This window comes from Homo sapiens, chromosome 1 (genome assembly GCF_000001405.40).
Source record: "Homo sapiens chromosome 1, GRCh38.p14 Primary Assembly".
NCBI lineage: Eukaryota > Metazoa > Chordata > Mammalia > Primates > Hominidae > Homo > Homo sapiens.
Window position 1 is genome coordinate 241,837,258 of NC_000001.11, and position 142,246 is coordinate 241,979,503.

The 142,246-nt window shown below is 42.9% G+C and overlaps 2 protein-coding genes, 1 long non-coding RNA gene and 1 pseudogene across 26 annotated transcripts, besides 7 other annotated features; all 4 read left to right on the forward strand.

Moving 5' to 3' along the window:
- Positions 10,643–10,982: an enhancer, noted in NCBI's record as "active region_2829". NCBI's record gives its function as "activates an Ori minimal core promoter by ATAC-STARR-seq in GM12878 lymphoblastoid cells {active_cell/tissue: GM12878}" and the evidence as "EXISTENCE:reporter gene assay evidence [ECO:0000049][PMID:35858748]".
- On the forward strand, positions 10,729–52,682 carry EXO1 (exonuclease 1). 23 transcript variants are annotated; one of them, XM_047434104.1, is made up of 16 exons: positions 10,729–10,943; positions 11,474–11,770; positions 11,852–11,959; positions 13,152–13,329; positions 15,035–15,154; positions 16,101–16,224; positions 20,088–20,225; positions 21,249–21,461; positions 23,260–23,447; positions 24,149–24,245; positions 29,573–29,798; positions 34,775–35,021; positions 41,492–42,086; positions 44,659–44,760; positions 48,057–48,250; positions 52,208–52,682. In XM_047434104.1, the coding sequence occupies exons 4-16, from the start codon at positions 13,169–13,171 to the stop codon at positions 52,341–52,343; spliced, it is 2,541 nt and encodes an 846-aa protein (XP_047290060.1). In that variant the 5' UTR covers positions 10,729–10,943; positions 11,474–11,770; positions 11,852–11,959; positions 13,152–13,168; the 3' UTR covers positions 52,344–52,682. The 23 variants fall into 23 exon arrangements, with proteins under 23 accessions (XP_047290060.1, XP_047290068.1, XP_047290062.1 ...); XM_047434112.1 differs by having other exon boundaries at positions 34,778–35,021; XM_047434106.1 differs by having other exon boundaries at positions 11,855–11,959.
- Positions 37,316–37,516: a silencer, noted in NCBI's record as "peak797 fragment used in MPRA reporter construct". NCBI's record gives its function as "represses an SCP1 promoter by STARR-seq MPRAs in K562 erythroleukemia cells {active_cell/tissue: K562}" and the evidence as "EXISTENCE:reporter gene assay evidence [ECO:0000049][PMID:32103011]".
- Positions 56,336–56,536: a silencer, noted in NCBI's record as "peak799 fragment used in MPRA reporter construct". NCBI's record gives its function as "represses an SCP1 promoter by STARR-seq MPRAs in K562 erythroleukemia cells {active_cell/tissue: K562}" and the evidence as "EXISTENCE:reporter gene assay evidence [ECO:0000049][PMID:32103011]".
- Positions 56,836–57,036: a silencer, noted in NCBI's record as "peak800 fragment used in MPRA reporter construct". NCBI's record gives its function as "represses an SCP1 promoter by STARR-seq MPRAs in K562 erythroleukemia cells {active_cell/tissue: K562}" and the evidence as "EXISTENCE:reporter gene assay evidence [ECO:0000049][PMID:32103011]".
- Positions 57,876–58,076: a silencer, noted in NCBI's record as "peak801 fragment used in MPRA reporter construct". NCBI's record gives its function as "represses an SCP1 promoter by STARR-seq MPRAs in K562 erythroleukemia cells {active_cell/tissue: K562}" and the evidence as "EXISTENCE:reporter gene assay evidence [ECO:0000049][PMID:32103011]".
- Positions 58,960–74,388, forward strand: LOC124904604 (uncharacterized). 2 transcript variants are annotated; one of them, XR_007067057.1, is made up of 5 exons: positions 58,960–59,345; positions 59,702–59,775; positions 61,335–61,416; positions 70,849–70,952; positions 71,616–72,174. It is a non-coding gene; the product is annotated as an uncharacterized LOC124904604 (long non-coding RNA). The 2 variants fall into 2 exon arrangements; XR_007067056.1 differs by lacking the exon at positions 61,335–61,416 and having other exon boundaries at positions 71,616–74,388.
- On the forward strand, positions 78,807–79,330 carry RPL23AP20 (ribosomal protein L23a pseudogene 20; annotated as a pseudogene).
- Positions 80,391–80,568: a silencer, noted in NCBI's record as "fragment chr1:242080950-242081127 (GRCh37/hg19 assembly coordinates)". NCBI's record gives its function as "represses an EF-1alpha promoter that drives an FKBP-Casp9 reporter gene in an ReSE screen in K562 erythroleukemia cells {active_cell/tissue: K562}" and the evidence as "EXISTENCE:reporter gene assay evidence [ECO:0000049][PMID:32094911]".
- Positions 96,496–96,696: a silencer, noted in NCBI's record as "peak802 fragment used in MPRA reporter construct". NCBI's record gives its function as "represses an SCP1 promoter by STARR-seq MPRAs in K562 erythroleukemia cells {active_cell/tissue: K562}" and the evidence as "EXISTENCE:reporter gene assay evidence [ECO:0000049][PMID:32103011]".
- BECN2 (beclin 2) lies at positions 120,510–121,805 on the forward strand. The gene has a single exon (NM_001290693.1). The coding sequence runs from the start codon at positions 120,510–120,512 to the stop codon at positions 121,803–121,805; it is 1,296 nt and encodes a 431-aa protein (NP_001277622.1).
- Positions 121,806–142,246: the final 20,441 nt, after the last annotated feature.

The window sequence follows — 142,246 nt, forward strand, 5'->3', positions numbered from 1 at the left end:
TATGCGTACACACACAGGCATTAAAAACAGTGCCAGGAAATACAGAAGATGTTAATAGTAGTGATTTCTGGATATAACAGTAGGATTACTGGAGATTTTTGTTTTCTTCTTGATACATTTCTGTATTTTCCTGTGGTCACTATCAAAAAAATGTGTTTCTATTATAATTAGAAGATACACATTGATTTAGGAGGCATGGAGGCATCTTAATTTGCAGTAAGTGGGTAATTCGAGAAAGAAGGACATGACCTTTAGTCTAAGCAAAAATACTACCTAAGGATGACAAAGTAATTCCTAGCATCAGTAGGAGCCAGACCTTCAAAAAATACACAGGAGAAAAAGAAAGGTGGGCAGGACCCGTGGTCCATGAGGACTCCCACTGCTACAGCGAGATCTTTCAATGGGGCTGCAATGTGCCAGGAAAACCTAAGCCATAGATGGTCTGCGTTCTGCTCACGTTCACTCTCAAAAGGTCACCTAAACTGAGGATTTTTTGATGAATAGAGCCAGTGCCCTTTTCAAGAATAAAGGTGCTTTATATATAACTACAATTTCTACCCAAAACAAGATTTCTAAGTAGTTCTGATCATTTCTAGAAAGCTGTATAGCAGCATTTCACCAGTATGAGTTACACATACCTGAAGGTTACCTGAAGGTTTGAAAAAGTCATTATAATAGTTGCAGAGTTACTGAAGATTGGCTTATAAAGATAAAATGGCAATGAGATTAAGGGACTTATATCTGAGTTACGCAAGCCCAGAAATGCTTTTGCCAAAAAGGATTTACGGAATTTCACACTGCCTTACAGGAATTTTGACGTGGAAAACCTAAGTTTATGCCTAAGGGAGACAGATACACAGTGGAATGCAGCGGGTTCACTGTGACTAAGACATTTCTTGACCCAAGCCTCTGTAGCTGATGATCTGGTCTCCAGTGAGCAGAAATATCTCAGCCTAGAGAGACCAGCTGTAGGTGGTGTGTGTAGAAAAGAAATACATCTCCTAAACAACTCTTGATAGTTAATGAGCTCAAATTTTCATTTTGGAAGAGTAATTGGATTTATCAGCAGTAGTAGTGGACAAAGGTCCTACCAACAAGGATACTGGACATCATAAAGGTACTCATAAAACAGTAGTGGAGGCCAGACATGGTGGCTCAGGTCTGTAATCCCAGCATTTTGGGAGGCTGAGATGGGAGGATCACTTGAGGCCAGGAGTTCGATACTAGCCTGGTCAACATAGCCAGTACCCCATCTCTTTGAATTTTTCACTTAAAAAAAAAATAAAAGAACACTGAGCATCTCTTAGATGGAAAAGGGAGATTCCAGAAAGTAGGGGAGGGAACAGCAAGGAAGACTAGAGGGCACCAGTGTGAGAACAAGTCAGCTACCCATCCTAGTCTTGTGATAAAACTTGATCATAAAAAATAGTAGAATAAATGAGATTTGCTTCTAGTTTCATTTTAAAAAAGAAAAAAAAACAATAGAATAGAAATTAAAAATACATATCACTTTATTATAGACTGAGACACAAAGATTTATGAAAACCTATATATTTCATAAAATTATATATTTTTTAGTTTATGAACACAAAGCAGAGTAAAAGTGAGCTCTATTACAACCTGGTAAGATTTTTTGAAAGCTAAATGAAACAAATGTTTAGAAAACAAATTTTTATTAATATAGGGAGATGATTCATAATGAAACAGCTCAAAAAAGCAGAAGAATGTTGCTCAAAGTTCAGAGGAAAAGACAGTGGGAACTTTAGAGCTATGAGTCCCTCTGTTTGCAAATGTGGAGCAAAAACTCTGGCGCAAAATGGCACCCTTGGATGTCATGACTGCCCACAAAGCTGGAGGCCCAGGACCTGTAAAGCAAGATCACGTCCAGTGACATTCAGTTTTGTCGAGTAAGACCTACTTCATCCTTGTGATCACTCACTCTATAACTGTCTAATAAACACTTTCCATGAAGCGGGCCCTTTGCAAGGTTTAACAAGATCACCGTTTCCCAGTGCTCTGATGTTGGAATTTGCCACAAGTGTAAGAAAGGTGTTTTTGGGGTGTGAAAAAAGCCTTTTCCAATGCCCGCTTCCATACTGGGTCTCCCTTCCTGCCGAAGCAGATTTAATTGTTTTCATAGTACTATGTTCCCATTTCTGTTGTGATACCCTTTTATTTCATAGTAAGCTGTTTGGTGCTTCGGGTCTATCTCCCCTCTAAGCTGAGCTCCTCGGGCAAAAGGACAACGTTCATCCTTGTATCTGTAGATCTTAGGGGGTGTCTTGCACATTGTAAGCACTCTGTAACCATTTGGCAATATTCAGCTCTGCCTATAGGCCTGTGGCTCTTCAAGCCTCAGTTTCCTGATGAGTGAAGTGGATCTGACAATACCTCCTGCTTCACAGAGTTATAATGAGAATCAAGCAAGAGTCCTGTGGCAGCCCTTGGCACAGGCAGGTACTTGTGGCGACACAGGTCTTCTGGGCATTCAGCCCTTCCTCTCCTGGTAAAAGCACTTTGTTTTCTTTTGGGAAATCCCCTTTTTGCTATTCTTATGCCATGTGGTTTCAGTGTGCTGAAGTCTACCTGCCCCTTCCCCAGCCCTGTTTTCCAGGGTTGAGTATGTGCAAAGCCAGGTCAATTACAGCCGGTGAACATTTGCTCAGGGCCTTCTCCTGAAACAACTGGGAAAAGGTTCTCTGGAGTCATAGGGTAACTTAGATATTAAGCTTTGAGCTGCAAATTTGCCCACATAAATAGCCTGCCTGTGAACACTCTAAGGTTTCCTAAGATGCCATTAATTACAAGATATACCATTATTTTCTACACTTCTAACGATAAAGAAATGTAATAAGAAATTGTACATTGCATTTTGATTTCAGACATGTGAAAAAGAAAAACATGCATTTTAAAATTGACGAGATATGGTAAAACCAGCACAGAAGAAAAAGAGATGAAGAGACGCCAGTCCTAATGATATTGTTTGATCCCTCAAGTCCATCTGAGCCTAAATTCTTGAGTTATTCCCGCACTTTCCAGGAACAAGAGAGTGTATTTGTTTGTTAGGGCTGCTGTAACAACCATAAACTGATTGGCTTAAACAACTGGAATGTATTGCTTCACAGTTCTGGAGGCTAGAAGTCCCAGGTCAAGGTGCAGGGTTTGTTTCTCCCGAGGGCTGTGAGGAAAGGATCTGTTCAACGCTTCTCTCCCTGGCTTGTAAATGGTTGTCTTCTCCCTACGTTATTTCACAGCTTCCCTCCATGTGTATCTTTGCCCAAATTTTTCCTTCTCATAAAAACATCAGTCAAATTGGATTAGCTCCTCACCCCCAACCCTCCAGTAATGACCTTATTTTAACTTGATTACCTCTGCAAAGACCCTATCTCCAAATAAGGTCACATTCTGAGGTATTGGGGTCGTTATAGAACCTGTAACAGAAGGAATGCATTCCCTTCATACAAAAACCAAGTTGAGGTGGGTTTCTGTCATTTACCACCAAGACTTCTGCTCAGTAAAATTTAATTTCCTTTCCTTAGGTAACTAAAAGTTCTTTAAAATCCCAGCAAGTTTTCAGAAATGAATGATAATATGCATGAGCAAAATTTTAATTTAATCAGTTCCGTTCCTTCTGAGTCATTCTTGAGGGAGACCAGAGGTTCAGGACGAGATACCGTAGGATGAGACCCGGGCTCTAATTTTGATTCTTCCGTTACAAATGAAGTTGGCCAAATCAATTAAAAAAAGAACAGCAATTTCATTTTAAAGGAAAGTAGCATGAGACTGTGAAGAGGACATTAATCTAAGGATGAAAATATCTCCTTTAGATAAAAGATTCTGACTCCACCACTTGTTCTGTGATATTAGGTGAGCCACTGAATGATCCAGGCCTCGTCTTCTGAAGACCAAATGGAAATGCATGTGAAAGCTCTTGACAAACTATACATCGTGTCCATGACTACGTTTTGGGGGCTTTTTCTCACTTCACTGTTGAGTGTCGCAGTCCAGACACTAGACTCTATACAATTTAAATGGATTATCTCATGTAATCTTCACGATCTTATGAAGCAGTTCAATTAGCTCTATTGTTCCTCCCAGTTTTCAAATAAGGAAAATGGAAAATTATTTATTTATTTTCATTTTATTCTGTTGATCAAATTATTGGGTCAATGTGCAATGGCTCACTTAGACTAGTGCAGTCTTGGTTTAAGTCATTTCAGAGGTTACATTATGCTCCGCGGTCACCCCAATCAAATAAAGAGATGGGGAACTTTTTCTAAAGTCAGCAAATTAACAGCTAATACATTACACAGCCCAGATTTGAATTCAAGCAAGGTAGGCTAGACATTAAGCTCTTAACTGAGCTGGTATAAAAGGGATAATGGAAGCTATCTATGGAGATATACTGATAGATGTATATATAGATATACAAAAGACCAATGGAAAAACTGGCCACAGATGTTTGTTAAAAATACTTATTAGATTTTAAATGACGGAATTAAAGCATGTGTTTATCCTCTGCTTCTGAAAATAGAACTGCTGGCTGAGTAAGTCCCCTGGAGGCTGAAAGACCAATAAGTGGACAGAAATTCATTACTCTTTTATTCTGAGACCAGCTGCTTCATGCGGAATCTGGCACTTACCATACAAGGACCACTCTTAGCTTTATAATCAATGTGACGCCTTTGTTTAGCTGAGCCTCTCCATCTTGTATTTCTCCTCACTAAGCATTCTGTTGCTGGCTGTAATTCTCACTGTGTTGATGTATTGATGTCTATTTCATTGTTCCAGGTTATATTTCACTGAGTTTTCAATAGAAATGTCCCTTTTTGCTACCTAGTGAGTGGGTGTCCTTCAGCAGCTTACCACTTTGGAACTATTATTCTGATATCCCATTGCAAGTCACACTTTGTCATTAAAGTCAAAAGAGCAATATCCATTTCACTCCTATGACTAAGTCCCAAGTTCACCAAGAAAGTGGGTAGCATTCTCTGAACTTTTTGTATTTTTAATTTTTTTAAAAAAACAAAAGCAAAAAGTTGAAGCATGGAGATAAGCAAAAAGTTGAAGCATGGAGATAAGCAAATTCACTTGGGCCATGAGAAAGTCGTGGTAACACTGAAAATCATGAGAGAAGCAAGTGCTGCTCCAACGGTAAGAAGAGAAGCTTCCTCAGTCTGAACCACTGGGCCCAGGATGTATGACTTATTAAAGATCTCATACAAGAATGAAGAGTTAGCCTGGCTGTGATTGCAGAGGCCCTCTCCCACTCATTCACCTTGAGCTCACCTGGGAGTAGCTTTGAAGGCCAAGGTCAGAAAAATGTATCTTTGGATCCAAACATTCTCAGGATTGTGCCTATTGTCTTTTTGATTCCACAACTCCATGACAGCCTGCTACCAGCTGGAACTATGTATTCCTCCTCCTCTCTGGATCTTTGCTATTCACTGGGTACATTCTTCCCACTATGTGTCATAGTGAAGAATATAGCCATTTGGAGTCAGACAGATACTAGCTTGAATCACATCACATAACAGCTTTAGGTCTATGACACTATTACCTGCTTCTCTCTGCTTCCGCTTTTTTCTTCTGTAAATGAGGGTAGCAATAGTTATCTTCCAGAGCTATTACGAGGATTACATGAGGTAGCACATGCAAAACATGGTAGATTATAAAAAAAGTTGTTCCTTTTCTTTCTTTTTCCCAAATCATCCAAAGGGGATTTAGTCAATTGGTAACTCTGAAAATGTTAACATAATATCTATCTCTCCACAGATAAATACATATGCTAGCTATCCAAAGGTAAGTTAAAAGCAGATTCCACAGCCAAACTACACAGGGTTCAAATCCCTTTGTACTTCAGCTGTCGCACTTGTAAAATGGGGATAACAAATGTGCCATCCTCATAGCATCGTTAGGAGTGGTAAACAAATTAAGGATGTAAATATATACAACTAACCTGAAAAATACTAATTGTTCCCTAAGTATTATAATTCAAGACTCTAATAGTAACACTTATTATTTAGATAGATAGGTACTGTCGATGCTAATATATCAATCACCTCCAAGAAAGCTTTGCCAAAGACCTATGCCAGTTTCCCTAAAATGTATATTTTGGAGCCAGAGATAATATTTTTTAGAAGTGTCATTCTGCAAAAATGCATTTCATAGTTTTTTTTTTTTTTGGTGAAGGACAAAAACAGAGGCTATTTAAAATCGTTTTCCCTCTGCAGTAGGGAATGAGGACAGCATTTACTCTTTCTGCATTCTCTGTCCTAGATTATTCAAATAATACTCATCCTGATAACTTTGGAGTTGTTTAATTTCACTGTAAAACAGCTTTGAAAACAGCTATATTGCCCAAACATCTAAGTTCTAAAAACATCAGTGTCTCTTTTAGATCCAGGCTGTTAGCTAATTTCAATATTCATTTGTCTATTCAACCAGAAGTTTACTGGAGTTTACTATGTGCCAGACAATGTTATAGGAGATAGGTAAAAATCCCTGCTCTTATAGAGCTTTCATTATAGTGAGGTGAGAGATGCTCAATTAACAAATAGATAACTAGAATATGTAATTTGTCCAATTGTATGTATCATGGAGAAAAATAAATCAGGGAAAGGAAAATTAGGTATCCCAAAGTAGGGCTAGGAATTGCAATTTTAAATAGCATAATTGGAGAATATCTCACTGAGAAGAAACCTATGTGTATTACTGAGCGAAGTAAAGGACCAAGCTACGGGGCTATCTGTTGGAAGAGCATTCTGGGAAGAAGGAACAGCGTATGCAAAGCCCTAGAGGTGGGAGTGTACCTGGCATATTCAAAGAATGGCACGGAGGCTAGATGGCTAAAGTAGAGTGGGCAAGAGCAAGAAGAGTGGGAGTTGAAGTCACATGCACATGAAGTTACAAGAATGTTCACAGAAGCAGTAGTAATAGAATCTTGAAACCACTCAGATATCTATCAATAGTGGAATGAATAAATTATAATGTACTTACATAATGGAATTCTACATTGAAATACAAACAAAAAACAAACTATAGGTGCTCTCGATAATACAGATGAATCTCACAAACATGATGTTGAGTAAAAGAGGCCAAATGCTAAAGGATAAAAACTGCATCATTTCTTTTATATACATTTCACAAACGAGGCAACACTTGCAGTAAAAAGGCAGATTAGTAGTTAGGACAGAGATATCTGATTGGAAACGAGCTACGAAGTGTCTTCTGGGAGGGACCAAGTAGAAGCAATATATGTTCATTTTGTGATAATTTGCTTAGGATTTATGCTTTCTGTATGTATGTTTTACATATATAATATAATGTAATAGTAATACAATATTACTATTTATAATAGTAAATGGAGGAATTTGAGACAGGAAGTACAGGATTTTTTTTTTCAAAAAGTTTTACGATAACAGGAGCAGAGAAATGAGGGGAATACTGAAGGGTTATTTTAAAGATGGAAGAAATGACTGTTACGGAAAGCTCACTTACTCATATTTACCATTGCTGCAAAACACCTGTTCTATTGTTTACTTAATCGATTTTCAACTTAAATTTACTTAAAAAGCAAGTTTCATGTTAACACTGTGTCACTTGCCATAATAGAAATAACCGTAAAAATACAATGGACACAAAGTCATTCGATTAAAATAATTTAAAAATGTAAAAATAATTGAATGCAATCAAAATCAATCAAATTGAGCTGCAAAAATGAGCGCCTAAAAATAAGTTACTTAAACAGAAAACCAGAGCCGTTGATGATCAGTCAGAAGAAAAAGGATATTCTGTTCCATATATATGTAATAGTCACCAGCACTGTGCACAATTCCTTCATCTTCACCTTTACACTGCATACATACTGTTTTGAACACCTATCCACATTCATTTTAACAGAGGAGCAAAATAAAAACCTAGTCCCATATGAGGTGACAAGACGATGCTGACTTGCCCAACACTTGAGGTTGTCCCTTGTTCCCATGTCTCTGATTTGGAGGGAAGTTGAGCTTTAGAAAAAGCTTCCTAATGCTGCTGACTAAAAAGAACCCCCACTCCTATGTCTCTTCTTAGAAATTACTGGTGTATGCATCAGTGTGTGTGTGTGTGTGTGTGTGTGTGTGTGTGTGCATGTGTGTGTGTGGTGGGGAAGGTGCTGCTCAGCTGTGGTTCTAGCAACCCTGCCTGAAACCAGGCAAAGGCAGGAGGCCATCTAGAGGGCACCCACAACTCTCACTAGGCCCCAAGTCATTGGCTAAGTTCCACACTGTAGAAAACACTGCCCTATAACAATGGAGACAGTATCTTCCAAATTAAAAATCAGGCAACCTGATATTTCAACAAGATACAGTATTTAAAGATAAGAGCTGGCCGGGCACGGTGGCTCACGCCTGTAATCCCAGCACTCTGGGAGGCTGAGGCGGGCGGATCACCTGAGGTTGGGAGTTCGAGACCAGCCTGACCAACATGGAGAAACCCCGTCTCTACTTAAAATACAAAATTAGCCAGGCGTGGTGGCGCATGCCTGTAATCCCAGCTACTTGGGAGGCTGAGGCAGGAGAATCGCTTGAACCCAGGAGGCAGAGGTTGCAGTGAGCCGAGATCGCACCATTGCACTCCAGCCTGGGCAACAGGAGCGAAACTCTGTCTTAAAAAAAAATAAAAATAAAAATAAAAAATAAAAAAATAAAGATAAGAGCAGCCCAGAAAACCCATAATAATAGTGCCATACCTAGGACATTCATGTATTAGTCCACACATTTGAAATGTTTAAAATCAACACTAGTGCTACTGGGATGTGAAAATTCATAGACATAATCCCTGCCCTCAAAGTAAGGTTGCCAGATAAAATTACAGAATGCCAAGATAAATTTAAATTTCAGATAAACAGGGATTTCTTTTAGTATATGTCTCAAATATTGCATTAGATATATTAAAAATTTATCTGTTGTTCATCTGAAATTCAAATTTCTGGGTGTCCTACGTTATTATTTGCTAAATCTGGCAACCCTACCTCAAAAGGTTTTCAGTCTATTGAAGGGCAAAGACAATTCAAACACAATGAGAATATGAGAAGTGTCAGGACCAAAGAGCCATCACAGAATGCTTGTGCATATCAAACAAATATCTAACTTAGGGAAGACATTTGGAAACTGGTAACATTGGAACTGAGTCTTAAGCTGGAAACATATGGGATATACCATTTATTTCAGCATTTAATAACATGCCATCATGATTTGTGACTTAACTGTCTCATAAACATGTGTTTTGTCTACAGAACTAGATCTTAAGTTCCTTGAAGACACAGGACATCTCTTTATGCCTCCATGCCACCTGGAACTGACAGGCACACTTAAGGCAGTAGTAAATTACTGCACACATTGATGCAAATGGTTTTGTCCTCCCAAAGAGTAAAAATATTCTGTTAGTGAAATGTATTGTAACTAGTGTTTTCTTTTCCAATTTTAGTCTTTGAACACTGCAGCCAAGAATACAGTTTGAAACCTTGGGAGTCAAATTCACAGTAAATACATGAGCCGTTCACAGTGCAGCAAACTCTCATGTTAGTTTTATGACAGATCCAGTGACACTGGAATGGACACCTTTTTGATTTTGGGGTTCCTTCCTAAGACCCCCATGTGTGATATATTCATGGTTGGATTCTAGGTACTGAAGCAGTTACTACAGCTGGATAGTCCAATGAGTGTAAGAAGGCTTCTCTACAAACACATGCTGCCCACATCGAAGTTCCTCTTTAATCTACTGCAGTTTGAAATTGTCCCCCACTTTCTCCAAGAGTCCACTCCAAGCTAGTTTAGGGTTAGGTCTACCATAGCCTTTGGAAGAGGGAGGGAAGATAACTTTTCTCATCTCTCCTAGTCCCAGCTCTAAAGACCAGAACCAGGGAGAAAGCAACACAGCTTTTCCAAACACATTCCCCAAATGTGGCACCTTTTCAACAATTTTAGTAACAAATTTAAGGCATCATAGATGCCTTTAAAATTGGCATGATAGATGTTAGAGTGATCATAAAAAGACTTTAAAAGAGGAAAAGATGTAAAGAACGTAATCAAATGGGGAGCATGTTTAACAATGTGCTCACTTCTTCCCCTTCAATTCCTTGAATTGAGTCTGCATTATCATTCCTATTGATCTTTGAGCCCAGAACATTACTTTGTGGTCTGGCCTAAGGTTTCTTCCAATTTTTTAAATTACAATATCCCTAAGAGGACAGCGACGAGGTCTGGGGTGTTATGAGGATTGGAAACCTAGCCACAAGTGACCATGAAAGTCCAAAATGCCTCTAAAGTCTTTGTCTCTAAGGCCCATTTTCAAGGTCTTGTTATATAGCTAATTTTTCCCCGACTTATGTCAAAAATAAACGAAGCTGGGTTCTAGGTAAAATGGTAGGGGCAGATTTTAATCACTACTACTACTGCAATGGGGAAAAGAACCCAGCGTGAACTGAATTCAATTTCGATTTGTAGAGGCAACCGGGCGTTTTAAAGAGAATGAAGGAATTAGGATGGGACTGATGACGCCGAGGGGGACTGAGCAACTTTTTCAGGTTTGAAAAGCCTCAACATCAACGCGCGACGGCGCTCTTTCAACATCAGCCTCCAGAACTGGGGCTGCAGCCAGGAGGGAACTACAACGCCCAGCAGCCCCGGCGGGTGTAAACACTCCCAACTTCCGAGGCGGTGCTCACCATCGGCCATCAGCGCCAGTGCCACTCGCGCCCTCAAGAAGCCGCACGGAGTTCGGGCCGGCAGCAGCGGCTGCAGTCGTATGGCAGTGAGCCGCTGTCTACCCAGCGAGACGGAGAGCTCAGGACGCAACCCTATGAGTTGGAAGCCGCAGGAGGCGGAACCGGGTTGCGGGATACGCGTTGACGTCACATCCTCTGGGCGGGGCCGCAAGGAACCCGCGCAAATTGAAAGGTCAGCCTTTCGCGCGCTGTGTAGGCAAGTTACCCGTGTTCTGCGTTGCCGGCCGTGGGTGCTCTGGCCACAGTGAGTTAGGGGCGTCGGAGCGGGTTTCTCCAACCGCAATCGGCTCCGCTCAAGGGGAGGAGGAGAGTCCCTTCTCGGAAGGTGAGAGGAGCGGGCTGTGCGGAGGCTAATGGGTGGGTTCCCTTGGGGGTCGACCTGCGCGTCACCTCCGACCCTCCTCTCGGGATTCGGGTCTTCCAGGAAGGGAAGGAGAGGGTCTGGCGTGATCTTCCCAACCCAACAGCGGAGCCCTTAGCCTGAGTGGAGTATGTGTTTTGTTCCGAGGGGACGTCTGGCAACCAGAGGTCTGCAGTTCAGTGAACGGAGGGAGATAAGAGAGCAGACGATTCCGGGCTGGAGCAGGCGCCAGGGTTGCCAGACTTACCTCATTTTTCCGCAGAAGCTGGCAGTCCAGGTTTTACATGCAATCTCTCCACCTTTAAATGTTGACAAGTACATTTTCCCATAATATTTTGCAGGCCTAAGGAAACGTGTCGTCTGGAATGGGCTTGGGGGCCACGCCTGCACATCTCCGCGAGACAGAGGGATAAAGTGAAGATGGTGCTGTTATTGTTACCTCGAGTGCCACATGCGACCTCTGAGATATGTACACAGTCATTCTTACTATCGCACTCAGCCATTCTTACTACGCTAAAGAAGAAATAATTATTCGAGGATATTTGCCTGGCCCAGAAGAAACTTATGTAAATTTCATGAACTATTATATCCGTTTTCCTCGGAGTGAGAGAAAACTCTTTTTAGATATCATCTGAGAGGTAAGAGACTGTTTTTCTGAAACTGTGGCTTGAGGACCACCTGCATCCAGATTAACTGCTTTGTTTAAAATTCATTCACAGCAGAACTAGTGAATCCCAGTCACTGAGTGGAGTTGAGAGTCTAAGAACCTCTGAAATTTGAGAACTGCTGGACCAGAGCCTTTAGAGCTCTGATAAGGTGTCAACAGGGTAAAGCTGCCTCCTGATCCTGTACTTTCTTTCTTCCTTTCCTTCCAAACTTAACGTTTGATAGGAGAGATTTGTATTATGAAATGCTAAGCAACTGCTCAGTGCCCATTACTGACTTTTTATTGTAGAGTGGGGGGAGGTCGTTTCATCAGAAAGGGTTGTGACAGTTCCAGAATCTCTGTATAGAAAGGGCTTAGGGGGCTGCAACCGGAATGGAAGGGGGTGGAAAGTTAAAGCATTTGTCTTGAAGCTGTATTTGCATAGCAGACGCAGTTTCACAGTTCTTTAGGGTAGCTTTCAGAGAGGCTGATGGAGTTGCCCCTGGGCGCCACCACTGTTTATTACCAGAATGTTCGTGCTTAGAATAATGCGTTCTAATAGCAGTGAATTTCAGTCCTAAAAAAGTACAGGATCATTTCTGTAATTCTTTTTGAATTTTTCCTTTGTTTTTTAATTGAAATACTTACCTTCCTACAAACTGTTTTGAGTTTCTACTCCTATTTGAATTTGCACGTTGACCCTTATGATTAATGCCCTTTGTAGAGGCAATGCGATGCCATCGCATGCATGGTTTTGTTTGTGCCTGGCTCCTTGAAGCATGTGTCAGGAGTGAAAGTGCAAAAGCACTTTGGAAAGACTAAACAAACAATAAGCAACAGTCAAGTGGCATTAGAGGTAGTATTAGTGATTAATGTAAATTCTACCCTATGGAAATTGTTTGATAGGGAGGAGCCCAGCTAAAATATTAAAGAGCAGTGATTCTTGAATATCTGAACAATTTCTGGCCGGGCGCGGTGGCTCACGCCTGTAATCCCAGCACTTTGGGAGGCCGAGGCGGGCGGATCACGAGTTCAGGAGATCGAGACCATCCTGGCTAACATGGTGAAACCCCGTCTCTACTAAAAATACAAAAAATTAGCCGGGCGCGGTGGCGGGCGCCTGTAGTCCCAGCTACTGGGAAGGCTGAGGCAGGAGAATGGCGTGAACCCGGGAGGCGGAGCTTGCAGTGAGCCGATATAGGCCACTGCAGTCCCTCCTGGGCGAAAGAGCGAGACTCCGTCTCAAAAAAAAAAAAAAACAACAAACCAATTTCTGCATTGGACTCCAAGCTTTCTCTTCATTTGTCTAAGATGTTTTAATAAATGTATTTTTCTTTAAATATTACTGTTCTCCCTGTCTCTTTTCATATCAGGTAGTTAATTTGGCACCATGGGGATACAGGGATTGCTACAATTTATCAAAGAAGCTTCAGAACCCATCCATGTGAGGAAGTATAAAGGGCAGGTAGTAGCTGTGGATACATATTGCTGGCTTCACAAAGGAGCTATTGCTTGTGCTGAAAAACTAGCCAAAGGTGAACCTACTGATAGGTAAGTCTGGACCTTATGTTAATTCTTTGACAATTAAGAATGAGACCTACAGTGCCTTTTTTTCTCCCCCAGAAACGGATTGTTTTCACTCAATGCCAGAACTTATCAGGAAGTAAAAGTTGTATGTTTTAGAATATTCCCAAATCAGGGATGACTTCCTTCTGTGATAATAGGCCTAGTTTTCTTTCTTTATAATAAGCCAGAGTATCAAGACACTGATGGACAAAGACTATTAATATCTCCTTTATTCTTTTTTTTTTTTTTTTTTTTTTTAGATGGAATCTCTAGCTCAGGCTGGAGTGCAGTGGCACAATCTTGGCTCACTGCAACCTCCGCCTCCCAGGTTCAAGCAATTCTCCTGTCTCAGCCTCCCAAGTAGCTGGGATTACAGGTGCACACCACCATACCCGGCTAATTTTTGTATATTTATTAGAGACAGGGTTTCACCATGTTGGCCAGGCAGGTCTCAAACTCCTCAAGTGATCCGCCTGCTTTGGCCTCCCAAAGTGCTGAGATTACAGGCGTGAGCCACCATGCCTGGCCCAATTCTTAACCTAAGATAAATTTTTTAACAAATGCTTTGAAAATCCGTGATGATTTCTGACTCCCACATTCTTGGGTACAGAAAACATACTGCTAATCCTGGTTAGCAAAAAAACAAATGTGTTGTAAAATTCATTATAATTTCATATTTGCTTTCTCCTGAATTTTGCTTTATGATCAGCAGGTCCCAATCATTGTTCCATACCAATGCAAGTTCACTGTCACTGATCTACAACACATAGAAAAAATAAGGATAACAATGTAGTGAGTCTTTCATCAAGATGACATATTTAAAAGGTCATCTTTTTTTTCTTTATTTTAGCTGCTAAGTTTGCGTTATGCAAAAAGATTAAAGATTGTTTTCCCATTCCTGTTTTTGAGCTAAAATGTCCTTTTCTTTATAAAATGATAGAAGTTGTAAATGCAGTTGTTTTTGTCACAATACCTAATGTAATACCTGACCCTTGATTGGATCCTGGATTTGGAAAAAATAGTAGCAGTGGTGTCCTGGAGCCAATTCATATGAGCTCTTTATACACCATGTCTTCTCAGCTCAGCATTCATTTGAGTTCAAGTAGGTAGCTCATCTGCCATTGAGAAATATTTATCTCAGGGAAATCAGGCACCTCTTCCCGCAGAACTGGTTGTTAAACATTTACCAGGACACCACTGAATATAAGAAACATTGTTGAGACAAGTGTACCAATTATAATATAAACTGAGTATTAGATAATATTATGTTACTATTAAATTACTTAGCTGTGATATGGTGTCGTTGGAAGAATCCAGTGTTTATTGTACTATTCTTTCAACTTTTCAATAGATTTGAAATTTTTTAACATAAAATGGGGGGGAAAGACCAGATTTGAAACCAAAGATGTCAGAATTAGAAGGGATATCAAAGCTCTTTAATTCACAGATAAGGAAACCAAGGCTTGGAGGGTCAAGTAGTTCACCAGACATCACATGGCTCGTAAGTATCCAAGGCAGGATTTGAATCCAAGTCTAGTAAGTTAGAGTTCCAATTCCTATGAAAACATCTGCTTAAAATAACAAAATAAAAAACCTTCTCTTTCCATAGTTTTCTCATCTGGCCTAAAATAGAGCAGAAGTATTACCTTAAGAAAGGTGAAGCACTGAATGTTTTTCTTTTTTTCCATAGGTATGTAGGATTTTGTATGAAATTTGTAAATATGTTACTATCTCATGGGATCAAGCCTATTCTCGTATTTGATGGATGTACTTTACCTTCTAAAAAGGAAGTAGAGAGATCTAGAAGAGAGTAAGTTAATTCTCTACTTAATCTCTAACTTCATTGCACTAAGGTCAGACACTGTAGTCTATATGATACCAATTTTTAAAATTTTAAGCCAGGCTCAGTGGCTTGCACCTGTTGTCCTAGGTACTCGGGAGGTTGAGGCAAGAGGATCACTTGAGCCCAGGAGTTCAGCACCTTAGTACCCTATGATCATCGCTGTGAAGAGCCACTGTACTCCAGCCTGGGCAACATAGTGAGACCCCGTCACTAACAATTTTATCTTTATTTTTTGACAGTCTCACTCTGTCGCCCAGTCTAGAGTGCAGTGGTATAATCTTGGCTCGCTGGAAACTCCACCTCCCGGATTCAAGCAATTCTTGTGCCTCAGCCTCCCGAGTAGCTGGGACTACAGGCACGTGCCACCACACCCGGCTAATTTTTGTGTTTTTAGTAGAGATGGGGTTTTGCCCTGTTGGCCAGGCTGGTCTCAAACTCCTGGCCTCAAGTGATCTGCCCGCCTCAGCCTCCTAAAGTGCTGGAATTACAGGCATGAGCCACTGTGCCTGGCCTAAAAAAAAATTAATAAATAAAATTTTAATTTGTTGAGGCTTATTTTATAGCCTAGTATGTGAACAGATTTCCTTAAATGTTATGTATCTGCTACATTATCACTTTTGTTTAAAAGTATCTTCGTTACTACATTTTCTTTGACAAAAAGAATTGCTGTGGAAAAGCCTAATGGTAATCTTGTGTGTGTGTGTGTGCATATAATCATTCTAAGTCACTTGTTCTTTTTGCCTTAGAAGCCTAAAGCATCTGGGTTAATGTTCTCAAGGGCCTGGTGTGTACTTTCTAATGAGTCAAAAACTTTTTTCAGTTCTAGGAAAGCTTCTTGAATTACAGTTCTGTTACAGTTTCTTGAGTCAGCCTCTTAAATGTTTTATATTTAAAAAATGTTCTTCCCTTGCAGAAGACGACAAGCCAATCTTCTTAAGGGAAAGCAACTTCTTCGTGAGGGGAAAGTCTCGGAAGCTCGAGAGTGTTTCACCCGGTCTATCAATATCACACATGCCATGGCCCACAAAGTAATTAAAGTAAGACAAAGGGGCAGATGGGCAAGTTCACCAAAGCTAGTTACAACTTGTTTATTGATGGGAGAGGAAGAAAATCAAGGGTGGAAAATTGTTCTAGGCCTAACCTCAAGTAAAGGGCAGATGTCAGAAGGAGAAGGGAACAGCATCACTAGATAGAGAAGACTTCAGCAATTTCCAAGGAGAAATCCTAAGGCATAAGTAAGGCTCTCTCTTTTAAGTCATGTTATTCCATAGCAATGGAAGGAACAGGGCCAGGCACGGTGGCTCACACCAGTAATCCCAGCAGTTTGGGACGCTGAGGCAGGAGGGTCATTTGAGCTCAGGAATTTGAGACCATCCCGGGTAACATAATGAGACCCTGTCTCTATTAAAACTTAAAAAAATGAAGAGATGGAAGGAACAAATTCCTGGAGGCATCGGTCTCACCCAACTCTCCTACAGTCTTCAACACTTACTGTAACCGGCACTCTTGAATGACAGATCTGTGATGTAGCTTCGTTGCCCCAGGCACCCTACAGACTTCTGTTCCCTTTCACCTCCTCCTTGCAGCAGCTTCTTTCCTTATTCCTGTAAATCTTAGTGTCAAGGTGCCCACATTCCCAGCCCTCACTTTCCCCTTTTTAGAGCCTGCTTGGTTAAGGTGTTGTGGTTTTTTTGTTCGTTTGTTTGTTTTGAGGCGGAGTTTCACTCTTGTTGCCCAGGCTGGAGTGCAATGGCACGATGTGGGCTCACTGCAACCTCTGCCTCCCGGGTTAAAGCGATTCTCCTGCCTCAGCCTCCCAAGTAGCTGGGATTACAGGCATGTGCCACCACGCCCGGCTACTTTTGTATTTTTAGTAGAGATGGGGTTTCTCCATATTGGTCACGCTGGGCTCGAACTCCCAATCTCAGGTGATCTGCCCACCTTGGCCTCCCAAAGTGCTCGGATTACAGGTGTGAGCCACCGTACCTGGCCTGTTAAAGGTATGATGGTAAAGGTGAAGTCAGCTTTTTCTAGCTTACAGTTCTGTCATCCAGTTCCTGAGCTAAAATAGGCGCTACACTTCTGATTTTGGCTTTGTCATTTGAGTCTCTGGCTCTTTTCTGTATGGGTCAAGCTAGAAGGAAACGATGCGATGCAGGACAGAGCGTGAAGTATAAAGAAATGTGTGCTCTGTGTAGTCAGGAGAAGAGAGGCTGCATTGTGTGCGGAAGTAGAGGAGAAACCCTGATTGGACACAAATAGTGGTGTAAAAGTGTGTCCAGAATTGGTGGGTTCTTGGCCTCACTGACTTCAAGAATGAAGCCGCAGACCCTCGCGGTGAGTGTTACAGCTCTTAAGGTGGCGTGTCTGGAGTTTATTCCTTCTGATGTTAGGATGTGTTCGGAGTTTCTTCCTTCTGGTGGGTTCATGGTCTCGCTGGCTCAGAAGTGAAGCTGCAGACCTTTGCGGTGAGTGTTACAGCTCTTAAGGCAGCGCGTCTGGAGTTGTTCGTTCCTCCCTGGGGGCTCGCGGTCTTGCTGGCTTTAGGAGTGAAGCTGCAGACCTTTGCGGTGAGTGTTACAGCTCATAAAAGCAGCGTGGACCCAAAGAGTGAGCAGTAGCAAGATGTATTGCAAAGAGCGAAAGAACAAAGCTTCCATGGTGTGGAAGGGGACCTAAGTGGGTTGCCACTGCTGGCTGGGGCAGCCAGCTTTTATTCTCTTATCTGGCCCCACCCACATCCTGCTGATTGGTAGAACCGAGTGGTCTGTTTTGACAGGGTGCTGATTGGTGCGTTTACAATCCCTGAGCTGGACACAAAGATTCTCCACTGTCCCCATCAGATTAGTTAGATACAGTGTCTACACAAAGGTTCTCCAAGGCCCCACCAGAGCAGCTAGATACAGAGTGTCTATTGGTGCATTCACAAACCCTGAGCTAGACACAGGGTGCTGATTGGTGTGTTTACAAACCTTGAGCTAGATACAGAGTGCCGATTGGTGTATTTACAATCCCTGAGCTAGACGTAAAGATTCTCCAAGGCCCCACCAGACTCAGGAGCCCAGCTGGCTTCACCCAGTGGATCCCGCACGGGGCTGCAGGTGAAGCTGCCTGTCAGTCCTGCGCCGTCTGCCCGCACTCCTCAGCCCTTGGGTGGTGGATGAGACTGGGCGCCGTGGAGCAGGGGGTGGTGCTCGTTGGGGAGGCTCGGGCGGCACAGGAGCCCACGGAGGGGGTGGGAGGCTCAGGCATGGCGGGCTGCAGTCCCGAGTCCTGCCCCGCAGGAAGGCAGCTAAGGCCCCGCGAGAAATAGAGCGCAGCGCCGGTGGGCCGGCACTGCTGGGGGACCCAGTACATCCTCCGCAGCCGCTGGCCCGGGTGCTAAGCCCTCATTGCCTGGGGCCGACAGGGCCGGCCGGCTGCTCTGAGTGCGGGGCCGCCAAGCCCACGCCCACCCGGAACTCCAGCTGGCCCGCAAGCACCGCGCGCAGCCCCAGTTCTCGCTGGCGCCTCTCCCTCCACACCTCCCTGTAAGCTGAGGGAGTGGGCTCCGGCCTTGGCCAGCCCAGAAAGGGGCTCCCACAGAGCAGCGGTGGGCTGAAGGGCTCAAGTGCCGCCAAAGTGGGAGCCCAGGCAGAGGAGGCGCCGAGAGCGAGGGAGGGCTATGAGTACTGCCAGCACGCTGTCACTTCTCAAAAGGATGAGAGTAGGACTATTGCTGGACCAAAAAAGGAAAAAAAATGAGAAAAATAGCAAATTGTTACCAAAATTGATAGCAGCAGGATCTTGATACCTCTTTCCTCTTTTTTTCTTTTTTTCTTTTTTTTTTTTTAACTTCCCAAAGCCTGTCTTCAGGCCTTGGGAACCATTTTCCCATAGTTTAGAACATGGAAGTTCCAGTTCCAGCTGCCTAGATTTTGACACAGCGGCTATGATAGGGGCTGTTTTTCTTGGCAAGTTTATTTTAAAAGTATTTTCTCATAATGCATTGGTTTAAATATAGTGCTATAGCCTATAATATATATGTAAGATACATTATTAGAGGAGAGTTATGTATGTGTGTATATATACGTGTGTGTGTATATGTATACACACATATACCTACGTATATATTTTCCCCCCAAGACATTGCTGGATATGGTCTATAATTTTATCAATACTGTGTCAGTACATTGACTTTCGTAGCTTGACAGGACAACCTGTTATTTTTATGGGGAAGATATATTCAAAACTCCAAACAAATGTATATTTTCGGAACATAGCCATTCTTAAGATGGAAGTTTTCTATAATTTAAAATAAGTGGGCCAGGCACAATGGCTGAACGCTTACAATGCCAACACTTTGGGAAGCTGAAGCGAGTGGATCACTTGAGTCCAGGAGTTTGAGACCAGCCTAGACAACATGGCAAAACCTTGTCTCTACAAAAAATACAAAAAAATTAGTTGGGCATGGTGGCATGCACCTGTAGTCCCACCTACTCGGGAGGCTGAGGTGGGAAGATCACCTGAGCCCAGAGCCCAGGAGGTCGAAGCTGCAGTGTGCCCTGCCGGCTGGCACCACTGCCACTCCAGCCTGGGTGACAGAGCCAGACCCTGTCTCCAAAAAATAAAATGATTACTTTTGTAACTTGTAGGATTCTTTTTTCCTCTGGCTGTGTAGCAGTATTTCTTTTCTCCAAATTTTATAAGTTGATTTTTTAAAAATGTCTTAATGGCTATATAATTAGTTCAACATATACTAAAACTTACAGTAGAAAAACTCTACTTCAAAGGAAATGATTTCTCAAAGTAATATTAGCATGTGCCTGCTGAGGCTAGTAATAAAGTGGGTTTGAAACAGGAAGTTGTTTAGTACTTTCCAGATGCCGTGCTAGAGATTCACTGTGATTCTCTCTTCTAGGCTGCCCGGTCTCAGGGGGTAGATTGCCTCGTGGCTCCCTATGAAGCTGATGCGCAGTTGGCCTATCTTAACAAAGCGGGAATTGTGCAAGCCATAATTACAGAGGACTCGGATCTCCTAGCTTTTGGCTGTAAAAAGGTACTCACCTCTGACTACTATATATTACTTTTCTATGTAGATAGTAGTGTAAATCAAGGAGCTGAAATTTTTCCTGTCCAGGAAATTATGATAATTTATAATATTTATAAAATTTATAATATTTATAAAATATTACAAGGTAAATTATTGTATTTAATAGATATTTGCAACTGACATCTATTTTTATAATGTTAATAATTATTTAAAATGAAAAGAAGGGTTTTGCTGCTTGATGTTTGTGTAATGTGGATACTTTTTCAAAGTAAGCCCTTAAGGTTGGAGGGGTTTGTTATTGTTTTATGCAGATTCTTTAGTAGAATGTGGACGTACCAGTTTTATTTTTTAATAATGACAACATATGCTTTATATTTCTTGATTAGGTTAGGTATACTAACTTATGTACTAAAGGGTTGCCATGCAGTTATTTAGAATTATGTATAAAACTATTTCATGGAAAACTTTATTTAGGGGAGAATTAAGATACAAAACTACAGGATGTTCTCATTTTTGTTAATGCCTATATTTATGACTAGAAGGGTCTCTATCAAAAGGTTAATACTAGGTTACAGTGATAAATGAGGGAATAGGGATGACTTGTTTTCTTCCTGAATTTCTATATTTTCCAAATTTTCTACAATAAACATGAATTGCTTCAATAATAAGGAAAAAGATTACTTAAAAGGTACAAGTGACAGAGAAAGAGAAAATGTTTTTCGTATGCATTACTGTTTGATTATCATGACAACCCTGTAACACAAGTAGGAAATAAAGAGATGCAAAAAGAGCTTGCTTTATACCAGAATTGTGACAGTTGAGTCCTAGCTGTATAGCCTTGTCTAGTCATATCCTATGCTTCAGCATACTTTATTTGTAAACTTAGTAATCATCAGCCTGTCTATCTATGTCTCCTGTCTTTCAGTGTTATGGTGAAGAACAAGAAAGATTTCTTAAAATTATTGCAGTGGATTAGATAATGACAAAAGTGGCCCTTCTAGGTATTAACAATTTCCCTTCCTTTTGAAGGTAATTTTAAAGATGGACCAGTTTGGAAATGGACTTGAAATTGATCAAGCTCGGCTAGGAATGTGCAGACAGCTTGGGGATGTATTCACGGAAGAGAAGTTTCGTTACATGTGTATTCTTTCAGGTTGTGACTACCTGTCATCACTGCGTGGGATTGGATTAGCAAAGGCATGCAAAGTCCTAAGACTAGCCAATAATCCAGATATAGTAAAGGTAAGAGTGATTTGCTAAGTGTCATATTCAATTTCTGAAGCATTTCCTTAATAAAATAATAAATCATAATATGGATTTAAATATTCTGTTATGCGAATAACCTATATTATATTATTAAAAGGAGCAAATGACTGAGGCACTAGAACTTTGCCTTAGCAACTAACATATATTGGGAAAATCATGTTTTCTGCAATTGGCAAAAAAGTAGTGATTTTTAAAACAAAGACTAGTATAAAGAGGCTCAAGGAGAAAATATTCTAGGGTAAAATTAAACTCGGAGTCTTTTGACTTCTGTGCTATAACTCTATAGTAGTGGTTCTCAAACTGTTTGGTCGCAGGATCCCTTTACACTCCTCAAGCTCCTTTATGGTAATATTTTTTGTTTATGTAGGCGATAGCTATTGATATTTACTGAATTAAAAATTAAAACAAAAATTTAAATGTTTATCAATTCACTTAAACTTTATAATAAACTCATTACATGTTAGCATAAATAGCATGCTTTTATGAAAAATAATCATTTTTTAAAACAAAAATTATGAGAGAGAGGAATCATACATTTATGCAAATCTCTTTAATGTGGCCTAATAGAAGACAGCTGTGTTCGTATACAAGTTGAACATCCCTAATCCAAAAATCTGAAATGTTCAAAAATCCAAAACTTTTTGAGTCCCGGCAGGCAAGTGAAAAATTCCACACCTGATCTCATGTGAAGAGTACACAAAATAATTAAAAATACTGTATAAAATTACCTTCAGTCTATGTGTGTAAGGCTTATATGAAACATAAATTGAGTTTTTTTTCTTCTTCACCCTCTTGCTGTCAGTGTGTGGAAACGTAAATGGATTTTATGTTTAGACTTGGGCCCCATCCCTAAGTTATCTCATAACGTGTATATGCAAATATTCCAAAATCTGAAAAAATTCAAAATCTGAAACACTTCTGGTGCCAAGCATTTTGGATAATGTGTACCCAACCTGTATCTGCTGCCTTATTAAGCCTCATTTGATACCATGTATCATATATCATCTGGAAAATTCTGAGACTCTGGACATTGCTACTTTGTAGTTTGTCTTAAAAAATAAACATCAAAGAAGCTCATTTTCCCCCTTGGATATTCTCTAAACCCTTAACAGTTTGCAGAGCAGAAATTTCATTTTTCTATTTCCAGGAGTATAAGGCCTGAGTCCTCAGGACTAAGAGTGATGTCATGTAATGGAAAGATCTCTAGGTTGGAAGATAGTGTCCCAGGTGGGAATAGGACCACGTGCCTTAACTAGCCTGTGACTCCAGGATCCGTTTGGTTCTCTGGGCCTTCCCTTTTTCATCTATGAATTTACTATGCAATGTTTAGGATCCTTTCCAGCTTTAAGCATCCATGACTCTCACAGAAATCAGAATGTCAACTTGGTTTAAAAATATGATCTAGAAATATTTGCATTTTTTTAATTCTCAGATTTTGGATGTTCTTTTTTTTTCCTTTCTTGATAAAAAGGACTTTGAAGATGAATGGATAATGTATCTCAAAGTTACACCTAGAAGCACAAACTTGATGTACTATATAACTGTATTTTTTTATCCTTCAAATTAGTAATAGAAAAACCAAAGAAAATACTAGTTATGAGACTTAGAATTTTAAGTGATGTAACATGGTTGTGTTAGCTGGTAGAATTTTTTAATGTAGATGAAAGCAGTTAATGTTTCAATCCCTCTTTATGAATGTAAATCAATCAGCCTTGAGGATAATATGTTCCCTGTTCTTTAGTTGCAGATAAAATATTTTTGCATGCATTGTTAGGTTATCAAGAAAATTGGACATTATCTCAAGATGAATATCACGGTACCAGAGGATTACATCAACGGGTTTATTCGGGCCAACAATACCTTCCTCTATCAGCTAGTTTTTGATCCCATCAAAAGGAAACTTATTCCTCTGAACGCCTATGAAGATGATGTTGATCCTGAAACACTAAGCTACGCTGGGCAGTATCCTTTCTGAAACAGAATGGTAGAATTTGTGCATTTTTCTTCAATATTTTTATGGTGATTTTTTTGTGAGGCATTTAGTAAAAAGCTTGCACATTATTTTTTGCTCTCTTTTTTATAGTGAAATCTGTATATTGTTCATTTAAATTACCATGCTAGTGAAAATTGAGAACAACTTTTTGTTTATAAACCCGAGGCTCATCCACTATGCATCCTGATTACTTAGATTGACTGACAGTAGCATGCACAGGGTCCGTCACTTACGGTACACATTCCAAAGGTGGCTCTTGAGAGGACCTCCTCGTGGCAAGCAAGCTCGACTTATCAGGAAGAGCATTCTGGGCATTTGAGTGCATCAGGAGAGGATGCCCTTCCCATAGCCACTGGCCATGTACATGCAGGCTGATGCAGAGCCCTGAGTCACTTAGGTGGTGGCTAGGACTTTCCCCTCTGTTTCCCTTAAAGGCAGGGAGTCAGTGATGGCCTGGGCCCTCGTCAGAAGACACCAACTCCTGCAGAGACAGATAGAGACTAGCAAACTGTGTCTGCTTTCAGTAATGCTGATGTATAAAGTAAGGAGACTCCATTTAAGTCATAAACCTATGGATTTTCGTGACAATAGAAAACATTTTTCCATCTTAGTATAATATCATTTGGTTGGTTGTTAATAAATACATTTTTCCTTAATCTTGCTAATCTAGATATGTTGATGATTCCATAGCTCTTCAAATAGCACTTGGAAATAAAGATATAAATACTTTTGAACAGATCGATGACTACAATCCAGACACTGCTATGGTAACGTTTTGATGACCACCCTATGAAAACACGTTTTAGTTATGTCCCGAGCTGTGATTAAAGGCAAATCTTCATACACTAAGCTTCTTTTAAGCGTTTCTATATCCAGGCTCTGTGCAGAATGTACATTAAAAACAACTTGATCCTAGAGAAATTACATGTATTAGAGCATAGGTATATTGGTTAATTTTTTAAAATTAAGAAGTGACTGTTATTTATTATCAAACCCTTATCCTTGAGCATTTCATTTGAATATACCAAGCATTTGATGCCTTTTTTTCTCATCTCACTCCGTTCGGCTTCTGTGGCATTTGGCATCATTGAAGACCCAAGCCTAGGAATGCTACGGGAGTTAAAGCTGTTTTTTCACTCATGCACAATTTAACAAATATTTAATGCACGCCCCTGCTGTTTCTTTAAACAATTTGCTGTTTTCTTTTATTTTTCTTTTTTGAGACAGAGTTTCATTCTTGTTGCCCAGGCTGGAGTGCAATGGTGCGATCTCAGCTCACCACAACCTCCGCCTCCCAGGTTCGAGCAATTCTCCTGCCTCAGCCTCCTGGGTAGCTAGGATTACAGGCATGCACCACCACGCCCGGCTAATTTTGTATTTTTAGTAGAGACAGGATTTCTGCATGTTGGCCAGGCTGGTCTGGAACTCCCAACCTCGGGTGATCTGCCCACCTCGGCCTCCCAAAGCGCTGGGATTACAGGCGTGAGCCACCACTCCTAGCCGCGATTTGCTGTTTTCTTCTGCTTCTTCAGTATTGTATGTATTCCTTAAGATACTGTCTCCCATCATTGTCTTTCTCTTTGTATTTCTGTTTATCCTCTGTTCTCTTTTCTGTTTACATTTCTTCCTTAGGTAAGTCCTTAGGGCTTTAATCCCATTTACGTAAAGAACTCACATCTCCATCTTTACTCCAGTCTCTCGCCTGTGCACCAACCACAGAATTCTCACTGTCTCTTGCGTCTCTGATTTCCTGTAGCCTCCAAGTCTATTTATAGGCAAAACTAAACTCTTCATGTTTTTAATCAACTTTTAATCACATTTCTCTTTTATTTCCTACTTAGCACTTATTACTGTATAACATGCTTCTATTCTTTTCTGATTCTTTCCAATAGAATGTGGTCTTCATAAAGGCAGAACTTGGTGATCCTCACTGCTGTATGATATTTACTATGTTTATATGTTGAGTGAATGAGTGTTAGCCACAGGTCTCTTTTGTTCTCACACTGGAAAACTTGGAAATAAACTTTGGCTTCCATTTCGTTGCTACATCCTCTTGCCTCTTTGAGTTGTCCTTCTGGTTAACATTTTCTTCTTTTCCCAAGCTTCCAGTTTAATTCTTGCTCACTAATTTATTCCTTTACTAAACATTTATCAAGCACTGAAACAATGTAATTAGGTTAGCTAGGGTTCTGGAATATAAAGAAAAATAAGAAATACAGGAAAAGTAAGATCCTTGCCTGTCAAATGCCCATTGCCTAAATAGGAAGGAGAAGGGATTCTATAGAAAGAAATGCGGTAAGTGCTACGCTAAAGAGGTATTCCAGGCTCTGTGGAAATAAAAAGCATGTCCCTCACTCCACCTAAGAGAATGCTTCCTAATAATAATGGCAAACATTTTCTGAGCATTTGCTACTTTCCAGGTGCTCTTTTAAGCACCTTAGACATAGTAAGTCATTTACTCTTCAGAAAGCCTCTGAAGTCAGCACCATTCTCATTTTACAGATGAGGAAACAATTAGAGGACACTTAAGTAACTTTTCCAGCTGACCATTTTCGTAAATAGGGGAGCTGTGATTCCAAGCCAAGTTCTCTACTGTCTGCTGAAAGAGAAACTGATGTGTATCCTCAGTTTGCAAGGATTAGTAGAGTTTTTCAAGATGGGTGATTCCAGGCTAAAAAAAAAAAAAACAAAAAAAGCGTATGTAGAAAAAAGTGATATATTAAGGGAACTCTTAGATTGTTCATTATGGATGGGCTAAGAATATCTTAGTGTTTACCATGTAAAGGAACCAGATCTTGAGAAAAAAAGAAGTGAGCCTGGAAAAGATGACCACTAACAAACTGGTGATCCATTCAGCATGGAAAAGTAACCATTACTGTAAGCTGAAATAAGCCAAGCCTACCAAGAGAGCACAAATCTATAACGACCCTAAAAATGAACTTTATCAGCTTCAGTGATGTAAACCTTACACTCAGGTTGCTATTCCCCTATTTTCTAACCTTGCTCCATGTAATACGGTAGCCACTAGCCATGTGTGGCTATTTAAATTTGTTAAAATTAAATACAATTGCTATTTTACTTCCTTAGTTATAGTAGCCAGCTTTCAAGTGCTTAGTGGTTAGTGGCTAACATAGTGGACAGCACAGAGCTTTTCTATCAGTGCAGGAAATTCTGCTGAATTCTTTACTTCTACTATCATATTTTTATATCTAGGGACTCTTTAATTGTACTTTTTTTTGAAGATTTAGATGTCATCTCTTATCTTTCTCAGAATATGATAATTTTTTGAACGTTTTCTTCCGCTCTCTGTAACTGCTGTGTACCTTTTTCCTGTGTTGATATTTTCTCCCTCATGGTGGTAACTTCTGGCCAGTCATATTTGAAGGGGCCCCGAAAAGCTCATGGGGAACATTGTGTGAATGAGTGGGGCTTATGATGTTGGACTTCATTCTTGGATGATGTGGTTGGTAACACATTGGATTTGATTTGTGAATTCTCCAATGTTGGAATGTTCTCTGCACAGTTACATTTTTCCAAAAAGAGATGTCTGCTTAGGGTATCTAAACTTTGGCTGTCTGTATTTTGAAAGCAGGATAGGGAAAGTGAGTTGGGGCAGGCCAGGAAAGGGTAGCATGGTTCCTTGCCATTCAATATTTAGCCTTTTGTTTCATCTCTGTTTTCAGACAAATGAATCTATCTTCAGAAATGCCTGCTATGTCTGTTACTCTTTGTGGGTTTCAAAAGTTCAATTGTTCTGGTTCTGAAGGCAGGTAGATGTTTGTTGACTGTATAGTCAGGTTGGAGATGGGGACACAGGGTCAAATAATTCTCTCTTTCGTTAGTCATTCCCCCACCAGGGGCTTCTGTAATTCCAAGACTTTAATTCTTGAGCCTTTCTCCAGGTTTCTGTAGGTGGAATTGGCTTCTCTTTGATATTCTCTTCTGCAGACAAAGTCTTTTAATTTCTTCCATCTATGTTCTATCTTCACCGTGGTTTAGAAGTCACAGATTATCTCCTAATTTTTTTGCAGGTTAATTTTGTGTTTCTTATTGTTTTGAGGAATGATTATGGAAAGAAGGAGACTGAAAAGTGCTATCTTTACACAGCTGAACTATTGACAGTATTTATCATTTCTTTCTTTCTTTTTTTTTTTTTTTAAATTTGAGACAGGGTCTCTTTCTCTGTCCTCCAGGCTGGAGTGCAGTGGCACCATCAGAGCTCCTGGGCTCAAGCGATCTTCAGTAACTGGCATCAAGCCTCTTGAGTAGCTGGAACTACAGGCACATGCCACCATGCCTGGCTAATTTTGTGTGTGTGGGGGGGGGGTCTCACTATGTTGCCCAGGCTAGTCTTGAACTCCTGGCCTGAAGCAGTCATTCTGCCTTGGCCTCCAAAACTTCTGAGGTTACACATGTGGAGCCACCACACCTGGCCACAGCATTATATATATATATATATATTTTTTGACTTGAATATCTCTTTTTTTTTTTTTTTGAACAGAATCTCTCTCTCTTGCCCAGGCTGGCACGCGGTGGCATGATTTTAGCTCACTGCAACGTCTGCCTCCGAGTTTCAAGTGGTTCTCCTGCCTCAGGCTCCCAACTAGCTGGAATTACATGCATGTGCCACCACGCCCGGCTGATTTTTGTATTTTAGTAGAGATGGGGTTTCATCATATTGGTCAGGCTGGTCTCAAACTCCTGACCTCAGGTGATCCACCTGCCTCAGCCTCCCAAAGTGCTGGGATTACAGGTGTGAGCCACCATGCCTGGCCTATAATTTCATTAAGAATGATTCTTAAGCTTTTCCTTTGTCTCAGAAACTCAAAAATAGTTGACAGTGTTGAGTATGTCCCATTACCAATTGTAATGTTATGGAATGCTAAGATGGCCATCCTTCATCAGCTCAAATTCCTGTCAGAATTTTGTCCTTCTCATAGAGAAATTTCTATAGGAACCATAATTGTACACCAAATGAGTTATTTTTATTTATCTAAAATTTATTTAGTCTGGTTTTCTACTTGTCTATTTCTCTTTCTTATTTAGTAAAACCATCAGTGGGATCTAATGCCATGAGCCATACTGATAAAGCTATCTTTTTATATTCGTTCCCTCAATTAAATTACCTTCCTTATTAATTCTCAAAGGGTATTCTGAATAATGTCACCGGTTTTATTTATTTTTATTTTTGTCCTTTCTTTAAGTGAAAGGCTTTGATTAGATTCTGAGTTCATGTGGGATTTTTGTCAGGTGGGATTGTAATGATTTTTTTTGTGTCTTTGCTAATTTTTTCCCTTTGGCTGTCCTTCTCTGTTAGAATATCATTGACATCCTCTTAGCAGATCATTGTCTTCCAAAATTTGTAGTAATTGTGAATAACTTATATTAGCATTAAAAGTGATTGCTTTCCTTTTTTGTTTGTTTGTTTTTGAGACGGAGTCTCCCTCGGCTCACTGCAACCTCTGCCTCCTGGGTTCAAGTGATTCTCCTGCCTCAACCTCCCAAGTAGCTGGGATTACAGGCACACGCCACCACACCTGGCTAATTTTTGTACTTTTAGTAGTGGCAGGGTTTCACCATGTTGGCAAGGCTGGTCTCGAGCTCCTGACCTCAAGTGATCCGCCTGCCTCAGCCTCCCAAATTGCTGGGATTATAGGCGTGAGCCACCGTGCCTGGCTGCTTTCCATTTAAAAGACACCGTTTTCCTGACCACATTTCTTCAGTTGTGGTCTTATTTCTTGCACCATTTGTATTACGAAGATTTTTATTTATTTATTTATTTATTTACTTTTAATCTTTTTTTTCTACAGCTGCTAGCAACTCTTGATTTTTTTTTTTTTTTTTTTTAGAAATGAGCTAACAAAGTTGCTTGACTCTCATCAGAAGAAAAACAGGCCTAGGAATATAAGACACATTTAATGGAAAAGTATAGGACCAGCAAAGTAGGAAATGTTATTCAAGGACAGCTGTTTCATCAACAGCTATTGTTTTTAAGGGTAACTTAAGATGTTTATTTATAATTTATGTTGATACAGAAGGAAATAAATTGATTATTTTCTTTCTGCAAATAATCTTTTTCCTTTTCCTTTTCTAGCCTGCCCATTCAAGAAGTCATAGTTGGGATGACAAAACATGTCAAAAGTCAGCTAATGTTAGCAGCATTTGGCATAGGAATTACTCTCCCAGACCAGAGTCGGGTACTGTTTCAGATGCCCCACAATTGAAGGAAAATCCAAGTACTGTGGGAGTGGAACGAGTGATTAGTACTAAAGGGTTAAATCTCCCAAGGAAATCATCCATTGTGAAAAGACCAAGAAGTGGTACGTATTTCAGTTTTGCAAAATGCTGGTGAATATTGGTCATATTTAAAGAAATCATTGCCCAACGCAAAGTCGCGAAGATTTTCTCCTGTTTTCTCCTAGAAGTTTTATAGTTGTATTAGTCCATTTTCACCCTGCTGATAAACACATACCTGAGACTGGGCAATTTACAAAAGAAAGAGGTTTAATGGACGCACAGTTCCATGTAGCTGGGGAGGCCTCACAATTATGGTGGAAGGTGAAAGGCACTTCTCACATGGTAGCAAACGAGAAGAATGAGAGCCAAGTGAAAGGGTTTTCCCTTATAAAACCATCAGATCTCATGAGACTTATTCACTACTATAAGAACAGTATGGGGGAAACGGCCACCATGATTCAGTTATCTCCCACCAGGTCCCTCCCACAACACATAGGAATTATGGGAGATACAATTCAAGATGAGATTTGGGTGGGGACACAGCCAAACATTATCATTAGTTTTAGCTCTTACATTTTACAGTTTTAGCCTGTGAGCCATTTTGAGTTAGTTTTTTTAATACGATGTGATGTAAGGATTATGGCTTTTTTTTTTAATCTTGTATATATGGCTGTCCAATTGTTCCAGCACCCTTTGTTAAAAAGTTTTCCTTTCCCCATTTAATTGCCTTGGCACAGCTGTTTAAAATCAGCTGACCACATATATGTGGATCTTTTTCTGAACTCTGTTATTCTATACCATTGCTCTCCTTACTTATCTTTACATCAGACACATTCTTGATTACTGTGGCTTTATAGAAAATCTTGAAGCGGGGCAGTGTAAGTCTCAAGTTAGTTTTCTTTTGAAAAGTTGTTTTGGCTATTCTGTGTTTTTCACGTTTCCATGTACATTTTAGAATTTAGCTTTTTAATTTCTAAAAAAAAAAAGGTCAGGCATGGTGGTTTGCACCTACAACTGCAACGTTTTGGGAGGCCAAGGCAGGTGGATTGCTTGAGCCTAGGAGTTCAAGACCAGGCTTGGCAACACACTGAGACCCTGTCTCCACAAAAAAAATTTTTAAGGCCGGGTGCGGTGGCTCACACCTATAATCCCAGCACTTTGGGAGGCCGAGGCAGGCAGATCACTTGAGGTCAGGTGCTCCAGACCAGCCTGGCCAACATGGCAAAACCCCATCTCTATTAAAAATACAAAAAATTAGCCAGGCATGGTGGCACACATTTGTAATCCCAGCTACTTGTGAGGCTGAGACAGGGGAATCACTTGAACCTGGAAGGCAGAGGTTGCAGTGAGCGGAGATCACGCAGTGCACTCCAGCCTGGGCGCCAGAGAAAGAATCCATCTCAAAAAAAAAAAAAAAAAAAAAAAATTAAGAAAGCTGTCAGCTGGTTATTCTCCAAAGCTGCAGCTTCTCTGCTCAAAGGGTCTTACTAGTTCAGAATACATTATCGTAAAACAAAAAATAAATACAAAAGAAATTTTTTAAACATTAGTCAAATGTGGTGACGTGTGTCTGTAGTCCCATCTATTCAGGAGGCTGAGGTGGGAGGATCGCTCGAGCCTCAGAGTTGGAGGCTGCAGTGAGCCATGGCCACATCACTGCGCCCCAGCCTGAGTGACAGAACAATACCCTGTCTCAAATAAAAAGTAAAAAGTCTATTGAGAGTTAGTTAAATCCATACATCAATTTGGAGAAAGTGGACATTTTAACAATACTGAGTTTTCTGATTCATTCATTTAAGTCTTTAATGCTTTGTAGCTTTCATTGTACAGATCTTAACATATCTGTTGTCAAATTATCTTTATATTTCGATTTTTGATGCTGCTGTAAATAGTATTTTCAGTTTTGTTTTCTAGTTGTTCATTGATGGTATATAGAAATACCATTGATTTTTGTACATTAATCATATATTTGCAACCTTGCTCACGTCACGTATTAGTTCTAGTATCTCTTTTGTGGACTATGTAGGATTTTCTATATAAATGACTGTGTCACCTATGAATAAAGACAATCTTGCTTCTCCTTTTCCAGTTTAAATACCTTTTATTTCTTTTTCTTAGTATAAGAATCTAAGCTTGTTTTCTTTTGAACTGCCTGATTTCAAGATTATACTGCCTGACTTCAAGATTTCCTATGAGCCACAGTGTGTGATGTAACAGTGTATCTGATGTAAAGATAGGTAAGGAGAGCAATGGTGCAGAATAATAGAGTTCAGAAAAAGATCCACATATATGTGGTCAGCTGATTTTGAACAGATGTGCCAAGACAATTAAATGGGGAAGGAAACTAGAATCTGTAGTACAATATTGAACAGAAGTGCTGAGAGGAATATACTAGGTATTGGGGAAACGTGGGAATTTTTTCACCATAGAGGATGTTTAAAATGAAAAGAATGATTATAATTGCTTCCTTCTCTCTTAACTTCCTTCCCTCAGACATCTACATCGGTGAATGAAATAGCAACAATAAAAATAAAACAAAGACTTGCAAATTTTAGTTCATGCTTTTATTTTTCAAATTTAAGCATAGATTATACATATTCGGCCGAAATATCCTGATTCCTTATGAACCTAAATGATTTTCATGATAATTATCTCTGAACCTTTGTTTCTTCATATGAAATAAAAGGTTTTTGTGTATGTTATATAAGATAATATATACTTGTTATATAAGAAGTACAGTGTACATTCATCTTCCTTCCTTCCTTCCCTCCCTCCCTCCTTCCTTCCTTCCTTCCCTCCCTCCCTCCTTCCTTCCTTCCTTCCTTCCCTCCCTCCCTCCCTCCTTCCTTCCTTCCTTTTTTGAGACTGTGTCACTGTGTCACCCAGGCTGGAGGGCAGTGGCGTGTTCTTGGCTCACTGCAGCCTCCATCTCCTGGGTTTGAGGAATTCTCTGCCTCAGCCTCCCGAGTAGCTGGGATACAGGCGTCCACTACCACACCTGGCTAATTTTTGTATTTTTAGTAGAGACGGGGTTTCACCATGTTGGCCAGGCTGGTCTTGAACTCCTGACCTCGTGATCCACCCGTCTGGGCCTCCCAAAGTGCTGGGAATACAGGTGTGAGCCACTGCGCCTGGCCTGTACATGTTCTTTCATTTTCTTCTGCTACAATCAAGACACGCTGTCCATTTTATGTAGCTAGCTCACTGTCAGCAAGTTTGCGAGTTCTTTATGTCAGACTAAGTCTACTTTTCTATAACTACAACTTATCAATAGGTTTTGTCCCCTTTCTATACACACAAACACAAAAACAAAACAAAAGAACTAGAGTAAGTTTAATTCCTATTTCATGTACCAGCCCTTCAGATGATTTAAAGATAGCCATTGTGACACTCCTAAATTTCTCTTCCAGGCTATTATGTTCCTTGGCCATTCAGGTTGTGCTCTGGATGTAATATAGGTTTTTAAGAATTGTCTAGTTGTTACAGTGAGTATGATTATTGAAATGTGATCTGCTTACCACAGAAGAAATATTTAGAATTGTGGCACTGTTTCAGTCCTGTGCTTTTATTATTGCAAACTAAGATTGCATTCACATTCTTGCAATCTGGCATTTTGCTGGAATTTGCTGAGTTGATAATTGATATTTGCCAGTTGCTGTTAAGCCAGGTATAGTTACATTTTAAACTTAAATGTGGGTTAACTCATTCCTCTTACAATAATCTTAATTCATTTTAGTTCATTGTTCTGCCTGTTAATTTTTTTGTTCGAATCTTTGTATTTTCTAATAAATGCATATTATGTATGTCATCTGGAAATTGATGAGTCTTAAAGTTTTGGTTACAGTACGTTTGCTTATATAATGTTTAACTGAATCAGAGCAAGTACAGAAATCTGGAGTATATGAGACAGACTTCCTTTTGACTAACAGTTGCCAGTAGTAGTCTTTTAGGCCTGCGCAATTGCTGCAAATCCCCATAACTAATATACAGTAGATATGGCTTTGCATTGTTGGCTAGGATGATATGAGAGACACTCAAATGTCTTGCCAAATTCTAGATATGCTTAATTTATGGAGTCCCCAAATAACTATGCTAATAACCTTATTGAGAAAAAAAAAATGAGGTTAATCTGGTGTGGCTTCTGAAAGCCTTGTTGGGGACCCTGGAACACTTGTTTTTCTTCTTCTGCAAGGACTCACAATTCCCTGCATAATAAACAGATTTAACTTTTGCTGGGGATCAACATCTAATTTGCTGATACAGCTTTTTAAAAATCTGTGCCTTTTAAAAATTTGAGACATCTCGTTTCTGGTATTTTGGTAACCCCAACCTATCTTACCAACTTCACAAAGATTATAGTAGTGTGCACTTACACCTCTGTGGAGAAGGAGCTGTTCAGACTCAGAATTAGTCAAAGTAATTCAAAGAACCTTAGTGCTGTCTCTATGTACTTACCTGTCTCAGATTTTAAACTTTTGTTATTATTTAGTCTTATGATTTATTTTAATACCACAGAATACATTTGACACACAGCAATCTTCTTGGGCCTCATAGTGAAGTAATAACGATCAGAGCTACAGCACAAATTACTTACGACTATATGACATTCACAATATACATCAAAACCCAGAACACATAAACCATGTGTATCAATAGCTGCTGGTTTTATTGGAACATTTTAACGATTGATCATTAACCATATATTTACATATAAATTTTCCTGGAGATTTTTTTATATTCAAAATTAGACCCTTAGTATAATGAATACATCGCCACACAGGATTGATTGTGCTCTGAAATTTTGATTTGGGTAATTTTAACATGAAATTGTATAAACAACTGATATTAAATCTTAAACTAATGTGTGAAATTATAAAATAGACCTAAGGGAGTTTTTTTGAATCATCCTTATCCTTATGTTTTCTTTTCTGAGGCATAGTTTTTTTTTTTTTTTTTTAAAGTCCTTATTTTTAGGACAATGGGATATAAACTGAAGTTAAGGCCAAATCTCTAAGTACAGGTGAAACAAAGATTTACAGATAATTTTGTTTTTATTTAGCAGAGCTGTCAGAAGATGACCTGTTGAGTCAGTATTCTCTTTCATTTACGAAGAAGACCAAGAAAAATAGCTCTGAAGGCAATAAATCATTGAGCTTTTCTGAAGTGTTTGTGCCTGACCTGGTAAATGGACCTACTAACAAAAAGAGTGTAAGCACTCCACCTAGGACGAGAAATAAATTTGCAACATTTTTACAAAGGAAAAATGAAGAAAGTGGTGCAGTTGTGGTTCCAGGGACCAGAAGCAGGTATAGTTATGTCTCCAGAATGTTGATTGTCTGTTGTATTATGTACTCTGTTGGTATTTATTTTGTCTTTTTTTAGAATTAATTTATTTATTATACTTTAAGTTCTGGGGTACATGTGCAGAACGTGCAGTTTTGTTACATGGGTATACATGTGCCATGGTGATTTGCTGCACCCATCAACCCGTCACCTCCATTAGGTATTTCTCCTAATGTTATCCCTCCCCTAGCCCCCTACCCTGCCACAGGCCGGGGTGTGTGATGTTCCCCTCCTTGTGTCCATGTACTCTCATTGTTCAACTCCCATTTATGAGCGAGAACATGTGGTGTTTGGTTTTCTGTTCGTGTATTAGTTTGCTGAGAATGATGGTTTCCAGCCTCATCCATGTCCCTGCAAAGGACATGAACTCATCGTTTTTTATGACTGCATAGTATTACATGGTGTATATGTGCCACATTTTCTATACCCAGCCTATCATTGATGGGCATTTGGGTTGGTTCCAAGTCTTTGCTATTGTGAATAGTGCTGCAATAAACATACGTATGCATGTGTCTTTATAGTAGAATGATTTATAATCCTTTGGGTATATACCCAGTAATGGGATTGCTGGGTCAAATGGTATTTCTGGTTCTAGATCCTTGAGGAGTCGCCACACTGTCTTCCACAATGGTTGAATTAATTCACACTCCCACCAACAGTGTAAAAGCATTCCTATTTCTCCACATCCTCTCCAGCATCTGTTGTTTCCTGACTTTTTAATGATTGCCATTCTAACTGACGTGAGATGGTAACTCATTGTGGGTTTTTTTTTTTATACTTTAAGTTCTAGGGTACATGTGTACAACGTGCAGGTTTGTCACATATGTATACATGTGCCATGTTGGTGTGCTGCACCCATTAACTCATCATTTAACATTAGGTATATCTCCTAATGCTATCCCTCCTCCCTCCCCCCAATTGTGGTTTTGATTTGCATTTCTCTAATGGCCAGTGATGATGAGCCTTGAATAAACATTGAGTCTAGAGGGAAGCAGGTGTAGAACCTGCCTTAATCTGATTACTGTCTTATCATGTATTGTCTTAGTTCTGACATAAACCCCTTTAACTTCTAGTACTTTCGTAATCTCTCCGTACAGAATCAGAATAAAAGAGGATTGTAGCCCCTATTATTAATTTTGCTTTACAGAAATTGTTTTTTTGGGGAGTTCCCTTCCCCCTCTTTTTTTTCTACTTTTTTGTTTTCTTTGAGGGCTTCATACAATTTTGCAAAGTATTTTCAGAAATATATTCTAATGTAGATGACTGTGGAGCTGTAATATTAATTGAGAACCTGATGCCATGCTAGGTGCTATAGTTCAAAAATGAGAAAGACAGTTTTTGTTTTTCAGAAGCTTGTAGTCCAGTTGGAAAAATAAATACATAAAAATCTTTCCATACAGTATGGTGAGTACAGAGATAAAGGCATGAATACGGTGTTTTGAGGGCGTTCAAGGGGCATCTAATGCTGGGGCAATGGTTGGAAAGGGTAAGAAGGAAGGGATGAGTGTTGGGTGTCCCTGCCTAGGTTTAAATGACAGGTGAAGCAGGCAAAGACCGGCACCAAGTACCTTCCCAGTACAGTCAGACAGCTTGAGGAAAGGTGTAAAGATGGGGGGCAGCATGGGGCTCAGGACAACTCCTTGCTGTCTGTCAGTGCTGTGATGACCTCTGTCAGAATTCAAGCTGGGGAAAGATGGGTGGTGAGGGGAGCAGAAATAGGCAGGAGACCATTCACTGAAGGCTTGTATGCCAACGTGGGAACTTTTAGTCTTCTTTAGAGGCGATAGAAACATTGAGAGGGTCGCCGGGCACGATGGCTCATGCCTATAATCCCAGCACTTTGGGAGGCCAAGTGGGTGGATCACCTGAGGTCAGGAGTTTGAGACTAGCCTGGATGAAATGGGGAAACCCCGTCCTTCCTAAAAGTACAAAACCTAGCTGGACATGGTGGTGTGCACCTGTAGTCCCAGCTACTTGGGAGGCTGAGACACGAGAATTGCTTGAACCCGGGAGGAGGTTGCAGTGAACCATCATGCCACTGCAGTCCAGCCAGGGTGAGACAGTGCAAGACTCCGCCTCCAGGAAAAATAGAAAAGAAAAGAAACTTTGAGAGGGTTTTAATCAGGGGAGGTGGTGTATGATTTGATCTCTGTTTTAGATCAACCATTCTGAGCGCCCTGTGAAGAGTGGGCTGAAGAGGGCCACAGATGGGGCACAAGGACCAGTTGGGCTGTTGCCATAGTCCCTGGGAGCAATCATGAGATTGTGAAGAGTCAGTTTAATTTGTGGATTAGGAATTTAGAACCTGGAGTCAGGCTTCCTGGAATCTTGTTGTGTTCATTGTGAGATGTGTGACTTGACAAGTTAACTTCTGGATACTTCAGTTCTCTCCTTTTAAAAATTGGGACTAACAATTATAACAGCCTTAGGGCCGATGAAAGGATTAAATGAGTTACTATCAGTAATGCACCTAAAGCAGTGCCTTATAGATAGATGATAAACATACAGTAAGTAACTCGTATTATGTTGACTTTAGATGGTGGTGCCACAACATGAAAAAGGAAATGTAAGTGTCAGAAGTGATCTAGGCATGATAGAGTAACACTAAGAGAGAAAAGTTACCAGCTCCTGTATTCCACTAGAAGACTTCGAATGAATAGTCTTTGTTTTTCAAGTTTTTTATTTTTTTATTTTTATTTTTACTTGAGACAGAATTCCACTCTTGTTGCCCAGGCTGGAGTACAGTGGCGCCATCTCGGCTCACTGCCACCTCCGCCTCCCGGGTTCAAGTGATTCTCCTGCCTCAGCCTCCCGAGTAGCTGGGACTACAGGCACCCGCCACCATGCCCAGCTAATTTTTATGTTTTTAGAAGAAATGGGGTTTCACCATTTTGGCCAGGCTGGTGTCGAACTCCTGACCTCAAGTGGTCCATACACCTTGTCCTCCCAAAGTGCTGGGATTACAGGCGTGAGTCACCACACTCTGCCCTGTTTTTCAAGTTTAATAAATCAGGCAGCAGTCAGCTTTGTCTAACCATGATGATGGGAGAAGAGCATGAAAGAATGAACCACTGGTAGTTTCTTAGTCTCACCTCGGGTGATGTTTCAAACCCTTCTCCCATGGAGTCTTCTCAAGGAAACAGTTGCAATACAATATGATTAAATGATAGTTTTGATTCGTCTTTTGCTAGTCACCCTTGTTAAAGGTGCTTGTTAACAGTGGAATGATGAAAAATTGGCCACAAAACTGGAACAGTGTTCTAGATAATATACACTGATTGGGCCGGCCGTGGTGGTTCATGCCTTTAATCCCAGCACTTTGGGAGGCCAAGGCGGTCGGATCATGAGGTCAGGAGATCGAGACCATCCTGGCTAACATGGTGAAACCCCATCTCTACTAAAAGTACAAAAAATTAGCCGGGCGTGGTGGCGGGCGCTAGTAGTCCCAGCTGTTTGGGAGGCTGAGGCAGGAGAATCGCTTGAACCCGGGAGGCGGAGGTTGCAGTGAGCCAAGATCACGCCACTGCACTCCAGCCTGGGTGACAAAGCGAGACTTCGTCTCAAAAAAAGAAAAAAATACACTGATTAAAAAGTTCTAGAAAGTTGACTTCTCTCACTTGGAACAGTTTTTCTAGCTTGGTTTTGTTTTTCCGCTGGGGTGAGAGTAGAGTGTCCCTGTGCTGCTGCTTCATGTTGAGCTCTTCTTTGGAGACAACAAATGAGAATGTTTGTGTGTCTCTACAGGGCTCGCCTATTTAGTCATTATAGAAGCTTAAGGAAGTCTTCAAGTTTGAGACTGTACATCGCTGCTTTATGTAGTTTAGATGTTTCACTAGTAACTTGTTCAGAGGGTGCATTAAGAGATACCTAGAGAAATAATTTGTTTTCTCTGTCAGCTTTCTGTGAGAAATAATTATCAGGAGTAAGTCAGTCTTTGATGTGTCATTTTATGGCTTACATTATACAGCAACATCTGATAATGACTAGACAGGGTATAGGCTCACACCTATAATCTCAGCACTCTGGGAGGCCGAGGAGGGTGGATCACCTGAGGTCAGGAGTTTGAGACCAGCCTGGCCAACATAGTGAAACCCCGTCTCTACTAAGTATTCAAAAATTAGCTGGGCGTAGTGGCAGATGCCTGTAATCCCAGCTTCTCGGGGGGCCGAGGGAGGAGAATAGCTTGAACCCAGGAGGAGGAGGTTGCAGAGAGTTGAGATCGCACCCCTGCACTCCAGCCTGGGTGACAGAGCGAGACTCCATCTCAAAAAAAATTTCTTTTTAAATTAACTGGATATTATTAAATTAGTTTTCAAAGTTAATTTTCAAGGTAATTTTACATGTTTTTCTATTTCTCACAACAATATTATGAGATACATAGGATTGCTGCTATCTTCTCTATTTGAGGTTAAGAGATTGAGGCTCTGAGAGGTTAAGCATTCTCAAAGTTGTACAGTTAGTACTGGTGATAGGAAGATTCCTAGTCACAGTTGATATAATGGATTGGAAGCGGCATACAATCCAATAGGCCTGGATTTGAATTCTCACTCTGTCATCTTTTTAGTTGAGTCGTCTTTCACACACTGTTCACCTCCCTGAGCCTATTTGTTTATAAAAAATGGATGATTATATACATAAGGCTGTTGTGAAGGTAAATAGAAACTGCGTGTCAAGCACCTGCCATAATGCCTAGTCATTAATATATGTGCAAGCATTCATTACCACTCCTCTCCTTTTAATTGAATGCAACTAAAAGGAGATACTAAACATGTAAAACGTTGTCACCAATTTGCCTGCATTTTGGAAGCCTGTTTTAAGTCTTAATTATTTTTATTATGTAGGTAGTTATCACAGAAACGTGCCAGTTTTATCTTTCGAGATCTGGAAATACAAGTCAATTAAGTAACAGTATGGGCCAGTTGGGAGGAAGTAGCCATGAACTGGGAAGGGTTCTGAGTTTTACTTCTGTTTGTTGCTAGCCAAGTAATTTTATAACCCTGGGCATTGTCACTATCTCTTCTCTTGCCTGTGAAATGATATGTAGGAGAATACTTGGGCATCATAGGAATTGCCGTTGATTTAAAAATGAATTTGCCGTCCTATCTAGGAGCTCATGTTTTCTGCTTACTGAAAAGCCTAGTAAGAGCTTTTCTTCCACGTACTGCTTCCTGCCCCCTCCCCATACAACTAATCTAGGGATTTGGTGAAAGGATAGAAAGGATTTTTACTCTCTAGCATTTAGTAAATATTCTGTTCATTATCTTGGATTTGAACTAATGCCTATTAAGGAGGTAAATTCTCTTTAAGTTTTTTATTTATCTGATCATGTATAATAGGATATTTGTTAAACCTAAAAACTCTCTTTGCCTCCTCAATAATGATACTGATCTTTCATTTTCATTGGAATTTTTTTTTAAAGCTGCTATACTGAATAAGTAATACCTCTTTAGTAATATGGAATTTATGATTGATTTGAAAGAAAGTCTTAACCTGTATATTTAAAAGAGTATAGAAGTTTATAGGGTATATAACAAGCTGGTAGATTAGTATACTACTGCAAGTTCCTAGATGATATAATGCTAGGAACAAAGCTAAGATGAAGGGTAAATAGCTAATTTCTTTAATTTTGCTTCCTACAAAATATGAGAGAATAGTTGTCAATTGTCCTTTTGGTTGCATATTTCTATATCTTTTCATGCGTTTGACCATGTTTTAGCCCCATCCTAGGTACTGTGGAAGATACAAAGACATGGGAAGTACCTGCCCTCACAGAGTTTATCTTCTATTTGAGAGTTTAAAAGTTTAGGGAAAGAACACCTATATGATGATTAGGTATAAATAAAGTACAGAAGTTCCAAATACATGTGTATATAGAAGACTGCTTTTAGAAAGTCCTCTCTAGGCCGGGCGCTGTGGCTCACGCCTGTAATCCCAACACTTTGTGAGGCCAAGGCGGGCGGATCACCTGAGATCAGGAGTTTGAGACCAGCCTGACCAACATGGAGAAACCCCGTCTCTACTAAAAATACAAAATTAGCCAGCATGGTGGCGCATGCCTGTAATCCCACCTACTCAGGAGGCTGAGGCAGGAGAATTGCTTGAACCCGGGGGGCGGAGGTTGCAGTGAGCCAAGATCCCGCCACTGCACTCCAGCCTGGTGACAGAGAGAGACTCTGTCTCAAAAAAAAAAAAAAGAAGGAAAATCCTGTCTAAAAATTCATCGTATAAATAGAATTCTAAATGTGTGAATGTTGGCATAATCAAAATTTGAATTTTGACTAAAATTTAAGATTTTTTATGCCTTTATGAAATTATATATTTATGAGACTTTTTTCAAAAAGAAACTGATTATTCCATTTTGAATCTTGACACCCCTTGAGAAAACTCTAAAATACTCATACTTACTTATTGTTTCTATTGCTTTTTTTATTAGGTTTTTTTGCAGTTCAGATTCTACTGACTGTGTATCAAACAAAGTGAGCATCCAGCCTCTGGATGAAACTGCTGTCACAGATAAAGAGAACAATCTGCATGAATCAGAGTATGGAGACCAAGAAGGCAAGAGACTGGTTGACACAGATGTAGCACGTAATTCAAGTGATGACATTCCGAATAATCATATTCCAGGTGATCATATTCCAGACAAGGCAACAGTGTTTACAGATGAAGAGTCCTACTCTTTTGAGAGCAGCAAATTTACAAGGACCATTTCACCACCCACTTTGGGAACACTAAGAAGTTGTTTTAGTTGGTCTGGAGGTCTTGGAGATTTTTCAAGAACGCCGAGCCCCTCTCCAAGCACAGCATTGCAGCAGTTCCGAAGAAAGAGCGATTCCCCCACCTCTTTGCCTGAGAATAATATGTCTGATGTGTCGCAGTTAAAGAGCGAGGAGTCCAGTGACGATGAGTCTCATCCCTTACGAGAAGAGGCATGTTCTTCACAGTCCCAGGAAAGTGGAGAATTCTCACTGCAGAGTTCAAATGCATCAAAGCTTTCTCAGTGCTCTAGTAAGGACTCTGATTCAGAGGTAAGTCAAATCCTGAAGGCTTTGTTTTCAAATTTATATGTAAGAAAAAATAGATTGTTGCTCAAACTGAGGAAATTTTTCCTACATGTGAATGACGAGCTATATTATTTTTTCATTCTAAACTCTACTGTGCAGAAAGTTCACATTTTATTCATTTGAAGGACTTCTCTGTATCTTTCACATTTTAAACTGCAATACATTTAAATTAACTCTGTATATTTCCTGAATCACTGTATGTTCGATTGGTGAGTATCTCAAGGGGTGCCACAGTTAAAACCGAGGCAGAGTGATAATCTGTGAAATGAAAAATTATTATCAATTTACTGTTTAAATCCTTAATATGCTCTTGAATTCAGATAACATTTAAGACCTTGTAAGGGGCCAGGTGCGATGGCTCATGCCTGTAATCCCAGCACTTTGGGAGGCCGAGGCGAGCGGATCACTTGAGGTCAGGAGTTTGAGACCAGCCTGGCCAGCATGGTGAAACCCTGTCTCTCCTAAAAATACAAAAATCTTAGGCAGGCATGGTGGTGGGCACCTGTGATCCCAGCTATTCGGGAGGCTGAGGCAGGGTAATTATTTGAACCTGGGAGGCGGAGGTTGCAGTGAGCCGAGATTGAGCCACTGTACTCCAGCCTGGGGGACAGAGCAAGACTGTCTCAAAAAAAAAAAAAGAAAAAAAAAGAGACCTTATAAGGAAATAACCCTGTTAATGCAATGGTATTCATCTTAAGTTTTAGTACTTCAGAAATATATTTTCATTTACTCTTCTTATTCCTTCTAAATTTCTCCTTATGACAAAACAAAACAGTAACACAGGTGTGCATACTGGTCTAGAAGACTGTCTGTTTCTCTTCCTATGAACGTCTTTATCTCGTCTTTTTCATTTCTGCTTCATACTGCATCTTCTCTTACTGCCACTTGGGTACCACGGCAGTGGCTATCTTGAACATCTTTCATAAAAACATCACTGTCAATTTGTGAGGATATTAAGTCTGCTGAGCTCCTTTGGGGTTATCTTTTTTATATTTCCAGCATGCATCTTACTATTTCATTTACTTTGGAAGCGTTTAGCCATGTTTTCCTGAGAAGCCTTATCAGTTCACACTGTAGGCTGGTAGAACTCCACATTTTGTCTTCTGGGCTAACCTTTTTTTATGTACTAATGGTTATAGAAATGTGAATCCTCCTCCCCTAGCCATGCCCCACTGAAAATAAACGAACTGAACAAAACTAGGAATAATTCATTAAGTCCTCTCTCTTGCTGCCAGATGTAGTAAACTCCTACTAGAATAGTTAATTCTCAAAGAATCTGATGCTGACAGTTGACATGAAAATCATATAATCTTTCTTTGATGGAGAAAATGTTTCAGAAAGCTGTGAAACATTGGGGCATCATTTTGAATATCAGTTTTTATCCTATAGTTCAGAAGAAAATGCTTCAATATTTGAGCCTTCTGTCGGTAGTTCACTGTGAAAAACAACAACCATAGATTCTGTGTTGAGTTCATTGACCATATTTGAGGTTGAAGTCTTCTTAGGACCTTCCTTGTGATCTTCAGGAAGTGATTTAGCCCAGAGTCACCAATACTGTTAGCTATGAGCAAAGAATGTTAGAGTTTCTGTAAGGTATAATACAAGTTAATGGAGTGCTTTTCACTATTGGGTTTTTTATTGCTCTTTTGTTTTGTTTTGTTTTTTTGTTTTTTAAGTCTGCTCTGTTGCCTAGGCTGGATTGCAGTGGTACAATCTCGGCTCACTGCAACCTCCACCTCCCGGGTTCAAGCGATTCTCCCACCTCAGCCTCCCAAGTAGCTGGGACAACAGGCATGTGCCACCATGCCCGGCTAATTTTTGTATTTTTAGTAGAGACAGGATTTCACCATGTTGGCCAGGCTGGTCTTGAACTCCTGACCTCAAGTGATCTACCCACCCACCTTGGCCTCCCAAAGTGCTGGGATTACAGGCATGAGCCACCGCCCCTGGCCTTACTGTCCTCTTTTATTTGACTTTCATGGGAATGCAGATTATAAGGGAACTCTCCATCTATAGAGAAGTCTTATCTGATAGAATTGGGGGCAGAAAGGTCTGAAAGTCATTGCTAAAGGTGAAGTGCATTTAATACAATGCTACTCCACTTGAAAGTGGATGCGTTTTTTTCTTTTTAAAGTTGAACGTGTTACATGATTAAAAGAAGGGATGGAGCTGCACCAGTTCAACTTATTTTAGCTAGTAAGATGAAAACTTAACCACACGTGCGTAACGCAGCGTTTTTACATTAGGAGACTCTTGTTTTATCTGACTCAGCATTTTAACATCCTCTTCTAACAGTTCAGAAAAGACTTTAATTTTAAATAGATATTTTATATAATTTACCTCTCCAGCTGAAACATCTTGTTAGCTTCTTCAATGAAATTGGCAAATATCATCCTTTCCATATTATTCATTTTCTTTTATTAATTCTATCCCATGTTCTTATTTATCTTCCATTTTGTTGAATATTAGTTTGTTGTCATAAAAATTCTACAGTAAAAATCTAATTTTATTTTATTTTTTGATCTGGGGACTCTAGGAATCTGATTGCAATATTAAGTTACTTGACAGTCAAAGTGACCAGACCTCCAAGCTACGTTTATCTCATTTCTCAAAAAAAGACACACCTCTAAGGAACAAGGTAAAACATTTATTTAATTTTTTTTTTAATTTCAGAAGCGGTGTATGCTTACAACTAGAAAATGAGAAATACAAGCAGAATTAAAAATCAAAATACCTGTAGTCTCATTTATATAAAAATGTCTACTTTAAAACTTTATGCTTGACTGTAGGTGTTTAAGTTGTGAAACTTATTTTCTCTTGCAGTGTATATGAAAGATCACTTTCCAAGTACTTTTAGTCATTAATGTAATGACTTTATAATATGCAGTTGTATAGGTTTGGTCAATCCCCTTATTTTTGTCATTTACCCTAAATTTTTTTGCTCTAGCAAATAATACTGCAACCAAGATCTTGTGGATAAATATTTGAGGACATGTTCTTGATTAGTTTGTAAGGATGAATTGCATGGAGTGGTATTACTGGTCCCAAGGCATGTATGATTTAACATTGATACATACTGCCAAAAGGCCTTCTAGAAACTGTGTACCCATGATAAACTAGGTTTGTTGAATCAAAATATATAAATATTTGTGTTACTACATAGTAAAGCATATTTTATATATTAAGCACGAATTAAAGCATATTTTATATATTAAATGTTCTTGTTCATCAGTATAAAAACACCATTTCCTAACTTAAAAGATGGATAAAGGTCATAAACAGGTCACAAAAGGAAAAGTACCAATGGTTGATTAATATGTGTTTAACCTCATTTGTTTAACCGTATGTTTAACCTCATTAGTAATCAAGTAGTGCAAATTAAAATAATAAAATAGTTTCTTGCCTCTTCATATTTCAAAAAAATGTTTTTAATTATACTCATTTTTTATGAGAGTATAGTGAGATAATCACATGTTTTAAAAAGTAAGTATTGGTCTGCCATTTCTAGAAAAAAATTTGAAAGAGTTCAAATAATTTAAACCAGTAAGTGCATTCTAGAACTTTAGCCTAAGGAAACATTGAGAATTTAAATACAAGAATACTTAATACTGCATTGGTTATAATAGTGAAAAATTGGAAATAACCTAAATAACAATAAGGGAGTGAGTTATTAAATAATCATTGGTTTTAGCTCTTACTGGTAGAAATATAGGTGAATTTTTTTCTGTTCTTTTTCTTGTGTTTTTCTACCATGAGCATATATTATGTTTCTAGTAGCATAAAAACTTCTTACTTTTTAAAATTTTAATAAATGGCCCTGGCTATCCATTTGAAAGAAGATGTAGTCTCACACAATATAAATGTAAATTCTACTGTAGTCAATATGGGTTGCTATAACAGAATACCAGAAACTGGATTTGCTTAAATGATAAATATTTATTTCTCACAGTTCTAGAGGCTGGGAAGTCCAAGGTCTGAGTGAGAGCCCACTTCCTGGTTTGCAGACAGATGCCTTCTCGCTGTGTCCTTACATGGTAGAGGGAGAGAATATCTCTTTTGTACCTCTTCTTAAGGGCACTAATCTCATTCATGAGGGCTCTACTCTCATGATCTAATCACCTCTCAAAAATCCCACCATCACATTAGGAGTTAAGGGGTTAGGACTTCAATATGAATGTGAGGGAGACACAACATTCAGTCCACAGCAAATTCCAGTACATTAAAGATACAAATATGAAATATGTAAATATGAGATTATTTTTTAAATTTTTGAGCAAGAAGTTTTTTGCAATCATATCTACTAACTTGAAAAGACATTCATTATTAGTGAAAAGGAAAAATATGTTATTAACAATATGTATAGTGTTTTTGTTTAAATACTTTAAAATATTCATGTACACATTTGCATGTTTGTGGCATCCTATTAAGAAGTCTGGAAAGATACATGCAGAATTATTTACAATGATGGATAGAACTGGAGATGTAGAAAGTACTTTTCCTGAAGGAGTTATGTCTAGATAGTAAACCATCATATTATTATTATTATTCTCAGACATTTGCATTGTCAGGGATTTAACTACCACTTCTGTTTTGGTGACCCTTCAGGTGAGCTCTCCCTGATACCCATCTTTAATACCTAAAATCAAACTCGTGTCTTTTACCTCTATTTCTTCTCGGAACGTTTTTTGTTTTATCTATTAAATAAAATTATATTATCTGCCACTTAGTTTCAAAATCCTAAGGTTGTCCTTTTTCTTGATAACTGTCAGTTTGATCCTTCTACAGCAGTTAGAGAAAAACAACCAAACATCGATACCTCTCCAAATTCTAACGTTTATTTCTTTGCCTTCTTTTTTCTCCCTCACTTTTTCCCCATCACAACACATATTTAAGGATTTCATCTTTACTGTGTGAACCTTTATTTTGTTTTAACTTTTTCATTCTTCCTACACACACTGCCAGATTCATATTGTAAACCTTTTTTAATATACCTCATTCTTACTATCTTAAGAAACAATAACAAAACTTCATTGTCTCCATTCTGTCCACAGGGTAAAAATCAACCCTTAGTAGAAACAGCCTAAATGTCAATAGAGGTTTGTTTAAGTAAGTTATGGCATATATATACAATGCAAGAACAGGCAACCTATTCAAAATAAAATTCTATTTCCTGTGAACTGAAAAAAATCTCTAAGTTACATCATTAAGAGGAATCAAGATATATTAAGTGAGAAAAATGAAGTGCACAACAATGTGTACTATGCTGCCTGTGTGTGTGTGTGTGTGTGTGTGTGTGTGCACGTGCACGTAAGTCAGTGGATGCATAGGAAGCTGGGAGCAGCAATTGCCTCTGGAAAGGGAGGCAGCGAGAGACATTCATTTTGCTCTCTGTTCCTTTACAAAAGAGAGAACTTTTAAATTTTATGCCAGGTTTACATATTACCTGTTAAAATAATTTATGATGACTTCTGTAATAGACTTTTATAAATAGCACATTTTTACCATTGCTCATGGGTTATTTTGTTCTTATGTATAAAGAATAGTTTGGCCGTGTGTGGTGGCTCATGCCTGTAATCCCAGCGCTTTGGGAGGCTGAGGCGAGCAGATCACAAGGTCAGGAGATCGAGACCATCCTGGCTAAAACGGTGAAACGCCGTCTCTACTAAAAATATAAAAAATTAGCGAGGCGTGGTGGCGGGTGCCTGTAGTCCCAGCTACTCGGGAGGCTGAGGCAGGAGAATGGCGTCAACCCGGGAGGTGGAGCTTGCAGTGAGCCGAGATCGCACCACTGCACTCCAGACTGGGCGACAGAGTGAGAGTCCATCTCAAAAAGTAAATAAATAAATAAATAAATAAGTAAAGAATAAAGAATAGCTTGAAATTAAAGTTAGTTGCTTTAACAGAATGGTCTTAAAATGGGTGTTTAATCTTCAGGTTCCTGGGCTATATAAGTCCAGTTCTGCAGACTCTCTTTCTACAACCAAGATCAAACCTCTAGGACCTGCCAGAGCCAGTGGGCTGAGCAAGAAGCCGGCAAGCATCCAGAAGAGAAAGCATCATAATGCCGAGAACAAGCCGGGGTTACAGATCAAACTCAATGAGCTCTGGAAAAACTTTGGATTTAAAAAGTGAGTTGCCTTGTTTCTTATTCTGAAACAAGATAAACTGTTATTTTCTGTAATTTCCATCCCTTTCTCCCAACTCTTCCTAGTTTCGTATGAGTTTTTGTTTCTCTCACTATAAAATAATTATTTTTCTCTCTTCCCTTTAGCTAACTCTTTATACTTAATATCAATTTCTATACCTTCTTTTCATAAAAAGATGGCAAACTAAAAACCAGTTTTCAGTCTGGTTTTGGAGTCTCTCTGATGTGAAGCAAATTGCTTTCCTAGGCCTTAAGTCTCCTGCCTTCCTTTTCTTATCTCTCAGGATTGTAAAGAGAATAAAATTTTATTTGGTTTTTTGTTTTTTGTTTTTTGTTTTTTGTTTTTTTGAGAGAGTTTTGCTCTTGTTACCCAGGCTGGAATGCAATGGTGCGATCTCCACTCACCGCAACCTCCGCCACCTGGGCTCAAGCAATTCTTCTGCCTCAGCCTCCCGAGTAGCTGGGATTACAGGCATGCACCACCACGCCTGGCTAATTTTGTATCTTTAATAGACACGAGGTTTCTCCATGTTGGTCAGGCTAGTCTCGAACTCCCAACCTCAGGTGATCCACCCGCCACGGCCTCCCAAGTGCTGGGATTACAGGCGTAAGCCACCACGCCCAGACAAGAATAAAATTTTAAAGAAGGGGTAGAAACACAGTGCAATATCGTACTTCTCTAATTTATCACATCTAAAATGGGGAGACTCATTGAGTTTATATGATGAATTTGCCAGATTTGCAGTGTATGTGGCCAGCACTGTTTTAAAAGAATTCATCTTCTATATAGTTAAATTTTTGTTAACCATAATACTTCCTTCTGTTAGACCACAAAATTAGCCACAGAGTAGCATTACCTTATAGCTATTTTCTTGTTCTCAATAAAAGAAATGTGCTGTTTAATAAAAGTTTTTTTTAATTATATGGAATGATAGGATTAAACCTTACCTAGTAGAAATATTGTCATAGATGAGGCGGTATGAGTGGGAAACACTTTGTAAATAAGTAAGTGCTGGACAATCGTTTCTTATTTTACATTGTGTAAAGTCTAGGATTAAACCATATGACAGCAGTTTTCAAACTTTTTCTTTTCAGGAATGCTTTATACTCTTAGAAATTATTAAAGGCCCCAAAATACTTTGGTTTATTTAGGTTATATTTGTCAACACTTAACCATCATAGAAATTGAAATAGACATTTTAAAATATCTATTTTAAAATAATGATAAGCCTATTACATGAATGTAGATAGTACATTTAAAAAATAAATAGCTATATTTTCCAAATCCCCCCAAAAGGTAAGAAAAGTGGCATGGCTTTACATTTCATTTTGCAAATCTTTACTATCTAGTTTGCAAATCTTTACTGTCTGGCTTAATAGAGCTCAGCCGGATTCTTGTATCTGCTTCTACATTTGATCTGTTATGATTTGGTGTTTTGGTTGAGTATATGAAGGAAATAGACATATTTGTAGTTAGAAAATATATACTTTGATAGCCTTTTTAGATAGTGGTAAATTTTCTTCTTTGCTGTTATGTCTAAATCCAACAACTTGTAGTTTCTTTAGGTCAGTGATAGTGTAGAATATGAAACCATATCAACTGACTTTTTGTACTCTGTGTTTTATTGCAGTCCACTGGTGTCCCTTTTTTCTGTTGCCTAGGCTGGAATGGCACAATCATGGCTCACTGTACCCTCGAGCTCCTGAGCTCAGGCAGTCCTCCTGCCTCAGCCTCTTGAGTAGCTGGGACTACAGGCTTGTGCCACCAGCCCCAGTTAATTATTTAAGTTGTTATGTGAGGTGTGAGCCACCTTGCCTGGCCTACACTGGTGCACTTTTAATGCATCTTTTACATGTAACATCATGAGTTGGTCTTTTGGAAAATATTGGTTAATTGAGATGTACTTCCAAATATTGATATATTTTATTATACAATATAAGAAAAAAGTCACAATCAACAAAGCCTTTAATATTGGAAAACTGTTGTGTGGCAGATACGTTTTCCAAAATTTTAATTTTCATTTGAAAGCTTGAATTTTATCATTAGCAACAAATACTCTTAGTTGTTTTTCTTTAAAGTAACAGGCTCTCTTTGCTCATTTTATTTGTTTGTTTATTTATTTATTTATTTTGAGACAGAGTCTCTCTTTGTCACCCAGGCTGGAGTGCAGTGGCACAATCTCAGCTCACTGCAGCCTCCGCCTCCTGGGTTCAAGTGATTCACCTGTCTCAGCCTCCTAAGTAGGTGGGATTACAGGCGCCTGCCACCATGCCTTACTAATTTTTATATTTTTTGTAGAGATCGGGTTTCGCTGTGTTGGCCAGGCTGGTTTTGAACTCCTGACCTCAAGTGATCCACCTGCTTCAACCTCCCAAAGTGCTGGGATTACAGACATGAGCCACCACGCCTGGCCCCTTTTTGTTCCAAATTTTAGAGAAGTCCTGAATGACCTTAGTGTCACACATGCTTTTACTTGAGGTAAACTATCATACTTCCATACACAATAGAAGTGTTTTGTTTGTGCTTTCCATTTTGTCACAGAATATTAAAAAGTATACCAAAGAATTAGCTGAGCGTGGTGGCATGTGGCCGTAGTCCCAGCTTCTCAGGAGGCTGAAGTGGCAGAATTGCTTGAGCCCGGGAGGTGGCGGTTGCAGTGAACTGAGATTGCGGCACTGCACTCCAGCCAGAGTGCAACAGAACGAGACCTTGTCTCAAAAAAATTTAAAAAAAAATGTAAAGTATACCAAAGGGTTGAGATTTAATAAAATTAATGATTTGTACTGCTTCCATCAAGAACATTTTTGAGACTTTTTTTTAACTGCAAGTGCGCAGAGGTGGAGAATACAAATAGTCCTGGTATGACTCGTACGGTGTGATGCCACTGTCTTGATTCACACTGAGTTGTCAGCAGTTTCACTCTGTTCTGCTTTAGCAACATCCATGCAAGGGTCAGCACAGTGGAAAGGATGAACAAAGTCTGAATATTGTAAGAATAGTTTTGGTCTTGGAAACCGTTCAAAGGATCTTGGGACTCTCCAGGGGTTGTGGAACATGCTTTGAAAACTGTTGCTAGACAGAAATTAAGGGTGCAACAGTATTCTTAAATACCTTTGAGAAAAAAAGATGTACTGGTATTTAATTTTTGTTGACAGGAGATAGAATTACCTGTAATATCTTCATAACAGGATTAATTTTTATAGATAGCTTCCTTCCAGAAAAGAAAAAAGAGAAAACAACCGAGAGGGGAATAAAAGACAGGGCTTAGGCCAGGCACAGTGGCTCACGCCTGTAATCCCAGCACTTTGGGAGGCTGAGGCAGGCAGATCACTTGAGGTCAGGAGTTTGAGACCAGCCTGGCCAGCATGGTGAAACCCCATCTGTAGTAAAAATACAAAAATTAGCCAGGTGTGGTGGTGCACGCCTGTAGTTCCAGCTACTCGGGCTGAGGCAAGATAATCGCTTGAACCCAGGAGGTGGAGGTTGCAGTGAGCCAAGATCGTGCCACTGCACTCCAGCCTGGGTGACAGAGCGAGACCATCTCAAAAAAGAAAAAAAATAATAATAAGATTTAACCAGGGCTTAACCATTTGTTCCTGCTTCACTTATATTAGTTCTTAACCAGACTTGAGAAGGGCACTAAGGAGAAAAGAATTAAAGTATTGGAATCATTCTGCCTTAGCTAATATATCTAGTGGTGGCCCAGCACCTACACTGAATAGTGATTTTGAAAGCAAGAAGAGGCACTAAGAAGTGAGACTCAGAATGTATTGGGAGTGCTCACAGGAGAACCTGATTGTGTTATATAATGAATTGAAAGAGATCGTACAGTAAAGGGTCTTATCCTCTTCATGTCCCTCTATTTTGTCCAGGTAGAATATTTCTTCTCTAATAATCAGTACCTTAAAAATACCAAATGTATTTTATTGTATTTTGCAGAGATTCTGAAAAGCTTCCTCCTTGTAAGAAACCCCTGTCCCCAGTCAGAGATAACATCCAACTAACTCCAGAAGCGGAAGAGGATATATTTAACAAACCTGAATGTGGCCGTGTTCAAAGAGCAATATTCCAGTAAATGCAGACTGCTGCAAAGCTTTTGCCTGCAAGAGAATCTGATCAATTTGAAGTCCCTGTTTGGGAATGAGGCACTTATCAGCATGAAGAATTTTTTCTCATTCTGTGCCATTTTAAAAATAGAATACATTTTGTATATTAACTTTATAATTGGGTTGTGGTTTTTTTGCTCAGCTTTTTATATTTTTATAAGAAGCTAAATAGAAGAATAATTGTATCTCTGACAGGTTTTTGGAGGTTTTAGTGTTAATTGGGAAAATCCTCTGGAGTTTATAAAAGTCTACTCTAAATATTTCTGTAATGTTGTCAAGTAGAAAGATAGTAAATGGAGAAACTACAATCCTAGAGGAAATCACTGTGTTTCTCCAGGCTTTAAAGTTTTCCACTTGCCTTTCCCATCTGTCCTTCAGGGTTGAATTGAAAATAAAGTTGTTGAGATGGGAGGGGTAATTGGAAGGGTTAAAGATCATTACACAAATGAGACAGTGCTCTCTTATCCCTGAAGGGTTTGGTTGGATTATAGGTTGACACTGAAGGAAAATTTTCAGCCTCATATGAAAGGAAATACTTCTTATATCATTAATATTTTTAAACTTCAAAATAGCCTCAGTTTTAATATATATATTTTGAAGTATAGGCTAAAGCTTTCTTAACATGTATTTAAAACTAGTCCCCTAAACACTACATAAGATACTAAAGCTGCAAGGTCTGTGACACGTACACTCTGCAAATAAATGGGCAGATACCTGGAAAGAGAACCAGCTGCACAAGTGAGGATCTGAAGTGACAGGAATTAAAGGAATTATAAAAGTATTTGTGATATAGAGGATAAAGGAAAGAGAGCCAAAGTATTTATATTTTTGAGTGAGACTTGGTAGAGGACTCTAGGAAAATGAGATCAGAATGGAATAAAAGCTAACTAAAGCTATTACAAAATTAAAACCCAAAAAGGCCCAATCTGGAAAAGACCTAATCCAAAGAACAAAAGCAGATTTGAATTCTCCATGCATGTTTCCTGTTATAAAATAAATTAGGAATGTGAGTCAAACGTTGTCTTCAAATATTTATCCCCTCACTCACTAAAAATGCTACTTAAATGACAGAAAAGGAATAAGACAAATCCACAAGGTTAATAGAATGGAAGAAGAGACATCAGGCAAGGAAACTGATGGATGAGTGGTAAGTGATTTCACAAAGAAATGATAATTGTCAGTGGCAGAAGACTAGAAGAGGTAAAAATCTAATAAGCTTGACAAATGGAGATATCCAGATTCCTCTAAAGCCAGAGGTGCAGAATAAGGCTGGAAATAGGATTGGTTTTGGAAATCTTTAAAACTAGTGTGGGAGAAAGGGCAGATGGCAGCAGTGCCATAGTTTTCAATCTCCAAATCACCATATAATAGCAACTGGATAGCAAAATAAAAATCCATGAGCAACGTAAGTGGGTGAAGATAGCCACAAGACCACAAGCTGGCATTGGCATCAATTCAGGTGAAGCAGAGTGAGGAAACGGCATCTAATGGCCTGAGAACAGAACCTCAGGGTCATCACAGAAACAGCAGGCCAGGTTGAAAACAGCACTCAAGTGGGAGAGGCTTTGCCCATTTCAAAGGTGGGTGAGTCCAAGAGGCTTGTATTAAGGTCTGAAGGACTGAAGCAAGCTAGCCCCTAGAAAGTGTTAGAACTGATTCGCTGAGTTCACCAAGGTTCTCTTCCAGGACAGCGTTCCCCACAGAAGAGAAACTGCTGGGGTGAAGCCAAATTGAAGAAGAGAAAGATGAAGAGAAGGTCCAAATACAAGTAGAATAGGGGATAGTCAACCAAAATCTCTCAGCAGAATACTGGTTTTGAACACTTAGAAAGAAACAGGGAAGTTCCCGTGAATCATGCTTCCTTCTCAAAGTTTAGGAAATGGAATTTACTTAAGAAACTAAGGAAAGTTTTTAGATGAATCTCATACAAAGTTATTTTAATGAAAAGAAAGAGCAAAGATAAGATTTCTGGGCAATGAAGATCTATCAGAAAGGTCTACAGAGCAGAGCAAAACTAGTTCGTTTAAAATGTGCTAAAAGATATTAGAAAAATGATATAAAATATGACAAATTTAGGATTACAAGAATCAGAAATAAGATAAACTCAGGAAAACACTGGAAATAAAAAGATACCAGAGATGCAATATAAACACTATGGATAATTCCTTTAAAAAGAGGTAAAAATAAAAAGGAATTTAAAAAACCCAATTTTTGTTTAATTAGAAAATGACAAGGCCCAACATACAGATAATAGGAATTTGAAACAACAACAAAACCCTATAATCTTAGAAAATGTTTTATTTAAATATATAAAACAATATTTTAAAAGTGAACTGTGGTACCTAAGCAGCAGCTAACACCAGGACATAAATAATATAATACTTTAAAGGGAGAAAACTTTTTGGCTAGGCAAAACCAGGTGAAATGAAAGATGGTGATCAGACTTTCTTCACAATTATACTTTATGCCTGAAGAAAATGGATTGACCATTTTCGAGATACCCAAAGAAAAATGTGAGCTGAGGTTTTCATATCTAATAAAGTTATAAGCATAAAAGGCTGGTACAAACTTATCCTACATAGACAAATTTGGGAAATGGGAAATGTTGTTCCCTTAAGCTCTTCATCAGGAACATCAGAAAATGAGCTCCAGATAACCACAATGACTAAAGAAATAGTGACAGACTGGTGGTGAATATTAAGCATGTGTTGCTTATATAATTTAAGAGTTAAAGTATAGTATGTAAAAGCATATGCAAAAACATTTGGTTTAGCTGGTGGTAGTCTGATATTTTGGGACTGTGTGTAGACTGGAATAGAATAATTACTATTTATAGGATATTTGAAATCCTGTTTTCTTGAGAATCAGGGTCCCTTTTTTTTTTTTTTCAAGATGGAGTCTCGCTGTGTCACAATCTCAGCTCACTGCAACCTCTGCCTCCCAGGTTCAAGCAATTCTGCCTCAGCCTCCCAAGGAGCTGAGATTACAGGTGTGTGCCACCATGCCCAGCTTCATTTTTGTATTTTTAGTAGAGATGGAGTTTCAACATGTTGGCCAGGCTGGTCTCTTAATCTCAGGTGATCCACCCACCTTGGCCTCCCAGAGTGCTGGGATTGCAGGCATAAGCCACTGCACCCAGCCTAGAACCAGGGATTTTAATGTGAGGAAAAGGAGATAGAGAATACAGAACATGTAATTTTTTGAAAAAAATAAAAAAAAACAAAAAAAAAAAACCTATGGCTATGAATTTGAATTGGACGTAGTGGTATAAACTCATGAATGTATATGAATACATGTAGATATGTGTGAATATACACATTCATGAGTTTGTACCAGTATGTTCAATACAAATTCATAACTATCAGGATGCTTAACACGTCAGCTTGTGGTTTCAAAGTACCTTTTTGTTTTTTTCATTAAAACGAGAATTTGGGGAAAATAGTCTGGCAGGAAGTGTAAAAGATAAGCCTAGGACATCTTGTCACAACAAATAGAGGGGCTGGGTGCAGTGTCTCATGCCTGTAATCCCAGGACTTTGGGAGGCTAAGGTGGGCGGATCACCTGAGGTCAGGAGTTCAAGACCAGCCTGGACAACATGGTGAAACTCCATCTCTACTAAAAATACAAAATTAGCCGGGCGTGGTGGCGCATGCCTGTAATCCCAGCTACTTGGGAGGCTGAAGCAGGAGACTTACTTGAAACCAGGAGGCAGAGGTTTCAGTGAGCCGAGATCCCGCCACTGCACTCCAGCCTGGGCAACAAGAGCGAAGCTCCATCTCAAAAACAAAACAAAACAAAACAAAATAAAAATAGAGGTTAACAAAGGCTGCTAGGTAATTTCCAAAAGATTCAAGAGCCAGCTTAAAGGGGCCCCCACTGTGCAAATGTGGGAAACTTTGGTCTTCAAAGAAGATAATTGCAATTTACTAAAACCCATCATAAACATTAAGAATAATTGGTCACCTTGGAGGATGATGGAGTATTCATTGTCTTGAAAACTTGAAGCAAAAAAGCATTTTCCTGTCTTTCCTCTATGAACAGTACAACTGGGTAACTAAATGGCAGATGAAGGACATATCTCTTTCTAGTGTTCTAATAATTAAGATCATATATTTTTCAATACCCAGTGGATCAATAAATTTGAATTTTGTGCATCAATTGCTCTAACATCACAAAAAGACCAGGCACAGTGGCTCACGCCTCTAATCCTACCACTTTGTGAGGTCAAGGAGGGAGGATTGCTTGAGCTCAGGAGTTCGAGAGCAGCCTGGGTAGCATACTGAGATCTCATCTCTACAAAAAAAAAAAAAAATTGTTTCAATTAGCCAGATGCTGTGGCATGTGCCTGTATTCCCAGCTACCCCCATGGCTGAGATGGGAGGATCACTTAAGCCCAACAGATTGAGGCTGCAGTGAGCTGTGATTGTGCCACTGCACTCCACCCTGGATGACAGAGCAAGACCTTGTCTCAAAAAAAAAGAAAGACAACCAGACATTTTATGCCTGCTAATGAAAGGGCTCAACATCACCTATAGTTTTGCCACAGAGATTAGAAATGAGTCTGATTATGCCTCTGGGTTCAGCTGCCTGCTACATTGCAGGAGATTCAGAGGACAGTGGAACATGTTGAACTGAATGAAGCATGAGTGTACAACTAGCAAAATTCAGACTCGGGAGGCTCAGGTGGGAGGATCGCTTGAGCCCAGGTGGTCAAGGCTGCAGTAAGCCATGATTACATCACTCAACTCCAGCCCCGGTGACAGAATGAGACCTGTCAAAAACAAAACAAAACAAAACAAAAACACCAAACAAAAACTAGCAAAGAAAAAACTTTAGTTGAATTCTTACTCTGTTATACAGAGGCCCCATCATCCTTCCATGCTGTGTCCCAGATAAGCCAGTGCTAGCATTGTGGCTGTCCTTGGGCCATCCCATCTATCCTTAGAGTTCAGGCTACTTTTGCCCTGCAATCTTAGCCCTCTAATGATTTTATTTTATTTTTTATTTTTTATTTTTTTGAGACGAAGTCTCACTCTGTCACCCGAGCTGGAGTGCAGTGGCATGATCTTGGCTCACTGCAACCTCTGACTCCCAGGCTCAAACTATTCTTCTGCCTCAGCCTCCCAAGTAGCTGGGATTACAGGCACCTGCCACCACGCCTGGCTAATTTTTGTATTTTTAGTTTCACCATGTTGGCCAGGCTGGTCTCGAACTCCTGACCTCAAGTGATCTGCCCGCCTCAGACTCCCAAAGTGTTGGGATTACAGGCCACCGCACCCAGCCCAGCCCTCTAATGATTTAAAGGAAAGTTATGATTTTGTAGATTATCCAGTTTTTCTTGTTACTAATGTGAGAATGAATCTTTTTTCCAGCTTCCTCCATCCTAGGCAGAAATAAAGTCCCAAATCTTTGTTTTTTAACGGGTCATAGAGGACCCATCATCACCCTTTATTCATTCCTTGATCATCTCAGGCTAGAGAAGTCTAGGGATACAGCTATATATAACATGACCAGAAGAATTAACTGGGCCGTAGCATAATCACATATTTGAAACAGGTAAGTGAGTCATCTGTGGCTAGAGACAAGTCCTGGTCACTTCCCTATTCTGCCCCAATACTCAACTTATTACATTCAGATGTTGCTTAATGGCTAGATGCAGCTTTGAGGGTAATGCTTCTATTAAATATGTCAGTTCAGTTTTACAATGGAAAATTCTGAAGATGGATGGTGGTGATGGTTGCACAATATGAAGGTACTTAATGCCACTTAATCATCCCCTTACAATTGTTAAGATGATAAAAATTATGTATATTTTACCCCAATAACAAGATCTTTTAAGGCCGAGCATGGTGACTCCTGCCTGTAATCTCAGCACTTTGGGAGGCTGAGGCAGGCGGATCACCTGAGGTCAGGAGTTCAAGACCAGCCTGGCCAACATGGTGAAACTCCATCTCTACTAAAAATACAAAATTAGCCAGACGTGGTGGCACGCACCTGTAATCCCAGCTACTTGGGAGGCTGAGATAGGAGAATCGCTTGAACCCAAGAGACAGGCAGAGTTTACAGTGAGCCAAGATCACACCACTGCACTCCAGCCTGGGCTACAAGAGTGAAACTCTGTCTCAAAAAAAAAAAAAAAAAAAAAAAAACAAGATTTTTAAAATTAAATTTTACAATCCAGTACAAAATAAAAGCATTGTCCATCCTTGTTTCTCAAAAACCCAGAAAGACCTTGGTGATCTGGTCACCCTTCCACATTCTTATTATTCAGTGACTTCTCATACCAGGTACTGTATGTTGTATAGCACCTGAAGTCTTTCTAAACACATTTCAGTGTGTTTTATTTATTTATTTATTTGAGACGGAGTCTTGCTCTGTTGCCAGACTGGAGTGCAGTGGCATGATCTCAGCTCACTGCAATCTCCACCTCCCGGGTTCAAGTGAGTCCCCTGTCTCAGCCTCCCGAGTAGCTGGGACTACAGGAGAGTGCCATCATGCCTGGCTAAATTTTGTATTTTAGTAGAGATGGCGTTTCACCATGTTGACCAGGATGGTCTCGATCTCCTGACCTCGTGATCCACTCGCCTCAGTCTCCCAAAGTGCTGGGATTACAGGGATGAGCCACCACGCCCGGCCACAGTGGGTTTTATTTAACAGTTAACTGGCTCATGCTTTAGGGGAGGCAGAATAGTTGAAAGAACCAGCTAGGAATCAGAAGACTTGGTCTGTAATTATGACTTGCCTGAAACTCTAAGTGACCTTTGGAAAGCCACGAAACCTTTACTGTCTTTTTTCTTACAGGACAATCATGAGAGATTGATCTCTAAGTCTGAAATTGGCACTCCAGTGTTTTCTGAATGAAAACACACAGTAAATTCTTTGATTCGGGAGTAAAAACTACTCCAAAACTCCACAAGAGGGCAGCTCCTCCACACCTGAATGGCCTCAGAGACCTTCCAGGCACCTTTGAGGTTATTGTAAAACCACTTTTTTATACAATGTTTTATTTTTATTTATCTTAATTATACAAGTAGCACACAAATATATTCCCACATAAAAAGTCCAACATTACAGATCAATTTCAAGTCACTTTTGATTAGTATGCTAATCCTAGTTTCCTCCCCTGTTATCAGGTTGTTTTCTGAGACTTTGAAAACACAACTTCTGCAACTAATTTTTTCAATCTGCATATAATTTGAACATCATTAATATCTATGTATGTATAAGAAATTTGTGGATATTAATATACTTCTCTTAACTCTTTAAAATGCATGTGTCATAATTTACTTGTTTCTTAATGACATTTAGATTATTTATCTTTTTTCAGTATTCAAAGAATGCTGCATTGAATATTTCAGTACTGTACTTTCAAAAAAGTGAAGAGCCTCACAAGACTTCATGGTAATTAATATTTTAATTAATTAATTAGTTTTTAATTTTATTATTATTTTTTGAGACTCCACCCAGACTGGAAAGCAGCGGCGTGATTTCAGCTCACTGCAACCTCCGCCTCCCAGGTTCAAGAGATTCTCCTGCCTCAGCCTCCTGAGTAGCTAGGAGTACAGACGCATGCCACCATGCCCGGCTAATTTTTTGTATTTTTAGTAGAGACGGGGTTTTGCTATGTCGACCAGGCTGGTCTGGAGCTCCTGACCTCAAGTCATCCACCCACCTTGGCCTCCCAAAGTGCTGGGATTACAAGCATGACCCACTGTGCCCAGCGGCAATTAAGATTTTAAAGCTAATTTATTAAGCCAAAGGAGGAATGTTTTAATAATTTTACTAGCCAGAAAAAAATATATAAAGTCAATTCATAGAAAGGGGACTGAAAGAGGGGGAAATGCCTGGCAGTCTTCCTTGGAAGCATTAGGTTACTCCATTCCATGATGTAAATCATTCTGGGATACAATTTCCTGCTAGGGCATTTTATCAGGTATGCTTTTGACTTAGATCAAATTAGACACAAGTAGCAAATGGCTCAGCGAATGCAGATAACTGAAACGAGAAAAGAACGATCCAGTGTTGCACCCAGGAATGTTAGGTGCTGTGTCCTGGTTACTTTTTTTTTTTTTTTTTTTTTGAGACAGAGTCTCACTCTTGTTGCCCAGGCTGCTGGAGTGCAATGGCGTGATCTCGGCTCACTGCAACCTCCACCTCCCGGGTTCAAACGATTCTCCTGCCTCAGCTTCCCAAGTAGCTAGGATTACAGGCACCCGCCATCACGCCTGGCTAATTTTGTATTTTTAGTAGGGATGGGGTTTCTCCATGTTGGTCAGGCTGGTCTCGAACTCCCAACCTCAGGTGATCTGCCTGCTCAGCCTCCCAAAGTGCTGGGATTACAGGCGTGAGCCACGGCGCCCAGCCTCCTGGTTACTTCTGTGTGCCCCACAGTGGAAAGGAAATGTTCGCAGGTAATGAGTCAGAGCAATTCAGATTTCATGTGTAGAAGAAAAGTTCAACATAAACATATTGGACAATATTAATGTAAAATATGGTCAGCCTTCCACATTCTTATTATTCAGAATAAAACTTTTATCTATAGCGAATATTCCTGAAGAACGTTTGGAATTCTTCAGAATCCAAACGTTGAATGTCCCATTCAAGCTGTCAGGTTCCAAATCCTATGTTTCCTGAAGAGACATGGCTGGGATCCGGCTGGGAAAATTCCGAAGGTGCCAACCTTCAGGTCACGGTACCTGACTGGTGCTGCATTCTCCTTCCAGCCTTGAAGATTCTGAAAGTGGAGGTTTCTTAAGCAGATACAGAGCTAATGGCCAGGTTTCTTGGGAGTACATTACAATAAATGCAAGAGGTGCAGAAAGCAAGAAATTGCTCTGGATCTTAGAAAAATGGGCTTGGAGCTCCATTAGTGTCTGCTACCTTCTGCAACCCAGATTCCAAATTGTTTTCCAGACTTGTGTTAGAGTTATTGGTGTCAGAACATCTTTTTTCATCCCCAGGGATAAGACACAAACACCTGCAAAGCTGACTCATGAAAGGAGACAAGGCACTACTATGACAGTGGATTGTGGGAGCTGTGAGGTAGGACCTTAAATTTTTTTGGTTTTTTTTGAGTCTCTCTCTGCTGCCCAGGCTGAAGTGTAGTGGAGCGATCTCGCTTCGCTGCAACCTCCGCCTATGGGGTTCAAGCGATTCTCCTGCCTCAACCTTTCAAGGAGCTGGGATTACAGGCACACGCCACCACACCTGGCTAATTTTTGTATTTTTAGTGGAGACAAGGTTTCGCCATGTTGGCCAGGCTGGTCTCGAACTCCCGACCACAAGTGATCCACCTGCCTCAGCCTCCCAAAGTGCTAGGATTACAGGCGTGAGCCACTGCACCCAGCCAGTAGGACCTTAAATTATCTCCCCTGATAGCCCAGAGGAGCTGGAGGCAGCCTGTTTGCCTTCACTCCAGGATGCCATGGCGTGACTTCTAAAAGGACCGTCTGTGATAGCATTTGGTGAGCAGGAAAGAAGTAGTCTGACGTTTGGAGGGGTAGAGTGTGCATTCTCCATTTTGATCTGTGACAATCCATACAGTGGAGGCAACAGGGGGGTCTGGACATGTAAGAGCTTCTGGGAGGAGGAGACTGTTTAGAGGGATGTCTCAGAAAATATTTTCCCTAAGACTGCAAGATTTCCCACCAGCAAGTTTTTTATTTAAAATTCAAGAAGGAGCACATGATTTTGTAATGAAATGAGCATGGTTAAATCCAGCAGCTATGCATGTTATTTTGCTTCTCTGAGTTTCGGTTCTCTTTTTTAGAAGGAATAATTGAGAAAATATATGTGACTAGCACAGGGTCAAGCATACTTAATAAGTACACTTCCTCCCTATTCCTGAGAAAGTTTATAATGCTGAAGAAGCTGATGTTGATGGGCCAAGTCTGTTGTCTCGCCCAGCGTTGTCTTGTTCATGGATTCGTGGAGCTGCTCTGATTCTTCGGCCCTTCATCAACAAAATGGTGAAAACAGTAACTCACACTTGTTGAGTGGTAGGTGCCAGGCACTGTTCTAAGTCTTTTTTACATAGATCAACTAACACATTTGATGCTCATAGCCCCACTTCATAGCCCCATCTACATAGGTAGATATTATTATTTTACACACAAGATAACAGAGACAGAGAGAGGGGTACCTCAACTGGCCCAAGGTCACACAGCTAGTAGGTAAGAGAACCAGAGTTCACATCCAAGTAATCTAATTCTAGAGTCCACATTCTCTCACTCTCTCACTCTCTTTTTTTTTTTTTTTTTTTGGTGGAATGTTAAAATATAAAACCAATAAAGAACATAGTAGTTGCTTGACATAGCAAACAACCATTGTGGAGAAAAGGTGCTCATTCATTATAGGTAGGGTCATGTAATTAATGCTTATCTATGGAAGGCCGGTGGACACTCAGTAGTTGCTTTAAGCACTTTTAGTTTAGCCACTTCAAGCACTTTTAGTTTGGGGCAGTTAAGAGCAAATGTGTTGTTTCCATCTATTTTCTCATCTGAACTTCTAGAAACAAAGAACTCAGATGACAGAGTTGCAAGTCTGAAACAACTTCTGTACCTGAATTTTTCCTGGAGAGGAGCCAAACAGGAGAAACTCCCAACATGCGTTGAACTGTGATGACGTTTTTATGTTCAATTATTAATTTTGGGGTTATTTCTTTTTATGTCTTTTTTTTAAGAGACAGGGTCTCGCTCTGTCACCCAGGCTGGAGTGCAATGGCACAATAATAGCTCATGACAACTACAAAGTCCTGGGCTCAAATGATCCTCCTGCCTCAGCCTCCCAAGTAGCTGTGACTATAGGCACAAGCCAAAATGTCTGACTAAATTTTTTGTAGAGACAGGGTCTTACTATGTTACCTAGGCTGGTCTCAAACTCCTGGCCTCAAGCAATCCTCCTGCTTCAGCCCCTCAAAGTGCTGGGATTACTGATGTAAGCCACTGCTCTTGGCAGGGGGTGTGTTTCTTATTGCAGCATAGCATTGCCTATCCTAACTAACAGGGTCATTAAATGTTAATAATAATAATTTTTTTCTCAAATAAAATATAGATAACCATAGATGGAAAATCCCATGAAGCTAGTATTTAAAAATAGAGATTTCTTTCTTCTTGAGCAACAATAACAACAAAACATTATGAGAGCTCCAATGCTCAAGCAATTGGTTAAATGTTACTGGGTGAATAAAGGACCCAAGAGGCTGAGAAAGGGGCAATCGTATCTTTGTGCAAGATTTGCCAGGACCCATTTTGGACTTCAGCATTTAGCCAAGCTGGCCAAGCCTGGTGCAGAGCTTTATGAAACAACTTAAGTCACTGCCCTGGCTCACTCCACCGTGCCTAGGCAGAGTCAGGGAAGACACTGCTCATGGCGGAGTGGCCTAGGATATAGAAGCCTACTAAGAAATCCTTCTGACTGCAGAGGCCAAGTTCTCTCCATTACCTGGGAGCTCAAGGACTCAGAGTGAGCTCAGAAACCATTGCCCCAGCTTCCTAGGCAGGAGGAAATGCAAAATTAAATGAAAAAAAATGAGATTTTTTTTTAATAGGTAAAAAGCAGGAAACTATTTTTCCTTCTGTCCCTCAACAGACCTAGAAATGTTTGGCCATTTTCCTCTCCATCATCCTCATTTGACTGAAGACTCTTCAGATGTCAAATAACTCATCATGGAATGGTCCCAGAGCAGTCCCCACAGCAATGAGACCTCTAAAGATGGTGGGCCATCTAGTAACAATGGAACAGATACTAATGGTCCTGTTTATTTTTTTTGTTTCTTCATTTGTTTAGAGACAAGGTCTTGCTCTATTGCCCAGGCTGGAGTGCAATGGCAAGATCATGGCTCTCTACAGCCTCAACCTCCTGGACTCAAGCGACCCTCCTGCCTTAGCTTCCTGAGTAGCTGGGACTACAGTGCATGCCACCATGCCAGCTAATTTTTTTAAAAAATTTTTTGTAGAGATGGAATCTCCCTGTTTCCCAAGCTGGTCTCAGTCTCCTGGCCTCAAGCAATCCTCCTGCTTCAGCCTCTGAAAGTGCTGGGTTTACAGGTGTGAGCCAATGTGCCTAGCCTGATCCTGTTTATTCTCAGAAAAAGGATGTGTGTGAATCATGGAAGGACCACTGTGCTCCTGGATCTGGGGCAAGGAAGTGGTCCACGTCAAGAGCAGCATCTTTTTCTAGACAGGGAAGCTAAGTCCTAAAACCATCCTGCATAAAAGAAGTGCACTAGGATGGAACATCCTGGTCTGGGAACAAAGAGAACTGGGTCTGTCTAAGCATCTCTTTGGTCCTAGGCAAGTAAGTTAATCTCTATGGACCTCAGTTTCATCATCTATTACATGCAAACTCTTAGTTATGATAATGGTCCTACCTACATTCCTGAAACAGCAGAAGTATGATAAAATATGCTGGAAAACTGCAGAGTACAATGATACTTTGATAACACATCAGGATTTTAATGCTAGTTTCACCTCTTTATCTGGGCAAATTGCTCAACCTTTCTATTTCTCACTATGAAAAATGGCAACATATTTCAGGGTAAGGTGACCCAATCTTCTGTCCGCTTTATAACTGTGGTATTAAAATGTCCTTACTTGAGAATCACTTGAACCCGTGAGGCGAAGGTTGCAGTGAGCCGAGATCGTGCCACTGCACTGCAGCCTGGGTGACAGAGCGAGACTCTGTCTCAAAAAAAAGTCCTCGCTTGAGACTAATTCTATCCAGAGCTCCTGAGCTAAGGCCTATGAGACCATATTATAGTGAAGACTAGTATTACAGTACCACATTGTAAACCTTAATTTCTTTGGCAAAGATAAATTCTTAACTAATAGTGAGCAAAGTGACTTTCTCTGACCAATATACAGATGGTGATTCCATTTCCAACCTCAGAACTGACCTCCTGCTGCCCAGGGAGCGGGAGTGGGAAGAGGGGAGGGAGAGGAGAGGCGTGATGTCACTCAGCCCTACAGAGGGGCCTCCCTTCAGGCTCCTGCAGGCTATTTGGAAGCAGCTGGAAGAACGAGTTAGGTCCTGGTTGCAGGATTTTTTTTTTCTTTTTTAAGTCAGACATAGACACAGATGTTGAGTAAAATGCTGCCTCCACTGAAAATCCCAAGCCTCAGACCTTTCAAGCAGAGGAAGAACTTAGTAAAGTTCTAGAGGTACCTTTCTGGCTGACTAGGGGAATAAAAGAAGAGCAGCTATGGCTTGCCTTGCCATTTGCTTATTCTTTTATACTTGAAATCGTCACAGCAACCAGACAAGAGGAAGTTGCTGGAATCTGGGCAAAGTTCCCAAAGAAGATCCCAGTGAGACACCATTGGACTTCTATTAGGGGGACACCACTGGACTTCTGTTAGGGGGACACCACTGGACTTCTGTTAGGGGGACACCACTGGACTTCTGTTAGGGGGACACCGTTGGACTTCTGTTAGGGGGACACCGTTGGACTTCTGTTAGAGGGACACCATTGGACTTCTGTTAGGGGGACACCATTGGACTTCTGTTGGGGGGACACCATTGGACTTCTGTTGGGGGGACACCATTGGACTTCTGTTGGGGGGACACCATTGGACTTCTCTTGGGGGGACACCATTGGACTTCTGTTGGGGGGACACCATTGGACTTCTGTTAGGGGGACCTCTGATCCTATTCTTGGAAAAAACAAAAAGCAACCAATGGCCTTCTCTCTGTTCTGAATTCCTAAGACATGTAGAACTCTGAGTCACATTCTTAGGCACTTGTTTCAGAAGAAATTTATGCTGAAATTCTTGACAGGTGATAGTGGAGCGCTACCCCCAGAGAGACGTTCCTGCCACTGCTGGACGAAAACAAAGTTCCTGGTCCCACAGGAGCTGACCATGGTCTAGGTCCTCACCACCGTTCCATAGGTGACACAGTGTACGTGCGCACGAGGCTGAGGTGGGAGGGTCACTTGAGCCCGGAAGGTGGGGGCTGCAGTGGGTTTTGATCATGCCACTGCACTCCAGCCTAGGCAGCAGTGTGAGACTCTATCTCAAAAAAAAAAAAAAAAAGAGAAAGTGAGAGCTCCCAATGTTGCTGTAACAGCAGGTTCTCTGTGTTATTTTAACGTTTTACTGGTACTGTATTTCAATTATTAAATTTCTGTAATAAGTTCCCAAAATAACCTTTGGAAACTAGTCCAGATAACTTTGTTTCCAGGTATTTGTAAAGCCCACTGACAGCATTTTGCCCCTAAGTGGTTCTTTCCCTCTGATGTCAGGGAGGGAATTTTCAGTAGGAAACGTTTAGTCCACCTGCGAGAATCACCGAGCAGAGGAACCAGGCCTTTCCCTCACCCAGCTTCCGCCTACACAGGACAACACAAGGCAAGCCAAATGCTGCTAACTTAACAGATAAAGCTGAAGGGATTGAAGTTGTCACCTGCCAGCTGAACTCAATAAAAATGATATGGAACTCAAAATAGCTGATAGGGGCTCAGTAAATAAACTTGGCTCAGCTGGGCGTAGTGGCTCACACCTATAATCCCAGCACTTTGGGAGGCTGAGGCAGGCAGATCACTTGAGGTCAGGAGTTCAAGACCAGCCTGGACAACATGGCAAAACCCCGTCTCTACTAAAAATACAAAAATTAGCTGGGCATGTTGGCATGCACCTGTAGTCCCATCTACTCAGAGGCTGAGGCACAAGAATCACTTGAACCTGGGAGGCAGAGGTTGCAGTAAGCCAAGATCATGCCACTGCACTCCGGCCTGGGTGACAGAGTGAGACTCCATCTAATAATAATAATAATAATAAACTTGGCTGGTCAGTCTTCCTGAACTGGACACAACCTCTCGAAGGTTTTGGCTGATGCAGACAGTTTCTTCAGAGCATCTATTACAATATTTTAATGAACTCTTTTAGAACACTCTGCATTCTCAGAACTGCTAAGGTTAATGCAGTGCAGACTAAGGACGACTAAGGGAAAACCAGTCAGGCTTAGATCCCAATTCCCGTCAGACTCCAGATGCTGTGGGGGCTCTAGTGGCTTCACCGAAAAGTGAGTCTTAATACAACTTACCCCTTTGTTCCCAATAGGTGCACCCCAAACTCCATGCACTCCCCATTCTTCAGCCCAGTAAGATGAATTTCTACATTAATTCATTTAGAAATAGTTAATAATCTCTAATTAGCATAATTAGAAAGCATTAAGAAGCATCCATTATGTATCAGCCACTGTGCTGGACTATGCACATAAATATCTGCCAAACTGCAGAGTTTTTACTCTTGGGGACTCACCAACCTTAAAAAAATGAGAGCCTGGGCCAGGCACGGTGGCTCACGCCTATAATCCCAGCACTTTGGGAGCCCGAGGCAGGCGGATCATGAGGTCAGGAGATCGAGACCATCCTGGCTAACACGGTGAAACCCCGTCTCTACTAAAAATACAAAAAAAATTAGCCGGGCGTGGTGGCGGGCGCCTGTAGTCTCAGCTACTCGGGAGGCTGAGGCAGGAGAATGGCGTGAACCCGGGAGGGGCGCAGGGTAGTAAGGATGGCCTAGAGAGAGAGCCTCAGCAAAGGACACTGAGGCCGTTTCCTGCTTGGTTTCTCTTTTTATGCTGTTTCTTGAGAAGAAAAGTTTTGATTGCTCTTGGAAATTTTTTAAGTACTAACTTTTTTTTGAGCAAGAAATGGTTAGTTAACCTGTGTGATGGTTTCATGTGATGAGGTGGAGATCTATTTTACTGTCTTCTGTGGTAGATGTGGGCAGGTCCTTGAGGAGTTTGATTTCACCCCCTGCGTGTGGGCAGGAGCCCCGAATATGGCTCTCATCCTCCAGTAGGCTAGAACAGCTCCTTATATGGTGGTTTCAGGGCTGCATTCCAAGGGGGCAAAAGTGGAGGGTGCAAGTTCTCTTGTGACCTTGGCTCTGGACGTGCCCGATACCATTTTTTTTCTTTTTTTTTTTTTTGAGATGTAGTCTCACTCTGTTGCCCAGGCTGGAGTGCAGTGATACGATTATTAGATGGAGTGAGACTCCATCTAATAATAATAATAATAATAATAATAATAATAATAATAATAATAAACTTGGCTGGTCAGTCTTCCTGAACATTCACTCTGCTTCTGGCTGGACTCAGGAGAATGCCCCATGACTCTCCACCCTCACTATGTTCCTTGACTCTGTTCCCTTGGTAAGTATGGCTGTTTAGGCAGAACTTACTCTGTTCTTATGAGGTGTACAGAGGTTTAGTCCTTACCCTGTGACCCACCTCAACATCCTCAGAGACCAGATTCAGAAGGTTTCTGCTCTAGAGTAAGTGTGCGCCCAATATAGTACTTACCTACACACACACACACCCCCACACACACAATTTATATATGTACACATGTCAATGTTATGTAGAAAGTGGCATACCATAGATTCATAGTAAAATACACATTTCCAAACTTTATTTCATTCATTAAACAGGTTTTGGCTGGGCACGGTGGGCCACGCCTGTAATCCCAGCACTTTTAGGAGGTCGAGGTGGGCGGATCACCTGAGGTCAGGAGTTTGAGACCAGTCTGTCCAACGTGGCGAAACCCCATCTCTACTAAAAATACAAAAATTAGCTGGGCATGGTGGCACGTGACTAATCCCATCTGCTTGCGAGGCTTGAGGCAGGAGAATCGTTTGAGCTGGGGAGATGGAGGCTACAGTGAGCCAAGATTGAGGCACTGCACTCCAGCCTGACTGACAAAGTGAGACCCTGTCTCAAAAAAAAAAAAAAAAAAAGCAGGTTTCTATTGTATGGTCACAATAGGTGAGCACATTCCCATGCGATGTGATAGGGGCATACAGTACTCTAGACAGCACTTAAGGCATCTAACTCAGATTTGAAGTCCAGGAATAACTCCTGAAGGAAGTGACCTCTAAGCAAATATATGGTGAGAAATAATTAGCCAGACCAAGAAGACAAGGAAGAATATTCTAGGCACAGCAAACAGGATGGATTGTTTGAAGAGCTATAATAATTTTGGTGTGGCTGGAGCTTTGAGAAGTGAAACAGATAAGGAGCAGTGACATACGAGGCCGGAGGGGCGTAAGGACCTTGAGAGACAGTTAGGAAGAGGGGACTTTATCCTGAGAAGAATGGAAGGGACAGTAAATGCTTCTTTCTTTCACATATATTGTTAAAGCAAACTAAATATGGCCTGAGAAGGACTTCATACTTTTATATTTGAATCCTTGTGGATGAACTATAACCTAGCTTAATAGGCAGACAAGATTGAAAACCTAATTTAGGGCCGGGTGCAGTGGCTCACCCCTGTAATCCCAATCCTTTGGGAGGACAAGGCAGGTGGATAACTTGAGGTCAAGAGTTTGAGACCAGCCTGGGCAACATGGTGAAACCCCGTCTCTACTAAAAATACAAAATTAGTCAGGCATGGTGGCAGGTGCCTGTGATCCCAGCTACTTGGGAGGCTGAGGCAGGAGAATCGCTTGAATCTGAGAGGCAGAGGTTGCAGTGAATGAGATTGCGTCATTGCACTCCAGCGTGGGCGACAAGAGGGAAACTCTGTCCCCCCACAAAAACAACAACAACAACAAAAACTCACAATATGTATTTATAGTTGAGGGTGCTGTGGTCTCATTTCCATTTTAGAAAGATCGCTCTGCCTGAGAAAGCCATTGGAAGTTTTTTATTTCCTTTTTAGAAAGGCGACTGTCTGTACATTCCTGAAGATGTTATATGAAAATATGGAAACAGGTCATTGGAAGGTCTTAAGGAAGAGAGCGATAAAATGAGATTTGCATTCTAGAGCTATGATGTTCTAGAAGAAGCTTAAGAGAGCATAAAAAGATGAGGAGCTGAGGAGCTGGAGGAGCTTTGGAGTGGAGATGAGGCTCCAAGCCTCAGCTCTGTGTCCTCTGTGGGATTCACTGGGGGCAGTACCAGTCCCCAAAACAGGACAAGTTTATGGAGACGCTGGACTCTGGCACTACCCAGGGCACTGCAGTTCCATTGTCCCCCCACAGCTCAGGTGAAGCCTAGGAGGAAGGCAAAGTGCTGATTGGCTACAGGAAGGGATCCCTATGGCCCCTCCCCCAAATGTGGGATACTGGCTACAGAATGTCCCAATAGTTCAGGCCGGGTGCGGTGGCTCATGCCTGTAATCCCAGCACTTTGGGAGGCCTCGGCGGGCCGATCACTAGAGGTCAGGAGTTCGAGACCAGCCTGGCCAAAATGATGAAACCCTGTCTCTACTAAAAATACAAACATTAGTCAGGTGTGGTGACACACACCTGTAATCCCACCTACTCCAGAGGCTGAGGCAAAAGAATCTCTTGAACCCAGGAGGCGGAGGTTGCAGTGAGCCGAGATCGGGCCACTGCGCTCCAGCTTAGCGACAGAGCGAGACTGTCTCAAAAATAAAAAGAATGCCCCAGTAGTTCTATCCTGATTGAAGAGGTTTCCTTCAGAGAAACCTGAAGAACACTGGGGACCCTTTTTGTATCCTCTTAGTTCAGAAAGACCCCTGTGTGAGGAGCACACGTGTGACCTTCTGGAGCGTCTGGGCACTCCTCTCTGCTACAGAACTACAAATGCTGTTTGGAGACCAGGAGCAGGTGAGTGAGGACAAGACGGAGGTGCTGCACATGAGGCTGCAGGCCTAGGGAGGAGGTGAGGATGGTCCAGGAAGCAGGGATGTGGAGAAGCCCCCTGAAAGAGCTGCACAGAATCACAAGGCAGCGAGGACACAGAAACCACTCTAGGTATGACAATCAGGGGCATTTAATGCAGGGAATTTGTTATAAGATGTTGAAAAGCTGGAGGAGCAAAACAGAATATGGGGTAGCTGAAAGACAAAAGGGGGTAAAGAGGGATACCCAGAGATCAGAAAGAGAAGGACAGAGAGAAAGATTAAGATATGGGCTGGGCATGGTGGCTCACACTTGTAATCCCCGCACTTTGGGAGGCCCAGGTGGGTGGATCACGACATCAGGAGTTCGAGACCAGCCCGACCAACATGGTGAAACCCCATCTCTACTAAAAATACAAAAAATTAGCCAGGTGTGGTGGTGGCAGGTGCCTGTAATCCCAGCTACTCAGGAGGCTGAGGCAGGAGAATTAGTTGAACCTGGGAGGCGGAGGTTGCAGTGAGCTGAGATCACTGCACTCCAGCCTGGGTGACAGAGCGAGACTCCGTCTCAAAAAAAAAAAAAAAGATTAAGGTATGGAAAAAAGGGCTGTAGCCTCCAAGCCAGCGCCTGTTGTTGCATTTATTTTAGGGATATCCACGGAATCTGAAAGTGCTTCTCTCCTTCCGTCCTCTCAACCTTCCATCACTGCACTGCTGTGGCTAAAAGGAGACCAAAAGACTGACACCAGGTGGCAAAGGGAATCTAAGAGATGCAGCAGGCAGTGCCCCAGCCCTCTCAGTAATTAGCAGTGCACAGAAGGGAGCAGAGGAAAAAAGCAGGTAAATGACCAGTACCTTCCCATTTGCTCCAGCTTGTGTGTTTTATTGTCACAAAGTATTTAAATATTTTTTAAGTTCCACCAGACATTAATTTTACTGCCTGATGAAATCAGAATTCATATAGAGCTATCCATAAGTGTACTATTTTCTTTATTATTTTTTTTTGAGATTTGCTGGGAATGAACTCGTTTTTTTCTTTGTCTGAAAATGTCTTTATTTACCTTCATTCTTACAGATCTTTTTATTCAGTATAGAATTTTAGCTTTGCAATTACTTTCTTTCAGTGTATTAACGGGTCTTTCTGTATTCTATTTGCGTAGCCATGGCTGCTTTGTTTTGTTTTGTTTTGTTTTGCTTTGCTTTTTGAGCTCTGTTACCCAGGATGGAGTACAGTGGTGAGATCTTGGCTCACTGCGGCCTCCGCCTCCCTGGTTCAAGTGGTTCTCCTGCCTCAGCCTCCAAAGTAGCTGGGACTACAGGCACACGCCACCATGCCTGGCTAATTTTTGTATTTTTAGTAGAGACGGGGTTTCACCATGGTGGCCAGGCTGGTCTCAAACTCCTGACCTCAAGCGATCCACCCACCATGGCCTCCCAAAGTGCTGGGATTACAGGCATGAGCCACTGCGCCCGGCCATCATGGATGCTTTGAAGGTAATCTCTCTCTTCCTCTCTTTCTCTCCATCTCTCCTCTCCTCTCTTTCTCCCCATCTGTCTCCTGTCTCTCTCTTCTTTCTCTCCCTCCCTCTCTCCTCTTTCTCTTCATTTCTCTATTTCTCTCTCTCCATCTCTCTCTCTACCCGCCCCCGCTATTTCTCTCTTCCTCCCTCTCCCTCAATATTTTAACATATCCTTTGTCTTTGATTATCTACAGTTTTATTGTGATTTTTTTGGTATGATTTACTTTTCATTTATCTTTCTTGGCATTCATTGGGTCTCTTGAATCTGTAAATTAGTGCTGTGGGCCAGGTGTGGTGCCTCATGCCTGTATTCCCAGCACTTTAGGAGACTGAGGCGGGCGGATCACCTGAGGTCGGGAGTTCGAGACCAGCCTGACCAACATGGAGAAACCTGGCCTCTACTAAAAATACAAAGTTAGCCAAGTGTGGTGGCACAGGCCTGTGATCCCAGCTACTCGGGAGGCTGAGGCAGGAGAATCGCTTGAACCCGGGAGGTGGAGGTTGCAGTGAGCTGAGATCGCGCCATTGCACTCCAGCCTGGGCAACAAGAACGAAACTCTGTCTCAAAAAAATAATAAAAATAAATAAATAAATAAATAAATAAATAAATAAATAAATAAGTGCTGTCCACCCTTTCTGTAGAACTCTCCGACATTATCCCTTGAAATATCGCCTCTGCCAATGCGATATTTCAATTGGAAGGTTCCTCTCCTTCTGGAACCTTCCAATTCTGTTCTCCAAGTCTCTTATTCTCTCTTTCCTGTTCTCCATCTTTCTCTCTCTCATTCTATATAATATCTTCTGGCCTACCTTCCAAATCTGTTATTTTTATCTTCTGTATTCAATCTGCTTTAAAACTTCATTTTGCTGAGTTATTAATTTGGGTTATTTTATTTTTTCATGGGTAGAATTTTTATTTGGTTCATTTACAAATCTGTTATATCACATGTCATCATCTCCCATTCACCAAGAATTTTTTTAAAGCCTGTCATATGTTTCAAATAATAATAATTACATATAATCTGTTTGTAATAATTCTAGCATATGAAGTCTTGTGGGGGGGGTCTGTTATCTGCTGGGTTTTTGTTAGTTCTTGTTCATTGCATCTTATTTTTTTGTTGTACTAATTTATCTTTGATTTAGTGCTATCTTTGCCCTTGAAAATTTATTCGTGCGGTCTTTCAGAGGCCTGGGATGAAGATGCCTTTATCCAGAGAGGTTTTGCATTTACAACTGCCAAACACCTGGGTACTAGGAATCTGTAACCATGTTTAAGTAAACATGTCTCTTATACCTAATACTGTGAATTTGGGCTGTGAGCACTCACCAGGGACAGCATTTGTTTTTCAAGTTTGGGGATCAGCCTTCTTCCCCACTCAACCCCAAATTCTTCCCATTCAAGAGGGTACAGGAAAAGAGGTCTGGGTATACTTCTGGTTCTGCCCATCCTTCTGAGTCTCAGCTCAGTTTCCCAGCTGCCTCCAGGCAGATCTGCAGATGCTCTCAGTGCAAGAGTGGACTGTGCTCTTCCCACTTTCTCTTGTTTCTTGACCTCCAAATTTCAAACTCTATTTTTATATGCTTTAAAGAACTTTTCCATACTCTCTCATTTTAACTTGTCTTCCCATAGGAATGTGGTCCAAATAACAGCTTGCTGTCATCAAAAATGGAAGGTCCCCCTTGTCATCTTTCTACATTTTTTTCATTTCTATTAAGTGTTGGATCAATCCAATGTCAGTTAGAGGCCAAGAAAGTGTTTGTGTTTCCGCAATTCTGATCATTTCCACCTATTACACACAGTCGGTGTGAAAGTCAAATAAGATACTAAAGGTAAAAGTTCCCCTTTCTTTAAATTTGTAAATACTGTCTTTCCAAAGAGAATATAAATTCCTTTACATATAATTTAGCTTTGTTTCTTGTATCACACATAGCACTATTTCTTGCAAATAATAAGGAATCTAAAAATATACTTCATATGTGGTTGTTGTGAGAGGTGTGAGTAGAAAATTATCTATTTGTCCCAGGTAATACGGTAAGCCCTCACTTAACATCATTGATAGGTTCTTGGAAACTGCGACTTTCAGCAAAATGACTTATAACGAAACCATTGTTTTTCTTCATAAACGATGTTATTATGAAACAAGATTTGAGGACCTGCTATATGTCATTTTTCTTAAAGCTACACTTTTCTAGAATCTATTGAGAACATTCAGTGAAGCCATACATATTATACTAATTTCACAGCTCTTAAAATAATAATCAGGCTGGGCACCGTGGCTCACGCCTTTGGGAGGCGGAGGTGGGCAGATCACTTGAGGTCAGAAGTTTGGGAGGCCAAGGTGGGAGGATCACTTCAGGTCAGGAGTTTGAGACCAGCCTGGCCAACGTGGTGAAACCCCGTCTCTACTAAAAATACAAAATTAAGTGGGCACGGTGGCTGGCGCCTGTAATCCCAGCTACTCGGGAGGCTGAGGCAGGAGAATTGCTTGAACCCAGGAGGAGGAGGTTACAGTGAGCTGGGATCATGCCACTGCATTCCAGCCTGGGCAACAGAGTGAGACTCCATCTCAAAAATAAATACATAAAAATTAAAATTAAAAAACCCTCCAAAACAATAGTGGATTGGTTAAATAAATGATGTGTTAATTATATAATGGAATAAGTTATAAGCCACTAAAAATTATGTTGAAGAAGACTATGTAATGGCATGGTAAAATAATTTTGATACATTAAATAAGAAAAAGTAAGTTACAAACGGTATATATGCTATACATGTCATCAGACCTGTGTCCAAACTCAGAGAATGTACACACCAAGAGTGAATCCTATTGTAAACTCTGGACTCGGGGTGATAATGATGTGTCAATGTTGGTTCACAGGTTCTAACAAATGTCCCTTCTGGTGAGGGATGTTGGTAGTGGGAGAGGCTGCATGTGTGGGGATAGGGACTATGTGGGAAATCTCTGTACCTTCTGCTCAACATTGCTGTCAACACAAAACCACTCTTTTAAAAAGCCTCTTTAAAATTATGTAATTTAAAGAATTTAGGGGCTGGGCACGATGACTCCTGCCTGTAATCCCAGCACTTTGGGAGGCCAAGGCGAGCGGACCACTTGAGGCCAGGAGTTCGAGACCGGCCTGACCAAAATGGTGAAACCCTGTCTCTACTAAAAACACAAAAAATTAGCTGGGTGTGGTGTCACACACCTGTAATCCCAGCTACTCGGGAGGCTGAGACAGGAAAATCGCTGAACCTGGGAGGCGGAGGTTGCAGTGAGCTGAGATCATGCCATTGCACTCCAGCCTGGGCGACAGAGCAAGACTTCATTTCAAGAAACAGAAAACAAACAAACAAAAAATTAGCCGGGCACAGTGGTGGTGCTTGTAATCCCAGCTACTCAGGGGGCTAAGGCAGGAGGATTGCTTGAACCCTGGAGATGGAGGCTGCAGTGAGCTATCGTGCCATTGCACTCCAGTCTGGGCAACAAGAGCAAAACTCCATCTAACAAAAAAAAAAAAAAGAATTTAGGGAATTATTTATGGGGAAGTGATATTCCTGAGCATTTTGTATTCAAAAAATAAAATAAAAATGAAGGCAGCATTGTTTTCCTAGGAAGTGTGTGTGTGTGCATACACGTGTGTGCAAGTGTGTGTCTAGGTCTGAGCAAAGTTAAGTGAAAGGTGCTTATCACTGCATTTTGCTTAATTTTTTTCTCTATTCTTGTGACATGTTATGTCGCTACATTTTATTTTTTTATTATTATTATTTTTTAAGATGGAGTCTCCCTGTCTCGCCCAGGCTGGAGTGCAGTGGCACAATCTCTGCTCACTGCAAGCTCCACCTCCCGGGTTCACGCCATTCTCCCACCTCAGCCTCCTGAGTAGCTGGGACTACAGGCGCCCGCCACCACACCCGGCTAATTTTGTTTTTGTATTTTTAGTGGAGACAGGATTTCACCGTGTTAGCCAGGATGGTCTCCATCTCCTGACCTCGTGATCTGCCCACCTCCAGAAGTGCTGGGATGAGAGGCGTGAGCCACCACACCCGGCCTATGTCACTACATTTTAAACAGCATCTCCCTTTTCTCCAAGTTTCAAATCTAATTTTCTCCAAGAAGTAGATCATTCTAAGGATAGGAAATGATGTATCCAACGCAGCAGAGGTTCTCTCACTCTTGCTGTTGCTCTGCTGCTGACATCTGCTATTTCCTTCGGTCTAATGCAAAGACAAGTGGCCAGGGCTATGACCATGGCCTGAAGACTCTGAGCAGAAATATGATTGGTTAGCCGATGAAGTCCTGGTTACTAAATATTTGGATGCAGTAGGTTCCAATATGTGAAAACGGAATATAAAAGAAAGCTATAACAGAGCTTAGCTTTTTATAACCTTAGGTGGCTTTAGTGTAGGTTTCAACATTTGTGGAAAGACATGACCACTTTTTTCTACTTGGAGAATAAAATAATTTTGCAAAGAAAAAAAATAAGACAGTAAGTGCTACATGAGCCTAAGATTGTCAAAGAAAAATTAGCATGGAAGGGAACACATCAAAGTATCACTAACCTTGCTCATACATTGCTGGCTGAAGTGTTATTTGGTAAAAGCTCCATTAAAAACAATTTGGCAATACCTATCAAAATTATGAATTCACATACCCTTGTATGCAGCAATTCTATTTATATGGGTATTTTATGATATGCTCATACATTTGAAGATAACATGTGTGAGCTTACTAATACAATTTTGTGTGAAAAAGTTTGAAAGTCAATTTAAAACATCTATCAGGGAGAACTTGTTAAATAATTATGATATTCGCCTAAATATTATGGAACTAAAAGAGAGAAAGAGGAAACTCTTCTTGAACTTTTGGAACAATCTCCAAAGTATATTTTGAGTGAAAAAACTTAGATGCATATATATTAAGTGGTTTGTATTTTCTATGCTACTGTATTAGTGCGTTGTTGAATTGGTATAAAAAAAAAATACTTGAGGTCGAACACAGTGGCTCACGCCTGTAATCCCAGCACTTTGGGAGGCCGAGGAGGGTGGATCACTTGAGGTCAGGAGTTGGAGACCAGCCTGGCCAACATGGTGAAACCTCATCTCTACTAAAAATACAAAAATTAGCCGGACGTGGTGGCACGCACCTGTAGTACCAACTACTCAGGAGGCTGAGGCAGGAGAATCGCTTGAACCTGGGAGGCAGAGGTTGCAGTGAGCTGAGATCCCGCCACTGCACTCCAGCCTGGGCGACAGAGCAAGACTCCATCTCAGAAAAAAAAAAAAAAAAATACCTGAGACTGAGTAACTTATAAAGAAAAGAGGTTTAATTGGTTCAGAGTTCCACAGGCTGAACAGGAAGCATGATACTGGCATCTGCTCAGCTTCTGGTGATGTCTCAGGAAGCTTCCAATCATGGTAGAAGGCAAAGGAGGAGTGGGGCAGGCCACATGGCGAAAGCAGGAGCAAGAGATGGGGGCAGTGCCACATACTTGTAAACACACAGATCTCCACCAGAACCCACTTACTGTCACAAGGACAGCATCAAGGGTATGGTACTAAACCATTCATGAGAAATCCATTCCCACTATCCAGTCACCTCCTGCCAGGCCTCATCTCCAACACTGGGGAGTGTATTTTAACATGAGGTTTGGGCAGGGACACAGATCCAAACCCTATCAGCTACTATTTGCTTTAAATAAAAGGGAGTCCTGGCCAGGTGTGATGGCTTATGCCTGTAATCCCAGCATTTTGAGAGGCCAAGGCGGGTGGATCACGAGGTCAGGAGTTCAAGACCAGGCTGGCCAAGATGGTGAAATCCTGTCTCTACTAAAAATACAAAAATTAGCCAGGCATGGTGGTGGGCACCTGTAATGCCAGCTACTGGGGAGGCTGAGGCAGAGAATTGCTTGAACCGGGAGACGGAGTTTGCAGTGAGCCAAGATTGTGTCACTGTACTCCAGCTTGGGCGATAGAGTAAGACTCCGTCTCAAAAATAAATAAAAATGGCAGGGCATGGTGGCTCACGCCTGTAATCCCAGCACTTTGGGAGGCTGAGGTGGGCAGACCACGAGGTCAGGAGTTTGAGACCAGCCTGGCCAATATGGTGACACCTCGTCTCTACCAAAAATACAAAAAAATTAGCCGGGGGTGATGGTGCCTGTAGTCCCAGCTACTCAGCTCGGAGGGCTGAGGCAGGAGAATCACTTGAATCCGGGAGGCAGAGGTTGCAGTGAGCCGAGATCGCACCACTGCACTCCAGCCTGGGCAACAGAGTGAGACTCCATCTAAAAATAATAATAATAAATAAATAAAAGGGGGTCCTTTGTGCAAGATGGCACAGAAGGCAAAGAAGGAAGCTCCTGCCCCCTCCTAAAGCCGAAGCCAAAGCGAAGGCTTTGAAGGCCAAGAAGGCAGTGCTGAAAGCCATCCACAGCCACACACAAAAAGGAACATCCACATGTCACCCACCTTCCTGCGGCCAGACACTGCACCTCCCGAAGACAGCCCAGATATCCTCAGACAAGCACCTCCAGGAGGAGCAGGCCTGACCACTGTGCCATCATCAAATTCCCGCAGACCACTGAGTCAGCCATGAAGAAGAGAGAAGACAACACACTTGTGTACATTGTGGATGTTAAAGCCAACAAGCGTCAGATCAAGCAGGCTGCGAGAAAGCTCACTAATACTAGTGTGGTCAAAGTCCACACCCCGATCAGGCTGATGGAGAGAAGAAGGCGTATGTTTACCTGGATCCTAATTACAATGCTTTGGGTATTGTCAGCAAAATTGGGATAATCTAAACTAAGTCTGGCTGGCTAATTCTAAAGATAGATAGATAGATATTTATATATATAAGAGAGAGATATATAAAAGTGGGTCAGACGGAACACACACACACACACATATATATATCTTTAGAATTAGCCAGCCAGACTTAGTTATATATATATTTTTTCACTGGAAAAAAATAATAGAATAAAATGAATAAAAGGGGTCAGAAGAAATATGCCTTCTTTCCAGTGTACTTTATCATATACATAAATGTAATTATGTTTTGGGAGAGAAAAGGGGTGGGTGAAATTTTTTTGTCTTTTTTTTTTTGAGAGAGGGTCTCACTCTGTTGCCCAGGCTGGAGTGCAGTGGAGTGACCTCGGCTCACTGCAACCTCTGCCTCCTGGGTTCAAGCGATTCCCTTGCCTCAGACTCCTGAGTAGCTGGGATTACAGGCACGCGCCACCATGCCTGGCTCATTTTTTTGTATTTTTAGTAGAGAAGGGATTTCACCATGTTGGCCAGGCTGGTCTCAAACTCCCGATCTCAAATGATCTGCCTGCCTCAGCCTCCCAAAATGCTGGGATTTCAGGCGTGAGCCGCTGCACCTGGCCAAAATTTTTTTATTGTGTACTTTTTTGTACCTCTTGAATTTGAAACGTAAGTAAATGTTATAATTAAAAATTTTTAAATTCATAATTAGAAATATAACCAACCTGCTGGAGCGTAAGCTTCATAGAGGTAAGGGACTGTGTCTGTCTTACATGCAGTTCTAGTCACAGCCCCCAGCACAGTGCCTCACATGGAGGAGTCATTTAATACTTGAATTAATAATGAACTGTTAATATTTAGTTGTGGCATTCCCGGAAATTTTTTGCAATTTTAAAATGTTCTCTTATATACAGATTTTGGATTTTTATAATCAGAAACACAATTTTTAAGTGGAAGGAGAAAACTCGGATGTAGCAGAGTCCTTAGTCCCAGCTCGGCCTCACGCCTCAGGAAGCCTTGTGCTTTTTGAATTGTTTCTTCAAAATGTTCTAAGACCCTTCCTTTGGCTGGAACCAGCCAGCGCTGGCAATGCTGTCTCAGCGGGGTGCCAGGGACACAGACCAGGTCCCGAGGTGCTCCGCCGCCCTCAGAGGGTCGACCAGATGCACCAAGAAGCTCCGGGGCTTGTGTCTGTTGGGTCATCCTGGCCCAACCTATGGCGGGGCCCTGGTTCCAGGAGGGCACCCAGAGAAGAGAGCTTCCCCTGGCTGGTGCAGCATTTCTCTCGTGCACTGTTGTACCGCAACATGGTACTGACACCTGATTTGGGGTGGTTCTTAGAGCAAAGGGTAAGATCAAGGATTGGCTACTGAGCCTTGAGCTTGAGTTCCAATGCAGCCTGTGCACCTGTTCTCACCTATGTTTGAACATTTTTTTTGTTTTTGTTTTTTGTTTTTGAGACAGAGTCTCACTCTGTCATCAGGCTGGAGTTCAGTGGCATGATCTCCGCTCACTGCAAACTCTGCCTCCCGGGTTCAAGCGATTCTCCTGCCTCAGCCTCCTGAGTAGCTGGGACTACAGGCGCATGCCATCACGCCCTGCTAATTTTTTGTATTTTTAGTAGAGACAGGGTTTCACCATGTTGGTCAGGCTGGTCTCGAACTCCTGACCTTGTGATCTGCCCTCCTTGGCCTCCCAAAGTGCTGGGATTACAGGCGTGAGCCACCACACCCGGCCCGACATTTTTTTCATTACATGGTTTACATAGACAGGAGCCTCACCAAAAACTACTTGCTGGGGCTCACACACCTCAGGGGTAGCCCTGCTGTGATGTAATCACCTGAATTATTTGAAAGATGTCAGTGAGAACAAGTGAAAGTACTTAACATTGTGACAGATCAAAGCAAATATTTTATTCTAGAAGAAAATGTCAGTAGATGGGAGAAGAGAACTAAGCCGCAAAGACCATACCTGCAAAATCTGGAGTCTGAGCCCAGTGAGAATTACAGTGGGCTAAAGTCAACCCTTTTATGGTGATTTTCTAAAAATATATAAAGATGTAACCAACCTTTAACTCCCTTACCCATTTTTGGCAACAGCTCAGAAAAGGCCACATCCCACCACAGTGATGAAGCAGCTTTGCACCCTTTGCCACATTATGTTATGGTACACACCCAGTTTGACAGTTATATTCTGCAGCTTAACTTTCTTCTATGTTTCTCTCCCCCCATCACACTCCAACACACATTTTCAAAGAAGTAATTTGAGCTTTAGAGAGCAGAGGGTCAGAGAGAGATTAGCCCAGGAAGAGCCAGCCTTAGGGATATAAAGTCAGCAGCTTCCTCCTAAAATCAGAGACTGAAATCCTCTCACTTTTCTACTCTTCTCTTTTCCTGTGCATTTCTCTGGAAATTCTGTATAATCCAGAGACAATGCTGTGCCTCATTGACCGAAAAGCCCCATGGCCCTTCCCTGCTCCAAATCAGTCCTTTCCCCTCCCTCCAGGGAGCCCCAGGAGACTGGAAGGAGTGGAGAGGCCCCTGATGAGGCATACCGGGTCCTTCCCTGATGTCCTGTGAGGACACAAAGGAAGCGAAGCTGTGACTCACGCCTTGCATCAGGCCAAGGCCCTACCATGTTCAGAAATCCAGCTGAGTCTGTTTTTCACTTTCATGAGTGCACACTGCATATTGTTTTGTTTTGTTTTTTGAGATGGAGTCTCACTCTGTTGCCCAGGCTGGAGTGCAATGGCGTGATCTCAGCTCACTGCAACCTCCACTTCCTGGGTTCAAGCAATCCTCCTGTCTCAGCCTCCTGAGTAGCTGGGATTACAGGTGCACGCCACCATGCCCAGTTAATTTTTGTATTTTTAGTAGAGACAGGGTTTCACCACATTGGTCAGGCTGCTCTCCAACTCCTGACCTCAGGTGATCCACCCACCTCGGCCTTCCAAAGTGCTGGAATTACAGGCATGAGCCATTGCGCCCGGCCCTACACTGCATATTGCATGAAAAATATAGTGTGGCCACGTGAGAAAACATGTATGCTGACACTGGCCGAGTGGGAAGGAGCAACAAGGATGAACTCCTATCGTTGATGGTTGGGTCCACCAGGCATTAGGAACACATACACTTTACAGAGCTGCATGTGATGTGAGGACGTTTGCCCAATTTCTTTCCACTGTTGCTCATGGTCTAACCCCTACAGTGGATTCTCTTGGTCCTCCTTAATCCACAGGAGTGAACCTTGTCCTCTACCAAACTGAGTGAGAGTTTGACAGGGTGGCCTGAATTGATTCTGAAATGCACTAGGGTGGGGAGCTGGGATGTGAAAATCCAGTCGTTTATAGGTGAGGGTAGAGGGGGGTGGATGCCAGCTGGGCAACCAGTGTCTGATCATCCACCAATGCTCATGATTGAACTAGCAGAGTCAACAAGCCACAAGGGTGGCGGCTGAAGGTCAGAACGGGGTGGGTCAGCCATGGGGAAGGCAGGCTCACAAATGTGCGAGGAAGCACACAAAAAACACTATTACTATATCATTTGTTCATGATGCCAAATGATATATTTTTTCCTTTTTTTTTTTTTTTTTTTTTTGAGACAAGGTCCCACTCCAACATCCAGACTGGAGTGCAGTGGCGTGATCACGATTAACTACAACCTCAGCTTCCTGAGCTCAGGTGATTCTCCCACCTCAGCCTCTGCAATATCTAGGACTACAGGTGTGTATCACTATGCCCAGCTAATTATATATATATATGTGTTTTGTTTTTTTTTCCTGAGACAGAGTTTCGCTCTTGTTGCCCAGGCTGGAGTACAATGGCACAAGCTCGGCTCACTGCAACCTCCACTTCCCAGATTCAAGCAATTTTCCCGCCTCAGCCTCCCAAGTAACTGGCATTACAGGCACACATCACTATGCCCGACTAATTTTCTGTATTTTTAGTAGAGACGGGATTTTACCATGTTGATCAGGCTGAACATGAACTTCTGACCTCGTGATCCACCCACCTTGGCCTCCACGAACTCCTGAACTTATGACTCCTGATCCACCCACCTCGGCCTCCCAAAGTGCTGGGATTATAGGCATGAGCCACTGCGCCCAGCCAATTTTTTATACTTTTTTTGGAAGGAACAGGATCTTGCTAAGTTGCCCAGGCTGGTCTCACACTCCTGGGATCAAGCAATACTCCCACCTTGGCCTCCCAAAGTGCTGGAATTACAGGCATGAGCCACGGCCCTAGGCTGATATATTTTTTTCATTTGTCAAAAAATATAAAAATGTATCTTTTGGATTTTTGTGGCACCTAACTGTGGGCCACTGTAGCAGAAGACTCAGCTCAGGTTTCTGCATCCAGGTGGGGAAGACAAACATGTACACAGAAAACTGCAATAGGGCCGGGTGCAGTGGCTCACACCTGTAATCCCAGCACTTTGGGAGGCTGAGGCAGGCGGATCACAAGGTCAGGAGATGGAGACCATCCTGGCCAACATGGTGAAACCCTGTCTGTACTAAAAATACAAAAATTAGCTGGGTGTGGTGGCACGTGCCTGTAATCCCAGCTACTCAGGAGGCTGAGGCAGGAGAATGGCGTGAACCCAGGAGGCAGAGGTTGCAGTGCGACGAGATCATGCCACTGTATTCCAGCCTGGTGACAGAGCAAGACTCTGTCAGAAAGAAAAGAAAAGAAAGAAAGAAGGAAGGAAGGAAGGGAAGAAAGGAAGAAAGAAAGGAAGGAAAGGAAGGAAAGAAAAGGAAAGGAAAGAAAAGAAAGAAAAAGGAAAACGGCAACAGAGTGTTCTAGGCAGGATGATACAGAGGGCCTGATATGGAATGGTGGGGCTGCAATGGGGAGAGTAGCCAGTTGTGCCTGGGCTTGGAGTCGGAGTAGAGGGGCAGGTGAGTTTTCATGCAGAACATGGCACTTGAGTGGAATCTTCCAAGACGAGGAAGTAACTGCAGATGATGAAGAGTCTAGAGATTAATTCTTAGTCTAGGGAGCAGATGGGGCAGAGGAGGAACATAAAGAAACAGCATGGGCCAGGTGTGTTGACTCACGCCTGTAATCCCAGCACTTTGGGAGGCCAAGGCAGGCAGATCACCTGAGGTTGGGAGTTCGAGACCAGCCTGACCAACATGGAGAAACCCCATCTCTACTAAAAATACAAAATTAGCTGGGCGTGGTGGCGGGTGCCTATAATCCCAGCTACTCAGGAGCCTGAGGCAGAAGAATTGCTTGAATCCGGGAGGCGGAGATTGTGGTGAGCCGAGATCGCACCATTGCACTCCAGCCTGGGCAACAAGAGAGAAACTCTGTCTCAGAAAAAAAAAACAAAAAAAAACAAAAATAGAAACAGTATGACCTGTAAGAAGAGGGGTGGTTTAGCTAGTGTGGGACTCACCCCGTGTGTTAAAGTGGAAAAGAGACAGCAGAGACGGAGCTAAAGAGGGAGGGATGAGAAAGGGCTTTAGGTTTACACTTCCCCCTCGATGAGCAAGAGGCTACCACAAATCATGGCTTTGCATTTTATTTTCATTTTTTAACATTAGAAAATTCTATTAACCAGACATGGTGGCATGCGCCTGTAATCCCAGCTACTCAGGAGGCCGGGGCAGGAGAATCACTTGAACCCGGGAGGCGCATGTTGCAGCGAGCCGAGTTCACACCACTGCACTCCAGCCTGGCAACAAGAGCGAAACTCCGTCTCAAAAAAAAAAAAGAAAATTCTATTTAGATTGAAATACAGCATACAAAGTTATTGTGCCACACTAAAAATAACAGCAACATTTTCGATATGATTCCTAGATAAGCCATGAAACAGTAATTTTTGCAAACTTTTCAGTTTATGGAAGAGAATCTACAGTTATAAATCAAAACAAGGCAGCCGATACAGCCATGGGAAGATCTCTGCCTTGGAGTTTTTTTTTTTTTTTTTTTTTTTTTTGAGACAGAGTTCCGCTCTGTCACCCAGGCTGGAGTGCAGTGGCACAATCTCAGCTCACTGCAACCTCCACCTCCTGGGCCCAAGTGATCGTCCCACCTCAGCCTCCCAAGTAGCTGAGACTGTAGGGGTGCACCACCACTCCCGGCTAATTTTTGTATTTTTGGTAGAGACGGAGGTTCACCATGTTGGCCAGGCTGGTCTCAAACTCTTGACCTCAAGTGATCCACCCACCTTGGCCTCCCAAAGTGCCGGGATTATAGGAGTGAGCCACAGTGCCAGGCTGGATTTTTTTTTTTTTTAATCACAGTAGAAGCAATAGAGGGTGTGGACTGCAGAGCACCAACATAAGAGAACAGGCCAAGGAGGACTTCGGGGAGGGAGCTGGGTAGTCATGGTCAGAGAGTTGGCCAAAGAGTCTGCCTGGAGTAAGAGATTCAGAAAAATCAAGTAGAAGAATGCTGAGAAGAGAGAGGCCATCAGTGTCACTGAGGGTGAGGCTGAGGGCAGGTCAAGCGAACATGCACCGAAGAAGAATTTGGCAATTGGGAGATCACGGGGAATTTTAGAAAGAATTTTCAGCGGGGCGCGGTGGCTCATGCCTGTAATCCCAGCACTTTGGGAGCCTGAGGCAAGCAGATCACTTGAGGTCAGGAGTTTGAGACAAGCCTGACCAACATGGTAAAACCTCGTCTCTACTAAAAATACAAAAATTAGCTGGGCATGGTGGTGCATGGCTATAATCCCAGCTACTCAGGAGGCTGAGGCAGGAGAATCACTTGAACCCAGGAGGCAGAGGTTTCAGTGAGCCCAGATTGCACCACTGTACTCCAGCCTGGGAGGCAGAGCCAGACTCGGTCTCAATAAAAAAGAATTGTCACTGAATGGCATGCTGGAGGGGAAGCCCTAGGGCGGCAGGGACTAGAAGTTTGGGGAAGGAGTGAGGAGGAAGAGCGAGTGACAGAAGACAAAGGTTTTAAGGATCTTCCTGGAAGAAGGTAGCTAGCAGGTAAGGTTTTGAAGCAGTGAAGGACCTGAAAATCTTTGAAGTTGAGAGAAAGAAGTCAGGATAGGAGGGAAAAGGTTAAATAACAGCAGGGTGAGTGGGGGCTGCTGAACTGAAGGGATCTAATTAAGACGAAAAGTAAGGGCTTATTCCTGAACAGGAGGGAAGGCATCTCCTCTGGGAATCCAGAGAAGGCAGAGAAGGTAGAGGAAGGCTGTAATTTTGAGCACTGGGGCAGGACCAGGAGTGACTTGGCTTCTTATCACACTTTTCTAAAAGTTTAATATTATTTCCAAATTAAAATTTTTTTAATTATGAAGCATTCAGAGGTAATCACATCCATCACTAATTATTATTATTTTTAAACAAAAATAGAATAATCACTATTTTGACCATCTTGCTTTCTTTGTCTACATATCATGTTGATCTCTCTAGTATATACACATCTACTTCCTTCATTTCTTTTTCCCTTTTTTTTTTTTCTTTGAGACAGAGTTTCGCTCTTGTTGCCCAGGCTGGAGTTCAATGGCACAATCTCGGCTCACTACAACCTCCACCTCCCGGGTTCAAGAAATTCTCCTGCGTCAGCCTCCTTAGTAGCTGGGATTACAGGCATGCGCCAACATGCCCAGCTAATTTTGTATTTTTAGTAGAGATGGGGTTTCTCCACGTCGGTCAGGCTGGTCTCGAACTCCCAACCTCAGGTGATCCACTGGCCTCGGCCTCCTAAAGTGCTGGGATTACAGGCGTGAGTCACTGTGCCCGGCCTTACTTCCTTCATTCCTATAGCTGGGTACTATTGCTTTGTCTGGATGAGCCACAATTTACGTCATCCACCTTAATGAACCTGGACCTGCCTATAGATTTTGCTGTTGCAAATAACAATGCGTGGGATAGAACCACAGGCACAGGCTTTGGAGCAAGCACTGACCAGGGTTTGCTCATTGCAAGTGGAATGACCTTGAGCATGTTTTTCTTTCCAAGCCTCAGTTTTATCATTTATAAAGTGAACACTAACAATAGTACAGTTGGCCCTTGAACAACACGGGTTTGAACTGCGTGGGCTCATTTGCACTTGGATTTTCTTCTGCCTCTGCTGACCCTGACAGAGCAAGACCAACCCCCCCTTCCTCTTCCTCCTCAGCCTACTCAGTGTGAAGATGATGAGGATGAAGACCTTTATGAAGACTCAGTTCTGCTTAATCAATAGGAAATATATTTTCTCTTCCTTATGATTCTCTTAGTAACATTTTCTTTTCTCTAGCTTACTTCATTGAGAATACAGTATGTAATACATATAACATACAAAATATAAGTTAATTGACTGCTTATGTTATCAGCAAAGCTTCCAGTCAACAGTAGGCTATTAGCAGTTAAGTTTTGGGGAAGTCAAAAGTTAAACTTGGATTTTCAGCAGGAGGAGGGTTCATTACCCCTCACCCCCATGTTATTCAAGGTAAACTACACATTGCTTTAGTGGCCATGAGAATTCAATGATGCTAAAGTATTGTACATAGAACCTGTCATAAAGCAAGCCTAGACTCATAACATTGATTATGAATGTCATCTCTGTGCCTCTGTATAGATTGTTTGTTGTTGTTGTTGTTGTTGAGACAGGGTCTTACTCTGTCGCCTGGGCTGGAGTGCAATGGCTTAATCATGGCTCACTGAAGCCTCAACCTCCCAGGCTCAAGCGATTCTCCCACCTCAGCCTCCCAAGTAGCTAGGACTACAGGCACACGCCACCACGCCCAGCTAATCGTTGTGTTTTTTCTAAAGACGGGGTTTCGCCTTGTTGCCCAGGCTGGTCTCAAACTCCTGGGCTCAAGTGATGCTCCTGCCAGCCTCCCAAAGTGCTAGGATTATAGGCATGAGCCACTGCATCTAGCCTCTTCAGAGATTTGTATTTGGATTGCCTTGGAATAAGTTTCTAGAAAAGGTGGAATTGCTGGGTAAAGGATATGAACATTTTAAAGCATGATAAATATGACTGACTCTCTCTACAAAACTGTTATACTTTATACTCACATCAAAAGTGCCTATCCCTCATTTTATCATCTACACCGGAAATAGAAATCTTTACAAATATTTATCAGTCTAGCAGGTGGAAAAATTGCCCGATACTGTTTTATTCTGCATGTCTTTTGTTTTCCAGCATCTTGTCAAGTGTCTACTGGCAATTCTCACTTTCTCTTTAGTGAATTCTGCTTCTTTCGGGTTGGGAAGGCATTCATCATTTTTCCACTGATTTGCAAGAGTATTTGTATATTATAGAAATTCCTCTGCCATGGCTGCTGCAAAAAAAAAAATGTGCCTTTTCTTTTGATTTTGTTTAAGGTTTGCTTTTTAAATAGACATTTTAAAATTTATATGACATTAACTTTTTCAGCCTTTTCCCTTGTTGCTTCTGGGATTCATGCCTGTCTTAGAAAAACTGTTTTATTTTGTGATTATACGCTAATGCTTTGTGGCTTTGCTACTACTGTTAAGATTGTGTTTATTTTACATTTAAATATTCCATCCATCTGGAATTTATTTTAGTATAATAAGAGAGGGAAGGATCAGCTTCCAAATGCTTGAACACCTATGTTTCCAAGCCACGTATTGAGGAATTCATCTCTTGGCCTCTCCACTCCAACCTGAATCTCTCTGATTGCTGTATTCAGCTGTCCCAGCTGGAGAAACCACACTGAACTCTTCAAGGGCAAAAGCCAAGGTTTGACTTTGCTCCCTCTGATCCCTGCTAGTGTACCTAGCAGCGTGCTGAGCACATAACAACTGCCCACAGGATGAGATGGTAAACTGGAGAACTTGCTTGGCAATCACAAGAAAACAGGGCAGTGGTGGTGAGATCTGGGATGCGTGCTTTCAAGGTGATGGCATCATGGAGGGAAACCACCTTTTTCCTGTGCTTGCTTCCTTGCATTTGTCACCCCTTCCTTTTTCCCTCCACATCCCCACAAGTCACACAGTGAGGAACCAGAAACACAGCAACTTTTGGCTTTTGGCACAGCGAGGCTGGGGTCCCCAGCTTCTCTCGGTCTCACTGAGTGTTGGACTTACAACAACGGTCCTGACATCAAGATATTCTGCGGGAAATCGGGTGAGAGGGTGGGAGGGGAGGGAGGAATCACAAATAAAGATTTGGTTTTGTCCATTAAGAGTTGAAAAGAAAGTTGTTCATAGCCTCGGGCTTGCTTGTTGATTTCATGTGGCCAAGTGTCCCACTGGGGGAGTTTGCAGGCACATGGACTTGATTTTTTGCGGGGTCATAGTTTCTTAACCTTCCTCCAGTTCATTCCCTGCCTGCGTTCTCTTCTCTCACTGTTCTCTAAGTTGGGCATGTTAGGTTTCTTTTTCCTTTTTTTTTTTTTTTTTTTTTTTTTGAGACAGAGTCTCACTCTGTCGCCCAGGCTGGAATGCAGTGGTGCGATCTTGGCTCGCTGCAACCTCCACCTCCTGGCTTCAAGCAATTCTCCTGCCTCAGTCTCCTTAGTAGCTGGAATTACAGGCATACACCACCACATCTGGCTAATTTTTGTATTTTTAGTAGAGATGGGGTTTCACCATGTTGGCCAGGCTGGTCTCGAACTCCTGGCTGGTCTTGAACTCCTAACCTTGTGACCCGCCTGCCTCGGCCTCCCAATGTGTGGGGATCATAGTCATCATGCCCTGCTGGGCATGTTAGGTTTCTAAGTGTGTATACCATGCTCTTCAACCAACAAAGAGGCGCCTGGTTCTCCATCATTTTCTCCAAAACTCTCCAGGGTTAGACAGACTGAGTTTCTCTCATAGCAGATGAACCCAAGTTACCTGAGTTCTAGAGTCCAGAGGCCTGGGCAGTAAGACCACTCTGCTTTTCCTTCCCCTCCCTTGGAAAAGTACACTCTTTATACTTCTCCTTCCATCCTGCTTCCAGCTCAAGTTAAGATCAATTCCACCAGGATGATTTGAGCACATACATAAGCCGGCACCATATGAAGAGACAGTGTGGAGTCTTGCAAAGAATCCACACATGCTTAATAATCAGACAGACCTAGGTTCAAAGGTCGGGTCTGCCTCTGTGCTTTTGGCAGAGTTACTTAACCTGTCTGTGTCAATTTCTTTATCTGTTAAAACTGTAGACCTTGTCCCAGTACTTTCAGCCCAGGGCTGACTTCGTGAGTATATGACCTGGGCAGTCACGCAGGACCTGCACTTACAGGAGCCCCTTACTTTAACACTCTGCTCTTGCTGTCTTGAAATTCAGAATAATTTTTTTTTTTGAGATGGAGTCTCGCTCTTTTGCCTAGGCTGGAGTGCAGTGGCATGACCTTGGCTCACTGCAACCTCCACCTCCCGGGTTCAAGCGATTCTCCTACCTCAGCCTCCCAAGTAGCTGGGATTACAGGTACCTGCCACCATGACCGGCTAATTTTTGTACTTTTAGTAGAGATGGGGTTTGCCATGTTGGCCAGGCTGGTCTTGAACTCCTGGCCTCAGGTGATCCTCCCGCCTTGGCCTCCCAAAGTGCTGGGATTACAGGTGTGAGCCACCGCACCCGGCCCAGAATAATTTTTTTTGAGACACAGTCTTGCTCTGTCACCCAGGCTGGAATGCAGTGGTGTGATCTTGGCTCACTGTAACCTCTACCTCCTGGGTTCAAGCAAGTCTCCTGCCTCAGCCTCCCGGGTAGCTGGGATTACAGGCGCCCACCACCATGTCCAGCTAATTTTTGTATATTTACTAGAGATGGAGTTTTGCCACGTTGGCCAGGCTGGTCTCGAACTCCTGGCCTCAAGGCGATCCTCCCGCCTTGGCCTCCCAAAGCGCTGGGATTACAGGTGTGAGCCACCGCGCCTGGATCAGAATGATTTTGTAACCCACAGCCGTGCATGTTCAGTTTGCACTGGTCCCTACACACGATGTCACTGGCTCCATCTAAGCGGAGTCTTATTGTGAAAAGAGCCGCACGCAAGTGAGTGAGGTCTGTCCATCGTCAGGGCAGTTACTACAGTCTGTCAATGAGAAGACTCAGAATCTCATCTCATTGTGCAGACAGATGGGAGTTTCTATCAACTCACCATGCGTGAAGGGTCACATTGCTCTTTCCCATCCATGCAACCTTAGAAAATCTCAGTATCTCCGGCTGGGCGCAGTGGCTCACGCCTGTAATCCCAGCACATTGGCAGGCCAAGGCGGGCGGATCATGAGGTCAGGAGATCGAGACCATCCTGGCTAACACGGTGAAACCCCGTCTCTACTAAAAATACAAAAAAATTAGCCGGGCGTGGTGGCGGGCGCCTGTAGTCCCATCTACTTGGGGCAGGAGAATGGCGTGAACCTGGGAGGCGGAACTTGCTGTGAGCTGAGATTGCGCCACTGCACTCCAGCCTCGGCGACAGAGCGAGACTCCATCTCAAAAAAGAAAAGAAAAGAAAATCTCAGTATCTCTGGTGCCTGAGGTTTATCATTTATAAGAGTAGATGATAAAAATATTTATCCTGTGAGTCTCTGTGATCTGCCTGTTTGTGTCCCCCCCAAATTCATAGGTTGAAACCTAACCCCCCAGGGTGATGGTATTAGGAGGTTGAGGACTTTGGGAAGTGACTAAAGATGGAACCCACCATGAATGAGATTAGTGCCCTTTTAAAAGAGACCCCAGAGAGCTGGCCAGCCCCTCCACCATTTGCAGGTACAGTGAGAAGACATCCATCTATGAACCAGGACATGAGCCCTCACCAGACACCAAATCTGCTGGCACCTTGACCTTGGATTCCCCAGCCTCCAAAGCTGTGAGAAATGTTTGTTGTTGAAGCCACCCAGTCTGATATTTATGTTATAGCAACCCAAATGGACTAAGATGTGGGTTTGGGAGAGGATTAAATGAGGTAATACATGGAATGTTCTTAGAACAGTGTTTAGCACATAGTAAGCTATTCATATTCTTAGTATCATATATTTTAAAGTTATGCTGCCTAAAGGTGTGTTTTAGGTTAAGTATTACACTATGAATACAGAGTAATAGTTATACACTTTTTAGGTTAAGAAACTTTAAGAGGTCAGGCATGGTGGCACACATCTGTAATCCCAGCATTTTGGGAGGCCAAGGTGGGCGCAGAGCTTGAACCCAGGAGTTTGAGGTCAGCCTGGGCAACACAGGGAGACCCTGTCTCTACAAAAAGGTACAAAAGTTAGCTGGGAGTGATGGTGGTGCACACCTGTAGACCCAGCTACTTGGAGGGCTGAGGTGGGAGCATCGCTTGAGCCTGGGATGTCAAGGCTGCAGTGAGCCATAATTGCACCACTGCACTTCAGCCTAGGCAACAGAGTGAGACCATGTCTCTAAAAAAATGAAAAAAGAAACTTTCAGGCCAGGTATGGTGGCTCACACCTGTAATCCTAGCACTTTGGGAGGCCAAGGAGGGTGGATCACTTGAGGTCAGGAGTTTGAGACCAGCCTGGTCAACAGGGTGAAACCCTGTCTTTAGTAAAAATACAAAAATTAGCTGGGTGTGGTGGAAAGCACCTGTAATCCCAGCTACTCAGGAGGCTGAGGCAGGAGAATTGCTTGAACCTGGGAGGTGGAGGTGGCACTGAGCCGAGATCGCACCACTGCACTACAGCCTGGGTGACAGAGCGTGACTCAGTCTCAAAAAAAAAGAAACTTTCAGAATATGATAGCATAGGAACAAACAATTGACAGAAAAAGAAATCCAAATGGCCAATAAAGATCTGAAAAGTTGTTAAGACAAGGTGATATGAAAAAGGAAAAAAAATAAAAATAATTTTTAAGAAGATATGAAAAGATGTTTCACATTTTATATAACTAAAGGAATTAAAAATTAAAATGGTTGTGAGATCATTATTTTTCACTTGTTTCACGGGAAAAAATTTAAAGGATAATTACTATTCAGTGTTAGCTGGGGTATGGGAAAACAGGCAGTCTCAAGCGTCATTGAAGAGGAGTACAAATTTGTTCATCATTTTAGAAGAATAATATGGCAATGCTTATCTAAATTTTATGCCAATAATCTCAATCCAAAGAGAACATACTTACAGTGGTTGTAAAAATATATTCATTCACGCATTCACTCATTCATCAGATATGTATTGGGCAGTGTAACAAACAACCATAATAAAGGAATGAGGCTGGGCGTGGTGGCTTATGCCTGTAATCCCAGCACTTTGGGAGGCGGAGGCGGACGAATCACCGGAGGTCAGGAGTTCGAGACCAGCCTGGACAACATGGTGAAACCCCGTCTCTACTAAAAATACAAAAATTAGCCTGGTGTGGTGGCAGGCATCTGTAATCCTAGCTACTCAGGAGGCTGAGGCATAAGAATCGCTTGGACCTCGGAGGCAGAGGTTGCAGTGAGCCGAGACGATTCCACAACACTCCAGCCTGGGTGACAGAGTGAGATGCCATCTCAAAAAAAAAAAAAGAAAAAAGAAAAGGAAAAAGGAATGAGGCTGGGGGCTGTGGCTCACACCAGGAACCCCAGCTCTTTGTGAGGCCAAGGTGGGAGGATCACTCGAGCCCAGAAGCTGAAGACCAGCTTGAGCTACATAGCGAGGACCCATCTCTATGCATATACATTATTAAATAAAGGAATGAAATGTTTTTTCTTGTTATCATCTGTGTACTGGAGTATTCCAGATCTGCAAAGAAGTGAGAAGATCTACATGGATCTTCTCTAGAACCTGATATACCTGGTGTTTTAAGTGGAAATAAAATGACATAAGTGTATATATTAATGTTCTCATTTTTATAATAAACGAAGGCTGAAATGTACGCATGTACTTTTGCATGAACATTTGGAAAAATCTGGAGATACACAACCAAGTGTTATGCATGGTTGTGGCAAGGGGATTGGAAAGCCAAACAATGCTTTACATAGGAAAAAGAGAATGTAATAGGTCAGTGGATTTCCAGTGTTTTTCCCAAGGTTTTAGAGAGCAAAAGAAGTATTCTGGTTCTCTTCACAGTAGAATTCTAAGGTACTAATCATGGAATCTGCAAGCAATCTTCTGGTTATAAAGTTATTTCCCACATAAATAGGTCTGTAGGGAGAGAATGTTCTGATCACAATGATGATTTGATTGTTTTTATTCATGTAGTGTTTTGTGTTGTGGTTTTGACATTGGCCTGTTGTGAGCTCTGAAGGCAAAGGCATAAGTCCATCAATGAGTAATGGAAGATGAAATAAAATGCCATATGTGGCCGGGTGCGGTGGCTCACGCCTGTAATCCCAGCACTTTGGGAGGCCAAGGTGGGCGGATCATGAGGTCAGGAGATTGAGACCATCTTGGCTAACACGGTGAAACCCCATCTCTACTAAAAATACAAAAAAACAGCCAGGCGTGGTGGTGGGTGCCTGCAGTCCCAGCTACTTGGGAGGCTGAGGCAGGAGAATGGCGTGAACCCGGGAGGCAGAGGCTGCAGTGAGCCGAGATCGCAGCACTGCACTCCAGCCTGGGCGACAGAGCAAACTCTGTCTTAAAAAAAAAAAAGCCTTTAAAGAATTGCAAGCAATGAGGTGAAATAATCCAAATAACACATTGGCACATTAAGGACATTGTTGTCACTGTGCAAGAAAGGACAGAAGGCAGGAGTGGATGGAGGAGTCCAGGCTGCACTAGGCTTGGGTAAGCCAGCGCAGGGGAAGAGCGGGCCAATTCCACGTCCGATTTGGAGTTAAATTTTCAGGGCTTGCTGAGGGAGGGAATGTGGGTTTGGGGAAAAGCAAGAAATCCAGGGTGAAGCACTGTGTAAGGTCTGACCCACTGCTTTAATGGACTCCGCTGTCATGACTGAGGCAGAAAGTTTACCTGCAGGGACAGGGGTGGGAAGTCTAAATTCCAGAGGGAAAACCAACAGTTTCTTTTTGGGCCTCCTAGGTTTAAATATCTATGCAACATCCAAGTGAGGCTGCCATGTAAACCACTGGATTTAAGAGTACGGAGCTGCTGGGCACGGTGGCTCACGCCTGTAATCCCAGCACTTTGGGAGGCCAAGGTGGGCAGATCACTTGAGGTCGGGAGTTTGAGACCAGCCTGACCAACATGGTGAAACCCCGTCTCTACAAAAATACAAAAATTAGTTGGGCGTCGTGGCGGGTGCCTGTAATCTCAGCTACTTGGGAGGCTGAGGCAGGAGAATCACTTGAACCCAGGAGGCAGAGTTTGCAGTGAGCCAAGATTGTGCCATTATACTCCAGCCTAAGCAACAGAACAAGACTCTTTCTCCAAAAATTAAAAAAAAATAAAAAAAATAAACAGAATCCAAGAACTAGGAAGGAGGTATGAGTTAAGAAAAGTAGAAATAGGAGGGAAAAAAATGACAGGAATCCAGAGGCACACAGATCTCCAAGCAATTATTTGAATTCAAATATAACGCAGTTGGAGAATGACTCCTGCTGTCTGCCAAGGCCTGTCCTCAAATAGATGTAGGCTAAAGCAACATCACCTTTAGACCTGGGCAAGATAAGCCCCTGCCCTGGGCCCTTGATTTAGAGGCCACTGCTCTGGGCGCCCCCAGCACATGCCTCCGTCCCCATCAAGCTGAGTGACAGGCCCACCCAGAAGCCGTGCCCCTTCTGAACAATGCCAGGATACTGTGACCCCAGAATGACCTACCAAAATAGGCACAGCCCACTTCCAGGGCCTACGTGGGCCCCTTCCCTGCCTGAGCAAGCCACATCACGCGGTGCTACAGCTGAAAGCCAGAATGACAGGGTAGGTAGGGGGACCACAGCTGTGAACTGGGAAGAGCTCCTCCCACCACCCACTACCACATCCTGATGCAGAACACCAAGGACTCCAAGAATTCTCAATTCAAACCTGGCCTTCCAGGTTTTTATGAAGGTATATTATTCAAAGCAGAAGCATAGAACATTCTATTTAAATGTCTCTTTTGATTTAAAGTATTAACTATGGTTATTAAATGCAGGCTGCTCTTAGTTCCTAGCTTCAAGTATTCCATCCCACCTCAGCCTCCTGAGGAGCTGGGATTATAGGTGTGAGCCACCAGGTGCTCATTCCTACCTTTTTTTTTTTTTCTTTTTTGAGACAGAGTCTTGCTCTGTTGCCCAGGCTGGAGTACAGTGGTGGGATCTCGGCTCACTGCAACCTCTGCCTCCCGGGTTCAAGCAATTCTCATACCTCAGCCTCCCAAGTAGGGGGGACAACAGGTACCTGCTACCATGCCTGGCTAATTTTTGTATTTCTTTAGTAGAGTCGAGGTTCCACCAGTTGGCCAGGCTGGTCTCGAGCTTCCAACCTCAAATGATCCCCCCACCTTGGCCTCCCCAAGTGCTGAGATTATAGGTGTGAGCCACCACTCCCAGCCTCATTCTTAATCTTAACCTGGGAATTATCATGCTGGGATTGGGGCTAACGCTCTTAAAATCCTTATCTCGGTCAACCAGTAGAACATAGAAGAACGTCAGGACAGGTCTGAGAAAGAGCAGGCAGCCAGTCTTGGAAATCAGAAAGGGCTAGGCTCCAAAGTTCCCGGAGTTTCCAGCCTCACTCTTCCTAGAGTCACGGCAGCCATCTAGAAAGTTCCAGCCAGTAACAGGAATCCAGAATTTTCTCCATGAGTAAACTACAGTGAACCAGGTGGTGCCTACCCAGCATTTGAGGGTCTAGACATGGGCCAGCCGTGGATTGTTTGTCAATAAGCATGTTAAAGCCCAAACAACTTTAAAGCTCTGAATAAGTGTATCTAAATCTTCTGAAAAGCCAGCACGGAGGGCAGGGGGTTAGATACAGATGTGGAGAGAAAAGTGGCTGGGAAAATTAAATGAGTCTCTTTGATGTGAATGCTAACCCAAAAGATCCCGAATCAATCACCCCAGAGGAAAGAGCTGCCGAGACCTTGAAAACAACATTCCTCCGAACTCCTGGTGCTGCCATGGCAACTGGAGGGCTGAATGAGGTCATCTCAAAGCAGGGCAAGTGGCTCAGGTGGACCACGGGAGCAGAGACTGGGCGTGAGGACTCAAACCACCAGGAGGGAAATGAAAACCACGGCAGCGAAAAGGATGGAATTGCCGGTAACAGAATAAAATTCTTCACAGCTGTGAAGCTACAGTCACAACATTTTAGCAGAGCTTTTGGCTGGAAAAGTCGGAAAAAGGCACTGAATTGATTTTACTGTTGCATGTGTCTTTCATCAGTGGATACGAAAACACTTTACTCACACCAAGCACCTTGTCCAGGGAGCAGTTGCCTTCATTTCTAGGAGTGTCACAGCGGAGTCAGTGATTCATGCTAATGGGGAACATGGAATATATGAATAAAGACATTTCATGGGAAATGGTCCTGGTGCTAAACATTTGTAAACTCATTTGAGTCCCCGAAATCAAACCCTCTGTTTTACCAAATTTGTTTCTGACCTCATAAATAAAAATATAAGGTCAAAGAAAAATTACCTCTCAAAGCCACATTGATTGTGCAAAACCAAAAAATTAAATTAAAACTGAAGAATCTTAGTAAGGGAACGGTTGGAAACCTGGCTTAGCTAAGGTAGAGGGGCGAAGGCAGGAACAGCTACAGACAAGCACGCCATGTCCACTCTGCAGCTGAAATCACATGGTTTCTTGGAAGGCTCACAAGACTGAAGTTGCCTTCCCTGACAACTCGGTCAGTCTGCTCAAGGGCAAACGACTCTCCCGGACAGCATTCAGCCTGAAAATGAGGAAAGCAGCCCCTAATACCAAGAGCTGGCCTGGCACACACAGCTAGGCTGTGGCGTTCTCCCAACAAACACAATAATTTCATAGAACACTGACAATCAGGAAAGACCACTCTGTGACAGAGGTGGATCAGCACAAAACCAAGACTACTCTGTCACCAAGTTGGAGCACAGACAAAAGCAAGAATGTCATCCAGACCACAAATGACCAAGTAGCTTCTTATCCTGGCTAATGAGTGACTGCTCTGACTGGCTACAGCTTCAGTCACAATCTGTTATTCCCATCTTCCAGATAAGAATTATTATCATTATTATTATTATTATTTAAGATGGAGTTTCACTCTTGTTGCCCAGGCTGGAGTGCAATGGCACCATCTTGGCTCACCTCAACCTCCACCTCCCAGGTTCAAGCTATTCTACTGCCTCAGCCTCCCGAGTAGCTGGGATTACAGGCATGTGCCACCACGCCTGGCTAATTTTGTACTTTTAGTAGAGACGAGGTTTCTCCATGTTGGTCAGGCTAGTCTCGAACTCTTGACCTCAGGTGAACTGCCTGCCTTGGCCTCCCAAAGTGCTGGGATTACAGGCATGAGCCACCGCGCCCAGCAGATAAGAATGATTAAGATACCCACTTATAGGCCAGGCTCCTTGGCTCACTCCTATAATATCAGCACTTTGGGAGGCCGAGGTGGGCAGTTCACCTGAGGTCAGGAGTTTGAGACCAGCCTGGCCAACATGGTGAAACCCCATCTCTATTAAAACTACAAAAATTAGCCAGGCGTGGTGGTGGGCAACTGTAATCCCAGCTACTAGGGAGACTGAGGCAGGAGAATCGTTTGAACCTGGGAGACAGAGGTTGCAGTGAGCCGAGATTGCACCATTGCATTCCAGCCTAGACCACAAAGTGAGACTGTCTCAAAAAAAAAAAAAAAAAAAAAAAAGCGAGGCGTGGTGGCTCACGCCTGTAATCCCAACACTTTGGGAGGCTGAGGCAGGTGGATCAAGAGGTCAGGAGTTCAAGGCTAGCCTGACCAAGATGGTGAAACCCCATCTCTACTAAAAATAAAAATATTAGCTGGGCATGCTGGTGGGTGCCTGTAATCTCAGCTACTTGGGAGGCTGAGGCAGAGAATTGCTTGAACCAAGGAAGCAGAGGTTGCAGTGAGTCAAGATCACACCACTGCACTCCAGCCTGGGTGACAGAGCGAGACTCCATCTCAAAAAAAAAACAAAAAACCAATTACAGAATTACTTCTACTTTCTGACAGCATCTAATCCAAAGCAAAGCCTTGCTTCCTTAAGCCCTCCCCAGATCATCCAACACAAACCCAAATCCTTTAATCAGTCTTTTCTGGCCCTTCTATTGTGATGCCTCATAGTTCTCCACAGTGTGCCTTCTCCCTTGTTGCAGGGAGAACAAAAACTCAATTTTGTTTAACTCCAGGTGTGTTCCTGGAGGGCATCGATAAGCTAATTATTTTACATAAGGGGCGGGAGGCATGTCACTATTCCATAGACTCCAAATGTGCTTTTATAAATCCTGCCTTGCTTTGGTTCATAGACTAATGTTGATTTATCGTCAAATGACTTGAACATTTATTATAATGGTATATCTTCCTTTACCTTTTATAATGCTCTTTGCCTTAAGGTCAATTTTGTTGGATATTAATATAGCTATACAGATTTTAGAGAAATTAGTATTTGCATGATACAGTATATATTTTTCCACCTTTTTTATTTTTGAGGCAGGGTCTCCCTCTGTTGCCCAAGCTGGAATACAATGGCACAATCTCGGTTCACTACAACCTCCACCTCCCAGGCTCAAGTGATCCTCCTGCCTCAGTCTCCCAGTCTCTGGGACTATAGGCGTGAGCCACTATACTAGACTATTTTTGTATTTTTGGTAGAGGTGGGGTTTTGCCATGTTGCCCAGGCTGGTCTCGATCCCCTGAGCTCAAGTGATCTGCCCGTCGCAGCCTCCCAAAGTGCTGGGATTACAGGCATGAGCTACTGAACCCAGCAATGTGTCTCTTATTACTGAATAAAAATATAAATTTTTTAAAAGTTGTCCTTGACTTATAGTCTATTCACATTTAGTATAAATAGGTAATATATTTTTATCTTCTTTTAATTAATTTATTTATTTTTTAATTGAGACAGGGCCTCGCTCTGTCACCAAGGCTGAAGTGCGGTGGTATGATCTCGGCTCACTGCAACCTCCATCTCCTGGGTTCAAGTGATCCTCCTGCCTCAGCCTCTCAAGTAGCTGGGATTACAAGTGGGCTGCACCACACTCAGCTAATTTATTGTATTTTTTGTAGAGATGGGTTTTCACCATGTTGCCCAGGCTGGTCTCAAACTCTTGGGCTCAAACGATCCTCTTGCCTCAACCTCCCAAAGTGCTAGGATTACAGGCATGAACCACTGCACCCAACCTATTTTGATTTTATTGTATCATAAATTTACGAATTTTGTTTTTCTGTTTTGTGATTTTTTCTTTTTATATATTTTTTACATCTCTTTATATTGTCTATTTACCATTTCTCACTCAAATAGTTTAGAAGTTTGTAGTCAATTTCCATTCTTTTTGTGGTGATACTAGAAATTAAAACACATTGAGTATAGTTGTGAATAGATTATTTAAATTTTTTATTAAAAAATAAATTACAATATATTTTATTAACAGTATAAATTTCTTTAATTTATTTACTCTCATCCCGGATAAGAAATTTAGAATTTTAACTCCATTTATCAACTCCAGTGTTTCTTTATTATATGCCTTTTAGTTTTTTTTTGTTTTGTTTTGTTTTTTTTTTTTGAGACGGAGTTTCACTCTTGTTGCCCAGGCTAAAGTGCAATGGTGCCATCTCAGCTCACCTCAATCTCTGCCTCCCAGGTTCAAGTGATTCTCCTGCCTCAGCCTCCCAAGTAGCTGGGATTACAGGCGTGCGCCACCACACCTGGCTAATTTTGTATTTTCAGTAGAGACGGGTTTTACCATGTTGGTCAGGCTGGTCTCAAACTCCCAACCTCAGATGATCCGCCCACCTCCCAAAATGCTGGGATTACAGGCGTGATTTTCTTTTTCTTTTTCTTTTTCGTTTTTTTTTTTTTAAGCTCCATATGATTGATTTTGAGGAGGTCAGAGTCTGTATAGATTTCCCTATGTATATACCAATTCTTTTAGAATTTCCTTCACGTGAGGGTCTACAGGTGATGAACTCTCTTAAGTTTTATTTGTTCTGAAAATGTCTGTATTTGGCTCTCATTCTTTTTATGTTTGTTTGCTTTTGCTTTTGTTTTTTGAGATGGAGTCTTGCTCTGTTGCTGGGGCTGGAGTGCAGTGGCGCGATCTCAGCTCACTGCAACCTCTGTCTCCCAGGTTCAAGCAATTCTCCTGCCTCAGCCTCCTGAGTAGCTAGGATTATAGGCGTGCCCCACCATGCCTGGCATTTTTTTTTTTTTTTGTATGTTTAGTAGAGACAGGGTTTCACCATGTTGGCCAGGCTGGTCTTGAACTCCTGACCTCAAGTAATCCACCCACCTCGGCCTCCCAGAGTGCTGGGATTACAGGCGTGAGGAGCCACTGTGCCCGACTGGCTCTCATTCTTGAAAAATCTTCCATTTAGCATAGGTTGGCAGTTATTTTTTTCCTAACATATGAATGATTTTATACCATTATATCTTAAGGCAATAAGGAACTCTGCTCTCACCCTAATTACAGCTACTCTAAAGAAGTTTGTTTCTTTTTCTCTGATTTAAAACATTCCCGATTAACTTCTGTTTTACAGTTTTACTATGATGTACACAGGTGTGCCTTTAAAAAATGTTATTCAACTGGGGATTTATTTATGGATTAAAGTCTTTCATCTGTTATAGAGAATTTGCTGTCATTATTTCTTCATATGTTGACTCTGTCAATTCTCTCTTTGCTTCAATTGGAACTTTGATTAAATGTATGTTAGACTATCCTATTCTGTCACTGACATCTTTTAACCTAGCTACCATATTTTCCATGTTTTTATCTGTGTGGTATTATAGACAACTCCTTCTGACCTATCTTCTAAATCTGTAACTTTCTCTTCAACTATGTTCAATTGGTTTCCAAACTCATCCATTACATTGAAGTTTTAATTTCAGTTATTAAACTTTTCCTTCACAGAAATTCCTTTTTAGCCAGGTGTGGCAGCTCATGCCTGTAATCCCAGCGTTTTGGGAGGCCAAGGTTGGAGGACTGCTTGAGACCAGGCATTCAAAACCAGCCTGGCCAACAGAAAGGGACTCTGTCTCTACAAAAATAAAATAAGTTATTTTTTGTTTCCTTTTCAAATCTGCTATGATCCAATTTATAATATCTTTACTCATATTTTTGATTGTCTTATGTTTTAAAATACAATTATTCTTTATAATAATCTATGTCTGATAATTCCAATTTTCAAAGTCATTGGAGGTCAGTTATGTCATCTTTTATTTTGCCGGTTCTCATTCAAAATGTGATTAGCATCTTTGACTGTATGCTTTTCATCTCCCTTGAACAATTTTTAGGGTTCCCAAAAGCATAGGTTCTTTCCTCTACTGAGATTTTGCATTTGCATTTACTAAATTCCTGGGACACTGCTGGTATCAAACCACTTTAAATTCAATTCCTAGCAAGGGTGGGCACTAGGTTTATAAAATCAAAGATGCCCTTTTTTTCTTCATGCCTCCTCCATCTCTCAGCAACAAGACAACTCTTCCTGCAATTCTAGAAAGATGGGAAATGGGGAATGGTTGACTTCTGGTTCCCTTCTGGTTCTGATTATGAGGGAAACATCTGTCATCTTTTCTCTATGTAGAGTGCCTTGGGCCTTCACCTCTGCTAGCCTCTCCCCATGTCTCAGCTCAGCAGCTGATTCATCCAGATCAGCAAATGCTCACAGGGCAAAAGTAAGCTGTGAAGTTTCTGCTCACCTTTCTGTGTTCTTGCCTTCTCCTAGACACTGGCCTTGTCATTCCTCACGATATTTTAGTCCCTCTATACTTTAAGAAGTTTTTCATATTTCTTCCAGCATTTTTACCCATTATCAGGATGGTTACTAATATGAATAAAAATCCCCCTACTCCCACCTAAAATGAAAGTCCCTCAAATTATCTTTCTTCGTCTCTCCCACTTCTTTTGTGTCCTGGCACATCTCAATACCAGCAGCTGCCAAAGTCACTGAGCTTCAGTGGCTTCAGTTTCCTCAACTATAAAATAGGATGAATGATTTTCATGACCTCATAGAATCATTACGGAACTCAAAATAACTCAGATAAAAGTTCTCAACAAACTATAAACCACCAATTTTATATACATATATTCACACATCTATAATAAATTATATAAATGATAAATACTATATTTATATATATGTGTATATGAACAACTATTTTAACAGCAGTAATGATAAACATAGTAGGAGACACGTAAACAGAGAGCTTTGTTTTGTTTTGTTTTTGAAACAGGATCTTGCTCTATTGCCCAGGCTGGAAGGCAGTGGCGTGATCTCGGCTCACTACAACCTCGAACTCCTGGACTCAAGCAATCCTCCCAACTCAGCCTCCAGAGTAGCTGGAACTACAGGGATGTACCATCACGCATGGCTATTTTTACTTTTGTAGAAATAGGGTGTTGCTATGTTTCCCAGGCTAGCCTCAAACTCCTGGCTTTAAGCAATCCTTCCACCTCAGCTTCGCAAGTGCTGGGATTACAGGTATGAGCCACCACACCTGGCCCAATAATTTTTATGGTTACTTCCAATTCTAAAATTACAAGATTCCATGCCTGCACATGAGTAGCTCCCATCTCTCATGTTCTCATGTCCATTCAGAATATTTTATGTTCTGAATATTTCATGTTCTCATGTCCATTCAGAATATTTTGTCCCTCTTTTTTTTCTTTTTTTTTTTTTTTCTGTGTGAATCTACAGATATTTCAAGACCCAGTGCAAGGACATCTTCTATCTTCTGGTTCTCAACTCTGATTGTACTCTGGGTCACCTAGGGAGCTTAAGAAAATGCAGATTCAGTGTCTCAAACTAAATAAATTAAATTAGAATCTAGCAAAGGCAGGGCACATTTTTGTTTTGTATTTCTGATGGAGTCTCACTCTATCGCCCAGGCTGAAGTGCAATGGCGCGATCTCCACTTGCTGCAACCTCCACCTTCCAGGTTCAAGCGATTCTCCTGCCGCAGCCTCCCAAGTAGTTGGGATTACAGGCACGCACCATCATGTCTGGCTAATTTTTATATTTTTAATAGAGATGGGGTTTCACCATGTTGGCCAGGCTGGTCTTGAACTCCTTACTTCAGGTGATCCGCCTGCCTCAGCCTCCCAAACTGCTGGGATTACAGGTGTGAGCCACCACGCCCAGCCACATCTGTGTTTTTTTAAGTCCTCAGTGATGGGCAGCCAGAATTAAGAATCACTAGTCAGGTCGGGCGCGGTGGCTCACGCCTGTAATCCCAGCACTTTGGGAGGCCGAGGCGGGCAGATCACCTGAAGTCAGGAGTTCGAGACCAACCTGGCCAACATGGTGAAACCCCATCTCTATTAAAAATACCAAAATTAGCTGGGCGTGGTGGTGCGTGCCTATAATCCCAGCTACTCAGAAGGCTGAGGCACGAGAATCGCTTGAACCCGGGAGATTGCCGAGATTGCACCACTGTACTTAAGCCTGGGCAACAGAGCAAGACTCTGTCTCAAAAAAAAAAAAAAAAAGAAAAAAAAATCCCTAGTCATGTCTTTTTCCCATCTTCCTACTAAGTTATAGATTTTTCTAATTGACTTGTAGGACTTCATTATATATTTTGATACTAATCTTTTAATTATGTATGTGTTTGCAAGGATACCCTATGCTGATGATGATGTCACAATTTAATAAAAGTTTTTGAGAGCAGCTATGAACACAGAACATTTCTTTCCTTCTTTTTTCTTTTCCTTTCTTTCTTTTTTTTTTTTTTTTTTGAGATGGAGTCTCACTCTATCACCCAGGCTGGAGTGCAGTGGTGTGATATTGGCTCACTGCAACCTCCACCTCCCGGGTTCAAGCAGTTCTCCTGCCTCAGCCTCCCAAGTAGCTGGGACTACAGGCATGTGGCACCACGCCCGGCTAATTTTTGTATTTTTATTAGAGACTGAGTTTCGCCACGTTGGCCAGGCTGGTCTCGAACTCCTGACTACAAGTGACCTGCCCGCCTCAGCCTCCCAAAATGCTGGGATTATAGGCGTGAACCTCTGTGCCTAGCCAACACAGAGCATTTCAACAGAAATGTATTGCTTTTATAAACTCTCTTGCTGGATACTTACCCAAGAAAATATATACATAGATACACACAAAGGAATACGTACAAACCTAAATATACAAAAAAATTAAAAAGAGCATAACACACAAACATCATGTAGTTATTTTTGTAACCAACCAGGCAAACATTACTCACCCATCACATAGTTATTAGATTGAAAAAGATCACTACAATTATGTGGCAATAGCAGAGGAAGCTCCTTTTGGCAAAACTAGTTTAAGCATTCACTCTTAGGCATAGAAACTATAATAAATATTTATTAAATAAAAATATATTTTTTGAAGTTTTATTTTTTCATCAGGAAGAAAAATCACACCCCTTACCATTTTTTTTTTTTAGAGTGGCCAAATTCATATAACTGTGGCTAGAGGGGAGATAGAAAATGTTTTAAAATAAAGCAACCACTAGTCAGCTGGGCGTGGCACGTGCCTGTAGTCCCAGCTACTTGGGAGGCTGAGGCAGGCGGATCACTTGGACCCAGGATGAGGCTGCAGTGAGCTATAATTGTGTCACTGCACTCTAGGCTGGTTGACAAAACGAGCCTATCTCAAAACAAACAAAAAGCCTAGACAATATAGGGAGATCCCATCCCTACAAAAATATTTTAAAAAATTAGTGAGGTGTGGTAGCATGCACCTGTAGTCTCAACTACTTGGGAGCTGAGATGGGAGAAGTGTTTGAGCCCAGGAGTTCAAGGATGCAGTGAGCTGTGATCACACCACTGCATTCCAGCCTGGGTGACAGAGGGATACCTTGTCTCAAAAAAATAAAAATTGAAAATTAAAAAATAGAGGCCGGACGCGGTGGCTCACACCTGTAATACCAGCACTTTGGGAAGCAAAGGCAGGTGGATCACCTGAGGTTGGGAGTTTGAGACCAGCCTGACAAACATGGAGAAACCCTGTCTCTACTAAAAATACAAAAATTAGCTGGGCATTGTGGCACATGCCTGTAATCCCAGCTACTCAGGAGGCTGAGGCAGGAGAATCACTTGAACCCGGGAGGCGGAGGTTGCAGGGAGCTGAGATCGCACCACTGCACTCCAGCCTGGGCAATGAGAGTGAAACTCCGTCTCAAACAAAAAAAAAAACCCTAAAAAATAGAAAAAAACAAGAACCACTAGTGACATCATGACATAGTCAGAAAAATATGGGCTGGGTGCGGTGGCTCACGCCTGTAATCCCAGCACTCTGGGAGGCTGAGGTGGGCAGATCACGAGGTCAGGAGGTGGAGACCATCTTGGCTAACACGGTGAAACCCCGTATCTACTAAAAATACAAAAAATTAGCCGGGTGTGGTGGCGGGCACCTGTAGTCCCAGCTACTTGGGAGGCTGAGGCAGGAGAATGGCGTGAACCTGGGAGGCAGAGCTTGGAGTGAGCCAAGATCACGCCACTGTACTCCAGCCTGGGCGACAGAGCGAGACTGTGTCTCAAAAAAAAAAAAAAAAAAAAAAAAAAAAAAAAGAAAAGAAAAATATGAATGCTTCAGGTTTAGCATTTCATTCATTCAATTATTATTTAATGGGAAACCTATTATCTATTAGGTACTATGATTAAGCATCCACAGAGGACAGGTGATTGAAAATTTTAATCCTGTACTCAAATAGGACTCTCAAGGAAAAATCATGTGTTTTTGATAACATTCCTCACCGAAATCCCGCTAAGCAAATTTATATAGGATGTGATCTAAGATTGGTGCTGGTCAGGACATCAGAGTAGAAAAAGAACTACTTGATGAGTGAGCTTTTCAAAATATCCTTAAGTCAAAAGACACCCCAAGAAATGACAGAGGAAGAAAAAGACTGAAAGCACTTTTCGGGGCATTTTGTCTAAAGACTTGTGTTGGATTTGGCAAGCGAGTATCATTACCTTGCAGCAGAGGAGTGAGTCTGCCCAATGCTCAGTGATCTCTCAGAAATAAACCAGAGAGGTCACAAAGACTCAGGATTGGGAAGATATCAAAAATTTTTCTTGGCTGGGTGTGGTGGCTCAAGCCTGTAATCCCAACATCTTTGGGAGGCCGAGGTGGGAGGATGGCTTGAGCGCAGGAGTTTGAGGTTATAGTGAGCCATGATCACACTGTTGCACTCCAGTCTGGACGACAGAGCAAGACCCTGTCTCTAAAACAAACAAACAAACAAACAAACAAAAATGATTTCTTACCATCTCTAGATCTCCCACTGTTTCAAATTCAGCTCGGCATGTGTCAGCACTGGTTGGGGAGACTGAGGACCCCCAGCCTGAAACTGCTGGTTTGTACATTTATGAGCCCCAGGAGGTACAGAAGCACTGAAGTAGGCTTTTATTGAATATGAATTTCCTCTATATTAAGGATTAAACACTTTGCTAAATTGTGGAATTCTGAATCCTCAGAGTGAGTTTCTGATGAAAGAAAATTACAAAATAATAATAGAGTAAAACGAACTTGCGTCTCAGCAGTCCAAACCAGCTGTGGAAGCTAAAGCAACTCCATCGTGGATGCTAATCCGCCACGTTGACTTCTGATTAACTCTCGTTCCGGGAATGCCTCTACGATTTCTACTTTCACTTTCACATACTTCAGGTAAATCTTACCCTTACGCAAACTCCCGATGCAGAGCCCTGGGTCTGGAGGTAAGCGTGGAGTTCCACCATCTTATCTTGCAAACACCTGAGGCATCATTTCTGTTTGTAAGTGCCTACTAAATGTTTCTTTCCCAGAAACTGCATTTGTCAGCCTCTTTTTTTTTTTTTTTTTTTGAGACGGAGCCTCGCTCTGTCGCCCAGGCTGGAGTGCAGGGGCGCGATCTCGGCTCACTCCAAGTTCCGCCTCCCGGGTTCACGCCACTCTCCTGCCTCAGCCTCCCGAGTAGCTGGGACTACAGGCGCCCACCACCATGCCCGGCTAATTTTTTGTATTTTTAGTAGAGACGGGGTTTCACTGTGTTAGCCAGGATGGTCTTGATCTCCTGACCTCGTGATCCGCCCGCCTCGGCCTCCCAAAGTGCTGGGATTACAGGCGTGAGCCACCGCGCCTGGCCATTGTCAGCCTGTTTCTTTGGCTTCTCAGCTTCCTTGGCCTTTGGGGGCAGATTTGCATAGACCTGCTCACTATTGAGCACCAACTTCCATTACCGTTTATTCAGTGAACCAGCCAATCTTGGTAAATTCTGTTTTAGGATGACAGAGCTAATTGCAAAATATCAGAAAGAGATAAAACATGAATGCTTGCTTACCTTATGTTAGTTTTCCACCCAGAGAACACTGGTGGAAAAAATCGTGGTTCATCTGTAATAAGCACTATGAGAAGTGCTTACTACAGCAATGACTGAGAAGATTCCAGTCATTGTTAAAGAAAAATAAAACTCATTTATATTAAAGGATATCTCTGTGTGTACACAGATATATAACAGCAGAGAAAGGAAAAGGCTAGAGAAAAGAGAACAAGAACATTTGCAAGTGGTTGCCTCTTGGGGGCTGTTACTGTCTTCCATTTCTTTTTTTGTTTGTTTTTTGTTTTTGCCCAGGCTGGAGTGCAGTGGCGCGATCTCGGCTCACTGCAAGCTCTGCCTGCCGGGTTCATGCCATTCTCCTGCCTCAGCCTCCTGAGTAGCTGGGACTGCAGGCACCCGCCACCACGCCCAGCTAATTTTTTTTTTTAGTAGAAATGGGGTTTCACCGTGTTAGCCAGGATGGTCTTGATCTCCTGACCTCGTGATCTGCCCGCCTAGGCCTCCCAAAGTGCTGAGATTACAGGCGTGAGCCACTGCGCCTGGCCCTGTCTTCCATTTCTTTAGAAGTGCTTCAATCTAGGCTGGGTGCAGCGGCTCACACCTGTAATCCTAGCACTTTGGGAGGCCAAGGCAGGAGGATCACAAAGTCAGAAGTTCGAGACCAGCCTGACCAACATGGTGAAACCTCGTCTCTACTAAAAATACAAAAATTAGCTGGGTGTGGTGGCATGTGTCTGTAGTCTCAGCTACTCAGGAGGCTAAGGCAGGAGAATCGCTTGAACCCGGGAAGCAGAGGTCACATTGAGCCGAGATGGCGCCATACTGCACTCCAGCCTGGGCGACAGAGAGAGACTCCATCTCAAAACAAAAAAAAAAAAAAAGAAAAAAAAGTGCTTGAATCTTCTGCAGGAGCAAATCTTCATATATGGCTTATATGACACAATTAAGGCAACATTTTAAAAGAAAAGTCTAGATGGATTTCAGCAGTTAATAGCAAAATTATACTTGCCTTTCATAGTTGATACAAGGAGGCACGCATTCATTCATTCACATGTATTCATTCAAGTCACTCATTGTCAAGCTCATAAGAGGCCAGGCATAAAGGCCTGAGCAATGAATAAGACAAATGCAGTCCCTGGCTTGACGGAGCTCACATCCTAATGGAAAGACAGATGATAAACAGCTGAACAACAGCTAGCCACAGATGGTGACCAGTTTGGTAAAGGTACTCAAACAGAGAGTACCTCAGAAGACCCACTTAAACAGAATGGTCAGTTAAAGCCCCCTCGAGCAAGTGAAGTTTCAGCTGGGGCCTGAAGGGTGAGAAAGAGCCAATTGTGCTTGAAGAGCTTTCCAGGAAAAGGAAGAGACAGACTCAAAGAGAGATCTCCGTATGTTCTAGAGAGGAGAAGAAACTCCCAAATTGTGCACAGCTAAGAACAAACATTTTGAGCTACCAACCTGTGTGACTGGGTAGGCTGGGTGAATTCTCAAGGCACCAGAGCAGCAGGGCACTGGTAGAGGTTGACCCTTCCTTCACTCCCTGACCTACCAGAGAAGTTTCTCAGGAGGCTCCAGGGCCACGTTCCACTGCCCAAGGGGCCAGGCTGACCCTGATGTGGTAAATATGAAAAACCGAAAAATTACTCAGGATCTTTGAAAAAATATATTTGAACTACCTTTTCCGGCTGACTCCATGAAGGTCTGCTGTTCTTCCCAAACCAATTCCCAAACTGTCTTTCCATCCCGTTAGCTGTTTTTCCCTTTCCTACTTTCCGGTGTTAAGGGATTAGTAAGCCCTGCAGTGCTTCTCCATGCCAGAGCATCATTTTTCATCCCCGAGAGTCCCACACAAACACCTGCAAGGTTGACTCATGAAAGGACAGGAGCCAGGGCTTTCTGGCAGACGAGTGCAGGAGTGTGAGACAAGGTCATAGTTGTTTTTACTCTCACCAAAGCTATTGGCAGCAGCCTGATCGTCTTCACTCTGGGATGCTGGTCTGTCACTAACTACACTATGTATGTGAAAGTACATAGGGAAAGAAGGAGCTCTCAGCAGCTGACCATTTGCATCCTGGGGGCATCTGAGGCTGATTTGTTGATGTAGAACTCCTATTATGAGATCTGTTCAGCAGGAGGGTCTGATTTTTTTTTTTTTTTTTTTTTTGGAGACAGAGTTTTGCTCTGTCACCCAGGCTGGAGTACAGTGTCTCGATCTCGGCTCACTGCCACCTCTGCCTCCTGGGTTCAAGCAATTCTCCTGCCTCAGCCTCCCGAGTAGCTGGGACTACAGGTGTGCACCACAATGCCTGGCTAATTTTGTGTATTTTTAGTAGAGACTGAGTTTCACTATGTTGGCCAGGCTGGTCTCAAACTCCTGACATCAGGTGATCCACCTGCCTCAGCCTCCCAAAGTGCTGGGATTACAGGCATGAGCCATGTGCCTGGCTGAGAATCATGTACCTAGGGCTACCCCAGTAATACTCAGTTAGCATTTCTCTAAGGTCACTGTTTTATTCTGTCAACTTTTGCTTTACTCATCAAATCCAAGAGTTGTCATGTTCTCCTAGAAAGCACAAAACTTTCAATGTCAAATATACATGAGTTCAAATCCTAGACCCTGAGAGTTCCTGATATTCAGCATTCTGATATCCTTTTGCCTGTTTCAAAATTAAAATGAGAAAATATATGTAAGGTAATTGTATCTATTAGTTAGCCTTTGCTGTGATAATAACCCTCAGTTTTAGTGGTTTATGATCCAAGCATTTATTTCTCAGAGTTTTGCAGGCTGGCATTGGCTGCGCTGGGCTGGGCTCTGGGTGTCTTCTCATTTGGGGAATGAGGCTGAAGGAGCAGCTGCTACACGGAGTATGATACTCTCTTGGAATACAGCAGGACAAGAGGACTAGATGAAAGGTGGCCTTGGAACTAGCATGCTGTCACCTCAGCCTAGTCCATTGTCCAAAATACGTTCCCGTGTAGAGGGAAGGAAGGGTGAACATGTGCTTAATAATACAATTGTCACGTTAAGGCCGGGAACATGTTATGTTAGGTGCTTAACAGCTGTTAGCCTCCACCCCTTCCCCAATGCCTACAGTAGAATTTAATTAACGAATAGTAATGACCATAAGCCAACTCTGTTGCCAGCCCATATCTTTGCTTTAATGACAGTCTAAGTGCCTGCATTCACCTCCCTCAGCTTCCTCACCATTCCCAGATCCATTCCTGAATTCCGATTCCAGACCCTTGCCTCACTTTCCTTTGCAGCACCTCACTTGGCCTTGTGCCCTGAGACCTGGTGATGTCCACACACTTTCCACCGTCATGGTAACTCTAACAAGCCCCAGGACCACATGGCTTCCTGCTGTTCTAGTTCACCCTGGTCTCTGTTGGCTAGGCTCACTGTGACTTTGTCGATCGAGTGTGGCATCAATCACCAACTTCTTTTTTTTTTTTATTTTTTATTTTACTTTAACTTCCGGGGTACATGTACAGAATGTATTACATAGGTATACATGTGCCATGGTGGTTTGCTGCACCTATTGACCTGTCCTGTAAGTTCCCTCCCCTTGCCCCCAACCCCCCAACAGGCCTGGTGTGTGTTCTTCCCCTCCCTGTGTCCCTGTGTTGTCTTTGTTCACCTCCCACTTATGAGTGAGAACATGCAGTGTTTTGGTTTTCTGTTCCTGCGTTAGTTTTGTTTTTTTGCTTTTTTTTTTTTTTTTTTGAGATGGAGTTTCGCTCTTGTTGCTCATGCTGGAGTGCAGAGGCACAATCTCGGCTCACCACAACCTCTGCCTCCTGGGTTCAAGCGATTCTCCTGCCTCAGCCTCCCAAGTAGCTGGGATTACAGGCGTGCACCACCACTCCCGGCTGATTTTTTGAGTGCAGTCATGGTGCCTAGAAGCCCCTCCATAGGGAGGAAGGGAAAAAAAAGAAAGAATGAAATAGATGTGGAGGATACAAGATGGTTTTCAACAATGTCCTCAAGAGGTGCACAGGCCAGATAGAGTGGCTCACACCTGTAATCCCAGTACTTTGGGAGGCAGAGGTGGGAGGATAGCTTGAGCCCAGGAGTTCAAGGCCTCAGTAAACTCTGATCATGACACTGCACTCCAGCCTAGGTGACAGAGCAAGATCCTGTCTCTAAAAAAATTTTTTTTAATAAAAAAAAAAAAAGGCACACAGTCCAGCAGGTGGGTGGACATACAACAAGTACCATCTGCTGATATCAAGGGACACACATGCAAGTGCATTGGTGAAAGTGGTGTCAACCCAGGGCCAGCGCGGCGGCTCACGCCTGTAATCCCAGCACTTTGGGAGGCCGAGGCGGGCGGATCACGAGGTCAGGAGATCGAGACCATCCTGGCTAACACGGTGAAACCCCGTCTCTACTAAAAATATAAAAAATCAGCCAGGCGTGGTGGCGGGCGCCTGTAGTCCCAGCTACTCAGGAGGCTGAGGCAGGAGAATGGTGTGAACCCGGGAGGCGGAGCTTGCAGTGAGCCGAGATTGCACCATTGCACTCCAGCCTGGGTGACAGAGTGAGACTCCATCTCAAAAAAAAGATAAAAAAGAAAGTGGTGTCAACCTTCACAGGTTTGACTGGCTTGCAAGAAAGTTCCGACCTTCAATTGGCATTAACTCCCAACATTTCAACATTGATTATAAATAGTTAATGATCTGGAATACACACTAATCAAAGATCCATTTGTAGAAATTCTGTGAATCCTTTTACAAATAGATCGTATTTGTTTTATGTGTATAATTTCCCTAAGTTAGCTCTGTTGTAAATTTATATTTTATTTTTATGGCATGGTATTAGCTAGAAATGAGTGCTCTGGGAAGAGAAAGGAGCTCCATGCCTTTAGGCTGAGTGCTTCTAAGCATTAGTCATGGCATGTGGAATCAATCAATCAATTACTAAACACTTACTTTACACCACCCACTCTGCCAAATACTGAGGCGGCAACGTGTATGTGACCTTGCCCACGTTTCTTCCTGTGAGCAACACTTAATCGCTAGCATTAAGCCCATTTCATGGAGGTTAACTAAGCAGACTGTGAGCTTAAATGATTTCCTACATCAGCAGCTGAGTTGGGACAAAAAGTCAGAATCTTGGCTCTTTTGATAGTTTGAGCCTTGAAAAAATAACTCTCGTTCCAGCTTGATCCAATTAACTCATCTACAGTCTTTTGGCAAAGAATCTGAAAGGATACCTGGTTAGTCTGAAACCAAACAAAATAAAACAATGCTTGACATTCCTTTTTAATTTTTTTATTTTTTTGAGATGGAGTCTTGCTCTGTCTCCCAGGCTGGAGTGCAATGGAGTGGCTCACTGCAACCTCCACCTCCCGGGCTCAAGTGATTCTTGTGCCTCAACCTCCTGAGTAGCTGCGATTACAGGCTCCTGCCACCATGCCTGTCTAATTTTTGTATTTTTAGTAGAGACAGGGTTTCATCATGTTGGCCAGGCTGGTCTCGAACTCCTAACCTCAGGTGATCCGCCCGCCTCGGCCTCCCAAAATTCTGGAATTACAGGCATGAGCCACCGCGCCCGGCCTCCTTTCTGACTTTTTTAACATGAACCACAAAGCTGAGCATCCCTGTTTTTAGGAGCATTGTCTTCCCAAGCTGTGTGAGGCGTATCTGGCCTAGGTTTCTGGCCTCTGCAGCAGAAGAAGCTCTTCCTCAGATACCTGACATCCCTCACGCTGAATTCTGTGAAGCCGCAGGCAAAGTCTGCAAAGGTTTGTAAAAGAAACAAGGGATACTCTGAGGCCCAAAAACCAGGGGAGTCTAGAGGTTTTTTAAAATTGTTGTATAAGGCCAGGTGCAGTGTCTCACACCTGTAATCTCAGCATTTTGGGAGGCTGAGGTGGGCGGATCACCTGAGGTCAGGAGTTTGAGACCAGCCTCACCAACATGGTGAGACCCTGTCTTTACTAAAAATACAAAAATTAGCCGGGTGTGGTGGCGCACGCCTGTGGTCCCAGCTACTTGGGAGGCTGACTGAGGAGAATTACTTGCACTCAGGAGGCAGAGGTTGCAGTAGGCTGAGATCACACCACTGCACTCCAGCCTGGGTGACAGAGCAAGACTCTGTCTCAAAAATTAAATAAATAAATAAATAAATAATAAATAAAAATCATCATATGATATCCATTGGCTGGGCGCGGTGCCTCCCACCTATAATCCCAGCACTTTGGAAAGCTGACTTTGGCAGTTGGAGGCAGGAAGTTCACTTGAGCCCAGGAGTTTGAGTCCAGCCTGGGCAACAGAGTGAGACCCCATCTCTAAAAAAAAATTGTAGTATACATAAAATGTACCACTGTAACCAATTTTTTAAGTGTGCAGTTCAGTGGCATTAAGTGCCTTCACATTGTTGTTTAGCCACCCCACTATCTACCCCCAGAACTCTTCATCTTCCCAAACTTCAACTCTGTACCCATTAAACATTAATTCCCACCCTCCCTTCATGCCAGCTCCTGGAAACTTCTGTCCTGCTTTCTGTCTCTGTGAATTTGACAAGGTACCTCATATAAGTGGAATGAGACAGTATTTGTCTTTTTGTGACTGGCATACTTCACTTAGCATAAGGTCCATCAGATTCATCCACCTACTGTTGGTCCATTCATGCATTGATGGGTATGTGGGTTGCTTCCATGTTTTAGATGTTGTGTTTTTGTTAGTTAGTTTGTTTCTTTTTTGAGACAGAGTTTCGCTCTTGTTGCCCAGGCTAGAGTGCAATGGCGCGATCTTGGCTCACTGCAATCTCCGCCTCCCAGGTTCAAGCGATTCTCCTGTCTCAGCCTCCTGAGTAGCTGGGATTACAGGTGCATGCCACCACACCCAGCTAATTTTTGTATTTTTAGTAGAGATGGGGTTTCATCATATTGGTCAGGCTGGTCTCGAACTCCTGACCTCAGGTGATCCACCCACCTCAGCCCCCCAAAGTGCTGGGATTACAGGCGTGAGCCACCGCGCCTTGCCAGATATTGTTGAACAATACTACTATGAGCATGGGAGTACACAGCCCTGAATTACCTTATTTATTTATTTATTATTTTTAAATGTTATTTAATTTTTTTATGCCTAAACTGTAAACAACGTAGCCTTGACTTTTTAATGGAAGCTTTTATTCACATTTTGCAAGCTTCGGAAAAAAACAATTGTTCCAGCCTGGGAAACAGTGAAACCCTGTCTCTTCTAAAAATACAAAAATTAGCTGGGTGTGGTGGCCCACCTGTAATCCCAGCTACTAGGAAACTGAGGGGGGAGAATCACCTGAGCCCTGGAGGTCAAGGCTGCAATGAGCCAAGATCACGCCACTGCACTCCAGCCTGGGCAACAGAGCGACACCCTGTCAAAACAAAAACAAAAACAATTGTTCATATCAAAACTAGATTTTTGGGGGGCTGGGTGTGATGGCTTACATCTGTAATCCCAGTGCTTGGGGAGGCCAAGGTGGGAGGGTTGCTTGAGCCTAGGAGTTTGAGATCACCCTGGGCAACAAAGTGAGACCCCCATCTCTATAAAAAAAAAAAATTTAATTAGCCAGGTGTGGTGGCACGCACCTATAGTCTTAGCTACTCAGGAGACTGAGTCAGGAGGATTACTTGAGCCCAGGAGTTTTAGGTTGCAGTGAGCTATGAGTGTGCCGCTGCACTCCGGCCTGGGTGACACTGGGTAACAGAGACAACACCCTGTTTAAATCAATAAATTAAAAAAAATAGATTTGAGAGTTATTTTAAATGCATAATCTCTTGGCCAGATAAGGAGGGAGAGCCAGTGGGTCAAAATGGAAGCTCAGAGATCTAGAAGAATCTAAAGCAGCTATTCTCTGGAATCCAAATAAGAATATCTCCCCTCCTCTCCTCTCCCCTCCCCTCCCCTCCCTTCTCTTTTCTGAGACTTTATTTTGAGACAGGGTCTCACTCTATGACCCAGGCCAGAGTGCAGTGGCACGATTCCACCTCACCTCAAGGCAGTCTTGACCTCCGGGCTCAAGCAGTCCTCCCACCTCAGCCTTGCAAGTAGTTGGGACTACAGGTCTGTGCCACCACACCCAGCTAATATGTTTGTTGTATTTTTTGTAGAGACAGGGTTTCACCATGTTGCCCAAGCTCAGTCCTCTTCTTAATCGACTTTTCGTTCTTTTTTTTTTTTTTTTTTTTTTGAGACAGAATCTCGCTCTGTCACCCAGGCTGGAGTGCAGTGAGTGGCACGGTCTTGGCCCACTGCCAGCTCCACCTCCCCATTTCAAACCATTCTCCTGCTTCAGCCTCCGAAGTAGCTGGGATTACAGGCGCCCGCCATGAAGCCCAGCTAATTTTTTGTATTTTTTTAGTAGAGACGGGGTTTCAGCATGTTAGCCAGGATGGTCTCGATCTCCTGACCTCGTGATCCGCCCCCCTCGGCCTCCCAAAGTGCTGGGATTACAGGCGTGAGCCACCGCACCCGGCCGGCTTTTCATTCTTAAACATTGTAAATGGTTGCCATTCTCTCCTCATTAAAAAAAAAAAAAAAAAAAAAAAGAAGGCCGAGCCCGGTGGCTCACGCCTGCAATCCCAGCACCTTGGGAGGCCGAGGTGGGCAGATCATGAGGTCAGGAGTTCGAGACCAGCCTGGCCAACATGGTGAAACCCCGTCTCTACTAAAAATACAAAAATTAGCCAGGTGTGGTGGCGGGCACCTGTAATCCCAGCTACTGAGGAGGCTGAGGCAGAAGAATCACTTGGACCTGGGAGGTGGAGGTTGCAGTGAACCAAGATTACGCCACTGCACTCCAGCCTGGGGGACAAAGTGAGACTCCATCTCAAAAAAAAAAAAAAAAAAAAAAGAGGAAATGTGCAGAGAGGAATTGGAGACAGTGAGTATAGACAAATCCCTCCCAGGGTTTTGTGGCAAAGGAACCCAAGGGAATAAGTGAAGTTTGGAAGGAGAGTTGAGGGTCAAGATAATTCACCTAAGTGCTGGCAACACAGTAGTGCACAAAAACCCTGGCCCACATACACTTCAATCTATAGAATTCTCCCTCTCGGCTCCCCCAACCCCTCAAGAATGAGATCTTGGGCTGGGCGCGGTGGCTCACGCCTGTAATCCCAGCACTTTAGGAGGCCGAGTGGGCGGTGGGGGAGTGGATCACCTGAGGTCAGGAGTTCGAGACCAGCCTGGCCAAAATGGTGAAACCCTGTCTCTACAAAAAATACCAAAATTAGCTGGGCGTGGTGGTGCATAACTGTAATCCCAGCTACTCGGGAGGCTGACACAAGAGAATCTGTTGAACCCAGGAGGCGGAGGTTGCAGTGAGCTGAGATTGTGCCACTGTACTCCAGCCTGGACAGCAAGAGGGAAACTCCTTCAAAAAAAAAAAAATGAGATCTTGGAAACGGAAGGCAGGAATTGATGTCTATGGCCATACCACCCTGAATGCACCCGATCTCGTGATAAGGCAGGAATTGAAGGGGGAAATCTCCAGAAGTAAGAAGGGATTTCCTTTCCAACTGAGAGCAACACTTCATTCAGCTCCACTGATTCCCTTCTTCGAGAAGGACTCTAACATAGATTTTGGAGTATCCTGGAGGCATTATTCAGTTGGATAACCTAGGGTCAGAAAGAATTCCCACTCCCCTTCCCCACTATATTCCCTTAGCCTGTGGCATTGTCCCTCCGGTGACTCCAGCTCAAAAGCCATGTGGCTCAATTTTTGTTTGGTTTTCATGAAAGCATAATTAAAATAAGGCATAGCCATTACCAGAGAATTTACTTTGCCATTCTACTTCCGGAGAATGAATCAGGACTCAGAACTGACCACGGCATTGAAAGCAGTTTCAACCTCATTCTGCTGCTCCTCTACCCTGTAGGGAGAAGTGTCAGGGTGAGGAAAGACAGATTCTGTGAGGATCCCTTCCAACCGTGACCCCAGGGGCTGGGTGCGGTGGCTCACACCTGTAATCCCAGCACTCTGGGATGCCAAGGTGGGCAGAATATTTGAGGCCAGGAGCTCGAGACTAGCCTGGCCAACATGGTGAAACCCTGTCTCCACTGAAAATACAAAAATTAGCCAGTCATGGTGGCATGTGCCTGTAGTCCCAGATACTTGGGAGGCTGAGGCAGGAGAATCACTTGAACCCCGAGGTGGAGTTTGCAGTGAGCCTATAATTGCACCACTGCACTCCAGCCTGGGTGACAGAGGGAGACTCCACCAAAAAGAAAAAGAAAAACAAAACGAAATGAAACAAAAATCAAAGTTAAGTGTGGCCAGGTGTGCAGTGGCTCATGCCTGTAATCCCAGCACTTTAGGAGGCCGAGGCAGGAGGATCACTTGAGGTCAACAGTTCAACCAGCCTGGGCAACATGGCAAAAGCCCAGCTCTACTAAAAATACAAAAATTTGCCGGGCGGGGTGGTACACGCCCTTAGTCCCAGCTACTCAGGAGGCTGAGATAGGACAATCACTTGAACCCTGGACACGAAGGTTACCGTGAGCTGAAATTGTGCCTCTGCACCCCAGCCTGGGTGACAGAGAGAACTCCATCTGAAAAAAAAAAAAAAAGTTTGTCACAAGAGCAGACAGCCTTAAATTGGGGGCCAGGGAAGTTTCTTGGAGAAAATGGCCTCTCTGAAATATTCCTGAATCAATAACAGAAGCATCCTCTGGCAGTTGACTGCAGAACCCCTACCCCTTTTCAGGCCCTTCATTATTCCCTAGAACCTCCAAGTGGGCCAAACATGAGAGGCAACCACAATTGATTAGGAGACAGATCAATCGTTCAAAAAACATAAAACAATAATCTACTGTTCACTGTGGATTTAGCAATTAATCAGCCCTAGAGGATGAGTGACTTGGCCAGGTGGAGAGGGGAAGGAAGAGTGTTCCAGTTAGAGGGAACAATGTTACATGCTGGAAGAACCGAAATGTAACTAGCATGCATGTAGCTAGTAACACAGAGGAGCCCACGGCTCAGGAGAGCAGGAAATGGGGAGAGAAGAAGCCAGAAAGATGGGCCCCGGCCTTGGTGTTAGGTTAAAATGATTGAACGTTCCCTTTTTTTTTTTTTTGAGACGGAGTTTCTCTCTGTCACCTAGGCTGGAGTAAAGTGGTGTGATCTCGGCTCACTGCAACCTCCACCTCCTGGGTTCCAGCAATTCTCCTGCCTCAGCCTCCTGCATAGCTGGGATTACAAACACCCATCACCACATCCGACTAATTTTTGTATTTTTAGTAGAGACGGGGTTTCGTCATGTTGGCCAGGATGGTCTCAAACTCCTGACTTCAGGTGATCCACCCACTTCGGCCTCCCAAAGTGCTGGGATTACAGGCGTGAGCCACCGCACCCAGCCTGAACTTTTCTTTTTTAAAAAATCTGTGTGTGTGTATGTGTGTGTGTGTGTGTGTGTGTGTGTGTGTGTGTGTGTGTGTGTGTGTAAAAGGGGCATGGGGATGAGAGGGTCGGGGTTGGAGACAGGGTCTCACTCTGTTGCCCAGGCAGGAGTGTAGTGGACCATAGCTCACTGCAACCTCAAGCTCTGAAGCAATCCTCCCACCTCACCCTTTTCAGTAGCTGGGACTGTAAGTGGCCACCCCACCTGGCTAATTTTTTCACTTTTTGTAGTGAAGGGGTCTGCTTATCTAGCCCAGGGTATTCTAGGACTACTGGCCTCGAGCGATCCTTCCGCCTCGGCCTCCCAATGTACCGGGATTACAGGCGTGAGCCAACGCCCTCTGCCAAAGCTGATTGGACTCGATCTTAAGGTTAGATAAGGGTGTTAAACATTTTAAGGAGGGCAGTGCCATGATGAGATTTTAGTTTTAGCAAGATTACGCTTAAGGCGTGCCTTGGACATGGTACAGGAGGAAAAGGAGATGATCAGATTTTCCTTTTGGAAATAATCCCTGGTCTGTAAGGAGCTGAAGGAGGTCTACAGGTACCGAAGGAGGGTACCATTGTAGGGTTTTCAGTAGGACAGTGATAAGATGACATGTGCATTTTAAAAGGATCACTCTTCTAGAAAGACCTGAAAAGGTATAAAATGATAAGTAACTGGGAGCCAGAGGAAACTTAGACTCAAGGCGGCAGTCAGGCCCTTAGCCATGTCTTCCATCCGCTTCCTGTGCCAGCGCTGCCACCAGGCCCTGAAGCTGAGCGGCTCCTCGGAGTCTAGGAGCCTCCCTGCAGCCCCGGCGCCCACCTCTGGGCAGGCTGAGCCCGGAGACACCCGGGAGCCCGGCGTCACCACCAGGGAGGTGACAGACGCTGAGGAGCAACAGGACGGTGCCTCTAGCAGATCCCCTCCAGGCGATGGCAGTGTGTCCAAGGGCCATGCCAACATCTTCACCCTGCTGGGGGAGCTTGGCGCCATGCACATGCTCAGTAGCATCCAGAAGGCAGCTGGTGACATTTTTGACATAGTCTCTGGCCAAGCAGTTGTGGACCATCCCCTGTGTGAAGAATGCACCGACAGTCTTTTAGAGCAGCTGGACATCCAGCTCGCTCTCACAGAAGCTGACAGTCAGAACTACCAACGCTGCCTGGAGACCGGGGAGCTGGCGACCAGCGAGGACGAGGCGGCGGCGCTGCGGGCGGAGCTGCGGGACCTGGAGCTGGAGGAGGCCAGGCTGGTGCAGGAGCTGGAGGATGTGGACAGGAACAATGCAAGAGCAGCGGCGGATCTCCAGGCAGCCCAGGCAGAGGCTGCGGAGCTGGACCAGCAGGAGAGGCAGCACTACAGGGACTACAGTGCCTTGAAGCGGCAGCAGCTGGAACTGCTTGATCAGCTGGGGAACGTGGAGAACCAGCTGCAGTATGCCAGGGTCCAGAGGGACCGGCTGAAGGAAATCAACTGTTTCACCGCCACGTTTGAGATCTGGGTGGAGGGCCCCTTGGGCGTCATCAATAACTTCAGGTTGGGCCGCCTCCCCACTGTCCGTGTGGGCTGGAATGAGATTAACACTGCCTGGGGACAGGCGGCCTTGCTGCTCCTTACCCTGGCCAATACAATTGGACTGCAGTTTCAGAGGTATCGACTCATCCCCTGCGGAAACCATTCGTATCTGAAGTCTTTAACAGATGACCGCACTGAGCTGCCGTTGTTCTGTTATGGGGGGCAGGATGTTTTCCTCAATAACAAGTATGACCGCGCGATGGTGGCCTTCCTGGACTGCATGCAGCAGTTCAAGGAAGAGGCTGAGAAGGGTGAGCTGGGCCTCTCTCTGCCCTACGGGATCCAGGTGGAGACAGGCCTGATGGAGGACGTTGGCGGCCGAGGGGAATGCTATTCCATCAGAACCCATCTGAACACGCAGGAGCTGTGGACAAAGGCACTCAAGTTCATGCTTATAAATTTCAAGTGGAGTCTCATCTGGGTTGCCTCAAGGTATCAAAAGTAGCTTTCTTGAGTCTTGCTCTGTCACCCAGGCTGGAGTGCAGTGGCGCCATCTCAGCTCACTGCAACCTCCGCCTCCTGGGTTCAAGCGATTCTCCTGCCTCAGCCTCCTGAGTAGCTGGGATTACAGGCGCCTGCCATCACACATGGCTAATTTTTGTATTTTTAGTAGAGACGGGGTTTTGCCATGTTGACCAGGCTGGCCTTGAACTCCTGACCTCAGGTGATCCACTCGCCTCACGGCCTCCCAAAATGCTGGGATTATAGGCGTCAGTCACCACACCCGACCTTCTTTTTTTTTTCTTTTCTTTTTTTTTTTGAGGCAGAGTCTCACTCTGTGGCCCAGGCTGGAGTGCTGGAGTGCAGGGGAACAATCTTGGCTCATTGCAACCTCCACCTCCTGGGTTCAGGCAATTCTTCTGCCTCAGCCTGCCGAGTAGCTGGGATTACAGGCACGCACCACCACACCCAGCTAATTTTTGTATTTTTAGTAGAGACGGGGTTTTGCCATGTTGGCCAGGCTGGTCTCAACCTCCTGATCTCAGGTGATCCGCCCGCCTTGGACTCCCAAAGTGCTGGGATTACGGGCATGAGCCACCCCGCCCAGCCCACTTTCTTTTTTTCTAAAGTACTATAAATATATTATCAGATAAGTCTTCCCCAACACACCTTTGTCCCTTCTTCCTTGTAACTTCCACTCCCCTTCTCCACCCGAACATTCAAAATGACAGGAAAAATTAAATTACAAGAGGCTAAGATTATTCCTGCATAAAGGGATAAAGGGACACAGAGGCAAGGACTAAGTGTGGGGAGGAAAGGGCACGGTGAGGAGCAAGGTGGAGGTTTCCAATTTTTTAATTTAAAAACATTTTGGGCCATGGATGTATGTAATGGAACATTGAAGTCGGGGGCAGGGGAGAGAATACTCAAAAATTTCGTTTTTGTTGTGATGCATAGTGTAAGCCCCTCCTCTTCATCCTTGAGAAACTTTCAATAAATTTCGACATGTTCAAAGTGAAAGGTGAGTCTTACTGGACTGTGTCATGATGTTGAGATTAACTGTGAGGTGAGGGGCTGGGGTGGCCAGGAAGTGACTGGTAACATTGGCTGGTAGATAAATTAAGGGGTCTTGAGGTGAACCCTTCCAGAAAGCTGAAGATTGAATCCTAGCACTTTGAGAGGTGGAGGAGGGAGAAATGCTTGAGCCCAGGAGTTCTGAGACCAGCCTGGGCAACATAGGGCGACCCCATCTTAAGGAAAAATTTTTAAATTAATTTAATTTTTTTTTTTTTTGAGACAGAGTTTTGCTCTTGTCTCCCAGGCTGGAGTGCAGTGGTGTGATCTCAGCTCACTGCAACCTCTGCCTCCCAGGTTCAGGCAATTCTCCTGCCTCAGCCTCCCTTGTAGCTGGGATTACAGACATCCACCACCACACCCAGCTAATTTTTTTTTTTTTTTTGAGACAGAATCTCACTCTGTCGCCCAGGCTGGAATGCAGTGGCACAATCTCAGCTCACTGAAACCTCTGCCTTCCAGGTTCACGATTCTCCTGCCTCAGCCTCCCGAGTAGCTGGGATTACAGGTGTATGTCACCATGCCCAGCTAATTTTTGTATTATTTTAGTAGAGACGGGGTTTCACCATGTTGGCCAGGCTGGTCTCGAACTCCTGACCTCAGGTGACAGGCCCGACTTGGCCTCCCAAAATGCTGGGATTACAGGTGTGAGCCACCTCGCCTGGCCTACAAAATATTTTTTAAAAATTAGCCGGGCGTGGTGTGGTGTGCACCTGTAGTCCTAGCTACTCTGGAGGCTGAGGTGGGAGGATCCCTTGAGCCTGGGAGGTCCAGGTTGCGGTGAGCTGTGACTGGGCCACTGCACTCGAGCCTGGGCAACATAGTGAGACCCCATCTCTAAAAAATAAAAAGTAAAATAAGCCAATCAGAGAAAGCTTTTAAAATGCAAATTGTATCATGCCTTCCTCCAGCTTCTCCATTGCCCTCATAAAATCTCAAATCCTGACCACACCTTTCAGCCCCAGAAGATCTGTTCCTGCTGCCTCTCCAGGCCCAGATTATACTTCTCCCAGTTCCTTTCTGTGCCAAAATGTGCCAAGCCTATCACTCCACCTTTGCCTGTGCTCTTCCCTGTGTGTCAATGTCTTCTTTTTTATGTATTTATTTTTTTGAGACGGAGTCTCCCTCTGTCACCCAGGCTTGAGTGCAGTGGCTCAATCTAAACTCACTGCAACCTCCGCCTCCTGGGTTCATGTGGTTCTCCTGCCTCAGCCTCCTGAGTAGCTGAGATTACAGGCGCCTGCACCACGCCCGGCTAATACTTGTATTTTTAGTAGAGACGGGGTTTTGCCATTTTGGCCAGGCTGGTCTTGAACTCCTGACCTCAGGTGATCCGTCCGCCTTGGCCTCCCAAAGTGCTGGGATTACAGGCATGAGCCACTGCACTCGGCCTGTGTGTCAATGTCTTCTAACCAAACTATAAACTACTTCTGGAGGGCTAATTTAACTGTCATGCAGATGTACCTAGAATAACCCCTACATATTAAACATTCTATAATGTGTAAAGTACAAATATTAGATTATAAAATATGCAGTTTCAAAACTCAGAGAAGTATTTAGAAGGAAAATGGGCTGGGCGTGGTGGCTCATGCCTGTAATCCCAGCACTTTGGGAGGCCGAGACAGGCGGATCACGAGGTCAGGAGATCAAGACCATCCTGGCTAATACGGTGAAACCCCGTGTCTACTAAAAACATAAAAAATTAGCCGGGCGTGGTGGCGGGTGCCTGTAGTCTCAGCTACTCAGGAGGCTGAGGCAGGAGAATAGTGTGAACCTGGAGGCGGAGCTTGCAGTGAGCCGAGATTGCGCCACTGCACTCCAGCCTGGGCGACAGAGCAAGACTCTGTCTCAAAAAAAAAAAAGGAAAATGTTCCCAATATGTATTCCTTGGATATACATAAAGGCATTTCCATGAAAATTTTTTACTTAAAAATAAGCCAGGGTTGGGCACAGTGGCTCACACCTGTAATTTCAGCACATTGGGAGGCTGAGGTGGGAGGATTGCTTGAAACCAGGAGTTTGAGAACCCCCTGGGCAATATAGTAAGACCTAGTATCTACAAAAAAATTTAAAATGTTAAAAAATTAGCCAGGAGTGGTAGCATGTGCCTGTAGTCTCAGATATTCTGGAGGCTGAAGTGGGAAAATCGCTTAAGCCCAGGAAGTCAAGGTTACAGTGAGGCGTGAGGGTGCCAGTGCACTCCAGCTGGGAAGACAAATAGAGACCCTGTCTCAAAAAAAAAAAAAAAAAGTCAGGTGAGTTGGCACATGCCTGTAGCCCCAGCTACTTGGGAGGCAGATCACTTGAGACCAAGAATTCAAAGCTGTAGTGGGTAATTAATGTGCCTGTGAATAGCATTATAAAAAACTGTACTCCAGTCTGAGCAACACAGTGAGAACCTGTCTCTAAAAAAATTGAAAAACAAATTGAAGCTTTCTGCCTGAGATTAGGAAAGAGACAGGATACTGGCTATCAGCATTTCTATTTAATCATGTCCTAGACCGGATACTGACTATCAGCATTTCTATTTAATAATCCTAGCTAGTGCAATAAATAAAAAATAAAAAGTATAATAATTAGAGGGGAATAAATAAATTGTTATTTGTATATGACATGATCATATAACAATATCCAAAACATCCAAATAAAATGATTAGAATTAATAGATTAATTCGGGAGGCTGAGGCAGGAGAATGGCATGAACCTGGGAGGCAGAGCTTGCAGTGAGCCGAAATCGAGCCACTGTACTCTAGCCTGGGCAACAGAGCAAGACTCCGTCTCAAAAAAAAAAAAAAAGAATTAATAGATTAATTAAGAAAGATATTGGCTACAATGTTAATATAAGAATCAAATGTATTTCTTTTTTTTTTTTTTCAGCACAGAGTTTTGCTCTTGTTGTCCAGGCTGGAATGCAATGGTGCAATCTCGGCTCACTGAAACCTCCGCCTCCCGGGTTCAAGTGATTCTCCTGCCTTAGCCTCCCAAGTAGCTCGGATTACAGGCACCTGCCATCACGCCCGGCTAATTTTTGTATTTTTAGTAGTGATGGAGTTTCCTCATGTTGGCCAGGCTGGTCTCGAACTCCTGACCTCAGGTGATCCACCCGCCTCAGCCTCCCAAAATGTTGAGCCACCATGCCCAGCCTCAAATGTATTTCTTTATATAAGCAACAACCAGAAAAAAAAATTAAAATAGCTTAAATTATTTATTTGTTTTTATTTATTTATTTCTTTTTTTGAGACAGAGTCTTGCTTTGCCACCCAGGCTGGACTGCAGTGGTGTTATCTCTCAGGTCATTGCAACCTCCGCCTCCCAGGTTCAAGCGATTCTCCTGCCTCAGCCTCCCAAGTAGCTGGGACTACAGGTGCCCGCCACCACGCCATGTTAACTTTTGTATTTTTAGTAGAGATGGGGTTTCTCCATGTTGGCCAGGCTGGTCTCGAACTCTTGGCCTCAAATCATCCACTCTCCTTGGCCTCCCAAAGTGCTGGGATTCCCAAAGTGCTGGGATTAAAGGCATGAGCCACTGGTGTCTGGCCTAAAATGGCTTACATTACTAAATAACTAAGAATAATCTGACAAAATTAGTGACCAATTGCCTCTAAACAAGGGTTTGGCAAACTTTTTCAAAAAAAGGCCAAATGGTAAAATTTTAGGAATTTGGGTCCATGTGGTCTCTGTTGCAACTACTCAATTGTGCCATTATAGTGTAAAAAGCAGCCATTATATTTACCAAAAGAGGTGGCAGGCTGGATTTGGCCCATGGGTCATAATTTGCTGACTCCTGCTTTAAATGATAGAATCTAAAAGGTCATGGACTCTTGTTTGCAATTAGGTCCCTAACAGCCTGCACAGTGCCTCCTGCAGAGTAGACATTCAATGAATAGTTGAATGAATAAATCACTAAATTATACTGACTGATGGGAATCTGGGAAATTTTATTGTCTTCCTTTGGTTTATTAAATACTCTCTAGTAATTAGTACTAGATTAGGAGTACTTAATTAACAGTATTTACTATTATTAATTTCTTTTATTTTTTTTTTTTTTATTTTTTGAGTTGCAGTCTTGCTCTTGTCGCCCAGGCTGGAGTGCAATGGAACGATCTCGGCTCACTGCAACCTCCACCTCCCGGGTTCAAGCAATTCTCCTGCCTCAGCCTCTCGAGTAGCTGGGATCACATGCATGTGCCCCCACACCTGGGTAATTTTTTTGTATGTTTAGTAGAGATGGGGCTTTACCATGTTGGCCAGGCTGGTCTTGAACTCCTGACCTCAGGTGATCCACCCACCTTGGCCTCCCAAAGTGCTGGGATTACAGGCGTGAGCCACTGTGCCCGGCCTCTTTTATCTTAATAAAATTTTTTTTATTTAAATAAAAGAGATTAAGGGGTGTGAATAGACGCCAAGTTAGGCAGCTGTTACATCATTCTGTTTCATTTTAAAACTATCTACCTTCATCCCCTGCCCCATCCCCAAATTTCTCACATAGGCATACATTTTCCACTGAAATCACTTGAACGGCAGAAACTGCTGGGCCAAGAGATTTTAGGTGCCTGAAGTAAGAGAAGTCAGCAATCAGTTTTACAAAAGAGAAGTTCAGCTGAGGCTGGAGTACTGTGGCGCAATCATGGCTCACTGCAGCCTTGAACTCCTGGGCTCAAGCAATCCTTCCACCTCAGCCTCCAGAGTAGCTAGGACCACAGGCATGCACCGCCGCACCTAACTAATTTTTTATTTTTTATCTTGTACAGACAGGGTCTCCATATATTGCCTAGGCTGGCATCAAACTACTGGCCTCAAGTGATCCTCTGCCTAAGCCTCTCAAAGGGCTGAGATTGCAAGTATAAGCCACCACACCCATGTAGAATTGTATTTCTTAGCACTAGGCCAGATGAGATGACGTGACTAGTTCTGGTCATTGTATTGTAAGCAGAAGTGACGTGTTACTTCCTGGTCAGGGAATTTCATTGTTGATGTAAGACCCTCCAGTGATCTTGTTCCCTTCTGGCATGGTGAAAATACTGGTTACACTGGGTGCGGTGGCTCACGTCTATAATCCCAGCACTTTGGGAGGCCAAGGTGGGCAGATCACCAGAGGTCAAGAGTTCAAGACCAGCCTGGCCAACATAGTGAAATCCTGTCTTTACTAAAAAATACAAAATCAGCCGGGCATGGTGGCACGTGGCTGTAGTTTCAGCTACTCGGGAGGCTGAGGCAGGAGAATCGCTTGAACCCAGGAGGCGGAGGTTGCGGTGAGCCGAGATTGCGCCATTGCACTTCAGCCTGGGCAACAAGAGCAAAACTCCATCTCAAAAAAAAAAAGAAAGAAAAAGAAAATACTGGTTACTTTTTATGGAATAAGTGAATTAAAGAGAAGGGGGATCCCTGATTTTTGGAGGTGGGGAACTGGAGCATTTGATCCCTAGTAGTCTTTCATTTGGTCTTCAAACAGCAACCTGCAATAAGTAACATAAAACTCTTAGATCTCATTAAATATTTCTTTTCATAAAAAAGTTAGTATTAATTTTAATTGAACATGAGATACAGAGGGCATGAATCATTTTTCTGAATTTTTAAAAAAACTTTTATTTGCTTATTTATTTTTGAGAAAGATTTTTCCTCTTGTCGCCCAGGCTGCTATGCAATGGCGTGATCTCGGCTCACCGAAACCTCTGCCTCCTCGGTTCAAGAGATTCTTCTGCCTCAGTCTCCCGAGTAGCTGGGATTACAGGTGCCTGCCACCATGCCCGGTTAATTTTTTAATTTTTTTTTTTTTTTGAGATGGAGTCTTGCTCTGTCATCCAGGCTAGAGTACAGTGCTGCAATTTTGGCTCACTGCAATCTCCGCCTCCTGGATTCAAGCGATTCTCCTGCCTCAGCCTCCTGAGTAGCTGGGATTACAGGTGCCCACCACTGCACATGGCTAACTTCTGTATTTTTAGTAGAGATGGGGTTTCACCATCTTGGCCAGGCTGGTCTCAAACTTCTGACCTTGTGATCCACCCACCTTGACCTCCCAAAGTGCTGGGATTAGAGGCATGAGCCACTGCGCCCAGCCCTAATTTTTTAATTTTTAGTAGACATGGGGTTTCACCATGTTGGCCAGGCTGGTCTTGAACTCCTGACCTCAGGTTATCCACCTGCCTCGGCCTCCCAACGTGCTGAGTTTACAGGCGTGAGCCACCGCGCCCGGCCCTGAGTTTATTTTTTAGATGAGATCGTGGAACATTGACCCTATTTCTCTGGAATCTGCGTCTCTCCCAAATAAAAACTTGTTTTTTGTTTATTTGTTTTGAGACAGCCTCACTTTGTCCCCCAGGCAGGAGTGCAGTGGTGTGATCTCAGTTCTCGGCAACCTCCACCTCTCGGGTTCAAGCGATTCTCCTGCCTCAGCCTCCCGAGTAGCTGGGATTACAGACTCGCGCCACCACACCCAGCTAATTTTTGTGTTTTTAGTAGAGATGGGGTTTCACCTTGTTGGCCAGGCTAGTCTCAAACTCCTGACCTCTGGTGATCCACCCGACTCAGCCTCCCGAAGTGCTGGGATTACAGGCATGAGCCATGGCAACCAGCCCCAAATAAAAACTTTTAAAATGAGATTCTACATTCACTGAGATGAAAATCTAATACATAAACTTTTCGTCATTAAAAGACATATTTCAATGAACATGTTAAAGCATGCTAAGTAATAGAAAAATAGTAAATACAAGGAGCCTCAGTAAACCATCACATAGATTGAACAGTTATTAAGGTTTTTATTTTTTATTTTATTTATTTTATTTTATTTTTTGAGATGGAGTCTTACTCTGTCACCCAGGCTGGAGTGCAGTGTCATGATCTTGGCTCACTGCAACCTCCGCCTCCCGGGTTCAAGAGATTCTCCTACCTCAGCCCCCCAAGTAGCTGGGAGTACAGGAATGCGCCACCACACCTGGCTAATATTTTGTAATTTTAGTAGAGACGGGGTTTCACTGTGTTAGCCAGGATGGTCCAAAAATGTTAAAGGAGAGAAATAGTTGTTAACTTTTTGGTTCAGAGACTCCTTTAAGAATGGGATAATTGGCCGGGTGCGGGGGAAGGTAGATAAAAACCAAAACCATCTTAAATTGTGATGGAGTCGATAAAGAAAACTAACACAACAAACCAGAGGCCAGACGCGGTGGCTCACGCCTGAAATCCCAGCACTTTGGGAGGCCAAGGTGGGCGTATCACCTAAGGTCAGGAGTTCGAGACCTCATCTCCTCTAAAATTACAACAAATTAGTCGGGCGTGGTGGCAGACACATCTAGTCCCAGTTACTTGGGAGGCTGAGGCATGAGAATCACTGGAACCCGAGAGGCAGAGGTTGTAGTGAGAAGAGATTGGGTGATCAAGCAAGACTCCATCTCAAATAACAACAACAAAACAAAACATAGGTTGGGGGGAAAGGAAGAGAATGGAACCAATTTTGTGACTTTTCTTTTTTTCTTTTTTCTTTTCCTTTTCTTTTTCTTTTTCTTTTTCTTTTTTTTTTTGAGACAGGGTCTCACTCTGCGGCCCAGGCTGGAATGCAGTGGCACAATCATAGCTCACTGTAACCTCAAGTGATCCTCCCACTTCAGCCTCCCCAAAGTGCTGGGATTACAGGCAGGCACCACCACATCAGGTCTATTTTGTAACCTTTTATTATGGAGTATTTCAAACATACACAGAAGTTTCTAGAAGGATAATAAATACCCACCATGCGTCTTCAACAGTCTTCAATAAGTAGCTAATTTTGTACTGTCTACAACCCACTAATTTACTCCTCTCCAATTATTTTGAAGCAAATCCATATCATTTCACCCATAAAGATTTTAGTATGGGCTGGGTGTGGTTGTTCACATCTGTAATCTCAGCACTTTGAGAGTCTGAGGCAAGAGGTTCACTTGAGCCCAGGAATTTGAGACCAGCCTGGGCAATATAGCAAGACTCTGTCTCTATTTTTTAAAAAAGATTTTTGTACGTATATTCTAAGACCTAGACACAAAGTCATTATCATACCAGAAACAGAAACAAACTCTTTTTCTAATCAGTGATTGAAATTGCTTTTGATATATTGGCTCAGGAACACCTCTTTAAGGAGGTGGCATTAGATCTGAGACATAGGGCAAGCAAGGCTTCCTAAATTATACGCTGTAAGGACTGGTTTTTCTGTTTTTTCAAATTTCTAATCTGATGTGAAATATGTGAAATGCAATAACAATTACCTCAAGTAAAATTTTAAAACTTATACAGAGCAGATATTACATAACCAACTATGTCCCTGGGCCCAAATCAAGTCTACAGTCTGATTGCTTAGAGCTCCTAAGCTTAGAATGTTTTCACATTTTAATATGGTTGGTACAAAATAAAAAGATTTCATGACATGTAAAAATTACGTGAAATTCAGTCCAGGTGCAGTGGCTCACACCTTTAGCACTTTGGGAGGCTGAGGCAGGAGGATCACTTGAGCCTAGGAATTTGCGGCTGCTATGAGCTGTGGTCACGCCAGTGCACTCAAACCTGGGCTACAGAGCAAGACCCTGTCTCAAAAAAAAAAAAAAAAAATTCAAATATCAGTCATCATGAATAGTTTTATTGGAACATAGCCACACTTGTTCATATTAGGCTCAATTTCATATGTTTCTCACTGCAACAGCAGAGCTGAATATGACAAAGACCATGTGGCCCTCAAGCCTAAAATATTTGCTGTCTGGCATTTTACAGAAAATTATTGTTGACTCATAATAAATCCAAGACCCAATTTTATATTATCATATTCGAGAGACAAAACTACTCTGTCAAATAACTATCGACTTTGCTCTCTTTTTTTTTTTTTTTTGAGAAGGAGTCTTGCTCTGTCACCCAGGCTGGAGTGCAGTGGCATGATCTCCACCTCCCGGGTTCATGCCATTCTCCTGCCTCAACCTTCCGAGTAGCTGGGACTACAGGCATGAGCCACCACACCTGGCTAATTTTTATATTTTTAGTAGAGATGGAGTCTCATGTTGGCCAGGCTGGTCTCAAACTCCTGACCTCAAATGATCCACCCACCTTGGCCTCCCAAAGTGCTGGGATTACAGGCGTAAGCCACCACCCCTGGCCCTAAATTTCTGACTTCATCCACTGTCTTGTCGTTCACCGGTGTCATTTATGATGGGGAAATACTGGCAGAAGAAGAAGACTGGAGATGATGCTCAGGAAGACGCCCAGAGTGCCATTGTGGACCCAGTGTGAACGGTCTGTGAAATTCAGCAGTGAAGCTGCTATGTGGGTAGTTGGCTAGAAGCATGTAGAGATTGGTAGAGAGGAATTTCTCTCATCTAGTCTTAGAGGAGTAAACATACGTCTTTCTAAAGATCACCAGGCTGCTACGATGGCTCACGCCTGTAATCCCAGCACTTTGGGAGGCTGAGGCAGGCGGATCACAAGGTCAGGAGTTCGAGACCAGCCTGGCCAGCATGGTGAAACCCTGTCTCTACTAAAAATAAAAAAACTAGCTGGGCATGGTGGCGCATGCCTGTAGTCCCAGCTACTTGGGAGGCTGAGGCAAGAGAATCACTTGAACCCGGGAGGCGGAGGTTGCAATGAGCTGAGATTGCGCCACTGCACTCCAGCCTGGGCGACAGAGCGAGACTCCATCTCAAAAAAAATAAAATAAAATAAAATAAAATAAAATAAAATAAAATAAAATAAAATAAAGATCACCACCCTCTGCCCCTCACTGCCCCATCACCTTCAACACCCATGGCCACAAATGCAATAAACATTCATTGAAGACCCTCTTTCCATGAGGCAATCTCTGATGAGGTCCAAAAGATGCAAAGATCCCTATCCTTTGCATAGGGATGCAAATCCCCCTGTCTGAGGAATGAATTCCAGGCTTTTAACCATGCATAGCATTATTCTGAGTATTGCAGCTCAGCTAACTCCATTACACATAAATGGAAGCTATGCCCTAGGAGGATGGGAATTGCGTTGGAGGAGGGAAGGGTGTGTGTGTATATATATAATCTTTAGATTAAACTGGAATATAAATAAAAAGTAATAGATGACATTACTTTTTTTTTTTTTTTTTTGAGATAGTCTCGCTCCATAGCCCAGGCTGGTGCAGTGGTGCAATCTCGGCTCACTGCAACTTCTGCCTCCCAGGTTCAAGTAATTCTCCTGTCTTAACCTCCGGAGTAGCTGAGATTACAGGCACATACCACCATGGCCGGCTAATTTTTGTATTTTTAGTAGAGACGAGGTTTCACCTTGGTCAGGCTGGTTGGTCTCAAACTCCTGACCTCAGGAGTTTCCACCAGGCCCCATCTCCAACACAGAGGATCAGATTTCAACATGAGACTTGGCAGGGCCAAATGAACCATATCCAAACCCTAACACCAAGTCAAGACAGAAACAATACCACTCCATAATCATGTCTCAACACAGACAGATACGTGGACATTGTCCAAGCCACAAAAATGACCAGACAGCCCCCATCCTGGCTAGAATGAGTGACTGCTGCTTCTTTTCTTTTTCTTTTTTCTTTTTTTTTTTTTGAGACGGAGTCTCCCTCTGTCGCCCAGGCTGGAGTGCAGTGGCACGATCTCAGCTCACTGCAAGCTCCACCTCCCGGGTTCACGCCATTCTCCCGCCTCAGCCTCCCGAGTAGCTAGGACTACAGGTGCCTGCCACCACGCCCGGCTAATTTTGTGTTTGTATTTTTAGTAGAGACGGGGTTTCACTGTGTTAGCCAGGATGGTCTCGATCTCCTGACCTCATGATCCACCCGCCTCGGCCTCCCAAAGTGCTGGGATTACAGGCGTGAGCCACTGCGCCCTGCCCTTTTTCTTTCTTTCTCTTTTTTGAGAGGGAGTCTCGCTCTTGTTGCCCAGGCTGGAGTGCAGTGGTGCGATCTTGGCTCATTGTAACCTCCGCCTCCTGGGTTCAAGCAATTCCCCTGCCTCAGCCTGTCGAGTAGCTGGAACTACAGGCATACGCCACCACGCCCAGCTAATTTTTGTATTTTTTAGTAGAGACAGAGTTTTTCCATGTTGGCCAGGCTGGTCTTGAACTCCTGACCTCAGGTGATCCACCCGCCTTGGCCTCCCAAAGTGCTGGGATTACAGGCATGAACCACTGCTCCCGGCCTGCTGCTTCTTTTCAATTGAAGCCTTTACCTCCCTTTATTCTTCTCTTATAGATAAGAATTATTAATGTATCTAATTACCCCTGCTTCCTGACAGCATCCAATCCAGAGCAAAACCATTTCTCCAAACCCTCCCAAAATTACCTAATACAGACCCAAACCCTCTTCCATCTTTCTATCACCCATTTCCTATAGACCCTTCTGTGTATTCTCCCTCACTGTAATGGGTAATAAACCCAACTTATTCAACTATAGGTGCATTGCTGGTGGCCTTTGGCAGGAGAGTATTAACACGTGTAGTTTTGTTTCTTCTTTAGAGACAGGGCCTCACTCTGTCACCCAGGCTGGATGCAATGGGACGATCATAGCTCACTGCAGCATCAAACTCCTGGGCTAAAGCGATCCTCCTGCATCAGCCTTCCGATTAGCTGGGATTACAGGTGCACACCGCCACGTCTGGCTAATTTATTATATTTTTGTAGAGATAGGGTCTTGCCATGTTGCCCAGGCTAGCCTCAACTCCTGGGTGCAAGTGGTCCTCCTACCTTGGCTTCCCAAAGCACTGCAATTACAGGTGTGAGCCACCATGCCCAGCTGCAATAACACACTTAAAGCTACACTATTCTTAGGAAAATGAATGAAATGACCAATTGCAAATGCTTTTTTGTCTCTCACCAAGAAGCTTTCTTGAAGTAGAATGTAGTTACCTGGATACTTGTGCAAATGTAGATCATTTAACTCAGCATCTTAAAGTTTAGAGATTCCCTGTGTATTGTCCAATACACATCATAAAGCCTAACATTTAAAAAAACCTAAATGAGTGATTCTGAATTGTCTGACAAGACCTCCATCAGTCTGGGGATGGGCGTCGGGTTTGAGAGGGCAGCAGTGTGCAGCATACAAGAAAGAGGACTGCACAAGTCTGGAGGCTCCCCTTCCACTGACCACAGTGAGATTAGAAACTCCTGGGTTGGGCGTGGTGGGTCACGCCTGTAATCCCAGCACTTTGGGAGGCCAAGGTGGGCAGATCACTTGAGGCCAGGAGTTCGAGACCAGCCTGGCCAACATGGTGAAACCCCGTCTCTACTAAAAATGCAAAAATTAGCTGGGCATGGTGGCGGGCGCCTGTAGTCCCAGCTACTCGGGAGGCTGAGGCAGGAGAATCACTTGAACCTGGGAAACAGAGGTTGCAATGAGCCGAGATGGTGCCCCTGCACTGCAGCCTAGGCGACAGAGCGAGACTCCATCTCAAAAAAGAAAAGAAAAGAAAAAAAAAAGCGAATAGAAACCTCATATTGTCTCTCCTAAATGAGACAAAAGAATTAGATTATACATGTCTGGTGCTGCATGAGGTGAGGGCTTTCTGGACATTGTGCCCCTTGCATTGTGCAACATGGCTCTCCTGAATGAGACAAATGTTGGGGGGAAAAGTAGCTAGGCAAATTAAAAGAGTTCCGATAGGACACGAATATTAACCACAGGGCATCAAATTGTCGGTCAGTTCAGAATGCTGAACTGCTGAGATGAGGAATGCAGCCACCTTCATGGAGGAAAACAGCCACCAAACCCCTCATGCTGCCATGGCAACGGGAGCTCACAAATGATGCAATTGCAAAGGCAGCTGGACACTTGCACATGTGACTGTTGGAAGCTGGGGCTGGGGGTGGAGGGGAGAGTGAGGGTAAGATCCCACCATGAGGGAAGTGGAAACCAGGCAAGGAAAATGTACGCTAATCCTAGTAATGAAAATAAAATTGGTCACAGCTGTGAGCTGTAGGAGAAGGGAAAAGGGAGTAAGCATAGTTCATTTGTGCATGATGTCTTTCACCAAATATTATTAAAATACACTTCACTATCATTAATTCATTCCCCTAGCACCATGCTGAGGGTGCAGTCACCCCATTTTATAGGCAATATGGTCAGCTCAGTGACTCATAATTAGGAAGAAAAGGAATTGTATGAATAAAACATTCCACAGCAACTGGCCACAGTACTAAATATTGCTAACTCATTTAAACCCCCCAAAGTTTTCTTTACCAAAATTTCTCTAAACTCGTGCATTCAAGTTTAACATTAGAAGGAAAATTTTCTCTCAAAATGGAGCAAAATAAAATTCATTTGTGAATCTTAGGGAAGGGCATGGGGAAGTTCCTTGTACCAACCTTGCAGTTCACCTCTGAGTTGGAAATTCTATCAAAATGCAAAGTAACAACAAAGTAATTAGATTATAAATGCCTGGTGCTTCATGAGGTGAGAGCTTTCTGGCCATTGTGTCCATTGCTATGGCTAGCACTGTTACAGGAAAGGGGTCCTGATCCAGACCCCCAAGTGAGCGTTCTTGGATCTTGTGCAAGAAAGAATTCAGGGTGAGTCCATATAGAAAAGTGAAAGCAAGTTTATTAGGAAAGTAAAGGAATAAGAAAATGGCTACTCCCTAGACAGAGCAGCCCCGAGGGCTGCTGGTTGCCCATTTTTATGGTTATTTCTTAATGATATGCTAAACAAGGGGTGAATTATTCATGCCTCCCCTATTTAGACAATATAGGGCAACTTCCTGACGTTGCCATGGCATTTATGAACTGTCATGGTGCTGGTGGGAGTGTAGCAGTGAGGATGACCAGAGGTCACTTTTGTGGCCATCTTGGTTTTGGTGGGTTTTGGCTGGCTTCTTTACTGCAAACTGTTTTATCAGCAATGTCTTTATGAGCTGTATCTTGTGCTAACCTCCTATCTCATCCTGTGACTTAGAATGCCTTCACTGTCTGGGAATACAGCCCAGTAGGTCTCAGCCTCATTTTACCCAGCCTCATTCAAGTTGGAGTTGCTCTGGTTTACATGCCTCTGACGATGCCAAGCTCAGGGGACTGACCACAGTAGGTGTTTAATCAATGCTTGTTGAGAGATAGCGGGCACAGTGAGTGGTAGGAACTATTAGTAAAGCCAGCTTGCCAATGCCTTCTCAGTAAAGTACCAAGTAAGCAACTTCAACAAGCCTGCAGTATGGGAAATTCTCCAATGACTTCTTTGGTCACTCATATTCTTTCATTCATTCTGCATGTGTTTTCCAAGTGCCTACAGGTGCTACGAGCTGTGCCAGATGCTGGGTGTTCAGGATTGCTGAATATTCAGCACACACACTTGTTTATCTGGTAGAAGAAACAAAGGTCAAACAAACAGCTCACAAATTAAAATTGACCTACAGTGGTGATAAGGAGTACAAGAAAGCCTGGGGCTGGGAAAAAGAAGAGAAGAGGAAGAACAAGCCACAGATACTGATCAAAGGAGACAGTGGTGTAAGGTGATGCTAGAGGAGTGAATGGAATAGGCCATGCCAGGCCTTGTGGCTGGAATCATGGATTTGAGCTATATTGTACGTATTTAAGGTACACAATATGATGCCTGTCTATGCATATGCATACTTTAAATGATTACTACAGTAATTTACTCTCTTAGCAAATTTCCAGTATATAATGCAATATTAACAATAGTCCTTATGCTGTGTACTAGATTCCTAGACATCCATCCAACATAACTGCAACTTTGTACCCCTTGATCTACAGCTCCCCATTCTTCCCCCAAATCCCAACCCTGCCATTATACTGGTAACCACCATTCATTCTATTCTTTTTCTATGTATTAAACTTCTTTCACATGCCACGTATAAAAGAAATCGTGCAGTATTTAATTTAATTAATTTATTTATTTATTGAGACGGAGTCTCGCTCTATCGCCAGGCTGGAGTGGTGTGATCTTGGCTCACTGCAACCTCTGACTCCCTGATTCAAGTGATTCTCCTGCCTCAGCCTCCCGAGTAGCTGGGATTACAGACACGTGCCACCACACCTTGCTAATTTTTGTATTTTTAGCAGAGACAGGGTTTCACCATGTTGGCCAGGATGGTCTCGATCTCCTGACCTCATGATCCACCCCCCTCAGCCTCCCAAAGTGCTGGGGTTAAAGGCGTGAGCCGCCACGCCTGGCCAAATCATGCCGTATTTTTATTTCTGTGTCTGGCTTATTTAACTTAGCATAATGTCTTCTATCTAGGTTCATTCATGTTACGCATGGCAGGATCTCCTTCTTTTTAAGGCTAATATTCCACTGTGTACATATAAAGAAAAAGTCTATACACGTATACATATACACCCCACATTTTTAAAACTAATCTGTCAATGGACACAAGTTTCCATATTTCGGCTATGTAAATAATGCTGCCATGAACGTGGGAGTGCAGATATCTCTTTGAGATGCTGATTTCATTCCCTTTGAGTATATGATTTTTTTATTTATTTTTCTTTTTGATACAGAGTTTCACTCTTGTTGCTCAGGCTGGAGTACAATGGCACGACCTTGGCTCACTGCAACCTCTGCCTCCCAGGTTCAAGGGATTCTCCTGCCTCAGCCTCCCGAGTAGCTGGGACTACAGGGGCCCGCCACCAAGCCCTGTTAATTTTTGTATTTTTACTAGAGACAGGGTTTCACTATGTTAGTCAGGCTGGTCTTGAACTCCTGACCTCAGGTGATCCACCCATCTCAATCTCCCAAAGTGCTGGGATTACAGGCATGAGCCACCACACTGGCTGAGTATATAATTTTTTTTTTTTTTGAGACAGAGTTTCACTCTGTTTCCCAGGCTGGAGTGCGATGGTGCGGTCTTGGCTCACTGCAACCTCCACATCCCGGGTTCAAGCAATTCTCCTGCCTCAGCCTCCTGAGTAGCTGGGACTATGAGCACGCACCACCATACCTGGCTAATTTTTGTATTTTTAGTAGAGACGGGGTTTCAGCATGTTGGCCAGGCTGGTATCCAATTCCTGACCTTGTCGTCCACCCGCCTTGGTTTCCCAAAGTGTTGGGATTACAGACGTGAGCCAACGTGCCCGGCCGATAGGTGCTATTTTTACCTCTGTTTTTGCAAACGGGGGTTCTGAGGCATACGAGATGTTAAGTAACTTTACCAAAGTCACAGAGGGAGTGGGGAAAATAGTATTCATGTCCCAGCAGGCCAATTCTCAAACAAGTGATGATGGGAATAAAGGGGCTTAAGATACGTCACCCCCAAATATACTGCCTCGGCATAAGGATTATTCTGAGTTGAAGGCACTTGAGAATCAACAGATGGAGGAAGAGTTCTCCGCCCTTCCCTTATCTGCCTAAAAGCAGGGCATAAATTTCTCTGTGTGATGGTGCTTTCCCCGCCCCTCCCCAAAGAGCTACTCTCTCCACTGGAGAAGAAGAGTCAACACTGAGGTAAATTTGCATAAAGAGAAATACCTTACTAGAATGGCCGTTATCTTTCACTGGCCTCCCCTTTATTTCCTAGTCACTTCCCCGTAATTTATTTTCTGTCAAATCCCAAACCCCTTTCTCTTTTTCTTGTTTTTCCAGAGAGGGACTTGCTCTGTCATCTAGGCTGGATTGCAGTGGTGTGATTATAGCTCACTGCAACCTCGAACTCCTGGGCTCAAGGGATCCTCCCACCTCAGCCTCCTGAGTAGCTGGGACTACAGGCACACTGACTGTGAGCTTGGTTAATTTCTTTTTCTTGTTTTTGGCAGAGGTAAAATCTTGCTGTGCTGGCCGGGCACAGTGGCTCACGCTTGTAATCCCAGCACATTGGGAGGCCAAAAGGCGGGTGGATCATGAGGTCAGGAGTTCGAGACCAGCCTGGCCAAAATGGTGAAACCCTGTCTCTACAAAAAATACAAAAATTAGCCAGGTGTGCTGGCTTGTGCCTGTAGTCCCAGCTGCTTGGGAGGCTGAGGCACAAGAATTGAACCCAGGAAGCGGAGGTTGCAGTGAGCCGAGATCACACCACTGCACTCCAGCCTAGACAACAGAGCGAGACTCTGTCTCAAAAAAAAGAGAGATCTTGCTGTGTTGTCCAGGCTGATCTCAACCTCCTGGGCTCAAGCAGTTCTCTCACCTCAGCCTCCCAAAGTGCTGGCATTACAGGCATGAGCCACTGCACCCAGATCTCCTTTATTTTGATAAAATGGCATGTAAATTCCCAGAGCCTAACTGCTTTTTCAAGTTTCATTTCTTTTTGGTGAACTTTCATGCAGTACTTATAAACATTAATAAAAATGATGTGATTTTTCTCCTGTTGAGCTGTTTTTTTTGTTAATTTTATTTGTAGGCCCCCAGACACCGGACCTAAGAAAGCAGAGGAAAAGTTTCCCTCCCTAATAATAGTAATGGGAGCCTAGATCACAGAGGGATTGGTGAGGTCACACCGGCACATGGCTGCCCTGAGAATCAGATACACAGAGTCCTGCCTCCCATACCACTGTGAAAGCGCTTTTGCAACACAAAATGATCGTGAAGTAAAGCACACATCAAACACAATTTACCTTTTATTTTTGTTTTTTGACTCAGAGTCTCGCTGTGACACGCAGGCTGGAGTGCAATGGCAGGTTTTCGGCTCACTGCAACCTCTGCTTCCCAGGTTCAAGCGATTCTCCTGCCTCAGCTTCTCAAGTAGCTGGGATTATAGGCGCCCACCACCATGCCCAGCTAACTTTTTTTTTTTTTTTTAACAACAAACACAATTTAAAAACAATCTCGGCCAGGCGTGGTGGCTCACGCCTGTAATCCCAGCACTTTGGGAGGCCGAGGCGGGTGGATCACCTGAGATCAGGAGGTGGAGACCAGCCTGACCAACATGGAGAAACCCCATCTCTACTACAAATACAAAATTAGCTGGGTGTGGTGGCACATGCCTGTAATCCCAGCTACTCGGAAAACGGAGGCAGGAGAATCGCTTGAACCTAGGAGGCGGAGGTTGCAGTGAGCCGAGATCTCACCATTGCACTCCAGCCTGGGCAACAATAGCGAAACTCCACTTAGATTCTGTTTTCACAATCTTGGTTTTCCTTGTCTCTGGTGAAGAAAGTTTTTGCAAAGATCATGGAGAGATTGTTCCTGGCCCCACACATATCCCAGGCCCCACCCTTACAGAGCCTGCTCCCAACCCTCCAGTGCCTTGAGCTGAGGCTGCCTTGAACCCAGAGCCAGGACCGAATCCCAGGCCAGGGTTAGGTGGTTGATTCACTGGCATTCCTAGAAGACTCAAGCTGCTCCAGCATCAACTTCTTATTCACCTTCTGGACCTGCTGCTTGCCTGGATGGGAATACTTCTTTTTGTCTTGCTTCCCTTTTGCCCCAAGGCCCCTCTGGTGGAGGCCCAGCCCTGACTTTCTGTACCACAGCCACAGCTGATGAAAGATCAGTCCTTATACAATGTGACTGTCATTGGGGCTGGAACCTCAAGCTGTTGAATGAAACAAGACAGCAGGCTTTGTAGAGGTCTAGGCCAGGCTGTGCACGGCGGCTCATTCCTATAATCCTAGCACTTTGGGAGGCCAAGCCAGGTGGATTGTCTGAGCTCAGGAGTTTGAGACCATCCTGGGCAACAAGGTGAAACCTCATCTCTACTAAAATACAAAAAATAAGCCGGGCGTGGTGGCAACTGCCTGTAGTTCCCCCTACCTGGGAGGCTGAGGCATGAGAATTGCTTGAACCTGGGAGGCAGAGGTTGCAGTGAGCCGAGATCCCACCACTGTATTCCAGCCTGGGCGACAGAGTGAGACTCTGTCTCAAAAAAAAAAAAAAAAAAAAAAAGAATTCTAGGCCAGACCTGTAGCAACGGGTCACCTGGAAATGTGTTAAAAATGTTCAGACTCTTGATGCTGTGAATGAAATGGTTATGCGGGGGTGGCGGGAATGTTGTTCCAGCTCCACCCTACACCCTAAATCAGTGATCCCCACCCAACCTTTTTGACACCAGGGACCAGTTTTGTGGAAGACAAAATCCGGTCCGAGGGCAGAGGTGGTGGGATGGGGGATGGTTTGGGGATGAAATTGCTCCCCCTGAGATCATCAGGCATCAGAGTCTCACGAGGAGCGCGTAACCCGGAGCCCTCACACGCGCAGTTCACGACAGGACTCACACTCCCGTGAGAATGTAACGCCGCCCCTGGTCTGACCGGAGCTCTGGCCATAACGCTCACTCGCCTGCCACTCACCTCCTGCGGTCCGGCCTGGTTCCTAACAGGCCACTCACGGTTACAGGTCTGTGGCCTGGGGGTTGGGGACTTGTGTCTTAGACATTCTGACTCAGAAAGTCACCCTTAGGGTGAGGCCTGGAAATCTTGCTTAAAATAAGTCCTCCAATTCTATGAGTTGTAGGCTTCAAATAAATAAATGAAATAAGCCCTCCACGTGGATGCTGATGA

Excerpts from the sequence above, each read along its gene's own strand:
- BECN2 (NM_001290693.1), top strand. The coding sequence starts at position 120,510 with ATGTCTTCCATCCGCTTCCTGTGCCAGCGCTGCCACCAGGCCCTGAAG.
- EXO1 (XM_047434104.1), top strand. The coding sequence starts at position 13,169 with ATGGGGATACAGGGATTGCTACAATTTATCAAAGAAGCTTCAGAACCC. Across the intron at positions 16,225-20,087 it reads TGGCCCACAAAGTAATTAAA|GCTGCCCGGTCTCAGGGGGT; the intron begins GTAAGACAAAGG and ends TCTCTCTTCTAG. Across the intron at positions 24,246-29,572 it reads ACAATCCAGACACTGCTATG|CCTGCCCATTCAAGAAGTCA; the intron begins GTAACGTTTTGA and ends TTCCTTTTCTAG.